The sequence below is a fragment of the Polypterus senegalus genome, chromosome 4 (assembly GCF_016835505.1).
Source record: "Polypterus senegalus isolate Bchr_013 chromosome 4, ASM1683550v1, whole genome shotgun sequence".
NCBI classification, from domain to species: domain Eukaryota; kingdom Metazoa; phylum Chordata; class Cladistia; order Polypteriformes; family Polypteridae; genus Polypterus; species Polypterus senegalus.
Genome location: NC_053157.1, coordinates 5070579 through 5214757, shown reverse-complemented (window position 1 = coordinate 5214757; position 144179 = coordinate 5070579). Strand labels below are relative to the sequence as shown.

General features: G+C 42.4%; 1 protein-coding gene across 2 annotated transcripts; it reads right to left on the bottom strand.

The window, feature by feature from the left end:
* Window positions 1–38558: 38558 nt before the first annotated feature.
* usp38 (ubiquitin specific peptidase 38) lies at window positions 38559–122158 on the bottom strand. 2 transcript variants are annotated; one of them, XM_039750190.1, is made up of 11 exons: window positions 121991–122158; window positions 113462–114193; window positions 104050–104185; window positions 94294–94423; window positions 81474–81575; window positions 79691–79849; window positions 73936–74129; window positions 70297–70390; window positions 67579–67685; window positions 48451–49828; window positions 38559–38821 (listed from the first exon to the last, which is right to left on the bottom strand). In XM_039750190.1, the coding sequence occupies exons 2-11, from the start codon at window positions 114150–114152 to the stop codon at window positions 38651–38653; spliced, it is 3162 nt and encodes a 1053-aa protein (XP_039606124.1). In that variant the 5' UTR covers window positions 114153–114193; window positions 121991–122158; the 3' UTR covers window positions 38559–38650. The 2 variants fall into 2 exon arrangements, with proteins under 2 accessions (XP_039606124.1, XP_039606125.1); XM_039750191.1 differs by lacking the exon at window positions 121991–122158 and adding an exon at window positions 120729–120831.
* Between the last annotated feature and the right edge of the window lie 22021 nt (window positions 122159–144179).

Here is a 144179-nt window from a genome sequence, read left to right as displayed (position 1 = left end):
TGTGATTCACTACCTGTTAGAATTACAATTGCAATGCTTTTTATTACTACAAATATTTGTGATGCTCCATCTGTTGGGATAGCAAATGTAAAGCATTTTATTACTAGAAATGTTTGTGATGTGCCATCACTTTGAATGACAAATTTAATGCATGTTATTCCTATAAATATTTACAATGCTTCATCTGATGGGATGACACATTTAATGCAATTAATTACCAGAAATATTTGTGACTGTGCCATCTGTTGGAAGGTCAAATGCAATGCATTTTATTACAACAAATGCATGTGATATGCCATCTGTTGGGATGACAAATTTAAATCATTTAATCACCAGAACTATTTGTGAAGTGCCATCTGTTGGAATGTGAGGTTTGAATACACAATTGAAAATCCACCTTAGGAGAAGAATTTAGGAGTCATAATGGACTCGACATGATCAACTGCCAGACAAGCCATTAAGAAGGCTAACAGACTGTTATGTTATATAGCGCCTTGACGTGTGCAGTACAAGTCACAGGAGGTTCTGCTCAGGCTTTATAACACACTGGTGAGGCCTCATCTGGAGTACGGTGGGCAGTTTGGGTCTCCAGGCTACAAAAGAGACAAAGCAGCGCAAGAGGAAGCCCAAAGCATGAAGGCTGATTCAGGACTGAGAGGTCTGTGAGGACAAACTACAGAAGTTGAACCTTTTCATTTCAGCAAATGCAGATTAAGAGGGGGCATGGCTGAAGTGTTTAAAATTATGAAAGGAATTAGTTCAATGGAATTCTTGATGTAAAAATGTTAAAAGTTTTCTTCTTCACACAAAGAAACACCGACACATGGAATAAATGAGCATGTAGTGTGGTAGGCAGTAGGACTTTAGGGACCTTCAAGTCTCTCCCTGTTGTAAGGAGGATGGACAAGCTCATTGGGCTCAATGGCCTGTCCTCGTCACCATTTTTAAAAGTTTCATCTCAAAGTCATGCATGAGTGGATAGGGCTGTGTATGTGGAGTGTGCCCTGTGACAGACTGGCACCCTGCAGTGCAGAGCCACAGAACCATACGTCACTGCAGTTGTACACATAGACATATATAGATAGACGCCACATTCACTGTGTTGCCCAGTCGACACGATATGTCAGCATGTCCGCCATATTGCGAGTGGCATAAGTGCCATTTAAACTAATACAGGTAGATGTGGAAACTGGGTTTTCTGAGGAAAAAACAATAACGTTTAAAACAGATTTTGACGAATTGATTAAATGCAATTATTTATATCCATTTATACACTAATAATGGCAATTATTAAATAATAATAATAATAATAATTATTATTATTAAATAATTCCTCCCATATAAGTAACATTTCTCTGGCTGCCTTCTTCCATCTCTGACACATTTCTAGACTTCGTCCTGTTCTTACACAACACAGTAATAAAGTATCAGTCAATGCCCGAGTCACCTCACGTATAGATTACTGTAATGCTATTCTATCTGGCATTCCACAAAAACGTATCCATTGCTTACAACTCCTTCACAATTCTGCTGCCAGGATGATAACCTGCTGCTCTAAATCCACTGAACACATCACACCGATTCTCTCTCAGCTTCACTGGCTCCCTCTTCACTACTGAATACGACACTAAATCTCACTCTGAACATTTAAAGCTCTCCACACCTCACTGATCTCCTCCAGACTGGCACTCCTCTCGCACACTCAGATCCTGTAATTTGAGAGTATTCAGTCTGTCAATACGGTGCAGCCTTAGTTTGTAGAAGACAGAGACGACTAAAGACATGAGCATCAAATGATGGCTGTCAATTTCAAACTGTGTCTCCTCGATCTGCTCCTTCATCTGAACCAATCTCAGCCCGAACAAACTGATTGATCAAAGATACACGGACAGCTTGCCCTAATGCTGACTGTCAGATAACACACTCAGCTACTTTGACCACCTTGACTGGACCCTCAGAAGGAATCATCAGACCTCCTTTGTTTTTTAATGTGAGCGAGTGGCAGCTTTGATCATATGATGGTGGTACAGCGTCTGTTACCAAACTAGCACGGCACACATCACAGGACAGCTTTCTCAAAATCCCGTCTAAGGGCTACCTGACCTCCCACTGCGTCCTGAGGTGGATTTCTTTGGGAAACCTTCAGAGTTGAGAAATGTTAACAGCTAACAACAATCTACACAGTTAGTGACTAAATACGTTTAGCCAAAACACTGTTTGGAGGCTCACTTGAGCACATAACTGCATAGCTTTGCTAGCTTAGCCTGGCGTAGCTAAAGTTAAGATTATAAAACGAGATTTTCTAATGGCCAAATATAACCAAAACAATTGTTCAGCCTTACCTATGAAATGTAATCCCCCGGGATCGGGTTTGGAGCATACAGCGGTTTGTACAATCCCAAGCAGAACACGTGTGAGGTATCTTTATCCATTACTTCGCTCCACAGCAGTGCCACTCGCAATATGGCGGCGACGTTGACGTATGATGCTGCTGGTCATGCGCCGTCTAGTAATTCTACAGTGGTGTGAAAAACTATTTGCCCCCTTCCTGATTTCTTATTCTTTTGCATGTTTGTGACACAAAATGTTTCTGATCATCAAACACATTTAATCATTAGTCAAATATAACACAAGTAAACACAAAATGCAGTTTTTAAATGATGGTTTTTATTATTTAGGGAGAAAAAATCCAAACCTACATGGCCCTGTGTGAGAAAGTAATTGCCCCCTGAACCTAATAACTGGTTGGGCCACCCTTAGCAGCAATAACTGCAATCAAGCGCTTGCGATAACTTGCAATGAGTCTTTTACAGCGCTCTGGAGGAATTTTGGCCCACTCATCTTTGCAGAATTGTTGTAATTCAGCTTTATTTGAGGGTTTTCTAGCATGAACCGCCTTTTTAAGGTCATGCAGGTCATAGCATCTCAATTGGATTCAGGTCAGGACTTTGACTAGGCCACTCCAAAGTCTTCATTTTGTTTTTCTTCAGCCATTCAGAGGTGGATTTGCTGGTGTGTTTTGGGTCATTGTCCTGTTGCAGCACCCAAGATCGCTTCAGCTTGAGTTGGCGAACAGATGGCCGGACATTCTCCTTCAGGATTTTTTGGTAGACAGTAGAATTCATGGTTCCATCTATCACAGCAAGCCTTCCAGGTCCTGAAGCAGCAAAACAACCCCAGACCATCACTACCACCACCATATTTTACTGTTGGTATGATGTTCTTTTTCTGAAATGCTGTGTTCCTTTTACGACAGATGTATCGGGACATTTGCCTTCCAAAAAGTTCAACTTTTGTCTCATCAGTCCACAAGGTATTTTCCCAAAAGTCTTGGCAATCATTGAGATGTTTCTTAGCAAAATTGAGACGAGCCCTAATGTTCTTTTGCTTAACAATGGTTTGCGTCTTGAAATCTGCCATGCAGGCCGTTTTGCCCAGTCTCTTTCTTATGGTGGAGTCGTGAACACTGACCTTAATTGAGGCAAGTGAGGCCTGCAGTTCTTTAGACGTTGTCCTGGGGTCTTTGTGACCTCTCGGATGAGTCGCCTCTGCGCTCTTGGGGTCATTTTGGTCGGCCGGCCACTCCTGGGAAGGTTCACCACTGTTCCATGTTTTTGCCATTTGTGGATAATGGCTCTCACTGTGGTTCGCTGGAGTCCCAAAGCTTTAGAAATGGCTTTATAACCTTTACCAGACTGATAGATCTCAATGACTTCTGTTCTCATTTGTTCCTGAATTTCTTTGGATCTTGGCATGATGTCTAGCTTTTGAGGTGCTTTTGGTCTACTTCTCTGTGTCAGGCAGCTCCTATTTAAGTGATTTCTTGATTGAAACAGGTGTGGCAGTAATCAGGAAATTGAACTCAGGTGTGATACACCACAGTTGGGTTATTGTTTAACAAGGGGGCAATTACTTTTTCACACAGGGCCATGTAGGTTTGGATTTTTTTTCTCCCTAAATAATAAAAACCATCATTTAAAAACTGCATTTTGTGTTTACTTGTGTTATATTTGACTAATGGTTAAATGTGTTTGATGATCAGAAACATTTTGTGTTACAAACATGCAAAAGAATAAGAAATCAGGAAGGGGGCAAATAGTTTTTCACACCACTGTATGTCTGTGGTTGTACACCCACAGTTATAGACCCGCAGTTACAGACCCGGAAGTGCCGTTTCAGGACTGACTTCGTAAAACTACTTTTGGAAGGTTTCGGCAGGACTCGGCAAAGCCTGGAAAGTAACGTCAGGTCCCGTTAGTAGAAGTGGCACAGCCAGTAGTGACTTACAATGCGAGATGTGATAAAAACACACACAACGTAAATGTTAATAGATTATTTCACAGTAATGATCCGTATTGTTTTGTCTGATGTGTGACACGACGTGATGGCAGAAACCCTCTGACAATTCACAGTGATGCCTATTATTTGGTTTGATGTACTGTTTTTTCCTTCTCATTTTTATTGCTTAATTTCTGACCCGATGTTACTTTCCAGGCTTTGTCGAGACCTACCGAAACCTTCCAAAAGTCATTTTACGAAGTCAGTTCGAAAACGGCGGTGACTTCACTTCCGGGTCTGTAACTGCGGTGACGTACGGTGCTGTGGCTCTGCAAGTGGATGCTACTCAAATCGATGGATCTTACCTGTTTTTTTTATCTTTTCTTTAAAAAACAAATCTGTGTGGGTTAAGCACTTGGAGATGACAGTGCCAGGATGCGGGTTCCAGTGCCACTCTTACCTCTCCTTGTGCCCATTTAGAGTCGGTTTGTCTTTGGACCATTGATCTTAAACACATAGGCAGGTTTAACAGCGCATGGTGCTGCCACATCATTTTTCCTTATTTTCCCAAATCCCAAAAAAAAAATAAAAAGCACTTGAAGGTCAATGGAGTTCTTCCTCCCTGCCGATGCCAATGGTGTCACCTCAACAGGGAGTCCGTCTTTGAAATATCAAGAGCGCTGCGTGCGGCGGCGGCTGTGTCTTCATAACCCGAGTGACAAAGCGACTTCTCCCACACGTTTGTGGAAAACAGCAGTTTTGTGGGAGAGTCGTCGTTCCAGGCCAAGGACTGCGAAGGTCAGCCTCTTCTGTCATGTCGCTGCTTTAAGTCCATGTAAACAGAGCAGATGCCAGCTGTGATGTCCCGTGCCCACCAGAAACCTTACAGCAGACAAAGGGGATCGAGTAGTTGTACTGAGAATAAACCAGGGAAGGGGGATTGAGAAGGACGCAGACAAGATTGTATAAAAAACATAGAGAGTTCTTTACTAAAGATGGGAGAAATCAAAAATATCAAACTGATGAAAAGTTGAAGGTCGATCAGTGAGAAAAATGACAGCAGCAGGTCCATCAAATCTCAGTCCACATGTGGTGAAATAAAAAGAAATTAAGAGCAAAAAGACAAATGTGGGCTTCCTTTCTCCCTTTGCTAAGGTTGCCCAAGGGAATGAAAGAAAGAAAATCGAATCAACTGCAACTAAACGACCCGCTTGCCACGTCTATCCCCCCCACTCTGACACCCCCCCCACACCCAGGGGGTAATAAAAGAGTAACGTGCGGCTCCTCCGCTACTGATTGAGGCGGCTCAGGAGTAGATAGATGGATAGATATGAAAGGTACTATATAATAGATAGATAGATAGATAGATAGATATGAAAGGCACTATATAATAGATAGATAGATAGATAGATATGAAAGGCACTATATAATAGATAGATAGATAGATAGACAGATAGATAGATATGAAAGGCACTATATAATAGATAGATAGATAGATATGAAAGGCACTATATAATAGATAGATAGATAGATAGATAGATAGATAGATAGATAGATAGATAGATAGATAGATAGATAGATAGATAGATACTTTATTAATCCCAAAGGGAAATTCCCATACTCCAGCAGCAGCATACTGATAATAACAATATTAAATTAAAGAGTGATAACAATGCAGGTATAACAGACAATAACTTTGTATAATGTTAACGTTTACCCCCCTGGGTGGAATTGAAGAGTCTCATAGTGTGGGGTCTCCTCAGTCTGTCAGTGGAGCAGGACGGTGACAGCAGTCTGTCTCTGAAGCTGCTCCTCTGTCTGGAGATGATCCTGTGCAGTGGATTCTCCATGATTGACAGGAGTCTGCTCAGTGCCCGTCGCTCTGTCATGGATGTCAAACTGTCCAGCTCTGTGCCTACAATAGAGCCTGCCTTCCTCACCAGTTTGTCCAGGCGTGAGGCGTCCATCTTCTTTATGCTGCCTCCCCAGCACACCACCGTGTAGAAGAGGGTGCTCACCACAACCATCTGGTAGAACATCTGCATCATCTTATTGCAGATGTTGAAGGACGCCAGCCTTCTAATGAAGTATAGTCAGCTCTGTCCTCTCTTGCACAGTCCATCAGTATTGGCAGTCCAGTACAATTTATCATCCAGCTGCACTCCCAGGTCTTTATAGGTCTGTACCCTCTGCACAGTCACCTCTGATGATCACGAGGTCCATGAGGGGCCTGGTCCTCCTAAAATCCACCACCAGCTCCTTGGTCTTGCTGGTGTTCAGGTGTAGGTGGTTTGAGTCGCACCATTTAACAAAGTCCTTGATTAGGTTCCTATACTCCTCCTCCTGCCCACTCCTGATGCAGCCCACCATAGCAGTGTCGTCAGTGAACTTTTGCACGTGGCAGGACTCCGAGTTCTCTAGGACCGGGGAAAGTCCAGTCCTCTGCAGTGCTCCTGTGTTGCTGACCACAATGTCAGACCTGCAGTTCCCGAGATGCACATACTGAGGTCTGTCTGTAAGATAGTCCACAATCCATGCCACCAGGTGTGAATCTACTCTCATCTCTATCAGCTTGTCCCTAAGGAGCAGAGGTTGGATGGTGTTGAAGGCGCTAGAGAAGTCCATAAACATAACTCTTACAGCACCACTGCCTCTGTCCAAGTACTGCGGCGTACAACTCCGACGCAGACCACTAGGACAAAAGACCACCTCTAACGTCCATATTCCCGTTTTATATGCACTTTGGACCCTTTCCTGCCTCTTCTAGTGCTTAAGGTGGGCCGGGACTCCCCTCTATTCTAATATGAACATTCAGTACCTGCCCCTTTTCGAGAGTCTTCATTGGGGGGCAACATTTTGGATTGAATGTCGTTGTATTCTCTCTCCTTCGTTGAATGACAGCTCCTTGTTCTTGGCTGCCAACTCCAAGTCTTAACATCTGAAAGAGTCTCTGCAAAGATGTCAGCTCAACTCTGAGCTACACCTTTGTTACTAGAAGGTACGGACGCCCGTGCAGATATGGAGACTTCAGTGCCCGACTTTGAGATGGAGAAGCCCGATGTCTCTATCCATGTTAAATGCGCTGGAAGAATGGGCAGCGGCGATGTGAGGTGGGGTTCATGGCTGGTGACTCCTTCAGAGTAGGATTTACAAATATATGAAGCCAAAAGAGCAGCTTATTGACTATTCAGTTTACAGCCCGCACACTGACTACTGGTCATGTTTCATATCTCATTCTTTACGCACACATAGGTAAGGCGCATATTTGGAAAGAACGTGACGTTTCTAGCGGCAAGAGAGAGCGGACAGAGCGCATTTGCTCCTCACCCTCCACGTGTTCTAAATTTGCCATTGCAATTCCTCAATTCACACTCATTCGATACAAATGAAAGCACAGAGAGGTGTGTACAGAAAAAACGGATTTCAATTTTGACCTTCATTAAAATATTTAGATGCTTTAATCAATTTTAATACAGACTGATCAACGAAAGGATAACAAGGAAAACAAAAGGATATTTTATTTAAGGTCAAAACGTACTTTTTAAATATTGGATTGTTCGTATGTTGGTCTGATCCCATTTTTTTAATAAAACTGAAAACCGTTATTTGTAAATGAAGTCCATGCGCCTATCCTTCTCCACGAAAACCTCCGTCACTTTATTTTCCTTTAGTTTTTAAAAATCTTAATCTCCCTTTTTGTCAGTCAGTCGGAACAAAACATAAAAAATAAACGGCCTGCTGCAGTGCACTTGACTTTCTGATGTTGCTAACTTATCGGCGCCTCTGTGTAGAAGAACAGCAGCAACGGGCACCTGTTGGGCTCGCATGCGCCACCTTCAGGGTGACACGGTACTGTCTGCCTTGCCATGTGCTTTTTCACTGCGGTTTTATGTCCGATCAGCAAGACTAAATATGTCACCCACATTCATCTATACTAATAAAAGGCAAAGCCCTCACTGACTGACTCATCACTAATTCTCCAACGTCCCGTGTAGGTAGAAGGCTGAAATGTGGCAGGCTCATTCCTTACAGATTACTTACAAATGTTAGGCAGGTTTCATTTCAAAATTCTATGCGTAACGGTCATAACTGGGACCCACTTATGTACACATATACGGCCATAACCTGCAGCTCGGTCGCCGTGTGAGGCGGAGTTGCGTCCCTCATCACCACGCCTCCCACGTAGTTGGCTGCCTGCCCATATAAGGCCGTCCGTCAGCAGCAATCCAGGCTGTGAGAAAACAGTAAAAAGGAGGCGTGTCAGATGCTGCCGCTAAATATTCGCAGGCAAATCCACAACTTAATACCGGGAATGCCTGTTAAACATCTTAGATTCACGAGTACCGCTTTGGGTAGTGAACACTTCGATGAATGAAACAACGGTTGGCAAACACGGAATATAACTTGAACACAACACGTCCTCCAAATACGAACCTGATTGAAAGAAATAATGAGAATCAAATCCTTGATGACAGCAACACTCATAACACTCACAAAACAATTACATTGACAATCAGGTTACGTTATTTTTAAAATGTTTCCTTTTCTTTTTCATAACTTCTTTAACACACTACTTCTCCGCTGCGAAGCGCGGGTATTTTACCAGTTAAAGATATTAGTCAGATTGTGGACAGTCAGAGTGTATAATAAACGTGTCTGCAAACCTTGTGATCTGTAGCGATAGTAGGGAGCAGGTTGAGGAGACCCTGGAGAGGTGAAGATAAGAGAGGAGAGGAATGAAGGTGAGTAGGACCACCAAGACAGAATACATGTGTGTGAATGAGAGGGAGGTCAGTAGAATGGTGAGGATGAGGGGAGTAGAGTTGGCGAAGGTGGATGTGGAAGAGAAATGAAGAAGAGAGTGCAGGCAGGGTGGAGAAGAGTGTCAGGAGTGATTTGTGACAGACGGGTATCAGCAAGAGTGGCAGGAAAGGTCCACAGGACGGCAGTGAGACCAGCTATGTTATATGGGCTGGAGACGGTGGCACAGGAGACAGAGCTGGAGGTGGCAGAGTTAAAGATGTTAAGATTTGCATTGGGTGTGACGAGGATGGACAGGATTAGAAATGAGGACATTAGAGGGTCAACTCAAGTGGAACGGTTGGGAGACAAAGTCAGAGAGGCGAGATTGCGTTGGTTTGGACATGTGCAGAGGAGAGATGATGGGTATATTGGGAGAAGGGTGCTAAGGATAGAGCTGCCAGGGAAGAGGAGAAGAGGAAGGGCTAAGTGAAGGTTTATGGATCTGGTGAGAGAGGACATGCAGGTGATGGGTGTGACAGAACAAGAAGATGAGGACAGGAAGATATGGAAGAAGATGATCTGCTGTGGCAACCCCTAACAGGAGCAGCCGAAAGAAGAAGAAGAATTGCAGGCATCAACCCCGTCAGTGTGTGAGGAGAGTGCAGTTCGAAGTGAGGTGAGGCTCATTGCTACCGCGCCTCGCATTTCTCCCTGTATTTGAACAGGACATGCGCCAATTCAGCGATTTTGACTATAGAAATGGTAACAATTATTGAAATCACACAGAAAACAAGTTTATAGCATAAGCCAGTGGTCACCTTAATTTTATGTTATCATTATTAGTTTTTTTTTTTTTACTTTTCATGATGACAGATGAGGCTCTGCCTCCCCTGCCTCCCCTGACTGCACATTCCTGGCCGCTGCAGAGTCCGATTTAGTCTACTCTACTTAGAATAATTGCTCAATATATTATTAATTTGATTTGATTTGTTGTTGATGATTCTATAATATACATAATATAAAACATAATCCTTGTCTTGCGGTTTACTTCTCAAATATCCATCCCCATATCTGATTATACAAGAAAGTCGAGGGGAAACCACTCCTGATTTTTCATAGGTGTGACCATTTGAGAAAGTCTTAACAAACAGTGGGCACTGCACTCCACCTAATTCACAAAGTGTCCTTTTTCTTGCCCGCTTGGTACCCAGAGATGCCACCTGAGGTGAACATGAAGATATTTCTGGGGTTTGCTTATGGAAGAGGAGAGAAACTGTGCTTCAGGAGAAGGCCTGCTTCAGTTTTTGTCATCTAACCGAGACAAGAATCCGTGGAATGCTTAAGTCCGGCTAATTCTCTTTTATGGCTGACCCCAAAGACCACCCCCCAATCCCCCGCCAATTGCTGTGGCACATTCCAGCCATCGGGCATGCAGGCAGGCGTCCAGCCCACAGATGTCATCGTCCACCCCACACTCCCTGTCAGATGGCACCGCCCTGCACCTCTCCCATTTGACGATTTGCTTCACCGCAGAAACAAACTGTATGCAAATTGTCATCAAAGAGTCACTTAAAAATTCCATAAATCATTCATTTGCATGTTGCCATGGTTACAGCCTTTATAGCTCCATTTAGAGAAGGCCGGAAAGTTCAGGGATAACTGAGTCGCGCTGTCCGCTCGCACACAAAGCCTTGAGTTGTTTTGGTGGAATGCTCGTCAATTAGGAGGGGTGGGGGGTGTTTGGGGGCACATTCTGCCAAGGCGGATATCCCTGTTCATGGCAGCCTTCATTTTAACTCTGGCACTTGCCTTTTGGCAAATCGCTGGCATTATGCCATTCTAACTTGCCAGGTTTGTTCCATGAGGAGTGTAATAAGTACAGTTTAAAGTGATAAGTTGGGTATCAAGCTGGCATTGCAGTCACAGCATTTGCCATATTGCCATCCAGATTTTGCAATTACTTGTGCACTATGAAAATATTGCTGAAAGACAATTGCTGTGTGAGTTGCTGTGCCCACTGTAGGCACTGCAGTTTACCCCATTATGGCTGTCTATGTCTTCATTTATCAATTATATTGTGCAAGTTATCAAGAGGAAGTTGCTTGGTGATGTGCTGTGCCCGCTGTGCCTACATGTTCACATTTCACTCTAATGTCCATCTGTGTCTGTCTTGGGCTATGCCATTCAAACTTCCCAGTTATGTTATGCCACCTATACCTTGCAAAACCTAATTGATGGGAAAGTGCCACTGATACATGTTATGCCCACTGTGAGCTTGGCAAGTGGGTTTAGCTGTCAGATTGGTGATGGCATTCTAAACCCTTGTGATTATGCCACGGTTGTCATGGCCAGATAGACCTTTTAAAATGCTTTTATAAAATAAGATGTTTCAAGAAAGGAGGCAAGGTGGCACAATAGCTAATGCTGCTCTTTCACAGATCCAGGGTCTCAGGGCTAGTTGTCATCTGTGTGCAGTTGGCATGTGCCCCCTGTGTCTCTTTGAGTTTTCTTCCAATGACTTCAAAGATGTGTGGTGCAGGTTAACCGGTGACTCGAATATGGCGTAAGGAGATCAGGGGATACATCCTGCCTGATGTGGTGGGGTTAGGCTCCAGCCTTCATGGGACCCTGAAATGAATGGAACAGGCTGGAAAATGTTCTGTTACAAACAAAGTGGTCCTGAGGTCACCCTGAGCTTAAGCTGGCACTGCAATCTTCTGACTTATGAAATTCTATTGCACATCTTGTGATGCCAAGTCTACAAAAAAAAAAAAATTTAAATGTTGCTCATTCAATCACCATACAGGCTGCGGGGCCACAAGTTGGCACTACTAGTGCTGTCTACCCGATGTTCTTCTCAAGCTGCACCAATAAATACGCACTGAATAAGTTAGAAGCAGAAAGATGCTGGCATGCTGTGACTGTGGATAGATAGATATGAAAGGCACTATATAATAGATAGATAGATAAATAGGAAAGGCACTATATAATAGATAGATAGATAGATAGATAGATAGATAGACAGATAGATAGATAGATAGATAGATAGATAATGTGAAAGGCACTATATGATAGATAGATAGATAGATAGATAGATAGATAGATAGATAGATAGGAAAGGCACTATATAATAGATAGATAGATAGCTAGATTTGAAAGGCACTATATAATATATAGATAGATAGATAGATAGATAATGTGAAAGGCACTACTGTATATTATAGATACACCGGTGCCACTTTGCCATATTCATTAAAGCTCCTCTCAATGCCATTCCAGCCCCATGCCCAGCCCACCTCAGGGGCTTGTCTAAAGGACCATTGATTGTAGTTGAAGACTTATCTGTAATCCTTATGCTCCTTAGAATTCAAGTATCTGTATTTATTACGGGATGGCACGGTGCCGGGCACAATGATCACAGCTGCTGTCTTAGTCCTCCATAGAGCCCGGTTTCATTCTCTGTGCTTTTTGCTTGTTCTCTCCGAGTCTTTGTGGTTTTCTGATTGTTCTCAGAGAGAGTGTGGGTACTTGTGTGTGAGTGTGCCCTGGGTTATATTGGCACCCCATCCACAGGAGGTTCCTTCCTGCTGCATACACAGTGCTGCCAGGATTGACTCCATCTCCCCACAATTATCTGCTAGAATAAGTGAGTTCTTAGAATTGATGAATGGATGGCATTTCATTCTCAAAGCCATTGCTCTCTGGCCACTGCCCTTACCCAGGATGGCACTCACAGAGGAGGATGTGGACCAATAAAACTAACAGTTTATTAGTGGGTCGGTAGAACAAAGTCACCGTTCAGAAAAATAGGGCATGTGCCATGTCACCCAGGGTCTGACATTATTTGTCAGGCAGTGCCTTAAATAACATGCAGCCCAGGGCCCATAACAGCTGGCACAAAGTCGTGTCCATGATGGCACCCAGCAATGACCCAAATAGCATTCTGATTTCTGCCCAGCAGTGCCTCATGCAGCACATGGTACACAACAATGAGCCTGGCATAACTCCAGGCTGCCCTAACACATGGTGCTGAGTAGGGCATATGGTATTACAATTGGCAGGGGTGCGGACATTACACTAAATGTAGTATTTTACATGTCTCCTGGCAACACATGGCACAGCACATATTAACATGTACAAGTTACTATGTCATGGAACTGCTAATAAATTGCTGGGCACAGCTGCCAACATTGCACCTATAACTCCTGGTTCTTCTGTCAGCTATCTTGCCACACAATACAGCATCTGGCACAACTGACAAAAAACTTTGCGGCAGAGAACCCAACTGAAAGCCCTCTGTAGCCTGGCACTCAACATGGCACTCAATGTGTGGCTTACTGTACCACTGGCCCTGCTCCCCAGCAGGGCTTGGCACAGCTCACTGTAGAGCACACAAGTTAGCGCAACTGCCAGCACAGCAAAACAGTGAGCCCACCACAGTGAGCAGCGTCTGGCACAGCACAGGGCGTAGAAATCACATTGTAGCATCTGGCTGAGTGCCCTCCAATCTGCTCAACATCAAACCAACTCTTCTACTTAGCAGGACTTGGCAGAACACCCAGTATTGGCCACAGCAGACACGTTGTGAACACAATGCCTGGCATAACACCCACACTACTTGGAATAGCACCTGGCACTTGTCCCAGGGCAGCATATGGCAGAACACCTGATACGGTGCCCTCCTCAATGTCTGATCGCCACTGTTGTCTTGCACTAAGCAACACCTGGCATAACATTCACCCTTACACCTCACCTGGCAATTCTCCCGGCATTTTCTGGCACAGCCCTTGCCTTAGTAAAGCACTCAGCGTTGTCCATGGCACCTGACAGTGTACCCATCGTGACATTTGGCAGATTCACAAAACATTTGATTTAATGTCATGTGTCCCTCGCCATGCATCAAGTGGCGGGGGGAACTCATCAACCCAACACAAATGGGGTGGGTGTTCCCATCTCTGTTTTGATGAAGTCACTATGGTGGTCCGAGGACTTCATGGTGGTGATGCTGCTGGGGGTGGATGAAAACTGACCAAAGATGTTGAAAGCACTGGACACTGTTGGGTTGGCAGGGGTTAACATGTCCATTCAAAGTCCCATGGAAGGCGGGTAAAGAAACCTTGGAAAGGCAGACTGGTGTGGTGGTCCCCATATCGAATAAGAGTGGCCAGAGGAACTCAGGGATTGAAGTGGGTACTTTACTCCATTTCTTGCTGTAAAAGGGTTTGTACTGGCATCGTCCTCTTTGAAATTCAAGGGGGTGTGGCCTGTAGGGGGCGCTCCAGCTGCCCAAACTCAACACAGACAACACAGGCGCGAGTTAGGCAACATGCACAGGGTTTTATGTTGCTGTGGGAAATTCTTCCCTAAGCGTTTCCTACCACCAAAGCACAGTACAGCAAATAGCACACAGCAATGTCCTTCTTCTTCTTCTTCGTCTTCTTCTTCTGTTTCTCTCTTTCTTCCTCTCTGCCTCCTCCACTCCTCCCAGCAAGCTTTGTCTCCTGGAGTTGTGGCACCTGGAGTTTTATGCTGCACCCTGGAGTACTTCTGGTGTCCCGTAAACCTGCTCTAGAAGCACTACCAGGTGAGGCGGAAGCCTGACAAAGTAGTACCTGCAGCACCCCCTAGTGGCACCCATGGAACCCAACAGGACTGAACCACCAAACTCCCATTCCCAGAGTTCCCTGTGGGAATCTGTGGTGCTGCCATCTAGCGATCCGGGAGAGATAATGCCCTGAGTGTGCTTTCTCCCCTGGTCCTCCAATTAAGAAGTTGTCCCGGTTGGGATAGGGTGCCAGCTGTCCACCACACGAGATAACCCCCCTAATGTTTAAATAGCTAATATCTAAGGTAAGAATATCTCCCTGATCGAGAGTCCAAGTGAGAACCCCCTCCACGATCAATTGTACGTATTTGACACGTCAGGTCGGGTCAGGTTGGGGAGCAGGCACTGGTACAGCACATCGCTGCACCCACCACATGACGAAACAGCTCAGGATTCTGGTTGGCAACCTCCCATGGCAGACATGCGATCCGGTCCCACCCTCAATGTGCTGCAGGCTGGTGTTACGTGGGTGTCCCCTTGGCCTGGTCCAGCCACTCGCGTGCTCAGCAATGAGCCGGATCACCCTCGGGTAATGGCGCCACATGGCTGTAATGCCGTAACTGACGGTCCCTCACAATGCAGGTCATGTGCCTCATTCGGGATATCACAACGATAAAAAATATTTTTACATTTTTTCTGGATTAGGTTGATTTCGAGATTTTTTCCATTGATATTTGATTTTGTTTGCTGCTGCTCACCATTGGCTCCCATTCTATTAGAAACTTTGCCACTTCCATTCCGCATGAAAACGTTAGATTACGATTTTTTTCTCGGCCCTCACTACTGCATGGGGTAATAAAGTAACAGTAAGATTCCTTTAAGATTTCCTTACGTTTATTAGACAGGCCCATCGTGATAATGTGAGCGGAACATCCATCACAGGACCTCCAGAAATATAAGCGTTCCTCTCAAGTGCATTCAAAGCACCTTATGGATGGAAATTAAGGATGAAAACATCGACATTTGTTTAAAAAAGTCAATCAACTGACAAGGCATCATAAGAGACGAAATCCGTCTCACCTCCTCTGAATGACTTCAGGTCGACAGCAGAGAGAAGCAGCGGATGGACGCCATGGCCAGTTTATATGAGCTCTGCTGGAACATGTGGGCGGAGACCTGGGTGGCATTAAACATCTGGCCCCACCCATGCTCAGCCACACCCCACTCTGACGGCACATTCTGACTTGTGTCCTTGTCATGGGACATCAGATGTGCCGATATCAGATGTGGGCGGGGTCAGATGTCCGAGTGTTACCATATAAGGTGTTCGCTGATAAACGTGAGATGGTGCAAAATCAGATATAGCTGGGCTTGGCTGTCTGAATGTTACCATATAAGGAATTCATAGAAGGACATGAGATAAGGCGGGATCAAATGTAGGTGGAGTTGGATGTCTGAGTGTAACCATATAAGGCGTTTGCTGACAGATGTGAGATGAAGCTGGAGCAGATGTAAGTGGTGTTGGACGTCTCAGTTTTACCATACATGGCGTTCATGGGGCGGGATCAAGTGTAGAAAGATTAGATGTCCAAATGTTACCATATAAGGTGTGCACAGACAGACATGAGATGAGGCAGAATCAAACACAGGTGGATTTGGTTGTCCGAGTGTAACCATAGAAGGTATTTGCCGACAGATGTGAGGTGGGGTGGGGTAAGAGGTAGGTGGGGTTGGATGTCCGAGTGTTACCATATGAGTTGTTCACTGATAGATGTGAGATGGGGCAGGATCAGATATACTTGGGGTTGGATGCCCAAATGTTACCATATAAGGTGTTCATTAATGGACATGAGATGGACGTGGACAGACTTTGTGATGGGGCGGGTTCAGATGTAGGTGGAGTTGGATGTCCGAGTGTAACCATATAAGGCGTTTGCTGACAGATGTGAGATGAAGCTGGAGCAGATGTAGGTGGAGTTGGATGTCTCAGTTTTACCATACATGGTGTTCATGGATGGACTGGAGATGTGGGGGATGAGATGTAGGTGGAGTTGGATGTCCGAGTGTCCCCACCATCAGACTCTTACTGTTTTGACTACTGGGGGCTAAGAGCAGAGTTTAATTTGCAGTTATTGAAGTTCTCCATCGCTCCATTCGATGTGTTTATCGCTGTTGTCTTTTTTTAGTCTTTGTAGTTATAATTCTTTCTTTCTTTCTTTCTTTCTTTCTTTCTTTCTTTCTTTCTTTCTTTCTTTCTTTCTTTCACTTCTCGTTTGGCTGCACTCTTTGCTCTGTCTATTAATGTTCTTCATGCCAGTCCTTTCTTTTTTAATTCCTGCCCAGTACTGATTGAGACACCAAGCTGGCGGCCACAGCCAAGGCGGGGGTCTCACACGCCGGCCGACCCCGAGTGTTGCAAACTCTATGATGGCCGCCCCCTTTCCTATCCTGCATGGTGGCTTTGCGCACATTGAGAGCTTTGGCTCGGTGGTTTCCTGTCATCCGCTTGAAACTGGGAAGAGAAACTTTGAGAAAAGCGCTGATGGCGTCGAAACTCAGGGGGAATGCAGCAGAAATTCACAGAACTAAGAAAAGAAGAAAGAAAGCAAGGAAGACGGCCAACTCACTTCTGCTGGGCAGAGAAATCCCACGGTGATCAGTGAGTTTGCTGTTTATATAGCGCCTTGCAACGTGAGCATTACCCGAGGTCAAACACACAACGACACGACAGTCCAGGTCTAGGAAAAGAGAACTAAAATAAAGCAGTGGAGAGCTGGAAAAGAGCAATGCACCCTTAAGGTATATAGCGCCTTTCATACAAACATGGCGCTCTTACAAGTGGGTCGATGATGGAAAAGACACAATAAATAAGATACACTGACCAGAAATGCACTGTATAAGATATGGAGCTATGAAAGGCACTATATAACAGACAAATAGAAAAGGCACCATGAAAAGAGCTATACTGCTATACGATCCACAGTATAAGATAGAGAGACACACAAGGCGCTATATAATAGGTAGACAGACAGACAGCCAGCAAGAAAACGCAGTAACAAAAAGGTATACTGATTTGGGAGGGAGTGTATGACATAGGTAGTTATGAAAGGCGCTATATATGAGACAAAGCACTATTAAAAGGCTGCATTGATATAAGATAGAGAAACACAAAAGGCGCTATATAACAGATCAACATAGATATTAAATGCACTATAAAACAGATATATTGATTTGGAAGGCACTGTATAACGCAGGTAGCTATTAAAGGCATTATATAATAGATAGAAAAGAGCTACTGCATATTGAAATGAGATGCTCCGTATAAGCTATACAGCTGGAATAAAGGACTATACTCGATAGCTAGAAAAGGCACTATATAAAGAGATATATTGATTTGTGAGGGACTGGATGACAGGTAGCTATGAAAGGCACTATATAATAGACAGACATATAGAAAAGGCGCTATAAAAGAGGTGTATTGTATACGATACACTGTATAAGATAGGGAAACATACAAGGCACTACACAATAGAGAGATAACTACAAAAGGCACTATATAGAGAGATATACCGATTTGGGAAGGACTGTAGGTCGCTATAATATGCACTACATAGCAGACAGACAGACAGAAAAGGCACTAAAAATTAAACAGATAGAAAAGGCGTTTAAAGAGCTATGCTGATTTGGAAGGCACTATATAATAGATAGGTAAATAGCAAAGGCGCTATAAAAGACTGATATTGACACGAGATGCACAGTATAGGACAGGTAACTTATCGGTAGTCACACTCCATCAGTGCACATTCGTTTTAATCGAGACTGGCGGCTTTTTAATTGGCCTCAGCTTTTAATTCCTCTCGCTCGTTTATCGACTCCCGGCTCTTTAACTTTGTTATTTTTCTTTTAATGTCATTTCATGTCTTCTTCATCTCTCGCGCCGACTGTCACTAGACCGAGGCGCCCCCAGACGCGTCTTGCTGCGCTCCTTACGGCGCCCTCGCAGTCTGCCGTTCAAGTCCAACGTGGAGTAGCGCCCTCGTGTGGCGGCCTCTGTGTATTACAGGACAAAAAAGCCAGACCAGGAGAAATTCTACTGATGAACCTCGACCCCAAACAACCCCACCCCATCCCCGGCCCACGAGTGATTTCCAGAAGTGGTTTAGGATAATTCTGGGGAAAGACTCGAATTCCAAATTCCAAATTAACAAAAGACTGTGCATGAAACAAACACTCTTTAATTTAATTTTTTTTTATCAGTATGCTGCTGCTGGAGTATGTGAATTTCCCCTTGTGATTAATAAAGTATCTATCTATCTATCTATCTATTATATAGTGCCTTTCCTATCTATCTATCTATCTATCTATTATATAGTGCCTTTCCTATCTATCTATCGATCTATCTATCATACAGCACCTTTCTATCTATCTAACATTTCACTCGAATTCAGGGACTCCGAATTTTACAAGTGAATGGCAACACAAACTGCGGTGAGTTGGCACCCTGTCCGGGATTGGTTCCTGCCTTGTGCCCTGTGTTGGCTGGGATTGGCTCCAGCAGCCCCCGTGTTCGGATTCAGCGGGTTGGAAAATGGATGGATGGATGGATGTCAACACAAAGCAATAAAGGCCACTGAGACTTTAAATTATATAGCGCCTTTCACGGTGAACAGCCTAGAAGTGTCAATCCGTCCAATTTTAAGCAATACTGGATTTACCACATAGCAAACAAAATATCAGTCACACTTTATGTTACAGTATATAGCGCCTTTCACAGCGAGCCGATTGTAGATGACAGCCTGCCCTTTATTGGAAACTAATTCCCAGATTCTGAGGGTGCCTGGAGTGACAATGACGATTTATTTTTTTTCTACAAATCCAATTGTGATGCGTCCTGAACGGGGCTTTAGTTCGTCGGGATAGCCGCCCGCTCCCATACCTCACGGGTTCTTGAAGTTGGACATTACATTTTCAAATTCCAAATTTCTTTAAATATTACAGCATTCCGCACTCGATGGCAGGGGGTGGGAGTCCTGAACAAACTGCCAGTCGGGTTTCCGATGACGACAAGAAAATTTGCGGCACAGACTGAAAGCACACCCATTTAGTTTGTGGACTTGACGGTTTATCTTTAAGATCAGTTCATCGTGTATGGGTGGTATTTTGGAAATGAAATTGCAAAAGAGAGAGATTGCATTTTCATTTTATAATTTTAATTTTCATTTCCTTTTTTTGTAGAAAATACCTCCCGTACAAAGTGAAGTTTGCTTGGTCCGTAACAAATGGCGACCAAGCGGCGATGAAGCGACTCCGATTTAGTTTAATGTGACGGGCGCCCTCTCGCGGCCACATTCGTAAAGCGCAGGCGTTTCATTCGATTCATTTATCCGAAACAGGCGGCGTAGGCAGACAGGGTGTTAAAGGCAGAAAACTATGGAGGAATATTTTGGATAACATACATACATACATACATAAATAAATAAATAAATAAATATCAATTAGAAAAATAAATTGAAACGTGAATATAAATAATTCGTCTTTCATAGTTATTATTATTGACCACATATTTAAAAATCCATTACTGATTTTTAGGTGCGATCGTTTAGCAAGGTGTAATCTGTTTTTTGTATGCTTTTAGTTTTCGCTGTAAAATTGCCCAAAATCAATTGTTCTTGTAAATAGTAGCATACCGATCGTGTGTTGCAGTGCGGGCACTAATTAACGTTACACCTCAGACCGCATGCCCCGCGTTTCTCTGCTCCCGCCAGTAACGCCGTGGACGCTGCAGGGTTAAGTGGTGTTTCGAGCGCTCCTCAAGATTTTCTTTTTCTTTTCTTTTGTTTGTACATTATTTGCAAACACTCTAGTGTGTATTAAATCCTGCGTATTTTCCCAAGCTCTTATATATTTGGTTTTAGTATATTTACTTTTGAAAAATAAGAAAGAAGTTATTCAGATGAATACCAGCAAATCCTGGAAGCAAACATCACACATCTAATAAAAAAGTTATAAATAGGGTTGGGTCCTACAAGAAAATTCTGATCCAAAATATACCTCAACATCTACAATGGTGTAGCGATCCGGTGCCACTATGATTCACACCATCGAAGAGACGGGGATTTATTTAGTGGAGATTCCAGGGACGCTGCCAGCCTGGGCCCAACCCTCACGCACTCACAAACGGAGACAAACGGCCACTGGAAATAAAACAGCAAATAAAGAATACTAGCCGACGGTGTACGAATAGGAACGGAAAACGGTGAGAAAGGAATTCAGACATCAAGAAGAAAGAAGTATTTCTTGAAAGACGCAGTTGTGAATTGGTGTCTTGCTGGAGACGACAGATAACGAGTCGAAAGATCTAACCCTGGAAAAGCCACGCACAACTGACCGTGACTGAAGACTGGTTGTTGTAGATGAACGCAAATCTTTGCAAACGTAATGCAAGGCGGGATGTTGGGGTCGTGTTTGAAGTAAATGACAATGGCAGCATGGAGAATCTCGGAAAGAACTTGAATTTCAGCTTCACCTCCATAAAGTCCAGATGTTGCCATGTATTGATAGTACTCATGACTTGTTGTGATAACTCGAAAGAACCCCAGGAAGAACGTCTCCAAATCTGTCCCAATGTGATGCAACGAAATCTACTGCCCGATGTCGTAGTGAGAGTGCATTGCCTTCGTCAACCGTTTGTGTCAAGAAATAACCCACTGATAGGAACAGACTGTCGCCGCATCCCGTAACAGAGATGACGTTGTACAAAAACCCGTCGACAGAGAAGATACTGTCGTTCATTTTTTAACAAAGGCTTAGGAATCAACCGTCACAGTATAATGAAAATAGTAAGGAGCAAAACCAATGCCAATGGTCGAGAGAGTACCTTCCTGTATGGAACACATAGACATATATAGATGGACGCCGCATTCACTGTGTTGCCCAGTCGACACGATACGGCAGCGCGTCCGCCATATTGCGAGTGGCAAAAGTGCCATTTAAACTAATACAAGTAGACGTGGAAACGGGGTTTTCTGATGATAAAACAATAACGTTTAAAACATGCAACAGATTTTGACGAATTGTTTAAATGCAATTATTTATATCCATTTATACACTAATAATGGCAATTATTAAATAATAATAATAATATTATTAAATAATTCCTGCCATATAAGTAACATTTCTCGGACTGCCATCTCTGAAACATTTCTAGACTTTGTCCTGTTCTTACACAACACAGCACTGAAGTATCAGTCAATGCCCGAGTCACCTCACGTATACATTACTGTAATGCTATTCTATCTGGCATCCCACAAAAACGTATCCATCGCTTACAACTTCTTCACAATTCTGCTGCCAGGATGATAACCTGCTGCTCTAAATCCACTGAACACATCACACCGATTCTCTCTCAGCTTCACTGGCTCCCTCTTCACTACTGAATACGACACTAAATCTCACTCTGAACATTTCAAGCTCTCCACACCTCACTGATCTCCTCCAGACTGGCACTCCTCTCGCTCACTCAGATCCTGTAATTTGAGAGGATTCAGTCTGTCAATGTGGTGCAGCCTTAGGCCTTGTTCACACGGGCGTTAAGTTTTTGGATTAAGAACTTGCTGTGAACGTCCTAGACGTTTATGTTGCATTTTGTGGTGGCGATCGATTGACTTCTACACCGGCGTTCGTTTGTCTCTGTCTAACGCCATCCTGCAGCCCAAATTGTAGTTTGTGTGTTAACCTTGTGTGGAGGCAGTGTCGGGAACTGGATATGAAAGCCCTTGTCGTTTTATTTGAGGTGCCTCCTTTCAATATGGACCATTTTGCTATGTTAGATATTAATCTTCTTGTTTTAAAAATACTCGTAATACGGCGACGTAGGGAGAGAAAAAATCGCCGCCGCTACTGGGTTCATCCTCTGACTGCACAACGTCGGGTTAAAGGAAGCTTTTTTGTGCTTTATGAAGAAATGCGAAAATTTCCGCGCAAGTTTTTAAATTACTGTCGGATGTTGGCTTGCACTTTTGATTGTCTGCTGCAGCTGGTGCAATGCCACATTGCACGCCGATCAACCAATATGCGACTTGGTGTTAGCCCCGAAGAGAGACTACTTGTCACTTTGAGGTAAGGAAACAGAAGTCGCGTGTGCGGCGCTTACACCGGTGTTATGCACTGAAATGCCCCCCCCCCCGCTATGGATTGCCCCCCTACATAATCGTTATCAAATATTATATTAGAACATAAATTAATAGGTTCATGGTTTACAAATTACATGAGACAATAAAATAAAATAAGCAATATGAAAATATATATGTTGTATATGAAAACATAAAAATATCCGGTCCTCCGAAGCGTAAAATAAACGTGCAGAAAACGAACTAGAAGTGGTTTCCTTGTGTTCGTTGGGTTTTGAACGCCAAGAAAAAGCTGCATGCAACGTTTTTTTGATGCCGTATAAACGCGCTGCCGGACAAATGCAAGTCACCAAAGCCCGTGTGAACACTCTCATTGACTCCTACGTGTAGAAAACACTCGGCGCTTGATCCGCACTCACCGGACGCTACGGACGCAAAAAAAAAAACGCTCGATTTTAACACCCGTGTGAACAAGGCCTAAGTTTGTAGAAGACAGAGACGACTAAAGACATGAGCATCAAATGATGGCTGTCAGTTTCAAACTGTGTCTCCTCGATCTGCTCCTTCATCTGAACCAATCTCAGCCCGAACAAACTGACTGATCAAAGATACACGGACAGCTTGTCCTCATGTCGACTGTCAGATAACACGCTCAGCTACTTTGACCACCTTGACTGGACCCTCAGAAGGAATCATCAGACCTCCTTTATTTTTTTAATGTGAGCGAGTGGCAGCTTTGATCATATGACGCCGGTACAGTGTCTGTTACCAAACTAGCACGGCACACGTCACAGGACAGCTTTCTCAAAATCTAATTTAACTGCGTCCTGAGGTGGATTTCTTTGGGAAACCTTCAGAGTTTGAGAAATGTTAACAGCTAACAACAATCTACACAGTTAGTGACTAAATACGTTTGGCCAAAATGCTGTTTAGAGGCTCACTTGAGCTCATAAATGCATTGCTTTGCTAGCTTAGCCTGGCTCAGCTAAAGTAAAGATTATAAAACGGGATTTTCAAATTGCCAAATATAACCAAAACAATTGTTCAGCCTTACCTATGAAATGTAATCCCCCTGGGATCGGGTTTGGAGCGTCCAGCGGTTTGTACAATCCCAAGCAGAACACGTGTCAGGCATCTTTATCTATTACTTCGCTACACAGCAGTGCCACTCGCAATATGGCGGCGACGTTGACGTCCGATGCTGCTGGTCGTCTAGTAATTCTCTGTCTTTGTCTCTACCTGCTTGTTTGAGTTTATTCAAGTTAGAGTTTGGTTACCTTTTGTAACTGATAAAGTAAGTTGTTTCTTTTTTGCAGTGTTCACTGTAACTTAACATCCGATGTAATAGCTAATGTTGCAACTTATGTTGATGTTCAGTGCAAGTATAGAAGAGCGCTGTTATGGCTGTGTTTGCTGTTTGCGAATGAACGGACTGTGCTGACCTTTGGGGAGAGATGCGCTGTACTTTACTTCACTCCAGGACGTTAAAATGTGTTGATTTTTGCAGTATTAACCCCCTCTGTTCACCATTCACCATCCCTCCCGTCCTGCAGCAGCTTCATTGGCCTTCAGTTCAGCTCCATAGTCAATTCAAAATTCTCCTACTAACTTTTAAGGCTCTCCACAGCCTCGCCCCTCCACATCTGTCTGACCTCCTCCATGTTGCCATTCCCTCTTGCACCCTCAGATCCTCTTCCTCCATCCACTTGACTGTCCTCTTCGTCCGTCTTACCACTTACCACAGCTTTGGAACTCACTACCACCTGAGCTTAGAAATATTGAATCATTTTCACTTTTCAAATCTAAACTTAAAGCTCGTTTGTTTAAGATGGCGTTTTCTCTCTGATTACAATTGCTGTCTGATTTTAACTTTAGTTTCTAATCTGTGTTGTGTCTATTGTTTGGTGTCCTTGAGGGCTTAGAAAGACACCTACAAATAAATAAAATAAATAAATAAATAAAATAAATAAATAAACATTAAGGTTTTTTTTGTAAACGTATGCACTACCCTGTACCTCTTATTCTGGTTAATAGTGCCACCTACTGGTTTGATTAAACAATACGTAAAGTTGAGTAATTAATATTTAACATTGCTCATCCAGAATACTATGTAACTCTGACATTTAATTAGTTATGTTCATATATGTATTCCATTTGTATTTGTGCACTTATTGTATTCATTTATTTCTGTTTAGATACCACACATACAGTTATATGAGAAAGTTTGGGAACCCCTCTTAATTCTTTGGATTTTTGTTTCTCATTGGCTGAGCTTTCAAAGCATCAACTTCCTTTAAATATCTGACATGCCTTATGGACACAGTAGGATGTCAGCAGTGACATGAAGTTTATTGGATTAACAGAAAATATGCATCATAAGAAAATTAGACAGGTGTATAAATGTGGACACCTCAACAGAGATACGACATCAATACTCAGTTGAGCCTCCTTTTGCTCCTTTGACCCTCCAGACGCTGTCCTCCTATAGCCTGTGATGAGTGTCTGGACTCTGATGTTGGTATTTCTGACCATTCTTCATACCAAATCTCTCCAGTTCAGTTCAATTTGATGGACAGCCTGCTTCAAATCATCCCATAGATTTTCGATGATATTCAAGTCAGTGGACTGTGACGGCCATTCCAGAACATTGTACTTCTCCCTCTGCATGAATGCCTTTGTAGATTTCCAACTGTGTTTTGGGTCATTGTCTTGTTGGAATATCCAATCCCTGTGTAACTTCAACTTTGTGACTGATACTTGAACATTATCCTGAAGAATTTGTAGATATTGGGTTGAATTCATATGACCCTCGACTTTAACAAGGGCCCCAGTCCCTGAACTGGCCACACAGCCCCACAGGATGATGGGACCTCCACCACATTTGACAGGAGGTAGCAGGTGTTTTTCTTGGAATGCGGTGTTCTTCTTCCACCATGCAAAGCTCTTTTTGTTCTGACCAAATAACTTCATTCTTGTCTCATCAGTCCAAAGCACTTTGTTCCAAAATGAATCTGGCTTGTCTAAATGAGCATTTGATACAACAAGTGACTCTGTTTGTGGCGTGAGTGCAGAAAGGGCTTCTTTCTCATTCCCCTGCCATACAGATGTTCTTTGTGCAAATTGCACTGAATTGTAGAACGATGTACAGATACACCATCAGCAGCGAGATGTTCTTGCAGGTCTTTGGAGGTGATCTGTGGGTTGTCTGTCACCATTCTCACAATCCTGCTCATATGCCGCTCCTGTATTTTTCTTGGCCTGCCAGACCTGCTGTGTTGGTTTAACAGCAACTGTGCCTGTGGCCTTCCATTTCCTGATTCCATTCCTTACAGTTGAAACTGACAGTTTAAACCTCTGAGATGGCTTTTTGTAGCCTTCACCTAAACCAGGAGACTCAACAATCTTTGTTTTCAGATCTTTGGAGAATTGCTTTGAGGATCCCATGCTGTCTGTCACTCTTCAGAGGAGAGTCAAAGGGAAGGAAGCACAACTTAAATACCTTTGACCACTCGTGATTGGACACTCCTGTCTGTGAAGTTCAAGGCTTGACGAGCTCATCAAGTAATCAGCATTGAGCAGTGACAGCCATTCAAATCAGCACAATGACAAGGGGAGCCACATTTGTGCAGAGCCAGGTTGTCACATTTGATTTTATTTCATACAACTAAATACTGCGTCACTAAAAATCTTTGTTCAGAAAACACCGCAGTACTCCTAGGAAATGACAGACATGCCACTGTGATCTTTGTGTTGAAAGGAGAGTCAATTATTCTGCAGGCTGAGAGGGGGTCCCAGACTTTATCATACGACTGAATGTAAACAGATCTATTAAAGTACTTGAAGCAAGTTGGAAAAGGGCGTTATATACTCTCTGGTGTAGCTGCGGTTCTTTCTAGCGATTCTATGAATTAGGCCAGCAAGTGTACCATCAGCATAGTAACGTACCTCTGTCCCTCACATTGTCATCTACTCTTTGTCTTTTATTTCCGGCCCCGGGTGTAGTTAAATGTCGCGCCCACTGAGGAGATGCAGTCTGATCATCTGCTGCTGGCGAGCTGCACGTTCTGCTTGTCACTCATTTAAACGCCTGTCCTTTTTGTCTCACTTCTTTGTCTCGCGTGACGTCAGCGTCTCTTGAGAAGATCACATCTCGTGTCCCTCGCAAGAGTTTTTTTTTTATAATAGAGAGATGTTCAGATGTTCTGCACTGACCGATAGCATTCCTCCTAAAGGGACGCCGCACACCTCATAATTGTCCGTGAAGTGGACAGCGACAGACTGGTATGGTAGGTGCTATATAAGACGGACGCTGATTGATATATTCCAGGGGTCTCATTTATATAAGGCTTGCATACGCACCATAAAAGAGGCTTAAAATGTACGCACGCAAATGGCAGGATTTGTACAAGAAAACCTGACGGGGGGGCGTATAGTTAGGGCAACGCTGACTCGCGTGGATGCGACATTTTGGAGAAAATGGGAACTAACAAAGACTACGATAAAGTAGGGTGTGGTGACAGGTTTGAAGTGGCCACTGGGATCTGTGACGTTTATTTTAAAGGCACACAACTAAGCTGACAGGGAGACGAGATGACAACTGGAAGATGGCACAGGCAGGTGAGATGCCCTATTTGGTCCATGGCCAGGAGCCGTCAGCGTACCCACCACACGATGAAACAGCTCAACCACCCCCCTAGGTAGACACGCCCGCTCCAATCCCACCCCCAGGGAAATGACCCTCTATCTGCCGCTGCCAGGTGTTAGGTGGGCATCCCCCTGTCCGCTCTTTGCAGCGTTCTCCCCGAATGAGTTCCGCGGGTCGGGATTTTGGTTAATTGAAGCAGGCCTGACCCAGTGCTTTCAGGCAGAGGCCATGATGGTGTACGACGGCGCTATGTCGCTCAAAGGCAGGGGGTCTCCAACTCCAGTCCTGGAGGGCCGCATTCTCCCTCTTTTCTGAATTGGTGACCAGTTTTTGCTGCTAATTAACTCTCTCCCTTTATTTTATTTGAGTTTTCTCGAGACTCTGACTGCTGAGTGGATTCCTTTTTTCCTTAAATGGCACCCAAATATAAATCTGATGTGAAGTGAGCCAACAGGTGGTCCATGAAGTTGGGGCCTCGGACTCCAACCAACTTCACTTGACAGGATGTGCAGCCATCAAAATAGTCAGGCATGAAATAATCGAGACTAATCGGGGGGGCGGGGGGAATCGAACGATTAGTCGACTACCAACGTAATCGTTAGTTGCAGCCCTAGCCAACACCGTGCCACCCTCTGTCCCTTTGGCAGAATTAGTGGAGACCAACTGAGGTAAGAGGAGTCAAAATGGTTTGAAAAATCGCAATATATTTTGTTAAGATCTTCTCGTAGTCTTGTTTTAATCTCTCTTCATGTTTTTCCTTATTATTTACCATTTTATTGCACATTTATTTTACGTTTTCATTATTGTTTTTTCACTCTGCCCAGGATTGGTTCCTGCCTTGTGACCTGTGTTGGCTGGGATTGGCTCCAGCAGACCCCCGTGACCCTGTGTTTGGATTCAGCAGGTTAGAAAATGGATGGATGGATGGATTATTGCTTTTTTTCTTTTTTTTTTTTTACTTTTCATGATGACAGGTGAGGCGTCCCCTGACCGCACGTCCCTCTATTTTATCCGTCCACGGACATGGACACTTCCCTTCTGTCCTTTCGACCCGTCCATCCCTGACCTTCCATTGTCTTTCTGGGACCTTCTCTCTGGGACTTTTAAACTACCAGGATCGTCAGGGATGTGATATCAAAATCCGAGTCAAGATCCCATTTATTGGCCGCGTATGCACACACACAAGGGGGCTGACTCTGGTTTTCTAGACGACTCTCCGGGTTTAGTTACGTGACAGACGTACACACCGGACATAAACACAAGACGCTCGCCTACGAAGTGCAAGGCAGTGCAGGAAATACTGAGATACCTACGGGGCTGTGGAGTCGCTCGAGAAGTCCTTCGACTCCGACTCGGACTCCTTAGTTTGTGATACTTCTGACTCCGACTCCTCTGTATTTAATATTTTACACGTTGATTGAAGGAAGGCAAACATACACGTCGCCATTTCACCGCAGAACTACTGGCTAGGAAGCTAACTCTCTACCGTATTGGCCCGTTAAACAAAAGAACAGCCATCAGGCCACAGCACACACCTCGACCTCCATCATTACACTCAAATGAACTCGTTAAACACGTTGGGGCTGAAATCAAATGAAAACTCTGCTTGTAATGCACCATCATCCAGATTACAATATGTGAACGTCAGGTTGTATAACAGCCAGTCAGTCAGTCATTATCCAAACCGCTATATCCTAACACAGGGGTCTGATGGAGCCAATCCCAGCCAGCACAGGGCACAAGGCAGGAACAAACGCGAGCAGGGTGCCAACCCATCGCAGGGCACAAGCACACATTAGGGACAATCTGTATTGTATTGTCCTCTACCAGCTGCAAACCCAAGCTTCTCCTAGATGGTCTCCCACCCAAGTGCTTGCCAGACCCACACGTGCTTAGCTTCAGGTGGGTGACGTGACCTGTTCTGAGGTGCAGGTGGTGCGGCTCCAGCTTGGGATAAGTGGGTTTATTTAAATGGAGGGATGGATCTTTCTGTTTATCACTTTGTCTTTATGGGTTACTGGGTGTAGACTGATGATCCACCATTGCACATTTAATCAGTCAGTCAGTATCCAACCTGCAATATCCTAACACGGGGGTCTGCTGGAGCCAGTCCCAGCCAGCACAGGGCGCAAGGCAGGAAACAAACCCCGGACAGGGTGCCAGCCCACCGCAGGGCACACACACACCAAGGACACACTAGGATCACCAATGCACCCAACCTGTGAGAAAGAAAAAAACATTATTAACTGTACTGATTCTAAGTGTTTAACTCACCGTACCGATGACTGTATTTTGTATTAATCGTGCTGCAGAGAGCTCTGTGATTTATTACTTCTATACGATTTGTTCTTCATTTAGGTAGAGAAAGAATTAAACTTGTGCACAGAATTATTAGACTAACTTGGATTCTATTATGAGAAAATGCTGACCTCTTGATCCTAACAGAACACCCTGTGATATTTTACAGTTGGGCTCATAAATATTTGGACAGAGAGCACCGTTTTCTCATTTTGGTTCTGTACATTAATCACCACAATGAATTTGAAATGAAACAACTCAGATGACGTTGAAGTGCAGACTTTCAGCTTTAATTCAGTGGGTTGAACAAAACGATTACATAAAAATGTGAGGCAACTAAAGTATTTTATTAACACAATCGCTTCATTTCAGGGGCTCAAAAGTAATTGGACAAATTAAATAACTGGAAATCAAATGTTCATTTCTAATACTTGGTTGAAAACCAATGCCAGCCTGAAGTCTTGAACTCCTGGGCATCACCAGATGCTGGGTTTCCTCCTTTTTAATGCTCTGCCAGGCCTTTACTTTCAGTTGCTGTTTGTTTGTGGGCCTTTCTGTCCAAAGTTTAGTCTTCAACAAGTGAACTGCCTGCTCAGTTGGGTGAAGATCAGGTGACTGACTTGGCCATTCCAGAATTTTCCACTTCTTTGCTTTAATAAACTCCCGGGTTGCTTTGGCTGTATGTTTTGGTTAATTGTCCATCTGTATCATGAAACGCCCGCCGCCCAATCAATTTGACGTCATTTAGCTGATTTGAGCAGACAGTACGTCTCTGAACACCTCAGAATTCATTCGGCTGCTTCTGTCCTGTGTCACCTCATCAATAAACACGAGTGTCCCAGTACCACTGCCAGCCATCACACTGCCTGACTCCACCGTGTTTTACAGACTTTGGATAATGAGCTGCTCCACGCCTTCTTTCTTCTTGCCATCATTCTGGTGGAGGTTGATCTTGGTTTCATCTCTCCAAAGAATGTTTTTCCAGAACTGTGCTGGCTTTTTTTAGATGTTCTTTAGCAAAGTCCAATCTAGCCTTTCTATTCTTGAGGCTTATGAGTGGCTGGCACCTTGCAGTGCACCCTCTGGATTTACTTTCATGCCGTCTTCTCTTTATGGTAGACTTGGATATCGATACGCCGACCAACCCCTGGGGCCTCATGTATAAACGGTGCGTACGCACAGAAATGTTGCGTAAGAACTTTTCCACGTTCAAATCACGATGTATAAAACCTACACTTGGCGTAAAGCCACGCACTTTTCCACGGTACCTCATACCTTGTTGTACGCAAGTTCTCCGCTCGGTTTTGCAGACTGGCGGCACCCAGCGTCAAAGCAGTGCTACTGTTCCTGTGTGTTTACTCCTTATTTTCATGACGCGGCTTTATAAATACACTGAAACTAACCGCATATTGTTTATTAGTGTAACGCATCTGATTGTAATTAACTTGTAACAATATAATGGTCCAGGGAACAGCCATAGTATTCCAAATACCAGAACTGCTTTAGCGTTGTTACTTCTTCTTCTTCTTCTCCTTCTTCTTCTTCTTCTTTCATCTCCTCCCGTTAGGAGTTGCCACAGCGGATCATCTTTTTCCATATTCCTCTCACTGCACCACTCAGAGTATTTATATCACTGTATCTGAGTGTGAATCACAGCAGCAGCTGATCGGAAAGAGAATTATCAGTATACAGCTTCAAGGACACGCTGTCTCAGCCACTGCAAAACGTTTTAAAGCCTTTCCTGTACGGACCTCGCGGTTCAGAAACAGTTTCATCCCAAGAACTTTAAATGCACTCAATCAATTGCTCCTTGTAGAACTGTTTGGACTTATAAGTACAATCACCTCACTGTAAACTTGCACTACAGTTATAATATCACACAACCTGAGCCACTTTATAAAGCGCGTATTTACATATGATGACGATATAATTTGTAAGATGAAATGCAGCAAAATATGTTTATTAAATTATACACATAAAACTTTAACTTCATTTAAATAATCTATATTCTTCACTGGGAGTGTCGTGAAGGATAGAATAATTAAACATGTACTACGAAGATATTTCAATGTTCTTAAACTTTTGAAGAATCAGCGCTCTAAGCTTACAGATGGCTTAACGTCTATTACAGAGCTGATTGTGTGGCGATCGGTTACTTGGAGAAAGAAAAGCACTGACTGCAGTGACGGCTACGCCAATATATATTGAATATAAAACAGGAAGAGAAAATAACAACACAGCTAAAAACGCAGAGACAAATTTCGGCAAAAGTTAAATGCTTGTGTCATGAGCACGAGGCGGCTAGTGTCTGTAACAGACGTGGCCATCCACCGTGCATAAGCTACCTTACTGATGGGCAGGCGAAGGAGCCACCGATTCTTCCTCTGCCCAGTGCCACCACAAGCCTAGAGCCGCCCCTGAGTACTGCTGCAATAAATTATTTCATCAAGTGAAACATGTTTAATAATGTGCTTTAACTCCTATCATCATGAAAATGACATCACGTATACATCTCAGTATTTTAGTTATTCAGAGAGCTGTAATATCACGAATGTAATGGACTCTGTGTCCAGTTGGAGGAAGAGAGCCAGTTTAAGAAGCAAGTAGTGATTCACACACACAGAGCACATAGAAGATCAAATACAAAACAAAGCATTTAACGTGCTACTTTAATTACGATGGGATTTGAGAAACTGGTTAATTAAACGATTTTAAGATGAAGTTTATGATGTTCTTCTTTAATGACAAAATAAACTACGTGATTAAAGTGGAAATGTCGAGATTGAAGTGGACATTTCGTGTTTTTCCCCACCGTGTGCCTTTTTTCTCTGTACCCTAATAAACTTTCATATGACACTCAGACGGTGGGCTACAACTCTTCTTTTCACGCGACTTTGATATGTGACTTCTTTTTTATTTCCGGCACTGTGCGATTTTGTGAACGTGAGCTTTCAAGTTTCTCCAACACGCGATGTCACTCGATCAACTTCCTTTTGTTGATTATTCTACGGTTTATTTGAACAAATTGTCTGTTTTTCCTTTGCCTCCACTTGGTATTCGCTGAAATTCTTATGTTTCCCCCGTGCTTTTCCCATTGTCTTTTCACAGAAGGCTGAGCTTAAGGACGATTTATATTGATTTGCATATTCAAATAGGCGTAATTCTGGGAGGAGTTGGGGCGTTACATAAAGCGTGTGCACGAGCGTTAGTTTTCACGCTGATCGGGATTTATGTAGCGGAAGAACGTGGAAGTTGGAGTACGCACAGATTCCTGCATCTGGATTTTTCTGTGCGTACGCACATTTCGGCTTTTGTGCTTACGCCATGTTATAGTGCGAGTTCTACGCACGGCGTTACACATGAGGCCCCTGGAGAGTGTTGATCACTTGGTGGGCTGTTGTGAAGGGGTTTCTCTTCATCATGAAAATGATTCTGTGATCATCCACCACTGTTATTTTCCGTGGACGCCTCGTGCTCATGACAGAAGCATTTAACTTTTGCCGAAATTTGTCGCTGCGTTTTTAGCTGTGTTGTTAGTACGTTTAATTATTCTATCCTTCACGCCAGTCCCAGTGAAGAATATAGATTATTAAAATGAAGTTAAAGTTTTATCTGTATAATATAATAAACATATTTTGCTGCATTTCACCTTAAAAATGATATCGTCATCATATGTAAATACGTGCTTTATAAAGTGGCTCAGGTTGTGTGATATTATAACTGTAGTGTAAGTTTACAGTGAGGTGATTGTACTTATAAGTCCTAACAGTTCTACAAGGAGCAGTGATTGAGTTCTTAGGATGAAACTGTTTGTGAACTGCGAGGTCCGCACAGGAAAGGCTTTAAAACGTTTTCAGTGGCTGAGACAGCGTGTGCTTGATGCTGTATACTGATAATTCTCTTTGTGATCAGCTGCTGCTGTGATTCACACTCAGATACAGTGATATAAATACTCCGAATGGTGCAGTGAGAGTAATATGGGAAAAGATGATCCGCTGTGGCAACTCCTAATGGGAGCAACTGAAAGAAGAAGAAGAAGAAGAAGTGAGAGTAACAACGCTAAAGCAGTTCTGGTATTTGGAATACTATGGCTGTTCCCTCTACCATTATATTGTTAAGAGTTAATTACAATCAGATGCGTTACACTAATAAACAATATGCGGTTAGTTTCAGTGTATTTATAAAGCCGCATCATGAAAATAAGGAGTAACCACACAGGAACAGTAGCACTGCTTTGACACTGGGTGCCGCCAGTCTGCAAAACCGAGCGGAGAACTTGCGTACGACAAGGTATGAGGTACCCTGGAAAAGTGCGTGGCTTTACGCCAAGTGTAGGTTTTATACATCGCGACATTTCTGTGCGTACACACCATTTATACATGAGGCCCCTGGCCTTTTATCTGCTGAATTGATAAGACGTAACGACAGACTTGAACACACCTGCCATGAAATAGCCTTTGAGTCAATCGTCTAATTACTTTTGAGCCCCTGAAATGAAGGGATTGTGTTAATAAAATACTTTAGTTGCCTCACATTTTTATGGAATCGTTTTGTTCAACCCGCTGAATTAAAGCTGAAAGTCTGCACTTCAACGTCATCCGAGTTGTTTCATTTCAAATTCGTTGTGGTGATTAAAGTACAGAACCAAAATGAGAAAACCGTGGTCTTGGTCCAAATATTTATGAGCCTAACTGTATGCCAATCAATGTGATAATTTCTGAATCCCTGCTTAAAACTATAAGAAATGTCCCTTATGGATGAATAAATAAGGATTTATTAATCTAACCAGACAAAACCTAATGAAGATATTAAAGCTAGAAGAATGTCATTTCTTTATAACTAATGTACTGAACTATAAGAAACTGCTTTAACTGGTCGTGTGTGTGTGTGTGTGAGCTGACAAAGGCGTATTTTTAGGACTGCGAGCGCCTGACGACTCTTTATTTTGGCTCTCCTGTATGTAATAAATCAGGATGTAACCCTAATTTACAGCAATCTACGTATGACCTCAAAATGAACTGCCATGTTTTTTCTCTTTGGCTAATGAATAAGCTGAGTAAGACAAAGACAGGAATTTTTTCTTTTCAGGGAGGCTGTCTGTTCTGCCCAGTCAGTGGCACAGAACTGCAAGGATTGGGGGGGCTGCAGTCTCTTTAACTCACCAAGGATAAAGAAATTGCTTTTTATTTTAAATTGTTTTTGTCTCCCGTTGTTTTCGACTTCAGCGTCCACACCTGCAAGTCTTTGGACTGTGGGAGGAAACGCCACGCAGACACGGGGAGAACATGCAAACGTAGCAAGACCCCCTGTGGTGAGTATCACAGCTTGTAATTACTTTTTGTAGCCCATTAAGGGTCTTTCTGTTCTTCCTCGGGGTCTTTTCACCCAATCGTTCCTTGCAAAAAGCTTTGTAATTCTGCAAGATTCTTGGGCCGTCTTGCACGACGATCGACGGATTTTCAGTGATGGACCGTGAGGGCTGTCAGCTTACGCCTCTGGAGATATTCCATTGCAACGGCGCTACTGGGGCTTGAAACTGCAACTCCCAGCAGTCCCTGCAGTGGCTCTGATTGGTCTTCTGCTGAGGGTGCAGGGGCTTTCATAAAGGTTCATGTCTGATACTTGTGCTTCAAATCCCCCCCCATTATCATTTTTATACTTTCATCCATCCATTATCCAATCCACTATATCCTAACTGCAGGGTCACGGGGGTCTACTGGAGCCCATCCCAGGCAGGGTGCCAGCCCACCTCAGGGCACACACACACATCAAGCACACACAAGGGACAATTTAGGATCGCCAATGCCCGTGACCTGCATGTCTTTGGACTGTCCGCAGACACGGGGAAAACATGCAAACTCCACACAGGGAAGGAGGACCCAGGAAGTGAACCCAGATGGGTCTCCTAACTGCGAGGCAGCAACGCTACCCACTGCACCAGCGTGATGCCCCTTTATATTGTTTGGTTGCTAATTAAAGGAAAAAAAAAAATAAAAATAATTAAGGGGGCCTGAGTCTTAAGTTGTGCATCAATTAAAATTAAGGCAAAGAGTCAATTAGCAGCAAAATTCTGGTCACTAATTAAGAAAAGGGTTAGAATGAAAACCTGCAGCCACAGTCGCTCTCCAGGACTGGAGTTGGAGACCCCTGGTCTGAGAAGAGCACAGCCCAGATGGCAGTTGCCCGTATCTGGTAAGACTCCCAAGAGTCCAGCTGCATTTCAGGACAGTTTTAGGCCTCGGACAGATTCAGTGACCTGAGACATTCTGAGGCCCCCCCCGTCAGTTGCATCTCTTTTGACTCCACCCACTTTCCATGCCGCCCCACCCCACATGTTTGCGGTACACTCTTCACAACGCAAGTGGCAGAGACGTGAATTGGTTGGTGCGTAGCGCAGGCCGGGGTGAGGGTGCAAAGCCCCTTAGTCATCCAAATGATTTGAAGGCTAAAATGGAGGGCTACTTCTCAGTCCTTCACTTTCCTTCCTAGTATTTAATGAAACCCAATAGTGCACCATAAATACACACAGAGGTGTAAATGACAAGCTAAATGGAGAAATGCTGCTCTCTTTTGTCGGTTGCACATTATTGTTAATTAGGAGCCATTAAAAATCAAGAATACAGCTGTTTAAGACTAAAATTAGCAATAAGGGTTCAAAGCTGATCCTCCGGTCAGGGCGTTGGACATCTCTGGTCCACGGTCCTTGAGGCTGACCCTCCAATTAGCTGTGAACCCCCCCAGTCTCACTGAGATGGCACAGGTGGTGAACCAGCTGAGGGTAGGGAAGGCTGCGGGGTTCTGTGGTATCCGTGGGTGAACTTCTCCAGGCTGGTGGTCAGGCTGCCCTCCTGGCATTGCAAGCAATCTTTGCTTCCACTTGGGAGACTGGCATCATGCCAACTGACTGGAAAGGGATTGGTGATCACCTGGATTGCAGCAACTACATGTGGACAACGCTGCTCTCAGTGCCGGGTAAGGTCCTCGCTAGGGTCGTCCTCAATAGGATCTGTGATCACTTGCTCACCTACCAGCGACTGGAGCAGTCTGGTTTTATGCCTAAGAAGTCGACCATCGACTGCATCCTGGCACTGAGGGTTCTCATGGAGCGCAGACGCGATTATTAGCAGAGTTTCTTGGCAGCCTTTGTCGATTTTCACAAAGCGTTCGACTCAGTTGATCGAGCTGCCCTGTGGGATATCCTGAGACTTCCTCTCAAGGTTGCTGGATATCCTGGCCGGCCTGTCCACTGGTACTGTGAGTGCCGTGTAGAGTGGAGGAGGCAGGACCTCTCAGTTGATTCTTGGGTTCGTCAGCGGTGTGTTCTGCTCCTACTCTGTTCAATACTTGCATGGTACTGGGTGTTGGGTAGGGTCGTGGGGTCCGGCGGCTGTGGGGCATCTGTTGGTTGAAGACAGATTCACAGATCTTGATTTTGCTGGCGATGTGCGGAGTCAATGGAGGCTCTGATCGGGGGTCTCGAGAGACTGAGTGAGGGGTCTGAGTTTCTGGGCTTACGAGTGTTCTGATAAAAACCAAAGAGCCGGGCCTTTAATGACCTCTTGGGCACAGCCATCAGCAGTGTGTCTGTCTGTGGAGAGAGTCGACCTCGTCATTGAGAGGTTTACGTACCTTGGCAGTGACATTCATGTGACTCTGGTGACTCTTCCTATGAAGTCAGTAGACAAATTGAGAGAGCATGGAGGGGACATGAGGTCACTGGAAAGGGGTGTGTGACGCTCCCAATGTCTATGTAAAAGGACAAAAGTCCAAGTCTTTACAGTCCTGGTGCTTCCCGTCTTGCTCTATGGTTGTGAGACATGGACGTTATCCAGTGACCTGAGACAAAGACTGGACTCCTTCATGTGTGTCACTTTGGAGAATCCGCTGGTTTGACTTTGTGTTGCTCATGGAGTCCCGAATGAGGCACATGACCCGCATTGTGAGCGAGCGTCAGTTGCGGTACTACAGTCATGTGGCACCATTACCCGAGGGTGATCTGGCTCATAAGATCCTCAATGTTGGGGACCCGAGTGGCTGGACCAGGCCAAGATAGACGGTCATTTCCGGAGGGTGGGACTGGACCGCGTGTCTGCCTGGGGGGGTTGCCAACCGGGATCCCGAGTTGTTTTGTCGTGTGGTGGGTGCGCCAACGTTCTGTACCAGTGCATGCACCCCAACTTGACTTGGTTCAAAATCGTAACGAGTGAGGTTACTTGAGCAACAAGGGCTTCTTATTAAGCAATTGGGTTGGAACAAAAACCTGCAGCCACTGCGGCCCTCCAGGACCGTGACTGAGGACCCCTGTTATAAGCGATTCCCAAAGTGATCGCAGCATCCAGCCATCGTGTCATAACACCCAGAAGGCACATCAAGTCTCATTTAAATGTGAACCAAGAATTCTGTTCCCCGATTTAAAAAAAAAAAAAGATAAACGAAATCTTGAAGAATATTCAACATTGAAAAATAACAAGAGCCCATCGTGAACGTGGCACACAAGGTTTACACCACACTCAGCATGCGTTTGGTTTTTTGGTAACGTTTTGTCATTTTTTTCTTTTTTGTCGTTGAACGTTTGTTTTTTTACAGAGTGCTTTCAGCACAGCTCGTTTTTACATGCAAAAAAAAAAAACTGTCTCAGACATGTGCCAATACAAAATGGAAAAAAAAAATTAAAAACACACGTGCAAATACGCTGCACCCCAGTGTATAAAATTATTGCATCCCTTATGTTTTGGAATAACTTACCCTGCCAGCTTTAAATAACCAAACCATTAGAAAAGACAATCAAGTAGAAATGTCACGGTTGTCAATAAACAAAAATCAAGCAGGTAGGCAAACCCACCAGGGCAATAGGGTGGGCAATCCGTTGTCGTTAGCTAAAAAATAAAACAAAAAAAAAAAAAAAGAAAATCCAGCAAGGTGTTGGTGAATCCAGATTTAATAGTTAATCCGGCAAATAGCACTCAGTCCAATGATTTCCTGCCATCTTCTTGTGCATCTGTCCTCCAAATTTCAAAAGACCAGCCTGCTAACTGTGTTGAACCCTCCGCTGCCACCTCCGCCCCCTCCACCCGTCGGTCCGCAGCTCCCAGGGGGGTCGTTGTCATCAAAACCATTGGGTCTGAAGGAACAGGGGGCCGACGCTGCCTGGAGGGCTCGAGTGCGGGCACTTAGTTCTTGTTCCTGCAAAAAAAACAAACATCAATTTTAGACACACAAGTGGAGCCCCGTTACAGCACGAGGACCCCAGGGTGGGGTGAGGCGTTTCAGATGGCTACTAAAGCATTCACTCAAGTTGGAATATCAGCGTATCTAGTAATGTGGGAGAATTGGTCCTAATGATGAAAACGGCTAACAGAGTGTCAGGTTATATAGCGCCTTGATGTGTGGAGTACGAGTCACAGGAGGTTCTGCTCAGGCTTTATAACACATGACATGTAGGGAGTAAAAATACGAGGTTTGAATACACAGTAGGAGGTCTGAACATTGAAAGTCCACCTCATCAGAAGGATTCGTTGTGGACTCGGCATCATCAACTGGCAGACAAGCCATTAAAAAGGCTAACAGAGTGTCAGGTTATATAGCGCCTTGACGTGTGGAGTACAAGTCACAGGAGGTTCTGCTCAAGCTTTATAACACACTGGTGAGGCCTCATGTGGAGTCATGGGTGTAGTTTGGGTCTCCAAAAAGGACATAACAGCACAAGAGAACGTCCAGAGAAGAGCGACTAGGCTGATTCAGGACCTACAGGGGATGAGTTATGAGGGAAGATTAAAAGAGCTGAGCCTTTACAGTTTAAGAAAAAGAAAATGTAACGTCAGTAAATGTAAAGTGTTACATGTAGGAAGTAAAAATGTGAGGTTTGAATACACTATGGGCAGGTCTGAAAATCGAGAGTCCACCTCATGAGAAGGACTTAGGAGTCATGGTGGACTCAACACAATCAACTGCCAGACAAGCCATTAAGAAGGCTAACAGAATGTCAGGTTATATAGCGCCTTGATGTGTGGAGTCCGAGTCACAGGAGGTTCTGCTCAGGCTTTATAACACCCTGGTGAGGCCTCATCTGGAGTACGGTGGGCAGTTTGGGTCTCCAGAAAGGACATAACAGCACTGGAGAAAGTCCACAGGAGAGCAACTCGGCTGATTCAGGGTTACAGGGGATGAGTTATGAGGAAAGATGAAAAGAGCTGAGCCTTCACAGTTTAAACAAAAGAAGATGTAATGTATGACATGTAGGAAGTAAAAATACGAGGTTTGAATACACAGTGGGAGGTCTGAACATTGAAAGTCCACCTCATGAGAAGGAGTCGTTGTGGACTCGGCATCATCAACTGCCAGACAAGCCATTCAGAAGGCTAACAGAATGTCAGTTTATATAGCGCCTTGATGTGTGGAGTACAAGTCACAGGAGGTTCTGCTCAAGCTTTATAACACACTGGTGAGGCCTCATCTGGAGTCCTGGGTCTAGTTTTGGTCTCCAGGCTACAAAAAGGACATAACAGCACAAGAGAAGGTCCAGAGAAGAGCAACGAGGCTGATTCAGGGCTACAGGGGATGAAACTGAATGTCAGTAAATGTAAAGTATGACACATAGGAAGTGAAAATGTGAGCTTGAGAAAATTGAAAGTACGCCTTACGAGAAGGACTTAGGAGTCGTAGTGGACTTTAAGCTATTGACTTCCTGACAGTGTGCAGAAACCATTAAAAAGGCTAACAGAATGGCAGGTTATATAGCGCCTTGACGTGTGCAGTACAAGTCACAGAAGGTTCTGCTCAAGCTTTATAAAACACTGGTGAGGCTTCATCTGGAGTACGGTGGGCAGTATGGGTCTCCAAAAAGGACATAACAGCACAAGAGAAGGTCCAGAGAAGAGTGACTAGGGTGATTCAGGGCCTACAGGGGATGAGTTATGAGGGAAGATTAAAAGAGCTGAGCCCTGACAGTTTAAGAAAAAGAAAATGTAACGTCAGTAAATGTAAAGTGTTACATGTAGGAAGTAAAAATGTGAGGTTTGAATACACAATGGGCAGGTCTGAAAATCGAGAGTCCACCTCATGAGAAGGATTTAGGAGTCATAGTGGACTCGACACGATCAACTGGCAGACAAGCCATTAAGAAGGCTAACAGACTGCTATGTTATATAGCGCCTTGATGTGTGGAGTACAAGTCACAGGAGGTTCTGCTCAAGCTTTATAACACACTGGTGAGGCCTCATCTTGAGTACTGGGTGCTGTTTTGGTCTCCAGGCTACAAAAAGGACATAACAGCACTAGAGAAGATCCAGAGAAGAGCAATGAGGCTGATTTAGGGCTACAGGGGATGAAACTGAATGTCAGTAAATGTAAAGTATGACACGTAGGAAGTGAAAAGGTGAGCTTGAGAAAACTGAAAGTACGCCTTACGAGAAGGACTTAGGAGTCGTAGTGGACTTTAAGCTATTGACTTCCCGACAGTGTGCAGAAACCATTAAAAAGGCTAACAGAATGTCAGGTTATATAGCATCTTGATGTGTGGAGTACAAGTCACAGGAGGTTCTGCTCAGTCTTTATAACACACTGGTGAGGCCTCATGTGGAGTACGGTGTGCAGTTTTGGTCTACAGGGTGCGCACAAAGTCCATATACCCCTATCTTTAGGAGCATTTACAGGAATAACCATGATAATTTGGTTCCTGTGGACATCAGCCCAAGTCTTCCCAGTATTTCGGGGTGTGTTTCCAACATCCTGTCTGGTGCTGCCACCTGCTGCCGCTCAAGAAAGCGCAACAACGTGGCTGTCGTTCCAAGACAAAGCGATGGGTGACACAATTGTTTTCACGATCGAGGAGTGTTTGGTGGCCACTGTGTGGGTTCATGAGCGGCCTGTTACTGGGAAATCCATCAAAAAATGTCATGGATGACTTTGTTGTGCGTTTTGGGAAGGCATTGCCGACAAAGAGGACGTTGTTGCAGTGGGAGAAGGCGGCTTTTGCAACGGGCAGCGTCCGAGATGTGCCGCGAAGTGGAAGACCATCCACAAAGCACGAAACGTGTGCAGATGTGGCAGAGTCTGTCCAACGAACCCCAATGAAATCCACTTGTAAACGTGCTGCTGAGCTGGGAATAGTGGAATCGACAATGCGAAAACACATCACACAGGACTTGCAAATGAAATGTTGGCATCCATTGCACGTTAACGAGTTATCACATGCCGACTTGGACAGACGTCAGGAAGCTTGTAATCTGATGCTGCACCAATTTCCAACAAATGCTGTAAAAGGAAAAGGTTATGTTCTCTGACGAGTGCACGATTTATCGCAGCTCCCGCAATCGAAACGTGTTTTCAAAATCCTCCAAAAGATAGGGGCATACGGACTTTGTGCGCACCCTGTACAGGCTACAAAAAGGACATAACAGCACTAGAGAAAGTCCAGAGAAGAGCAACTAGGCCAGGGGTGGCGAACTCCAGGCTTCGAGTGCCGCAGTGGCTGCAGGTTTTCATTCTAACCATCTTCTTCATTAGTGACCAGTTTTTGCTGCTAATTAACTAATTTTGTCTTAGTTTTAATTAGCTTGCTCAGGCCCCTTAGTGCAGGGGTGGCGAACTTCAGTCCTGGAGTGCCGCAGTGGCTGCAGGTTTTCATTCTAACCATCTTCTTAATTAGTGACCAGTTTTTGCTGCTGATTACTTCCTTTAATTATCTTCATTCAGGCCCCATAGCTGTTTCTTTTTCTTTAATTAGCAGCCAAACAATAATGAGATACAAAACAAGCCACCACACGACCAGCTCCCCTGTGCCCGTCACACAATATCTGAAATTAAAGAGAGGTGGTGGTCTTGATAAGGTTGATCTCTCAGGTCACCAAAACACTTTGACATTGGTGCTCTTAGAAAGAACAGAAAAACCGCAGTTTTCAAAATGTGTGCTGTGGCAGAAAGAGAGTAACAACAAGCCATGGAATTAAATAACGGGTTTAATTAACAGCAAGAATTGGCTTCTCATTTAGAAAGTGATTGGAGTGAAATTGGTTGGAGTTTGAAGCCCCAGTTTAGCTGGTCATCTGTTAGCTCGTTTCATGTCTCATTTCTGCTTGGCTGTCATTTAATAAAGAAAGGAAACAATTCAGAGGGCTGCACTCTTCAAACAGGGCTATTAAAGTGACGGGGAAAAAAGTTCATTAGCAGTGAAAACTGGTTACTGATTAGGAAACGGGTTAGAATGAAAACCTGCAGCCACTGCGGCCCTCCAGGCCTGGAGTTAGACACCCCTGAATTAAGGGGTCCGAGTCTTCAAGAGCAAATCAATTAAAATGAGACCAAAAGACGTCAATTAGCAGCAAAAACAGGTCACTCATTCAGAAGGGGGATAGAATGAAAACCTGCAGCCACTGCGGCCCTCCAGGACTGAAGTTCGCCACCCCTGCACTAATGGGCCTGAGCAAGCTAATTAAAACTAAGACAAAATTAGTTAATTAGCAGCAAAAACTGGTCACTAATTAAGAAGATGGTAAGAATGAAAACCTGCAGCCACTGCGGCCCTCCAGGCCTGGAGTTCGACACCCCTGAACTTGTCCGATTCAGGGATACAGGGGATGAGTTATGAGGAACGATTAAAAGGGCTGAGCCTTTAAAGGAGATTAAGAGGAGACCCAAGTGAAGTGTTTAAAATGATGAAGTAAAATTAGTCCAGTGGATCAAGACGGTGACTTTAAAATGAGCTCATCAAGAACTCGGATACAGTTGGAAACTTGTTTAGGGGAAATTTCACACAAGCATTAGGAAGTTTTTCTTCACTCAGGGGGCCACAGACACATGGAGTAAGTGACCAAGTAGTGCGGTAGACAGTAGGACTTTAGTGACTTTTAAAACTCAACTTGATGTTATTTTAGAAGAATTAAGTGGGTAGGACTCATGAGCTTTGTTAAGCTGTTATCATTCAGACTGTTGTAATGTGCGTTTGCCATATTTATAATAGTGCCTCAAAGTCGCTTTAAACATTTCATAAATAAGTAAAACTAGGGGGCTTTTTCCCCTGCTCGTTTCACTCACCAACTCCCACCTGGGCCTGCACTAAACGCCAGCCACTTCATGTCTCTGCTGCTCACGTTTGTGGATTTTACTTTCACCAAACAACAAATCTTTTAATTCTCGTGGATACGCCTCTACATTGGGAAGAAACACTACTTTACGGTGATGGCAACTCGAATCAGACGATCTACAAGTCTCCAACTTAAAGTTTAAATTCAAACAACATATTTGATCTCTTTTTGCTGTTCCATATTTCACCGAATAACAATTTCCATTTGTTTGCGCTAATGCGATCTTTACTATCCCCTTTTTTGAGACTTTCGAATTTTCGTACTTTCATTATCTCTAACATGTTCTGCACGTGTATTGCGCCAACATTTTTGAATTCTTTACGTCGTTCTACTTTGTCATCTACTCTTTCTCTTTTATTTCCGGCCCCAGGCCTGGTTAAATCTTTTGGCACAAAGATCTGCTTCGTGGGACGTGAAAGTGTCTCTCTGAAAAAGTCACGTCTCGTTCTTAGGATTTTTTTTTATTATAATAGAGAGATTACAGAGGGAAACATATTACTTATTTTATACAAAATCTGTTGCAGGTGTGCCCCATTTGTTCAGAACACCACTTGGTGACAACATCTGGAATTGTGATGAGCCATTCTCCGCAATTACAGATGTCCTCGTAGGTGTCTAACCTGGGGCCTTTTTTAATGTTATAAAATAGTAAACTGCTCAAAAAAATTAAAGGAACACTTTGAAAACACATCAGATCTCAATGGGAAAAAGAAATCCTCCTGGATATCTATACTGATATAGACTGGGTAATGTGTTAGGAACGAAAGGATGCCACATCGTTTGATGGAAATGAAAATGATCAACCGACAGAGCCCTGAATTCAAAGACGCCCCAAAAATCAGAGTGAAAAAATGATGTGGCAGGCTAGTCCATTTTGCCCAAATTGAATTGCAGCAACTCCAAATTGTACGCAGCACTTTGTATGGCCCCTGTGTTCTTGTATACATGCCTGACAACATCGGTGCATGCTTCTAATGAGATGACAGATGGTGTTGTGGGGGATCTCCTCCCAGATCTGGACCAGGGCATCACTGAGCTCCTGGACAGTCTGAGGTGCAACCTGGTGGTATTGGATGGACCAAAACATAATGTCCCAGAGGTGTTCTATTGGATTTAGGTCAGGAAAGTGTGGTGGCCAGTCAATGGTATCAATTCCTTCATCCTCCAGGAACTGCCTGCATACTCTCACCACATGAGGCCAGGAATTGTCGTGCACCAGGAGCCACTGTACCAGCATAGGGTCTGACAATGGGTCCAAGGATTTCATCCTGATACCTAATGGCAGCCAAGGTGCCTTTGTCAAGCCTGTAGCGGTCTGTGTGACCCTCCATGGATATGCCTCCCCAGACAATCATTAACCCACCACCAAACTGCTCATGCTGAATGATGTTACAGGCAGCATAATGTTCTCCATGGCTTCTCCAGACCCTTTCACTTCTGTCACGTGCTCAGGGTGAACCTGCTCTCATCTGTAAAAGCACAGGGCACCAGTGGTGCATCTGCCAATTCTGGTATTCTATGGCGAATGCCAATCGAGCTGCATGCTGCTGGGCAGTGAGCTCAGGGCCCATTAGAGGACATGGGGCCCTTGGGTCACCCTCATGAAGTCTTTCTGGTTGTTTGGTCAGAGACATTCACACCAGTGGCCTGCTGGAGGTCATTTTGTAGGGCTCTGGCAGTGCTCATCCTGTTCCTCCTTGCCCAAAGGAGCAGATACTGGTCCTGCTGATGGGTTATGGACCTTCTATGGCCCTCTCTAGCTCTCCTAGAGTAACTGCTTGTCTCCTAGAATCTCCTCCATGCCCTTGAGACTGTGTAGGGAGACACAGCAAACCTTCTGGCAATGACACGTATTGATGTGCCATCCTGGAAAAGTTGGACTACCTGTGCAACCTCTGTAGGGTCCAGGTATCGCCTCATGCTACCAGTAGTGACACTGACTGTAGCCAAATGCAAAACTAGTGAAGAAACAGTCAGAAAAGATGAGGAGGGAAAAATGTCAGTGGCCTCCACCTGTTAAACCATTCCTGTTTTGGGGGTCATCTCATTGTTGCCCCTCTAGTGCATCTGTTGTTAATTTCATTAACACCACAGCAGCTGAAACTGATTAACAACCCCCTCTGCTACTTAACTGACCAGATTAATATCCCATAAGTTTCATTGACTTTATGCTATACTCTGATTAAAAAGTGTTCCTTTAATTCTTTTGAGCAGTATACATAATGTGCAAACAGATTTCTAACTACACAGCCTGAAAAAAGCATTCAATGCCTTGGAAGTTTTCATATTTTCATGTTTCACATCACTTTGGCTTATTTAACGTCACAAGTGAAAACAGGTTTGTGCAAAGTGGTCTAAATTAATAATAAATGCAAAACTCAAGTTATCATCACTTGAATAAGCCTTTAACATGGGACCACCAAAATCATCGCTGGTGGAGCCCACTGGTTTAAGAAGAGACAGAATTAATTCAATTTGTCACATTTCAGCCAAGGACTGTTCTCGCCCAGTTTGTTTTCTTTTTGATTATTTGTCATTATTTGTTTATTAGTCAGCACTGTTGTATTGTCTTTAAATGTTCCTCCATTCTGTGTGTTTTGTGGGTGGGGCTGCAGGAGGCGTGGCCACCCTGACATCACTACTGCTGCCGCCTCCCACTTCTGCCTTTACGGTGAATTCACAAAGTTTTCAAACACCAATACTTTCTGCCCACTTTATGGAGTTGTAGATTTAATTTTAAATAGATAAAAATTGCAATTTTTGCCCATCAGTACTCAATAAACCTGTAATGACAAAGTGAAAACGTGTCTTCAGTAAGATTTACGCAAACGGTTAAATTAAAAGTTTTAGAACACCTTAGATTTTCCATCAAAGCAAATGCAATGAATAACCTAAAAAGATGAAAAGGTAAGCAGTAAATGTACAACAGAATAAAGTGTGCAGAAAGTGAGGGGGTCTGTATGCTTTCTGAATCCACTGTAAATTTGAGAAAAAAAAAAATTAGGACAAGTACATGGTGAGCCAAAATGAAGTAGCACATTTCTCAAGTTCATTGCGTGAATGGGTTGGGGTGGGTGGTTGTCCTTTGAAAGGCGATTCTTTGTCATTTTCAGTCGGCCACATGCCTTGGTCCGGTGCTAACTGTGCTTTCTCTGTCGAAGCAGTCTTCAAAAACCATGAATCCACCATCACAATGCAACACGGCTTCCAAACGCACCTCAGCATTCCTCCTAATGGTGACATCCCAAATCACAAAACGATTCTTCAGTGGGTGGCTAAATTCAGACAGACGGGTCCAAAATTGAACAGAAAATCCTCCAGGCCGTCCTTGGACTTTACGAACGCCTGAAAACATCCAAGCTGTAAGGGCATCAAGTTTGCAGTCAGCTAGACGTTCAGCACGCTTCTGCCTTAGGCATTTCCAACACGTCTTTGAGGAGGATTTTGCATGAGGACCTTAATTTCCATCGATACAAAGTGATGGTAGTGCAGGAACTCACAGAGAGAGACTGGAGAAGCTGTAGAGAGTTGCGCACAATATTCTGCAAAACGTTCATTGAGATGCCATCGTCATGTGCAGTGACGAGGCACATTTAAATTTAAATGGTTGTGTAAATAAGCCAAACTTTTGCTATTGGGCTGAAACCATCCCTCATGAACTTCATCAGAGACCCCTGCACAGTGAGCACACGTGTTACAGTTTGGCGCCCCATTTCAGAATTTGGTATTGTAGACCCTTAGTCTTTTGAGGAGTGGGGGAGCAATGGTCACCATCACTTCAGAACATTACATTGAAATGCTACAGAACTGGAAGAAATGGATGTGGTGGATGCCTGGTGTCAACAGGATGGAGCAACAGCTCATATGACGTGGAGATCCATGCAAGTTTTGTGGGAGATGTTTCCGGGGAAGCTGATCTCCCTGCACAGAGATGTCGGGTGGCCTTCACATTTGCCTAAACTCACTCTGTGTGATTTCACCTCAAGTCAAAGGTATCCACACACCGACCTCAAAACCTTGAAGCCCTCAAGGACGCTATTCCCCCTTGAAATGTCTGACCGAGTCATGAGAGTGTTCAGAAATTGTGTAGAAGAGCGTATCGCTAATGATGGCCACCACCTTGAAGACATCATGTTGAAAACACAGTTCGAGTGTTCAGAAATCGTCTCGAAGAGCGTATCGCTAATGATGGCCACCACCTTGAAGACATTTTGAAAACACAGTGCGTGTGTTCAGAAATCGTCTCGAAGAGCGTATCGCTAATGATGGCCACCACCTTGAAGACATCATTTTGAAAACACAGGGCGAGCGTTCAGAAATCGTCTCGAAGAGCATATCGCTAATGATGGCCACCACCTTGAAGACATCATTTTGAAAACACAGTGAAAAACAATCTATTTTGTACAGCCTTACTTATGTTGTAATGAAACTTATTTTATCTTGAAGAGTTTTTGTGGAATAAACGTTTGAAATGTGGTACCACTTTTGGACTCACCCTGTATTTTACTCCAATTAAAGGTTATACTTTGAATGAAAGATCAAGAAGGTAAACAATGGAGATTCCAACCCCACAGCCCAATTGTGCTTTGATTTCCCAATACCAGTGGAGGTGCCCTCATACCGTGCGCTGTAAGAAGTTCCTCACTAACAGCAGGGTGGCTTGCTATGACCAACCTGACATGCTGCCACAACGGATATGAAAGTGAAGTGTAGGCGAAGTACCAAACCTACCTGTAAGTAAAGCTTGTTGTCTTTTGTAATCGCGTCCATCAGTTCTTTCTGCAGAGGAGGCTCCGTGTTCAGCTTGACGTCATCTAGGACCCGGCCGTTAAAGCTGTCACTCACGTCCTGCTTCCGGTAGAACAGTACATAAGCCGTGTCTTTGGGGAATCTGCTGGTGACATTCTGAACAGAATGAAAGGAGGTAAATGTGACTCGGCTGTCATTGAAAAGTAGCCAGTCTTTGGGTAGCTGGGCAACTTCTGGGTCCTGCTTTGCTATAGATGTGCAGGTGGATCTTTCCCCACCCGAGCGAGTCTCAGTGCTTGTAGGTGACAGAGGTGAAGGGGAACTCTGGGTATGCTCTGGCTGATAACCCAAACTAGACATGGAAGGCTCTGTGCTCGTTACATTCCTCCCGTACGTATAGTAGTGCCCGCTTTCAGAAGACATTCCGGAATGCATGACCACAGAACTAAGCACGTATGGCACCAGCTGGGTGGCGAGTACCATTTCTTCACTCTTCTGTGCTTCCTCTTCCACCCTCAATTCCTCCACCTCTTCCTCTTCCTCTTTGCTGGAAGGTTTCAGCTTTTTTGCCAGATTTTCCACACTTTCGGGGGAGTCGACCTGCAGGGGTGAAGAGCAGCTGCTGCCAGACACTGAGCTGGCCATGCTCTTGGATGTAACGGGATGAACAGGAAGCTGCAAAAACAGGGGAATCGCCACGTTGTCTAAGATCTTGCGTCGCACGTGACACTTGGCATCATACGAGAAGCGTAAAAGGGTAAGAATGAGGTATTCCGGTTCGTCCACAATCCACATCGTTTTCTCCGCTCTTTGTAGCGATGCACACTTTTCACAGTAGTATTTATTGTCCTCGTCGAGGATCTCGGGCTCCAGGAAGTAATTGATTAGGTCAGGGACTGAGCCCAGTTTCCCACCGTTCGAGCTTTCACTTGCTACAGAATCGCAGTTCCTCTGCGGAGAAGAAGGTGCCGCCCGATATGAGATGGTGTTCTCTCCAGTGCCAGTCTGGCTAGGGGCAGAAGGTGTGTGTGAAAGCGAACAGGAGGGTTCGGCTAAGGAGTGCACCTTCTCGGCCTCTGGAGGGACACCACAGGCCTCTTGCTGGTGTTCTTCACCCGAAGGCCGAAAAGCTAAGGAGAGGTCAGTGAAAGGCTCCTCTTTCTGGGAGACACTGTTGCATTCCTGGCACCTAATGGCCGTAGACAGTCGCCCCCCAAACATTTGCTCTATTAGAGTCTTCTTTTTGCAAGGAGCCTCCTTTATGGTGCTCATTCCAGCGGCTTCCCAACTTCCACCTTTACATTCACCGTATATTTCAGCCCCAACTAATGCTTGAATTGTTTTTTCTTCTTCATGCAATCTTAAATAGAAAACAAAAGCAGAAATATAAAATTATAATCAAACAAATGGAAGACATTTGATCATAAAACAGTTTAATTATAAAAAAAACAGCTAATTAAAAAAAACTAAACAAGTTAGAAAATAAGTGCAAGGCGTGACACTCACATGCACTCTGGGATTTACTTAACTGAATTGAAAGTGTTTTGCATTTCTTTTTTAGTTAATCCATCAAAGAGTCCGCTATCACCTTTTTGTGTTTTTTAACATCCATATCTTGGGCTGATGATTCTGTGTAAATAGGGTTAAGCCCGAGTGTCTCTTACATTATATTGTTTACAGGTATGGCATTAAGCCTGAACAGCACTTGAGACAGTACTCTGCTGCCATCTAGTGGATAAAACAAAATTATGCTGCAATAAAAAAAAAAATCATGAACATTTCTACATACACTCACCTAAAGGATTATTAGGAACACCTGTTCAATTTCTCATGAATGCAATTATCTCATCAACCAATCACATGGCAGTTGCTTCAATGCATTTAGGGGTGTGGTCCTGGTCAAGACAATCTCCTGAACTCCAAACTGAATGTCAGAATGGGAAAGAAAGGTGATTTAAGCAATTCTGAGCGTGGCATGGTTGTTGGTGCCAGACGGGCCGGTCTGAGTATTTCACAATCTGCTCAGTTACTGGGATTTTCACGCACAACCATTTCTAGGGTTTACAAAGAATGGTGTGAAAAGGGAAAAACATCCAGTATGCGGCAGTCCTGTGGGCGAAAATGCCTTGTTGATGCTAGAGGTCAGAGGAGAATGGGCCGACTGATTCAAGCTGATAGAAGAGCAACTTTGACTGAAATACCCACTCGTTACAACCGCGGTATGCAGCAAAGCATTTGTGAAGCCACAACACGCACAACCTTGAGGCGGAGGGGCTACAACAGCAGAAGACCCCACCGGGTACCACTCATCTCCACTACAAATAGGAAAAAGAGGCTACAATTTGCACAAGCTCACCAAAATTGGACAGTTGAAGACTGGAAAAATGTTGCCTGGTCTGATGAGTCTCGATTTCTGCTGAGACATTCAAATGGTAGAGTCAGAATTTGGCGTAAACAGAATGAGAACATGGATCCATCATGCCTTGTTACCACTGTGCAGGCTGGTGGTGGTGGTGTAATGGTGTGGGGGATGTTTTCTTGGCACACTTTAGGCCCCTTAGTGCCAATTGGGCATCATTTAAATGCCACGGGCTACCTTAGCATTGTTTCTGACCATGTCCATCCCTTCATGACGACCATGTACCCATCCTCTGATGGCTACTTCCAGCAGGATAATGCACCATGTCACAAAGCTCCAATCATTTCAAATTGGTTTCTTGAACATGACAATGAGTTCACTGTACTAAAATGGCCCCCACAGTCACCAGATCTCAACCCAATAGAGCATCTTTGGGATGTGGTGGAACAGGAGCTTCGTGCCCTGGATGTGCATCCCACAAATCTCCATCAACTGCAAGATGCTATCCTATCAATATGGGCCAACATTTCTAAAGAATGCTTTCAGCACCTTGTTGAATCAATGCCACGTAGAATTAAGGCAGTTCTGAAGGCGAAAGGGGGTCAAACACCGTATTAGTATGGTGGTCCTAATAATCCTTTAGGTGAGTGTATTTTGTCATGCTATAGTAACTCCTCAATATTCATGACTGGTGTGGAGCCTTCAACCAGAATACTCAATGTCAATGTAAAGCCAGTTGTAGAGCAAACTGAAACTGAACGATTCGTTGAATCAAACGACATTGATGACAATGTGGACACAGAAAGTGATACTGATGCATACGGCACTGTATGACTGAACTGCAGGGACTGGCCTGTAGAATCCAGTTGTGTGGCAAAAAGGTAAAACAATTATAAGCAATTAGCACGACAAGAAAGACGTCAGCACCTAAGCACCGTTCAAAATGTAGCACATGTCAGTGCTCAAGTCAGGGGAAGTGTGGGGGTCACTAAGCTTTTTGCTGTGGTCACCTACAATTAAACAAGGGGTGATTCTATTGTGTGGATCAGATGCTGACTTTCTACCCTCTTCATGCACAAACAACAGAAAAAAATAAGATTATAAAAGTATGCAAAAAAACATGGCGTCCTGATTGTGTCATCGGTGACTGTTTCAAAATATGTCAGCTGATGTTTGTGCTCTTCTATTTCTTTCTGCTATTGTGGTGGTCATTAGCTGGTTTCTTGGTCACTTTGCCGTAAACACATAACCAAAGGTCATGGTCACCAGGTGGCTGCCACTGTGATTTGTGTGGGCCATTCATACCCATTGTTTTCTTTACAATGGGAATCCAACTGATGGGGTGAATCTGATAGGGAGATGAGAGGAGTCAAGTGTTACATGGTTGCTAATCTGCAGATGTGCCACAATCAATAAATATGGACAGGGTGGATGTCAGCTATTTCAAGGTTTCCCAAGCAAGCAACCTCTGCATTAACTGTGTAATATTTCCTAATCATGCTTGTCAGCAAACAAATTGTACCCGTGTCTGGAGGTTGCATGTTCCGACTGAAGGGATAAAAATCGGACAACTGCATGGAACCCCAGAACACACCTACGGACTTGATGGAAGACATCACTCCTGTCCGTGCTGAGGACAAAATGCTTACCTGCACTCTCTCTTGAAGAAGTTGGACAAGCAGGGAACCCCAGCTTCATATGCTTTGGCCAAGTACTGCACTCCTTTCACTATTATTTTATTGTGAGTGTTAAGCCGATATTAAACACAATCAAAGTATATAATCTGTTAGTGTTAGAGATTCTTCCTTTTAGAATCATCACCGTACTACTAGGGAAAGTTATAATTATATATTGTGGCGAGTGGCCATGTCCTATGCCTGGACGGGATGCCCCTTCTGCATATGTTATGGGGGAGCAACCATGGGCACCTGCCCCGAGACGCTTGGTGACAGCCTCCCTGGCCGACGGTGAAGCTTCAACCTCCCGCAGGGGTCCATGGGAGATGGAGTCCTTCAAAGCCCGGTTGGGAGCTGGCGTGGCCGCCAGGGGGTGCTGCATGGATTCCACAGCCCAGCTGGACAAATCTTCAGCCCCACCCGGAGGTGCAATTGGAACCAGGTGGTCAAGCACCTGAAACACTTCCGGGTGGGCTGTAAAAGGGGCCAGCAACCACCACTCAGTGGCCAGAGTCGGGAGGACGAAGCTTCAAGGGAGGAGTGGTGGTGCCAGAAGGGCATGTTTGTGTTACTGGTGAATCACTTTTGTGCTTTATTTGGGAGTGTGTTGGGCCTGTGGGGTTCATGGGGAAGAAGTGCCCCACAGGTGAAGAAAAATAAACTTTTGTGTTGTTTTTACACATGCCTTTGTGCGAGTCTGTGCCGGGTCGGGCACTATATAGCGCTATTGTTACAATATACAGTATATTGGTTTAGTAAAGGCTGTAATCTCTTAACAAACCTCTACCTAGGGAGCATGCGCCCCCTTCTGGATATAGTCGCTACCTAAAATGTTTTACTTTTTTCACTTCATTGTCATTCTTGCATTCTGTACCTCGCACTTGACACTCAGCAGATGTCATTTTTCTTCTTCTTCTTCTTCCGATAATGGTGTTCTTCTTCCCATAATCCTCCTCTGCGATGTGCGTGATGGTCAGCAGATGTCTATGCTCTTTTTTTTTTCTTTCTGCCATTGTGGTGGTTACCAGTTGGCTTCTCGACCACTTTACCATAAACACATGACCATCGGTCATGGCCACCAGGATGCATCTATTTAAAATGTTTTACTTCTTTCACTTGTCATTCTTGAACTCAGTGTCCTACACTTGACACTCAGCAGATGTCACTGCTCTGCTTTTACTTTCTGTACTGGTTTCATAACCAGCAGATGACACTTCTCTTCTTCGTTCTTGCCTAGTGGTGGCCTCGTAGCCTCGGAACCCCTGCAAATTTTGTTTTTTCTGTCCTCCTTGGCCATTGGACCTTACTTTATTCTTTGTTAACTAGTATTGCCTAATTATTATATTTTTCTTTTTTTGTCTTCATCTTGTAAAGCACTTTGAGGTACATCATTTGTATGAAAACGTGCTATAGAAAGAAATGTTGTTATTCTTCTTATTATTAAGGTCACATACTCGTCTTTTGCAATTTGCTTGACATTCAGCATAATGAACGTTGCACAGGAGTGGCATACAAGGTTGTTGTCCACGAAGGAAGCTTGTTTAGCGTTTGCCAGGGCTCATGTTGACAAAGGTGACACCTATAGGGACTCTAACACTTTGAAGTGGTGAGACAGAGGTAAATCTTTTTGAAACTGATGGCTTCATAGGGGTGAGGAATACAATGAAAAATGCATGGTACCGACAGTAGAGCATGATGGTGGCTGTGTTCTTTTGTGGGATTTTAGGAGTGTCGTTGGTGTCCAGGACTTGAACTGCACTGATGGCATCATGAACTCACAGATGTACTGTGAAATACTTAAGGAGAAGACGATACCATCTCTCCATGCCCTGGGTCACCGGGCAACTCTTTCAATGTGACAATGACCCAAAACATACAGTTAAGGCCACTGCTGCATTCTGGAGGAATGAACAGGGTGAAAGTGACTCAGTGGCCAAGCATGTCACCTGACCTCAACCCAACAGAACACCTGTGGGAACTTCGGAAAAGACAGGCTCATGAAGGAGCATGGGAAAGGCGCTACATAAATAAAATGTATTATTTATTTAATTATTATTAAGAATGGAGAAAGATAGATGTGGCAGAGTGTTGTTCATTCCATGTCTTAGAAGAGTTAGCGCTATTGTTAAAAAAAAAAATCAAAGGCCATACAAAATATTAGGTTTGGTGGGATTGGCTGCAGACTGCATTCATTTTTGCAACACCTCATTTGAATACAATTGATTATTTTCTGATCTTAATGATGTTAGTTACCAACCTTTTATTTTTTTTATTATTTTTTTTTTTTGATTTGATATACTTTGTTAATCCCTGAGGGGTAAATTGCCTTTTCGCATGACCTTTGGAGGTCAGCCTTTGTTAAGCACTCCTGGATCAATTTTCAGGTTAAGGGCCTTCCTCACGGGCCCAACAGAGTAGGATCCCTCCTGGCAGTAACAGGAGTTTGACTGGATACCAGCACTGATCCTTAGCCTCAGAACCACCACTTAGTCTTTAATAATAAAACAAATGTTTAATAAAACTCTAAATTTTGTTGAAAATGCTGCTAAATGGTTCCGAATAAAAATCTTCATTTTTAAAGGGGGTGTACTCTTTAACGCTGAGAAAGCATTATGAGAAATCATTGTACCTCTTCAAGGCCACGGTGTAACATGCAGCAACACAAGACGCTATAAAGTGGAAAACATTTTACAATAAAGTGCAAAACAGGGTGCCATACAATAACACGCGTAAGAAATTATTATTTCCTTATATTAAACAAAGTTATTACACTAACCTAGTTCCAAAAATTAGAATATAAGCAGAGTTAAGGATTAAAAGGAAAAAAAAAAAAAAAGGATATCAAGTTAACAGTTCAGCTGGCAGTTAGTGGTGGCATTGACAGCCAGAGGGTAGAAGCGGTCTGGCTGAGTGGGCACGGATACTGCAGGTGAGTGGTATCGGTCACAATGCTGGGTGCTTTACAGAGGCAGCGTTTATCAAGGATGTCTTGGGAGGAAGTCAGAGACCCACCAATGCTGTCCTCACAATCCTCTGTAGCACCTTACGACCATTAATTAAGTCTCAAGGCAGATTAGTAGTGAGGTGTGAATGCTGTTATTGGTACTGAAGTCAAAATTTTAGTATTGGTCCAACTCTACTACACACACACAGCCACACTCGGACGGACGGACGGACACGCACACGCACACACACACGGCCAAACTGTAAATGCCAATTAACCAAACCTACTGATCCCTCTGCAGCTCCCTTAGACAAAGCACAGACAAACACAATAGGGACGTGTTATCAACAGAAGACCACATTCTCTGCATACTTCTTTTAGTTTGGATGAGCAACAAGAAGAACGATTATTTCCCTTTTATAATGCCTTTCACAGACAGCACTATTATTCTTATTATTATGTAGTCATCTTCTTCCTCTTTTCACAACTTCTACGTGGGTTTGATGTGCCTGATTAACCTTCTCCATACAGCACAGTCCTGTATCATCTTTTACTTTATCTATCCAACTCTGCTCTGGCCTCCCTTTTTTTCTCTTCCCCATTTCCATGATTTATTTGTCTATATATTCATGGTCTCCCCTCATCACATGTCCATACTACCATTTACTTTCCTGTACTTTCTTAGATTGCTCTCCCACTTTTGTTGTACCTCTGATTGACTCAATTCTTATTTTGTCGTTTTTTTTTTAGTAGTTTTGCAAATCCATCTCAACATCCTCATTTCTGCCACATCCAAATTCGTGTCCCCTTTATTGCCCTTGACTTGACTCCACACATCAATGCTGGTCTTAAAAACCAGACCTTTAACTCTGCCTTTAATAATAAAACAAATGTTTAATAAAACTCTCAATTTTGTCGAAAATCTTAATTTTTAAAGGGGGTGTACAATTTTACGCCGAGTACGCATGATGAGAAGTCATTGCACCTCTTCAGGGCCACGGTGTAACATGCAGCAACACAAGACGCTATAAAGTGGAGCACATTTTACAATAAAGTGCAAAACAGGGTGCCATACAATAACACGTGTAAGAAATTAAGTTATTTCCTTATATTAAACAAAGTTATTACACTAACCTAGTTCCAAAAATTAGAATATAAGCAGAGTTATGGATTAAAAGGAAAAAAAAAAAAGGATATCAAGTTAACAGTTCAGCTGGCAGTTAGTGGTGGCATTGAGAACCAGGGGGTAGAAGCAGTCTGGCTGAGTGGGCACGGATACTGCAGTACCTTTTATTGGATGGTAGAAAGACAAAAAAACAAAAAGTACACATCGAAATGTCCACACATCAATGTTGGTCTTAAAAACCAGACCTTTAACTTTCATCTTAATTCTTCAATCCAACAATATTCCTGACACCTTTTTCCAATTGTTCCATCCACATGGCACTCTATGGGTTATCTCCATATCTAATTTTCTTTTTTTTTTTTTTTTAATTTCATTAAAATCACACATCATTCCATACAAATAAATCCATTTTTAAAAACAGAAGATCGAAAACAAATGAACCCCGACCCCTGACAAAGAGAGCTAAGCCAGCAGAGTAAAACTTAAAACTAGTAAAAATAAGTAAGCAGATTCCCAGCAACACATTTCTTTCACTACTTTCAAATCAGAAACTTTGTTAAACAGAACCTGCCCAATTGTCCTCACCTCCCACCAAACTCTATGCCAGAAAAAATATTGCTCTGTCTGGAGGACTCAGACAGCATTTCTGCAATATATAAAAACATTTTACAGTCCCTCCCTTTCAAAGATCCAAGAGGACAGTGGGAAAAGGATCTCTCACTCAACATCTCAGAAAAGGAGTGGAAGGTAGCAATGCAGAGGAATCCACTCGAGCTCCATATGCGCAAAGCATACAATTATACAATTTAAAATGATATATCGAGCACATCTGTCTCGCTTAAAATTGTCCAAAATGTTTCCAGGGCGAGATCCAAGCTGCGAACGTTGCAATCGAGCTCCAGCCTCACTGGGCCACTTTTTCTGGGCATGCACCAAATTAAAATCATTCTGGACCAAAATCTACAAATGTCTATCAGACAGCCTTGGCGTCACAATCCCTCCTAATCCACTAACAACTTTGTTTGGTGCGCTCACAGAGGGGCTTAAAGTGGAGAAGGACAAACAAACTGTGATGGCCTTTACTACACTATTGACACGTAGACTTATTTAGCTCAACTGGAAGAATCCTAACTCTACATCTAATTTTCAGTCTTGGGCTACCTCTGATCCTCGATATTTAAACTTCTCCATGCCTTTCAACAGCCCCCCTGAATCCTGATCATTATTAAACCTCTTCCAATTGTTCCATCAACACTGCATTGTATGAGTTATCGCTGCATCTATTATTATTATTATTATTATTATTATTAAGTAAATGACTTTATCTAAGGTAACAGTTGTATTAACAAATCATTTAGCAATGGAACTAAAGTGTACTATTATGGGCTATTTCTCAACAAATATCAGGTTAAAGTGTAAAAAACATATTGTCACTGGAGGATTTTTTTTTTTAAACTAACTATATAATTCAAATAACTATCTGCTGTATATTTCTAAAATGCCCTGAAGGTGGCACATTTTGCCCACTTATTGAAAGCTCCTACAGTACCCTCACTGCCCTCGTTCTTCAGCTGCTGTACAAACCTGATTAAAGGTACGGCATGAAATTCATTCAACTGTCGTGCTTCTTTCATCTGTTTAGTGAATCTCACAATCACCTCCAATTTAAACTCTAGAATTTTTGTCTCCCCTCTTTAAATGCAGAGACCACCCTTCTGGTCCTTAATTCCCATACAACACCAAAAAAAGCATAAAAGTCAGAACCCCCCTGAAACCCCCTCCCCAATACCACCAGCACTTTCAGCATTTCAGGTCAGACTTCCAATCCCATTCACTATGGAGTTTTTGTCGTTACCACAGTGACCTCAGTCTTACAGATGGACATGGCCCCAACCAACGCTTTGGCCGCTGCTTCCTCTGAAGAGGTTGTACCCACAGATTTTACAAGTTTCTGAGTGCTCCTTCCGCTTCTTAACATTTTCCCATTCTTGCTGGGAAACGTTGAAGTAACATACCATTTAGTGTTCCTGACTCATTAAAAAGTTTACCAGAACCTATCTGAGGCCTCCTGGAAGCCATTCTCTATGTTAGCATCAAACCACACACTGGACTCTGCTTTGACTGTTGCTGTAGCTGCTGCCAAAATGCTCTGCCAGTCCTTCTCAGTCCAATGTGGGAGAACCTCCTGCTAACGTTACACCAATTTACTGTGTAACGGCCGACCCCTTTCCCAGCCGACAGCTACACCTCCAAGACCTGTGGCCTGGATAAATTACTGAGGTAAAATCGAAATATCAAGCCGTACCTCTAACAAATAAACTTTTTCCCCCACAATCGACGGTGCAAATACAAGCACAACAGAAAAGCAGATATGTAAAATTAAACTGATTAATTGTATTAAATGAAACAATAAATATGGAAAATAAATATATATATATATATATATATATATATTTTTTTATTTATTTATTTATTTTCCATATTATATATATACCATAGCAACAATGTGACACCACCATATATAAATACAACAAAACCTCCCTTGCCCCTGTAACATACAGTGTATCCGAAAAGTATTCACAGCGCATCACTTTGTCCACATTTTGTTCTGTTACAGCCTTATTCCAAAATGGATTAAATTCATTTTTATTCTCAGAATTCAACACCCCATAATGACAATATGAAAAAAGTTTACTTGAGATTTTTGCAAATTTATTAAAAATAAAAAAACTGAGAAATCACATGTACATAAGTATTCACAGTCTTTGCCATGAAACTCCAAATTGAGCTCAGGTCCATCCTGTTTCCCCTGATCATCCTTGAGATGTTTAATTGGAGTCCACCTGTGCTCAATTCAGTTGATGTGACATGATTTAGAAAGGCACACACCTGTCTATAGAAGGTCCCACAGTTGACAGTTCATGTCAGAGCACAAACCAAGCATGAAGTCAAAGGAATTGTCTGTAGACCTCCGAGACAGGATTGTCTCCAGGCACAAATCTGGGGAAGGTTACAGAAAAATTTCTGCTGCTTTGAAGGTCCCACTGAGCACAGTGGCCTCCATCATCCATAAGTGGAAGAAGTTCAAAACCACCAGGACTCTTCCTAGAGCTGGCCGGCCATCTAAACTGAGCGATCGGGGGAGAAAGGCCTTAGTCAGGGAGGTGACCAAGAACCCGATGGTCACTCTGTCAGAGCTCCAGAGGTCCTCTGTGGAGAGAGGAGAACCTTCCAAAAGGACAACCATCTCTGCAGAAATCCACCAATCAGGCCTGTATGGTAGAGTGGCCAGACGGAAGCCACTCCTTAGTAAAAGGCACATGGCAGCCCGCCTGGAGTTTGACAAAAGGCACCTGAAGGACTCTCAGAACATGAGAAACAAAATTCTCTGGTCTGATTAGACAAAGATTGAACTCTTTGGTATGAATGCCAGGCGTCACATTTGGAGGGAACCAGGCACCGGTTATCACCAGGCCAATACCATCCCTACAGTGAAGCATGGTGGTGGCAGCATCATGCTGTGGGGATGTTTTTCAGTGGCAGGAACTGGGAGACTAGTCAGGATAAAGGGAAAGATGACTGCAGCAATGTACAGAGACATCCTGGATGAAAACCTGCTCCAGAGCACTCTTGACCTCAGACTGGGGCGACGGTTCATCTTTCAGCAGGACAACGACCCTAAGCACACAGCCAAGATATCAAAGGAGTGGCTTCAGGACAACTCTGTGAATGTCCCTGAGTGGCCCAGCCAGAGCCCAGACTTGAATCTGATTGAACATCTCTGGAGAGATCTTAAAATGGCTGTGCACCGATGCTTCCCATCCAACCTGATGGAGCTTGAGAGGTGCTGCAAAGAGGAATGGGCGAAACTGGCTTAGGATAGGTGTGCCAAGCTTGTGGCATCATATTCAAAAAGACTTGAGGCTGGAATTGTTGCCAAAGGTGCATCGACAAAGTATTAGCAAAGGCTGTGAATACTTATGTACATGGGATTTCTCAGTTTTTTTATTTTTAATAAATTTGCAAAAACCTCAAGTAAACATTTTTCACGTTGTCATTATGGGGTGTTGTGTGTAGAATTCTGAGGAAAAAAATTAATTGAATCCATTTTGGAATAAGGCTGTAACATAACAAAATGTGGAAAAAGTGATGAGCTGTGAATACTTTCTGGATGCACTGTATAACAAACAAAGCATAACAACAATGAATGATAAATGGAATGAATGATCGTGAATTATAATCCGGTTATAAACATTAATTTTATTTTAATTTTTTTCATTTTTATTACTATTTAATTTAATATTGTTTCTTTGTATTAGTATACTGCTGCTGGATTATGTGAATTTCCCCTTGGGATTAATAAAGTATCTATCTATCTATGTATAAAAACTGTCCTGCAGACAGATGACTGTACGAGAGATAAGTGAGTTGTTTGAATTTCCCGGCAAATGGAGCAACCTCACAGTGATTCCTCGGCACGTGGTGGATGATGATCCGACCCCGGGGTCTCTGCAGATGAGGGATGGAAGACAGTCCAGCGGAATGAAAAACAAACTAGGGTAAAAGCCTGTGGTGGGTTGGCACCCTGCCCGGGATTGGTTCCTGCCTTGTGCCCTGTGTTGGCTGGGATTGGCTCCAGCAGACCCCCGTGACCCTGTATTCGGATTCAGCGGGTTAGACAATGGATGGATGGATGGGTGGGTAAAAGCACTATGTGAAAAAACAGCAGGTAAGTTACTTTGTGGTTCTGAAAAAATGGTCTCCTTCTTTCTCCTCTCCTCTCTCCTCCTTGTTTCCTCCTGATTGCTTAAATATTCCTGTGTTGGATGTAACTGAATGATAGTTAGCAGGTGTTTTCCAGGCTTGGGGTTGCGGTTTCCTTCCATCATCCATCCCCCTTTGTATTTATGGGGACGACATTTACTGGCGCACACAAACAGCAAACGGGACGATGGAAACAAGACGCACTCAGTACTAACATTTGACACTATTACTATGTAGCCCCGCTACAACTGCTGGTGTCTGCCATTGGATCCTAGGACTCTCACCACGTCAAGCACCAGTGACCATTTCGCCAAAGCTCATTGCTGCTGCCTCTATTACTGAGGTCTTAAGCATGATCCATGTGGACTCAAAAGTACATTCATGACATCACTTGAGATGCAGTAGAAACTTCTCCAGAAATAGGAGGCAAATGAGTTCCTCAGGGCTCTGTCCTCGGTCCTCTGCTTTTCTGTATTCATATGCTTCCCCTTGGCCATATAGCTATGGACTGGGTTATCATTTTTATGCAGACGATACTCAACTGTTCTTCAATGTTAAAAGTGGAACTTCATCAGAGCTTTCTCAGCTCACAACCTGCCTCAGTGAAATTAAAACCTGGATGGAGCAGAACTCTTTAAAATTAAATTGCAACAAAACTAAACTCCGGCAAATTGGGACTAAAATGCAACTTAATAAAATGAGCTCCTTTTCCCAGTCCATCTTGGCGGTGATCTCATCAGACCTGCCTCTACTGCAAAGAATCTCTGTGTCATTTTTGATTCCTCCCTTTCTTATTCCGCCCACATAAATCACATTAAGAAACTTTCTTACTTTCACTTCCGTAACATATCCCGTGTTCTCTCCTTCCTCTCCTTTTTTAATGCTGAGAAACTTGTCCCTGCTTTTATCACATCCCGCATCGATTATTGTAACTCGCTGCTGGCAGGCCTTCTAATCTTATATCACAGCTCCAGCTTATTCAAAACTCGGCTGCAACAGTCGTTACTCGAACCAGCAGCAACGAGCACATCACAGCCATCCTGCTCCGTCTTCACTGGCTCCCTGTGTCTTACAGAATCGAATGTAAAATCCTACTAATAACCTACAAAGCCTTAAAATAACCTCGCGCCAAACTACATCAGTGACCTTTTCCATCACTATGTGCCTGCCCGCCCGCCCACTAAGGTCCTCCGATTCTGGCAACCTTGTTGTGCCCCACACTTATCTACACTCCATGGGTGACAGCAGGGCCTTCAGCTGTATAGCGAGTGCCCAGACTCTGGAATGACCTACCGAAATTAATCAGGTCAGCTGACTCTCCATGAATTCTTTTAAAAAACAACTCAAAACTCATCTGTTCAGGACGGCTTTTAGCTCTACTTGACTTTATTACCCTTCTCTCAGTTTACCTCCATGTCAAGATGCTCATGTAACCTGTGTGTATGTGTGTGCTGGGCCATCAATTATGTTGTCTTTTAGGCTTTTTCTCTGAATTTACTGTCTTAATCTTCTTTATTTATTTATTTATTTGGTTTGTACAATGCTATATACTGTATACCCTGCCATTCTTTCTTTAAAGCTGTAAGTGCCTTGAGCATGGAAAAGGCGCTATATAAATAAAATGTATTATTATTATTATTATTATTATTATTATTATTATTGAATGGATGCACCTAATAGTTGTTCTCATCACACACCCTCTCTACTTGTTTGGTTCTTCTAGATCAGGGATGGGCAATGTCGGTCCTGGAGAGTCGCAGTGGCTACAGGGTTTCATTCCAACCCAATTGCTTAATTAGAAACCAATCCTTCTCAGTCTCAGACCTTATATATTTTTATTGGTTTTTAGTCTGTGCAATGTAAAGTTCTAATATCATAGATTTTTTCCTTTCCAAGGTTACCATTAAAATTATTTGAAGCCTAAAACAGAGTCGGTCACATTTTTCTAGTAAGTGTTTTAATAAATCAAACAGTGCATGATGAACACACACAGATGTAAATGAAAACAAAGTGGATGGAGAACGGCTGGCTGCTTTGTCTTTTACATCTTATTGCTAATAAGGAGCCATTAAACACTGAATGCAGCAGTTTAAGATTGAAATAAGCAATTAAGGGTGGAGATCCTTAATAAGCGAGACCACTAAAATGAAGCATCAAAATGTCACTTAAGCAATAAGTGCTTCATCAGCAATAACTGACTTCTCATTAAGAAACTGGACTGGAACAAAAACACTGCGACTCCAGAGGACTGACATTACCCATCCCTGTTATGTACTGGAAAAAATCAAATTCTCACTTAGAGGATCTGTGCAAAACATTTTCAAAACCTGGCATTATCTGATCAATAACATTTTAGAATAAGCATTTAAACTGAGCAAGTGGATTCTCTCCCCTCTTTTTTAACTATATTTATTTTTACTCATTTATTACTTTATCTATTTACTTATTTATACTAGCTTAAAGTTTTTCTCTCCTGGCCCAGCTCTCTTTCTCATAGGCGGGGTTCGACTTATTTGTATGGAATGTTATGTTGATTTTAATAAAAATCAATACATTCCAAAAAAAATAGAAAGGCAGTGGCCTTCAGCTTCTGTGCTGACCAAGAAAGGAGCTGAAAATGGCAAAGCAAATATGCGATGCTGGACATTAAATGATCGATGTGTTTTGGCTGACCGTGTTAAGCCTGTGAACGGTCCTTTTTAATGCTAAAAACAAGAAATCAACAGCAGAAACACGAAACGCAGAGTAAAGTATTCCATGCAGTTCTTGCCCAGCGGCATACATAGGAAAAACATCAAAAAGAATCGCAACACGTATACAGGAACATCGCAACGCCGTCAGAAGGAAGAACTCACGATCACTGATCTATACGCATACAAAATCAATAGGACATATATTTAACTGAGATAATGTACAAGTCAATCAATCAATCAACATTTATTTATATAGCACATATTCATACAAAAAAATGTAGCTCAAAGTGCTTTACAAAATGAAGAATAGAAAAATAGAAGACACAATAAAAAATAAACATAAGTCAACATTAATTAACATAGAATAAGTAAGGTCCGATAGCCAGGGTGGACAGAAAAAAAAAAAAAACTCCAAAGGCTGGAGAAAAAAAAAAAAAATCTGTAGGGGTTCCAGACCACGAGACCGTCCAGTCCCCTCTGGGCAATCTACCTAACATAAATCAAACAGTCCTCTTTGTATTTAGGGTATTTTAGATTTAAGGCCAGTACTAAAAGTGACAGAGAGCTGGCTGAATCTTGGCTATCAGACATAAACACCATTAACAGACACCCTTATATATAATTTGATACTATCCGTATGTATGGTGTTCGCGTCAATACCCCGTTTGTATGGTGTTTGCGTCAATACCCTGTTTGTATGGTGTTTGCGTCAATACCCCGTTTGTATCGTGTTCGCGTCAATACCTCGACTCAATATAAGTTAGAACCATACAATGGGACTCTGCCTCTGTAGTTAGAACATCACGTGGTAAACGCGGATGCAGCATTGCTTGATTGGCTAAGAATGTTCGAACGCTTCAGTGATGCCGCTGGACGGCCGAGTATAGTAAGTCGGTGCTGGTTTGAGCAGATAACAGTAAGTTAAGGTTGGTTTTTGGAACGTTGGTTTGGAGGGGCGTACTTTCCAGGACTAACATCGTCGACTGACTTAAACCCTTCGACAGCTCTGGAACCATAAGTAATTTAGAACGTATCGCCATTTACTTGGTATGTCGAAATCTATCTTTGGGCAGTTCGGTTTTGGCAACCGTCCTTCTGACATCTATTGGCAAACTGAGTAATGACGGCTGGGTATTAACAATGGTAATTTTTAAAATTTTAGCTGATCTCAGATCTAAAATGATCACGGCAACATAATTATTACTCCGACTCTGATTAGAGTCGTAAAATACAGTTTGTCTAGAGCTGAGTTCACGTCTCGCAACCCCATTTAAACAGGAAGTTCTTCATTACATTGGCCGAAAAGGTCTATTTTAAGCACAAATCAGTGCCATGATTAACAAAATCATTTCAAGGACTTAAAAAAACAAATAATTCTTTGCAGAGAAAATATGGATTTCACAAACGTTGAATTTGTAGCCCAATTCGATCAGGCTCCCAGCCGCTAGTTTGGACATAAACCCAGCATATGCAAACTTAAGAAGAACACATTCATAATAAACAAAAACTTTATGACCAATAACCCCCTCCATCCCGAACACACTGACCTAGCTCCCCCCACCTAATTTTGCTATATTTTGCCTTTGATTCTTGTAAGTCTAAGCATTATCCTCTGATGAAGGCTCCTGGCAGGGGCTAAAATCTCAGGAATAAAAAGTACTTTATGATACCTGATTCATTTTCTCCCTTTGTGGATCTCCAGCTGCAAATATGCAAACCGTATCACAAACCTTCGCTTCCACTTATAATTTAGTCCGGTTCATTTTGCTCCGTGTCTGGCTAGCAACTGGAAGCAGCCAATGATGATGATGATGATAAACTTTGTGTGATGCAAGTAATCTAATTCTGTACCTTTCACATGTGTATTAAAAAGCAGAGAAGGGTGTGCGTCTCATTACAACGTCCTGTAATAGGAATGCTTCCTCTTCGAAGAGAATAAAATGGTTGTTTATGATTTAAACTTCTTCCTGCCTTCTTTCTCTTAGAGGTTTTAGGTCACCCAGGGGGTGATGGTCATTACTATCACAGTGAGGCCCAGCAGTAGGTGCTTACTCTGTGGTCTGTGTGTGGATCCCAATGCCCCAGTGCAGTGTGGGGTCACATAAGTCACTTTGAGGGCTAATATAGTTATTGCTCACAAAGTGTTTTGGTGTGCTTTCCACATTAAAAATATACCATCCACCTTAGAAGTGGTATATAGGGGGAATAAGGACGGTAGTGAGACCAGCTATGTTATATGGGTTGGAGACGGTGGCACAGGAGACAGAAATGGAGGTGACAGAGTTAAAGATGTTAAGATTTGCATTGGGTGTGATGAGGATGGACAGAATTAGAAATGAGGACATTAGAGGGTCAACTCAAGTGGGACAGTTGGGAGACAAAGTCAGGGAGGTGAGATTGCATTGGTTTGGACATGTGCAGAGGAGAGATGCTGGGTATATTGGGAGAAGGATGCGAAGGATAGAGCTGCCAGGAAAGAGGACGGTCTAAGAGGAGGTTAATGGCTGTGGTGAGAGGGGACATGAAGGTGATGGGTGTGACAGAGCAAGATGACGAGGACAGGAAGATATGGAAAAAAAATGATCCGCTAAGGAAAACCCTAACGGGAGCAGCCAAAAGAAAAAGAAGACGTATCGTTTAAGCATATCAGGAAAGCAGATAAAGTTCAAGTGAACAACAAAGAACAAGAAGGCTGTGGGTGATGGTTCAAGAAGTTATCCGACTATCATGTACCCTGATGTCACATACACAGCAACTCAAGAAGTAGTGGAAAGCATTGTAGGGACCAAGAATTCAGTAAAATGAGCCTTTTATTTTGGAAAATGTGAGCTGGTTATGCTCTCATGTGTTCTGAGCCAATCAAAGTAAATGTCAGGTGAATATGTAAGAATTAATTCAGCAATCTAGAAGTATGACACTCTCTCTCTCTCTCTGTTCTGCCACCATTTGCTGAGCACTTCTGTCCCTTGGTAGACCGTTATAACAGGACTGCTGCCTCTTTAAACATTTGATGAGTAGATAATTAAAGACGCATTGAGCAAGCTTCCTCCTGCCCGATTACTGACTCAAATATTTAACACATTTCTTAAATAGTTTATTTACAATTTTATTTCTTCCACAAGTGATGGGGGCGCTGTGCTGTAAATATGACAACATTCCTCAGACGAGATGTTAAACTGAGTGATTGACTCTCTGTGGTCATTAAAGACCATCAGGGTTCTTCCTTCTGTCCTGGCTAAATTGTCCATCATGGTCTCAACCATTTTGGCGCCCTAATGATCCCATCTTTTATTGACCAAGTGTCTCCGTCATCTTTTCACCACCTAACAGCTCATGTGCGGTGAGCATACCAGTGCACTAATGGCTACCTATGGTTGCTACACATTGGGGGGTGGTTGAAGTGGGCACCCTCTGTCAGCGTAAAGCTCTTTTGAGTAGCGAGAAAAGTGCTTTATAAATGTAATTAATTCATGAGGTTTAAAAAAAAACAAAAAAAAAACAAAAGACCATTCAAATCACGTTACTCAGCATGTTGCCTGATAAAGTACCTGTCTAGCAGAAATCGGAGGTACTCTGAGCAGTCCTGTTGCGAGCCAGTGGTAAACCATGGTGGTCTTGAAGCTTCAAAAAAACTGTGGGGTGCATAGGCCGCTCTCTGAAAAAAAGAAAGAAAAAAAAAAAAATCAGGAAAGAATGAAGAGAGCATGAAGTTATATATAATTCAGCACTGTTTCAACCTGGCCGCAAAATCCTAACCCTCATCTACCAATCCCAAGGAGTCTGTCCATGCGGTTTATTCACTCGGCTTTTCAGTGGAGTGAATGGATCATTTTGGTGAGCCCTCATGGAGCCTCTTCAGTCCCCCCCCCCCAAGTCTAAGGCTAGCATTTATTTTAAAACTACTGCATGAAGATCTCTGCCTTTGCTGTACTCGACTTGCATTTTAAGACTCTGAGCCATCGATTTTCAAGTCAAGAATGTTCTTGATTAGCGATTCCTTGCGTTGAGACTGAAAACATGTTGTAAAATGGTGTTTAGGGAAGGGCCGCAGTGGCTGCAGGTTTTCATTCTAACCATCTTCTTAATTAGTGACCAGTTTTTGATGCTAATTAACTTCTTTAGCCTTAGCTTTAATTAGCTTGACTCAGGCTCCTTAGTTGTTTTTTCCTTAATTAGCAGCCGGACAGTAATGAGACATAAAACAAGCAGGACATGACCAGCTAACCTGCAGCCATCAAACAAAATCTGAAAATAAAGATGAAGGTCTCAGTAAGGTTGATCCCTCAGGTTACCAAAACATTTTAGGAGTTCTAAGAAAAAAACAGAATATCAACAGTTTTGGAAATATCTGCTGTGGCAAAAAGAGAGCAGCGACAATTCATGGAATTGAATAACGGGTTTAATTAAAAGCAAGAATCAGCTTCTCATTAAGGAACTGGTTGGAGTATGAAGCCCAAATTTAGCTGGTCATCTGTTGGCTTGTTTCACGTCTCATTTCTGTTTGGCTGTCATTTAATGAAGAAAGGAATCAATTCAGAAGACTTAATCCTTAAAAACAGGGCTATTAAAATAGAGGGAAAGGAAGTGAATTAGCAGTGAAAACTGGCCACTGATTAGGAAAAGGGTTAGAAAGAAAACCTGCAGCCACATGCGGCTCTCCAGTAGTGATGGGTCGTTCTTGAACGATTCGTTCATTTTGAACGAATCTTTAATGTGACTCGGGAAGAACGAGTCGTCTCGTGGGAGTGATTCGTTCAGTTGCGCATGCGCATTTGCGCAACTTCCTATAGTTTCTGTATTGGAATTGATTCACCTGTTTCGAGTCGTTCGTTCATCACGTGACAGCCCCATAAGCTTAACCAACTGAGTCTAGCCGGAAACAGAATTGATTAGTTCATCTCTCGAGTCTTCGGGTTTGAGTCGTTCGTTCATCACGTGACAGCCCCATAAGCTTAACCTAGTATGCAGTCTGAGCCGGAAACAGAATTAAACGAAATGACTCGAAAAATGATTCGTTCATTTTGCTGAACGAGACTCAAAGATCCGAGTCAGTAAAATGATCCGAACTTCCCATCACTACTCTCCAGGCCTGGAGTTTGACACCCGTGCTTTAGGACCACTGTGGATGCATGGGTTCCTGCAGCTCGTTTCGTGTATGCTGCAGTTACTGTTGATCTTTACAGGGGATTAAAGCACTTGTACTTTGAATTTTCAGAAAGAAAGAACGAACTTTTGGCCACGGCTGTACTTATTTTTTCCCCACATGTGGCTTCTCCAGTTTGGCTTTATTTTTGTTAAATAAATAATGACATGGTGGAATGTGTTGTGTGTTGTTTAACACCTGAAGTTAGATTTAAATAATTTTAGAAGCTGATAAGGACAAGATGTTTCTTAATTATACCCTGATACGTAAAACCATAGAATGATAAGAGGGTTCACTTTTTTTTTTCACAAGATTGTATGTGGTTTTGTGCAAATTTACTTATTTACACAAAAACGTCACTGTGAACAGATTAGTTAACAGAAAAGCAGTGCCGAGAATGTCTGATCAGATTTACCATCTGCCCCATAAATTGGGAGATGGGTGCCAGGGATAGTGCTGCCAGGTAAGAGGAAGGCCCAAGAGGAGATTTATGGATGTAGTGACGGGTATGACAAGAGCAAGATGACAAGGATAGGAAGACATGGAAAAAGATGATCCTCTGTGGCACTCCTAATGGGAGCAGCCAAAAGAAGAAGACGACAAAACAGAAGACAAACAAGATGAAGAAGATGAAAAACAGCACCTTTCCTGAAATTAAACACTTTTACCACATCAAAGGGGGCACACTAGGTAAGTTAAAAGTTTGTTTTCACATTCGGACTAGCGCTCCACAGACCTCATTTTACTGAAGCCCAAGATGTGAATCGATACTCAAGAAAATTCTTGGCTGAAACTACATGTACTCTGTGAGTTTTAACTCTTTTGTTGTCACATTTGGATCAACATCCCATAGACGCCATAGTAAACTGCAAAAACAGTTGCGGAATTGTTAAAAATAAATAAAAAATCCTTCACGTAAGAAGAGTTTCCCCACGACAAATGAATGCAATACCACATTTGTGAAAAAAATAACTTGGACTTGAAAAATATCAAACTTTTCCTTTGATAAAGTCAAATCTAATACAAGGCGGGTCTCTAAAGTCAAACTAGCAAGACTACGCGTGAAAGGCACGACAAACCGAACTCCACAATAAAAACTGAGAACTGTAAGGAAAAAACAAACCTGAGTGTGTGCCAAAAAAGCAAACAGCAGCTGAAGTTTCTTCATTAACGTGTTAGATCCATTGAGGTTCAGGGAAAGAACTGATCGCCTGAAACTAGAAGACCAAAAAAAAATGTAAAATTAAGGTTCATATAATACACACAAGATCAAACTATTTATCTCATGCTGCTTTTTACGTGCTATTAGGAAAGCACAGCATACAACTGAGGATACACGAGGATACACACTGCATGTTTGAATTATTTTGACATGCTTGAAGCTCTGGCCTTATTTTAGTACTAGCAAAATACCCGCGCTTCGCAGCGAGAAGTAGTGTGTTAAAGAAGTTATGAAAACGATAAGGAAACATTTTAAAAATAACGTAACCTGATTGTCAATGTATTTGCTTTGTCACTGTTATGAGTGTTGCTGTCATCAAGGATTTGATTATCATTATTTCTTTCAATTAGATTTGCCTGCGAATATTTAGCGGCAGCGTGTCTATGAACTTGTGGATTCGCCTGGGAGTATTTAGCGACAGCGTCTCTATGAAGTTGTGGATTTGCCTGCTAGTATTCAGCGACAGCGTGTCTATTAACTTGCGGATTTTTCTGCGAGTATTTGGCAGCAACCTCACAAAGTTGTTTCCGTCTAGCTGCATCAGAAAATGTACCACAACGTCTGACACGCCTCCTTTTTACTGTTTCCTCACAGCTTGGATTGCTACTGTCATAATCGGTTTGAGTTTCATGGTTTGTTTCAATTACGTTAGTATTTGCAGGACTTGTGTTGAAGTGACATTCGGCATCTGTCAAGCGTTGTGAGCACACAACCAGTTTCATCGATAACTTCGCATCCACCTTTTGAGAGTTTAAACATTCATAAACATCAAAGTGTCCACTACTAAAATCATCACCTGTGAATCTAAGATGTTTAAGAGGCATTGGCGGTTGTTTAGCAGCAGCGTGTCTATGAACTTGTGGATTAGCCTGTGAGTATTTAGCGACAGCGTGTCTATTAACTTGTGGATTTTTCTGCGAGTATTTGGCAGCAGCGTCACAAAGTTGTTTCCGTCTAGCTGCATCAGAAAATGTAACACGACGTCTGACACGCCTCCTTTTTAGTGTTTTCTCACAGCTTGGATTGCTGATGGTGGACGGCCTTATATGGGCAGGCTGCCAACTACGTGGGAGGCGTGGTGATGGGGGACACAACTCCGCCTCACACGGTGACCGAGCTGCAGGCTATGGACGTATATATGTGCGTAAGTAGGATTCAGTTATGACCATTACATGTAGAATTTCGAAATGAAACCTGCCCAACTTTTGTAAGTAAGCTGTAAGGAATGAGCCTGCCAAATTTCAGCCTTCTACCTACAGAGGAAGCTGGAGAATTAGTGATGAGTGAGTCAGTCAGTGAGGGCTTTGCCTTTTATTAGTATAGATAAGGAATTGGAATCTGAATAGCATAAATGGTATACGTTCACATGACAATTTGTATGTAAGAACATTTTTAAAAAGTATAGTGTTTTAGAAAGCAGAACTTGGATACAACATGCCCAGATAAAAGGTTGCCATCAGGAAAGGCATCTGGATGTAAAAATTACATCAAAACCTGTATTGGAGTTTAAATTAAATAAATAAATAAAAAATAGTGACCCCAATATAAAAATGGGAATAGTTACCGGAGATGATAATGTCTACGGACAGGCGGCATGGTGGCACAGTGGCTGGGCTGCAGCCTCATAGTTAAAGCAATCAGTGTTCATGCTCGCATGTTCTCTCTTGTGTCCGTGTGAGTTCCCTCCGAGTGCTCCAGTTTCCTCCCACTGTCCAAAGACATGCAGTTTAGGTGGACTGTAGACACTAAATTGGCATGTTTGTTTGGTGTGTGTGTGTGTGTACCCAGTCCAGGGTTTGTTCCTGCCTTGTGCTAGTTGTGAGAAGCTCCAGGCCCAAGTGACATTTGTTGGGAATAACTGGGTTAGAAAACGAGAATGAAATGAAGTGTCTACAGACATCAACTATCAAAGTCAGTTAACTTTCTTAATGCCAGCGACACACTCACGCACTCACACACGCACCAGCCTTGGGGTGTATCTTATATCCGCTTAGTTAGCAAACGAGAGAACTACTTAATGGATTTAGAGTGGATTTTTTTTTTTCTAGAATTTGCTTGAACATTCTGGGTTGATTTTACGTCTTCTCTTAGCACGCTAAGAATCATAGTTTGCTTGCAGGAGTGATTTATTCGCGCTAATCTGAAACAGAGGCTGTGGGCCGAGGGGAGGGGGAGACGCTCTACCTCTGTGTTTTGGAGCGTAACTTGCTTTCGCTTAGCTAGCGATACCTTTTTGTTTGATTTTTAAAGTTTGTCTGTCCTGTTTTATTACTACGCGGGGTGGGGGGGTTGGGGGAGAGTGGCTAGTGCTATATAAATAAATGTTATTGTTGTTGCAGAGTTGGTCAAAAGCTCATCTACCAGCAGGACAACTCAAAGACAACCCAGGAGCAGCTTAGGGTCAACTCTGGGAATGTCCTTGAGTTGTCCAGATAGATCCGAGACTTGAACCCAATCGTGTCTGTAGGAATGCTGGCTCCGCTCATCACCTGTCCAATACCATTCCAGGACAATGACCCTAAACACAAAGGAAAGACAACAGAGGAGTGGCCAAGGGACGACTCTTACGAATGTTTTTGAGTGGCCGGTGCAGAGCACAGACTTGCACCCAATCTCTTGAGAGGCCTGAAAACTGTTGCCCACCGAAGATCAACGTCCAACTAGTTAGAGCTTGAAAGGAACTGCAGAGAAGAATGGCAGAAAATCCCCAAATCCAGGAGTGTAAAGTTTATTGTGTCAGACCCAAGACGACTCCGGGCTGGAATTGCTGAAAAAGGGGTGTACTTGTATCAATGGGATAGTTCCGTTTTTCTTATTTTAGTAAATTTGCAAAACTTTCTAAACTCCAGTTTTAATTTTGTCATTCCGGGGTACTGAGTGGTGCATGACGAGGGGGAAAAAAAGGAATTTAAACAATTTTAGTAATAATAATAATTCTTGGTGGCACAGTGGGTAGTGCTGCTGCCTAGCAGTTAGGAGACCTGGGTTCACTTCCTGGGTCCTCCCGGTGTGGAGTTTGCATGTTCTCCCCATGTCTGTGTGGGTTTCCTCCGGTTTCCTCCCACAGTCCAAAGACATGCAGGTTAGGTGTGTGTGTGCCCTGCCTGGGGTTTGTTTCCTGCCTTGTGGCCTGTGTTGGCTGAGATTGGCTCCAGCAGACCCCCGTGACCCTGTAGTTAGGATATAGTGGGTTGGATAATGGATGGATGGATGGATAATAATTCTTTGTATTTATATAGCACTTTTCTCACTACTCAAACCACTCAGCAATTGCAGGTTAAGGGCCTTGCTCAAGGACCCAACAGAGCAGAGTAGAGTCCCTTTTTGGCATTTACGGGATTCGAACCAGTGCAGATCCCTAGCCTCACAGCCACCACTCCGCCTAGAAGGTGGCAACAGAACAAAATGTGATCAAAGTGAAAAGGGGGCTGAAATCTTTGTGAAGGGGCAAGTTGATTAAAAAAATAAAAAAGGCAGGGCTTCTCTTTTAGGAACAAGAAAACCGGCAATGAAAGCAAAAGTGCAAAATGCCGTACTTACTCAGTGGCCATAAAGAGCGTCTGAATAATGCTGTTCATGTAGCACGTGTTTCCAAGGTTTATTAGGCCAGTTTTACCAGTTTCCGATTTTCCTGTGAGCCTTAAAAGACCTGAAGCTAAAGAATTTGACTGTGAAGTCCAGGCACTTTGATTCAGAACAAGTTTGATCTTCTCCTCGCTGGGTTTAGGAAGCTCCTTAAAAATGAAGTTACATGTAGACAAGAAAAAATAGAATCAGATAGATGCTTTATTAATCCCCAAGGGGAAATTCACATACTCCAGCAGCAGCAACATACTGATAAAAAAACAATATTAAATTAAACAGCAATAAAAGCGCAGTTGAAATTAAAAAATGCAAGGTGGAGAGTGCGAGGCAGGTATAACAGACAATAACTATGTATAATGTTAACGTCTACCCCCCACGGGTGGAACTGAAGAGTCGCTGAAGCTGCTCCTCTGTCTGGAGATGATCCTGTTCAGTGGATTCTCCATGATTGACAGGAGTCTGCTCAGTGCCCTTCGCTCTGCCATGGATGTCAGACTGTCCAGCTCTGTGCCTACAATAGAGCCTGCCATCCTCACCAGTTTGTCCCTCTTCTTTATGCTGCCTCCCCAGCACACCACAGTGTAGAAGAGGGCGTTCGCCACAACCGTCTGATAGAACATCTGCAGCATCTTATTGCAGATGTTGAAGGACGCCAGCCTTCTAAGGAAGTATAGTCTGCTCTGACCTTTCTTACACAGAGCATCAGTATTGGCAGTCCAGTCCAGTTTATCATCCAGCTGCACTCCCAGGTATTTATAGGTCTGCACCCTCTGCACACAGTCATCTCTGACATTTGACATTTTAACTTTTATTCATTATATTGGCTACTGAACTTCTATGATTAGAATGAAATATTGATATATTGCCATGTACTTTGAGCTTCCTCGTGCTTTATCATTTAAAACCTAAAGAATCATGCCTTGTGTTAAACGTAACACAAAACACTGATAAAAAGGTTTATGGCGTTTATGAAAAATTACTGAAATCAACTGCCTGGAATATCATGAGGAAGAAAGAACACACTGGTGGGCTCAGTTATCTGAAAGGGACTGGTGGGACAAGGAAGACCTCCACTGCTGAGGACAGAAGAAATCCTCACTGTGGTCAAGAAAAAGACCCAAACACCCGTGCAACAGACCAGAAACAGTCATCTGGGTGCTGATGTGGATGTGTCAGAGATGGCTTTCAGCAGAAGACTTCATGAACAGAAACACAGAGGCCACACTGTGAGATGCAAACCACTAAAACAGGACAGCCAGATCACAGTTTGTGAAAAAGGACTCCAAAGATCCTGTGGAATTCTGGGGAAAGGTCTTGTGGACAGATGAGATAAAGAAGAACCTCATCAGAGTGATGGTGAGAGCAAAGTGTGGAGACGAGAAGAAACTGCTAAAGCAGACCACCTCATCTGGGGGTGCGTTATGACTTGGGCATGTATGGCTGCCACAGGTCCTAGCACACTTGTCCTCAATGATGATGGAACAGCTGATGGCAGTGACGCAATGAATTCTAAGGTGCGTAGAAACATCTCATCGGCTCAAGTGTCAGTAGATGCCTCCAAAACTCATGGGATGGCACTAAAAAATGGAAAATTCTTGAATGGCAAAGTCAGTCACCCAATTTCAATCCAACTGAGCAGGCCTGAGGAGAACACATAAGGGGACAAGCCCACCGAAACAAGAAGGAGCTAAAGATGACTGCAGTAGATGCTTGTCATAGCATCAGCAAAGAAGATCCTCAGCACCTGGTGATGTCTATGAATCTCAGACTTCCAAGTCATCATTGTATGTGAGGTGATATGCGACAAAGAACTAAATATGACAATGGCATTAACAGACCTGCCATTGCCGTGTCCCAAACATTATGGTGCCCTGAAATGGTGGGGGGGTTGGGGGTTTGGGGGTTCTGGGGGTTGGGGGATAGCGTTGACTGTATAGAAAAAGTGTTGTGTGACTAAAATGTGCAAATCCCCTACAATGAAAGTCTGCAGCGTACACTTTAATGGCAAGCTCTGAATTGTTGGGATTTGTAATTTTAAACTGTGGAGAAAAGGGGGACAAAACAAACGGTTCTTTGCCCCAAACATTCAGGAGGTCCCAGTTGGTGTACAGCAGGGATGGGCAATGTCGGTCCTGGAGGGCTACAGGTTTTCATTCCAATCCAATTGCTTTATTATAAACCAATCCTTGCCAATGTCAGGCCTTATTTAATTCTATGACATGTTAGTCTGCAATGTAAGGTTCTTATACCGTAGATTTTTTTCCTTTCCAAGGATGTCATCTAAACGATTTGAAGCCTAAAACGGATCATTTTAAGTTTTCATTAAATCAAATACTGCATGATGAACACACACATATGTAAATAGAAACAAGCTAGATGGAGAACTGCTAGCAGCTTTGTCATTTACATCTTTTTGCTAATAAGGAGCCATTTAAACAGTCAAGATTGAAATAAGCAATTAAGGGGTGGGGGACCTTAACAAGCAAGACTACTAAAACGATGCATGTCTACAGACATCAACTATCAAAGTCAGTTAACTTTCTTAATGCCAGCGACACACTCACGCACTCACACACGCACCAGCCTTGGGGTGTATCTTATATCCGCTTAGTTAGCAAACGAGAGAACTACTTAATGGATTTAGATTGGATTTTTTTTTCTAGAATTTGCTTGAACATTCTGGGTTGATTTTACGTCTTCTCTTAGCACGCTAAGAATCATAGTTTGCTTGCAGGAGTGATTTATTCGTGCTAATCTGAAACAGAGGCTGTGGGCCGAGGGGAGGGGGAGACGCTCTACCTCTGTGTTTTGGAGCGTAACTTGCTTTCGCTTAGCTAGCGATACCTTTTTGTTTGATTTTTAAAGTTTGTCTGTCCTGTTTTACTACTACACGTAGAGTGGCTAGTGCTATATAAATAAATGTGATTGTTGTTGCAGAGTTGGTCAAAAGCTCATCTACCAGCAGGAAAACTCAAAGACAACCCAGGAGCAGCTTAGGGTCAACTCTGGGAATGTCCTTAAGCAATAAGAGCTTTATCAGCAGTAACTGACTTCTCATTAAGAAACTGGGTTGGAACAAAAACCTGCAGCCACTGCGGCCCTTTAGGACCGACATTGCCCACCCCTGGTGTACAGAAATTCTCTCTCTCTTAAACAATTCTGCATTTATGCACAAAACTCCACAAGTGGATTTTTGACATGGGGTTATGAGTGAACTGGAAAAGTTGGACATTAACAATAAGCAGGAAAGAGTACAATGTGAACAAATGTGATAATAAGGTGTCATATCTTCAAAGCAACAGACCTCAGAGCAATTGACAAAAAAAAAAAGCGCTAATAGATAATTAATTATTTTGGAAACAAGAGAAAAAAAATTAAAGATTAGCTTAAAAATAAGTATTACCAGTCAAAAGTTTGGGGTCTCCCAGAAATTTTCATGTATATGATAGAAACTGATAACTTTTTAATCTAGATACCATTAAGCTGATTTAAAAATATAACCAAGCCATTACTAGTACATATAATGGCCATTATTTCTTGACATTTATTACTGATATATGGCAGCAAAGCCCCGTTTTTGGCAGCAATCCCTTCAGTGTCCTAATGGTCAACTCCGTTACCTTATCCTCAATCAGTCTCAGTCAGTCATGTGCGTTGATGCCGATTGGATATTAGAGAAACCTTTCTAACAATATTAGCACCACTGACACCTGTTATTCTGTTCACTTGGGTTGCAAGGTACTGGCGTGCCTTAGGGTCCGCTCAGAGTTCAAAAATGGCCATAAGGAAAACAGCTTTCTCAAGAATGAAAGTTATTCCATGTGACAGACTGCCAAGAAACAGAAGATTTCATACAAAATGTCCAGTGAGAAGTCAAGCAAAATGACCTCTCTTATTGGCTCACTAAAAAGATTACAATATGCAAGCTTTCGAGGCAACTCAGGCCCCTTCTTCAGGCAAGATGTAATTGTTTTGTAATTGATAGTTTGTAACTGATGTGGAAAGCTTGCATATTGTAATCTTTTTAGTGAGCCAATAAAACGGGTAATTTTGCTTGACTTCACACTACATTCATAATGGCTAACAAGGTAGTACTACAGTACATTACTGTTCTTGAGAGAAGAGGGTAAGCTGGATCTAACCAGGACAGGAAAAGAACGCTGTTGCAGAGAACGCTGTGATTTGACATGTATTTACAGAAGAAGACAACTGAGGACCTGTAAAGTGTTTGTTTCTCAAACTACAGATTCTGATGTCCTTTTTCTCTTATGCAGTTGCCCATCTGGACCCTATCCTCCTTTTTGTATCCTGGTTAGATCCATTTTCCTTCATTACTATCACACATCTCCAATCGTGCAATCGGCCATTCTGCAGATTTAAATGGAGAAAAGTCACCACTCTGCTGATTGGTGCCATCGTGTGCACAGAAAGCAATGGAGAGAGATGACTAAGGAGATCAGAAGGAAAATGATAGAGCAGCATGTTAAAGGCAAAGGCTAGAAGATCATCTTCCGAGCAGCTTGATGTTACTGTGACAAAAGTTGCAAATATTATGAAGAAGAATAAGCTGCATGGGTCTGTAGCCCACCATCCCTGGATGCGGCTGCCAACAGGAAAATCGACTCCAGAATGGGCAGGAGGACAGTGAGAATGGGAGACAAAGACAACTTCCCAAGAGAACTGAACTCCGAGGTCGAGGTCCATCAGTGTCTGATCGCACCATCTGTCGTTTTTTTGAGTGACAGTGGGCTAAAAAAAAAAAAGAAGACCCAGGAGGACTCCAATAAAAAAAAAAAAAGGCCAGACTGGAATTTGGCCAAATGAAACAAAACTGGAGTTTTTCAGCAAGTCACATCAGCTCTATGTCGACTGTCACATACATGTGCACGTGTGAAGGGATAATTCTGTGCCAGACCAGGGGGTGGCAGAGTGCACTAATCCTACCTCTTTTTTCATCAGCAGACCAACCACGGGAAATTTCACCTGGACTCGAGGATGACGTCACTTCCCCTGCCCGACTTTAAAACCGCCATGTTTGCCTACTGTTGTTGTTCTATTGTTGGACTGAAGACTGTCGAGACATCTCATTTGGAACCAATCTTTCATTTTGGGAGCCTGATTCAAGTATACGGGTGGCTACTCCCAAACCTCTTCCTGTGATCGGTTCAATCAATTCACACTACGGAGTTGGGGGATTTAGGTTAATTGAGCAATATGATGAATCTTCTTCTTCCTCCTCTTCACCTTTTCCAAATTTTATGTGCGGTTGATGCTTTGTATGTGGTGGTCATTTACAACTGATTGGGATTCATCAACCTGTGCAGATATTTCAGTCAAATCTGCATTCAATGCAGAGCTTTTTTGTTGGACCATCTCTTATGTGCAAATATATTCATAAATTTACAAACATGAATGTTTCATGAATGAGACCCCGTGATTCCAAATGATTTATGCAGCAACTGAGAAAAGCCATTAAACACCTGAATAATTTTTGTCATGTATTTTATTCCTCTTCGTTTCCCGTACCACTAAAATTACGCCACTCGCCTCAAACAATTAATTTGGGCACCCAATGGATTACTGTGGGACTGGAGGGCTGCAGACTGAAGAAATCACCAAAGGACCTTATTAGAAGCAACTCAGCAGAAATGTAAAGTATTAAATGGTTATGTAAATTGTGTGGCCTGGCCCCCTGAGATGGAGTTCTTACCTTTATTGCTTCTAGGATATTCTCATAGAGATCAGGAAAACCAGAGTACTGGTACATCATACAGTGTATGAGCTCAGTAAATTGAACAAGAAACGCTTTACTGTTTGGAAGCCCATCACTCTTTAGCGACTGGACTAAATCCACAATATGTGGGACCACCTGCAAGACACAAAAGGGTTTGAAATGATTATGCATTACTATGAATAATATTATATATAGTCACAATAATACATACTGGTCATTAGCATTTATGAGTATTAATCAGTATTCCTAGCAATGAATATTATATACAGGGGGTGCCAAAAAGGAGTACCACATTTCAAACGTTTATTCTGGTTCACTTCCTGGGTCCTCCCTGCATGGAGTTTGCATGTTCTCCCCATGTGCGGGTTGGATAATGGATGGATGAATTTAGTGATTAAATATGAGTGGTCAGAGCAGAAGACACCTGGAAACCTCCCGTCTCGGGTTCAGATTCCACACTAAGTCGTCATTGTGCGTGGGCACATCTATTCGTGTATCTGCTTGTGTTTTCTAAAACAGTGGTGCCTCGGTTTGCGAGCATAATTCGTTCCGGAAACAAGCTCGCACTCCAAAGCACTCGTATATCAAAGTGAATTTCCCCATACGAAGTAATGGAAACTCAGTTGATTCGTTCCACAACCCAAAACTATTCATATCAAAATGATTAATACAAAATATGAGAGTAAAAATACATAAAACAAATTAACCTGCACTTTACCTTTGAAAAGAATCATGGCTGGTGTGAGTGAGTTTCTAAACTCTTGTGGGATTCCACCCAATGGGACGACATGCGGAAGAGCATCCCATAGCAACCGCAGTCTCCCAGCGCTATAGCAGTTCGCTGTAAAAAGATTGCGGACATGCTATAAGCGCCTGCCGTCAGTGGGTGATACAAGGAACATTATAAATGTGCAGGGCACAGTACTACTTGGCCATGACCCTGCCTGACTGCTGTGTCTGTGTATAGGAGAGTGGCAGATCCTGCTACAATAAATAACCCCGCTGTTGCTGTTTCAAGCTGAATAAAGTTGGTGGTGCAAGACGGGGACTCGCATGCATGCACGCGCGAACACACACACATGCAGTCACAATGCTGTAGTAAACAGTATACACTCGTACGGATGTTGACTATATGAGTGAGGCACGCTGACTCAGACAGAGAATAGGAGATGATTGCCCACAATCCCGCAGCAAGAGAGAGAGAGAGAGAAGAACCATCAGCTCAGTTGTGATTACATGACGCTTAGCAGACAAAGCGTACACGGACTACTCGTATTACAAGACGTCGCTTGTTTATCAAGTCAAAATTTATTAAAAATTTTAGCTCGTCTTGCAAAACACTCGTAAACGAAGTTACTCACAAACCGAGGTTCCACTGTATCTCCAAAGACACATGTCAAGCGTGCATGTGTCAGTACGTGTGCGGGTATGAGGAGTGTCCTTTTTTCTAATAGAATTTTTCTTCATATGTAAATTACACTAATACTGCCACCTGCTTAATCTAATTCATGGTCATGGTGGCTGGAGTTGCATCAGGTTCAAGGCAGGAACCCACTCAAGACAGTGTGCGCTAGTCCACCACAGAGCCCACTCACATGCACATCCAGGCCCAGCATTCACTAATTAATTAAACATGGTCATCTTTGGGCAGTGGAGGAAAAAATAAAAAATAAAACAGAGCACTTAGAGGAAAATGCACACAGATATGGGGAGAACACAAATCTTCAGTAGAAACATCACAAGTCTTGAGTAGACTCACCAAGTGGAAAGCCTCAGGAGAATGCTGGAAGCTCAGAAGCATGTGTGATAGAACAGCTAAAGCACCTTGTCTTACGATGGGGTACCAAAGACGATTAAAAACCTAAAGGGAAAAGGAAAATTAGCATTAGAAAGACCTCCGAAACATAGGACTGTCATGGCGAGAGCGTGTGGTTTGACTGTACAAATCCTGTTCAGATCCTGGACCTTTTAAAAAGACTAAGCAGCTTACAACATTATAAAGTTAAACCATAGTAACGTACTGAAAACTAAAAACCTGAATTTGCAAACAAGCTAAACAGCCGCCCAGTGTCCAAGATCAAGAAATAACTAACTAAGAGGGGACAGAAGAAGAAGATGATGAAGAAGATGATGATGAAGCAGAACCCTAAGAAAAACAGTGTACAGTGGAGGAAATAAGTATTGAACACGTCAATATTTTAACCAGTAAATCAGTTTTCAATGAGACTGTTCACACGAAATTCTCATCAGACACTGGTGTTAACTCAAGAAATCCACAAATATAAAGAATTCCCAACATTAAAGGGCATAAATAAAGGTCTGTGTAATAACGTGGAATGACGCCGGGGAAAAAGAATTGAAAACGCTAAGAAAAAGCAGCACACCCAGGCAAGGTGTTATTCCACAATTTCATGTGAGTAGCCTCAGTGAAAAGATATTTACTAGAAAAAAAAAATGTTGACCTGTTCCATACTTCTTTACCCCACTGTATGTATATATAAATGACGGCTGGCAGCTCAACCTGGCCTGGATGCCCAAAAGATGGAAGGATGGGAGAAAGTGGCTGCTTTAGGGCACGGCCTGACCCAACATACTAGATGGCAGCTCCTCTGGTTTACAGCGGTGCCCCGGATTCCCACAGAGCATCATGGGACTTGGGAGTACAGTATCTCAACCCTGTTGGGTACTGTGGGTGTTGCCAGGGGGTTCCTGTGGAAGAGACATGGGGCGTGATGTTTCCGCCTAACCCGGGTTTGGCTAGTATAAAAGGAAGGGACTGCACCTCACAGAAAAAAGCCAGAGTCGGGTGGTAGGCGGACGAAGCTTGTAGAAGGAGCGGAGGAGTAAAAAGAGAAGAGAAAGACAAAGAAGAAGAGAAAAAGAGAGGAAGAAAAGGACTGTGTGCTAGATTAGTTGGTGCTTGTGTACTGTGTTGTGAAGTGGGGAGCAAGAGAGAGAAAAAAAAACAAACAAAAAAATGCTTCCTCACCTGAATAAAATGTGTGCTATTGGGAAAGACTTGTGTCTCAGCTTCGGCTGTATGCGCCCTGGTGGTCCACAATGTCTATCTGAATGGCACACTGGATTAGCTCGTCTTTAGATTTGCTTGACAAGCTACTGGGAATGTTCTGTTAATCTATGGTGGCCAGTGTTCTGCTCTACATTGTGGTCTGCTTAGCGGGGTAACACAACACACTTTAAGAAAATAAAACTGATCAGGAAGGCCAATTGAAACTCAACTCACTGGAGGCAGTGGCAGAAAATAAGACAACAACAAACTCAGAGACTGACATACCTAACGCTGCTCATTCTCTCCATTGCCATGTTGTCCTGGAGCTCATTCAGTCGTTGGCCAATTCCACCGCGGTGCACTAGGAGGTGCTATTGCAGCTTTTTTGTTTTGCCTACAGCCATGTGAGCGGATAATCCCATCTTCCAACGTGCCGTTCCTCAAGATCTGCGCTGCTATCTGGAAGGTTGCCGGTTCAAATCTCGTTAAACTGCCTGAAGGGATCCTACTTCGTTGGGCCATTGAAAAAGGCCCACAAACCTGAAAATTGCTCCAAGGATGCTATACAATGGCTGGTTCTGCACTTTGACCCCCAAAGGTCAGGCGAAAAGACAATTCCTACTTCGGGATTACATATATATATATATATATATATATATATATATATATATATATATATATATATATACACAATTCTTTTCACGTTTGAAACGGAGATTACATATGACCACATCCTTCAATCATCTGCTCCATCCTATAATTCAGAATGCCTGTCGCCTTACACACCAAATCGTAACCTTAGATCTTCAAATGAGTGTCTGCTTAGAATTCCAAGAGCTAAACTTAAAAGAAGTGGTGAGGCGGACGGCCTTCTGCTGTTATGCACCTCAAATCTGGAATATGAGTTTACTGATAGAAATTATCCAGGCTAATACGGTGGAGAACTTTAAAAAAACTGCTAAAAACCTGTTATGGTAACATGGGTTTCTCATAACTTCATTTTAGTGTAACAGAATGTATATGCATTTAATTACATTTTTTTTTTATCACGGCTCAACTAAACCCTACTTTCTCTGCTGTTCTTTTTCCTGTTTTCTGTGGTGATGATCTGTGCCCCCACCATCGCCTGATCAGGGTGCCATGCAGTCCGTCTATTGATGGATTGAAGACCAGAGGTCCACATGACCATCATCATCATCTAATTCATCCAACTAAAGCCTGAAAGCCATGAGGACTGAGTGAGATCATTTATGGTAGGTAGAATGCCCAGTTGTACTTGTGGCCTCAGAACCCCTGCAGATTTTGTTTTTTGTTTTTTTTTCCTTTGACCCTCTGGAATTTTTTTGTTTTTTTCATTTCTCCCTGGCCATCAGACCTTATTTTATTCTTTGCTAATTAGTAGTGCCTTATTTCATTTTTATATTTTTCTTTCTTCATCTTGTAAAACACTTTGAGCTACACCACTTGTATGAAAATGTGCTCTAGAGATAAATGTTCTTGTAATCCCATTGTGATGGATGACTAAGGGCTTTGGGCCTGGGTGACACCACATATCCTTTGTCTCCATATATTGTATTATGCTATAGAAATTAAACAAACAAGGGGAAGTAACTGCTGATCAGTTACAAAATACGTAGAGAAACGCAACACTGTAGAATGAGAAAAGCAGATTTAATGATGTGGAGATCATAATTCTTTAAGGGCCAAAAAAAAGTAGCATTTTTGCAAATTCTAGCATAAAGTTAGAAGTGCAGTGTAAGGGCTCCTGACGTTAGTGGGGGGAAAAAAAGTGCTTCAGTAATGCATATGTTGACATTTCATAGAGTTTATTGGTTGTTATATGTGAAACACAGTAATTCCCTAATGGAAATTAGATTTGTGTGAAATATTACCCAAGATATCAAATATAATGCTGAAAGATAAATCGTCTTGGAGGTTTCTGCGCTGTTGTTGCCCAGAGTGCTCTCGCGTAATCAGGGATGCAATGAGGCTGTGATTACTGATAAAGACGGCGAGGAGCGGCCCGACTGTGCTCTGCTTGCTGCTCATACATAACTCGGCCATTAGTGGATAACTGCTTCTGCATTGCGAAATGGATGGCGGTATGACATTGTTTCACTGCAACACTAATGATAATTATAATAATAATTCTTTACATCTCTATTGTGCTTTTCTCACTACTCATAGTGCTTTAACTAGTGAGTGAGGTGCCACTTCAACTACCACTTACGTGCAGTATTCACCTGGACAGTGGGACGGCCGCCATTTTTATGCCAGTCTGCTCACCACATGTTAGCTGTTACGTGGTGAAGGGGTGAGAGAGACAGATAATTAGAGAGGGGGGTGGCCAGAATGACTAGACCATGGTGGGCAATTTAGCCTGGACATCGGGATACCCCCTACTCTTTATAAAAGATGCCCAGGTATCTTTAATGACCACAGAGAGTCAGGACCTCAGTTTTACATCAAATCTGAAGGGCAGTGCCATTTCAGTGTCTCTGTCACTGGGATGCAGATTCAGACCACAGGGTGAGCGTCCCCTGCTGATCTCACCAGCACCTCTTCAAGCAACAACCCAAGCTTTTCCCAGATGGTCTCCCATCCAAGTACTGGCCGGGCCTGAATGTGCTCAGCTTCAGGGTGGGTGACCTCCTCTGAAGTACAGGTTAAGCACAAAGTAAGTTGTTTAATAAAATAAAAAGGTTATTTTTGAAAGAGTCACATTGTTTCCAAAGGAATTAGGCACTGCAAGATCTGACTTGATACTCTTATCGTTTACATATTAGATCTAAAGAAATTTGACAACTGAGATACCATTCAGTCCATCAAGCCCCATTGTTTAGCTGGGTTCTGTGTTATAGCTCTTACATTGTAACGTAACGGCCTCCAGTGAGGAACTGTTGGCTGCTGAAACCTGTCCCAGAATCATAGATAATATAGAAAGTTCTGGAAATTTATTTCAAATAAAAAATGGAAATAGATGCAAATATAAAGACCATATACTCAATTGAAGCCCCTTTGGCAGCGATTATAGTCTCGAGTCTTTTTGGGTCTAAAGCAGTGGTCTCAAACTCTGGTCCTGTAGCTTGTACCCTTTAGAGCAGGGTTCTCAAACTCCGGTCCTGGAGGGCAGCAGTGGCTGGAGGTTTTCATTCTTTTCATTTCCTTTCATTTTAATTTTTAAGATTTGTCCCTTGAATTGCTTCATCGTCCCTCTGAATTCTTCATTTCTTTCCTTAAATGGCACCTAAACAGAAATGAATTGTGAAGTGAGCGAGCCAACAGAAGGCCAACTAAGTCAGGGCCTCAACCAGTTTCATAATGAGGTGCCAAGACTTGTCATTAATTAAACCCCTTCTTTAATTCCATGGCTTGTTGCTGCTCTCATTGTGCAATAGCAGACATGTCCGAAATTGTGGATTTTCTCTTTTCTAAGCACTCTGTTTTGGGGACCTGAGCAGATCAACATTGCTGAGCCCTCACCTTTCTTTATTTCGAGATATTGTGTGATGGTCACAGTTTGCTGCTCATGTTTTGGCTGATTTTGTATCTCATTGTTTGGCTGCTAATTAACACTAGAATTACCAGAGCCTACGAAAAAACTCGTAATTCCGTCCCACCTTAAACTGCTTCTTAAATCCCTTCACACCTCTCCGCCAGCGCCCTTTGTCTTCTAAATGTGCTGATAAAGAGAAGCCGGCTATTCCATCCCCCCACCAATTTAGAACGTGCACGAACTTCTCTCAGCTCATGCCTTGATTGAGTATCTGGGAGTGAAGTGGAGTTTTAGAGTGAAATAATAGATCGTTGTTTGGAACACACGCATTTCATGTCTGTTCCGTTTCTACAGTAATCTGTGTCAACACATTGTTAAAACAGAAACTTTTTTTATATTCTAGTAGTAGATGACAAAATGTAGGCATAAACTATATAATGTATGAAGCCTGAAGTCCAAATAGCAAAGAAACATTTTCACAAGAATAACACAATTGCACTTTTATTCAAACATATAACTGCAGAAAGAAAACGCCGCCTTAACATGCGACATTGACACCAGTTTACTATAACTGACTCTGTGGTTCAATAGATACAGCCCCGCTTGAATCAAGGGGTCACGGGTTCGATCCTGCGCCCCTCCCTTTTGAGAAGTAAACTGTTCTTAGTCTTACTGTTTTAGAATAAAAACATACTTTTGATTTCAGTCTGTAACAGCCGGTGCAATTTATGATCTTTGTAAAGGTTAGCTTTTTTTTTTTATTCACTTTTCACTCTCTCAGTCGCGTTCAGAATCAATCCATACAACCCCATCTGACACGGCTGTTTTCACTAAAGACGCGCTATAGCTCTGCAGTGTACCACGATGCATACTAACGCCCCCGGTTCTGACACACAAACGCTGGCGAAGCTGCCTTCTTCGTATCTCACCGTCACTTGCTTTTCTTTTTATTCAGTTTTATTGAGTGTTCCTGCCAGTCCCGCATGTTGCTGTATGCTTTTTCTTTTGCACCCAGGACATGCAGAAGAAAGAATGGTAAAGACCAACTTCGGCGCTATATGCAATCATCAGACACTCCCCATCTGCCCGTGTCACTCAAACACAGGAACATATATTGGTGTAAAAGTATAACAAAAGTGCACTTTTATTCAAGTGCACTTTTTCCATCGCTTTTCCTGTAAGAAGCAGTGTACACACTTCTCTCTATGCTGTGGTTTCTATTACACACCTGAAAGAAAGAGACAATATATGTGAAATATCCAGCATACAGCAACAGCGCGGGACTGGCAGGAACACTCAATAAAACTGAATAAAAAGAAAATCAAGTGACGGTGAGATATGAAGAAGACAGCTTCGCCAGCGCCTGTGTGTCAGAACCGGTGGGGGCGTTAGTATGCATCGTGGTACAGCACAGAGCTATAGCGTCTGTATTCTGTTTCTTTTGTACTCCAGGGCACGCAGAGGAGAGAATAGTAAAGAGCAGTAAGTTCGGCGCTATATGCAATCATCAGACACTCCCATCTGCCCGTTGTTTAGTTATACTTTTCAATACTTTTATACTGCTCAAACGGGCATGCTCAAAAATACACGTGTAATGCCACGAAAAGTGCACGCAGACACTTCATTTCGCAAACAAAACAAGTGCACTTTTATTCAAAACTACCTGTATAACCAAGAAAAAAGAAAGCAAGTTACAGTAGGCGATTGATACGACATCTTGCATGGTGCAATGCTAAGAAGTGAAGATTTTCATTCCGTGCTATATAAAATCATCACATTCAAATATTAACAGTTCCCACACACCCAAGGACCGTCCTTCCTACATTTACGACACGTGTACTTGTTGCCGTGTACACACCTCTCTGTGCTATGGTTTCTATTACACTGAATGAGCACCTGACACTGTACTTTCTTCCCTGGGGGAAGGTCCCGCATCAGAGAATTTCCAGTTCCTGCATAAATTCACACCCGATCTGACGCTGTTCGCTTTCAAATAATATTGCATTAGTGCGATTATATTTTCACATATATTGTCTTTCTTTCAGGTGTGTAATAGAAACCACAGCATAGAGAGAAGTGTGTACACTGCTTCTTACAGGAAAAGGCGATGGAAAAAGTGCACTTGAATAAAAGTGCACTTTTGTTATACTTTTACACCAATATATGTTCCTGTGTTTGAACGACACGGGCAGATGGGGAGTGTCTGATGATTGCATATAGCGCGGTTGGTCTTTACCATTCTTTCTTCTGCATGTCCTGGGTGCAAAAGAAAAGCATACAGCAACATGCGGGACTGGCAGGAACACTCAATAAAACTGAATAAAAAGAAAAGCAAGTGACGGTGAGAGATAAGAAGGCAGCTTCGCCAGCGCTTGTGTGTCAGAACCGGTGGGGCGTTAGTATGCATCGTGGTACACTGCAGAGCTATAGCGCGTCTTTAGTGAAAACAGCCGTGTCAGATGGGGTTGTATGGATTGATTCTGAAGCGACTGAGAGAGTGAAAAGTGAATAAAAAAAAAAAGCTAACCTTTACAAAGATCATAAATTGCACGGCTGTTACAGACTGAAATCAAATGTATGTTTTTATTCTAAAACAGTAAGACTAAGAACAGTTTACTTCTCAAAAGGGAGGGGCGCAGGATCGAACCCGTGACCCCTTGATTCCAAGCGGGGGCTGTATCTATTGAACCACAGAGTCAGTTATAGTAAACTGGTGTCAATGTCGCATGTTAAGGCGGCGTTTTCTTTCTGCAGTTATATGTTTGAATAAAAGTGCAATTGTGTTATTCTTGTGAAAATGTTTCTTTGCTATTTGGACTTCAGGCTTCATACATTATATAGTTTATGCCTACATTTTGTCATCTACTACTAGAATATAAAAAAAGTTTCTGTTTTAACAATGTGTTGACACAGATTACTGTAGAAACGGAACAGACATGAAATGCGTGTGTTCCAAACAACGATCTATTATTTCACTCTAAAACTCCACTTCACTCCCAGATACTCAATCAAGGCATGAGCTGAGAGAAGTTCGTGCACGTTCTAAATTGGTGGGGGGATAGAATAGCCGGCTTCTCTTTATCAGCACATTTAGAGAACAAAGGGCGCTGGCGGAGAGGTGTGAAGGGATTTAAGAAGCAGTTTAAGGTGGGACGGAATTACGAGTTTTTTCGTAGGCTCTGGTAATTCTAGTGTTAAGGAAAACGAAACAATTAAGGGTCCTGAGTCAATTAAAATGAATTCAAAAGAAGTCAATTAGCAGCAAAAACAGGTCACTAATTAAGAAAAGGGTTACAATGAAAACATGCAGCCACTGCGGCTCTCCAGGACTGGAGTTGGGGACCCCTGGTCCGAAGTGACCAAATTTGCACACCTGGATTTGGGGATTTTCTGTCACTCTTCTCCGCAGATCCTCTCCAGTCTTATCAGACTGGATGAAGACTGTCGGCGGACATCAATTTTCAGGTTTCTCTAGAGTTGTCCGATTGGGTTGTCTGGCAACTCAAAACACTTTCCCGGAGTTGGTCCTAAGACACTCCTGTGTTGTCTTTGCTTTGTCCCGTTGCAAGAAGAATTTTTTGGCCACTCTAACATCCAGCGCACTCTGGGGCAGGTTTTCATTAAGGATGTCTCTGTACTTTGCTCTGTTCAGCTTTCACTCAGGCCTACCTTATCTCCCAATCCCAGTGGCTAAAAACAAGACCACAGCATGATGCTGCCACCACCACGTTTCACCAACGGAATGGGAGTGCACAGATGATCTGGAAAGTAATATAGATAACAAGTTGGTTAAGTTTGCAGATGATACCAAGCTACACGGATTGTCAGATAATCTGGAATCCATTGAATCATCACAGAGGGACCTGGACAGAAGACAGGCCTGTGGACAGATTTGTGGCAGATAAAATTTGCACAGGTGATGAGTGGAGCCATGATTGAGTTCAAGTCCATGATATGTCTGGACAACTCGAGGACATTCTCAGTTTTGTCCCTAAGTGACTTATGTGTTGTCTTTGCTTTGTTCTGTAGGATGATGAACTTCTGGCCCACTCTATGGTCCAGAGCACCCTGAAGCAGATCTTCATTAACTCTTTCAGGCTGGATGTCGACTTTTGTCGAAATTCAGAAGTAGAGGACGGGAATCAGCTGTAAACTATGACAAAACTTGCTGTTATTTTTAGTTTGACTCTCTTTGCTAGAAGGAAAGTTAGCTTCAGTGATCTGATCTCGATTCCCTGTGCGTGCATTATTAGGCAAGAGACCAAAGCAATTGGGCAAAGAAAAATTCTCCTTGGATTAGGGGTGTGCGATATTGGACAAAAAAAAAAAAAAAAAATCTCGATATTTTCTGAGACTTTGACGAGAACAATAATTCCAAGATAATGTAATGTATTATTTGAAATTATATTGAATTATATTTTTGTCATCTATAGCTTTACTTATCGGGTCTTTTTGTACTTTTAAATGTCATAATAAATAACATCAATTTAACCTAAACTGCATTTTATAGAGGAACCCCAAATTACTCTCCAATCGCAATATGAAGCCTATGCCCAAAACAGGGTAGCCTCTTCCAGTTTTTAATCCGTAGTGCACTGACAACGTTAGCCTCGCTTTCTGTTTTCATGCAAACCATGCGGTCTTCTTGCAGTGATCATGATGCCAGCGCATCTTTCAGACCTTGCGCAATGATGTCGCCAGTATGATCTTGTGGGAAGTAGGATGTTTGCAAACAGAAGCTTTGCAGTTGCCAGTTTTCATCAATGAAATGCACCGTCAGGGAAAGGTATGACTCGGATGTTCGGCTTCACCATAAATCCATTGTTGTGGCAAAATGTAAAACCTTTTGCAGTTTATGCGTCGGAGTTTGGCGACACGAATCATACAACTTAGGCAGAGCTGTTTGACTTAAATATTTTCGGTCAGGCAGTGTGTTCCTTGGGTCTAAAGTATTCAATAGTTGTTTAAAACCATCTCTCTTAACCACTTGAATTGGCACCATATCTTTTGCAATGTACTTGGTGACGGCGTTTGTTATGTCATGCCATCTCTTGCTTTTCTTGTCGTAAGACACTTTTTTTGCAGAATGAGTCAGCTAAAGTTTGCCGAGTGTGTTTTTGTGCTTGTACCTTGGTTACTTTAGACTTGTGCTGGACAGTTGGCTCCTTAAGTTTTTCATATTCTTCGTATTCTGTGCAGTGGTTAGTTCGCAAATGGTGAAACAAGTTAGTTGTCTTTAACGGCAGCCGATTTACCACATAGTTTGCAGATTGCCATCTTTTGAGCAACATCAGTCTTTTCAAAACCAAACCACTGCCATGCGAGTGAGAATGAACGATGTCTGGCAATTAACTCTGACGACGTAGATGGCGAGGCTGTTTTATCATCTGGTGCTGTTTGTTCACTCATTTTGAGGCAGGGAGCGACGCTAACTTGTGGCTTGCTGGACGTTCACGGCATGCAACTCACTTTGCGCACGCGCAGTGGTCTATACTGTTGCATTAGTGAATGAACTCTTTCTTTTTTTTTGCAAAGCGAGTTACATACTCGATAATTTAATTCCGCACATTGTTAAAACAGCAATTAAGATATAATGGTAAACGATGTATATCGCGCACACCTACCGTGGATGATGTTTTGCGTACTGTCGTTGAATTGGACTTCTCAGACTCCGATTTTGATGCAAGTGATCTGGAGTTGGAGATCCAAAATGAAAGTGAGGTACCAGCATCAGCTGATCGTGGCGCTGAACATGTTCATGTAACTTGATGCGTATACAGCAACGCTCACCTGGGAGGACCAACACTTACGATGACACAAATTACAAACCAGATTGCATTGCCTTGTGACTGCCACCGCTGGCCACACGCAGCTGCTGTTGCCAGAAACCATGAACAGGCACTGATATCAACTACAGCATATAAAGTGTAAGAGCCATTTCCTTATTACATTAAAAATCATAAATGTTTTACTAAATGATAGTTCATAATCTACGGGAGGTTCCTATAACCCCATAAGTTGAACTGAATTGGTATATTCTAGCTATTTCTAACTTCTCTGACTAAACATTATTCTCAGTTAGTGAGCAGCCTTGCCATGTGTAAGGTGTAGAGGGCAGATGGTTTTAAACCATGCCTTTTGTGCCTTGCGTACCTTGTGTGAGTATTTTATGTGCTAAGTAACATATAAGACAAAGCACTTAATTGAAAGTGCTGCACCGTACGTTTAAAGCGCACAGAAGAAGAAGTTAAGAATCTTTTAAGTACAGAAACAACTAAAGTTTTACAAGGAAAGCTAAGTTTAGAGAAGATACATTTTTTCTTTTTTTTTTTGTCTTTTATTCTACGTGTGTAACAACTTTTTTTTTAATCTTGTGTGGATTGTTTGCTTTGAATTTTCACTAAATATTTTAAAACAAACTTTTGGACAGAGATTTCTTTCGGCACCCATTTTACCCGTGCTTGAACTCGCCTGACACTCCTGTAGCTACACACAGCAAGAGATGTTTATGTTGATTTACTGTACGTATGAAACAATTTTAGAAAACTGAGATCTTTGGAAAAAATATTCAGCCCTCAAAGAGTTAAGGATATCTCTGTATTTTGCTCTGTTCAGTTTTCCTTCAACCAGATCTAGGATCACAATCCCCATCCCTAAATAAACATCCCCACAGCATTAAGCAGCCATCATGGATAGGAATATAAATAACAAATTGGTTCAGTCTGCAGATGATACCAAGCTATGTGCATTGTTGCATAGTTGAGAATCCATTGAATCATCACAGAGGGACTTGGACAGCACACAGGCTTAGGCGGATTTGTGTCAAATTAAATTTAATGTCTGTAAATGTAAAGAATTACACGTAGGAAGTAAAAATGTGAGGTTTGAATACACAATGGGAGGTCTGAAAATCGAGAGTACACCTTATGAGAAGAATTTAGGAGTCACAATGGACTCTAAGCTATCGACTTCCCAACAGTTTTCAGAAGCCATTAAGAAGGCTAACAGACTTTCAGGTTATATATATCGCCTTGATGTGTGGAGTACAAGTCACAGGAGGTTCTGCTCAAGCTTTATAACACACTGGTGAGGCCTCATCTGGAGTACGGTGGGCAGTTTTAGTCTACAAAAAGGACATAAGAGCAGTAGTAAGAGTCCAGAGAAGAGGGACTAGGCTGATTCAGGGCTACAGGGGATGAGTTACGAGGAAAAATTAAAAGAGCGGAGTCTTTACAGTTTAAGCAAAAGAAGAGGAGACATGATTGAAGTGTTTAAAATCATGAAGGGAATTAGTCCAGTGGATCACGTCGGTGACTTTAAAATGAGGTTGTCAAGAACACAGGGACACATTTGGAAACTTGAGGAAATTTTGCACAAACATTAGGAAGTTTTGAACCACAGACACATAGAATAAGTGACCAAGTAGTGTGGTAGACAGAAAGACTTTGGGGACTTTCAAAACTTGACTTTTTTTGTTTTAATAGGCTGGCGAGCTTTGTTGGGCTGAATGGCCTGCTCTCGTCCAGATTGTTCAAATGTTCTAATAGAAGGACAGAGAAGGACATCAATCCAATGAATTGACTACAGGTGGGCGCCAGACACCTCAACAATGATCAACAATGTGGGACGCAGCGGAGCTAAAGCAAAGTCTCTGAACCCTTGTGTTAATGTGAAATTTCCAATTTTAACACATTTGCAAAAATTTCTCTTTGTTATTCTGGGGTGTGGAGTTTTGCTTAATAAGGGGAAAAATTATATTAAACAATTTTAACCTAAGTCTACAACATAACAAAATGTAAAAAAGTAAAAAAGGTCTGAATACATTATGAATGCACTGTAGACCACATATACACACAGGGTACGTCCAAATTCATATTTTCTTCTCTCTGTAACATCATACAAAATCCATGAACTCCTTAAGTTCACTTCTTAGAATATTTTTTAGCCCCAAATCAATACGCTTTCTAATGCAATCCATCATTTGATTACACAGAGGGCACAGCATCATAAAACTGCACACAAAAAGCTAAAGGGCCTATTTTGGCAGGCGGCTCCCACCTCTCACACACCTACCAGTTCAATTTTCAGCAGAGTGACATCGATGAGAATAGTGAACTTCTGTACCGCTGCCAGTCCCTTTAGCAGCGCAATCACCCACGTCTCCACGTGATGAGCAAGAGGCCATGACAGCCAGTCAATCATCCTGAAAATGGAAGGGGCAAAGGAGACAAAAATAAAAAATACATATTAATAACACAGAAGCAACTATTCTGCTTATCTAACAATGTCATCAGCAGCTATGGAGCCGATAGATACAGTGTCCTCCGTAAAGTTTAAGACAAAGACTCATTTTTCCTTGATTTATCCCTCTCCTCCACAGTTTAAAATTACAAATTAAACACTTCAGACGTGCACATTGCAGGCACTGTTTCTACACGGTAGCTGGGGTGCCAATATTGCCACCAAGTTTTCTCTGTAAGTTGGAGGACCTACCTGCTTGCAGGGCAGGATGCGGGTTAACGTCACAATTGCAGGTTAAGGGCCCAATGGAGTAGAGTCACTCCTGGCGTTCGAACCGGCAACCTTCCAGACACAGATCCCTAACATCAGAGCCATAACTCCACCCATAATATTTAAGATGGCTGAATGCAATTGCTGGTGTTCCAAGATTTCAGATTCAAGCACACAACTTTTTGCAGTAGTAGCTAGTAGTAGTAGTAGTAGTTTCTTTTTCCGGTTTCTTTGTGCCACCACCACCTACTCAAAGCTTCATGATGCTCCAACAATGATGGACGGATTAAAAGGCAGAAGTCTTCGTGACCATCATCATCATCAAGTCCTTCCGTGAGAATCCTAAATCCAAAGAGGACTGTTTCATTTATGTTAGGTAGAATGCCCAGAGGGGACTGGGCGGTCTCATGGTCTGGAATCCCTACACATTTTATTTTTTCTCCAGCCGTCTGGAGTTTTTGTTTTTCTGTCCCCCCTGGCCATTGAACCTTACTCTTATTCGATGTTAATTAATGTTGATTTATTTTGTTTTATAATTGTATCTTTCATTTTTCTATTCTTTAATATGTAAAGCACTTTGAGCTACTGTTTGTATGAAAATGTGCTATATAAATAAATGTTGTTGAGTTTCTACTGTTGATAATGGCATTGGGTCACAGAGGGCCACCTGTGCGTCAATCAAACTCGATCCCCACCAATCTCACAATCACGCTTGACTCACTTTGGTGTCTAATGTTACCCCAGAGAAGATGTACTACATTACCTTTCTTGTCGCCGATTAAAATTTTACATGTTAGAATTGTTTGACCAATTTTCAATACAACTAATCTTGTTCCATTGCATAGCCCATCACTCAGACATAAATTACATAATAACATTACGATACGTTCTTCTTTCAACAGTAATTTGTGCGGTGGAAGAGGGGAAGGTGACGGGATGTTGTAAGCTGATGTTTTTCCGCACCATCACCACCAATTGTTTCAGCTGCCTTGCTGCAAACTCCCAATAGGCTTTCATGAGTCTTCTACTGAGGAAAGACGTCAGTGTAGTGTTGCAGGGATGGTTGTCCTGCTGGAAGTTTCTTGCATGTCTACACACACGGGTTCTCGGAAGCTCAGACACAGTGACCATTGGGTTTCTGGTCACCTCTCTTACCCAGCGCTCTTCTCCTATGATAACTCAGTTTGGCTGGGTGGCCAGCTTTAAGAAGAATCATGGTTGTTCCTAACTTCTTCTATGTAAAAATTAAGCAGGCCCCTATGCTCTTCAATGTTCTAGGATTTGTTTTTTGGTAGCCTCCCCCAAATCATTGCCTCGACACAATCCTGTCTCTAAGCACTGCAGGCAATTCCTTTGACCTAATGGATTAGTTTTTACTCGGCTGTCGGACCTTCTATTGACAGACTTTAATAACCTGGTAAAGTCAACTCACCTGACCACAGGTGGACTACAAACACAAGGTGTAGAAACATCTCAACGATGGTCAATAGAAGGGGATGCACCTCAGCCAGATTTCTATTGTCACAGTAAAGGGTCAGAATACTTGTGTCAATAGGATATCTCAGTTTTCTATTTTTAATAAATTTGGAAAATGTTCTAAAATCCCATTTTGGCTTTGTCATTCTGGGCTATTGAGTGCTGCTTGATGAGAGGCAAAAAATAAATCCATCCATCCATCCATCCATCCTCCAACCCGCTATATCCTAACTACAGGGTCACGGGGGTCTGCTGGAGCCAAACATAGCCAACACAGGGCGCAAGGCAGGGAACAAACCCCGGGGAAGGCGCTAGCCCACCGCAGGGCACGCACACACCCACACACCAAGCACACACTAGGGACAATTTAGGATCGCCAGTGCACCTAACCTGCATGTCTTTGGACTGTGGGAGGAAACCCATGCAGACACGGGAAGAACATGCAAACTCCACGCAGGGAGGACCCGGGAAGCGAACCCGGGTCTCCTAACAGCGAGCCAGCAGCGCTACCACTGCACCACCGTGCCACCCTAATCACTAAATTATTTATCGTAATCAACTGTTAAACCATTTTTGCTGTGTACTGCTTGAACATCAGTGATAGATGCATACAGCACATATGATATGGTAGAGTCATGTGAAAAAGTACACCTCATGAAATCCACCTCATATATGGACATATTAAGATTTAGATCGATACTATAGATCGATAGGACTTTATTTGTCCCCGGAAGGAAATTTGGCTTTTTACAGACACTCCGTAAATCTAATGTATAATAAAAACACTAAGATCAGTGTGTTCTGTCCCTCTAAGCCATCTGATTGGTCGGTCTGCCTTTGGTGTGATTGGTCAGTTACAGTAGGGGGAAATAAGTATTTGATCCCCTGCTGAACTTGTAAGTTTGCTCACTTACAAAGAAATGAACCGTCTCTCATTTTGATGGTAGTTTTAATGGAGAAAGACAGAATAGCAACCAAAAAAATCCAGAAAAAACAAATTACATAAAAGTGGCCACCAAAAAATAAATTTAAATGATTTTTAGCAAAAGGCTGCAACATAACAAGATGTGAAAAAAGCGAAAGGATCTGAAGACTTTCTGAATCCGCTGTATTAGCTTTAACAGAGTTAGAGCAGAGGCCAGTGACCCAAACAGCAGGCCCTGGGGGGATGAGAAGGTTACAAATGAGAGGCAGAACGAGGATTACTGGCCACTCGCCCGTAGATTAACTGCCCCTTAAACTGCCATTTAGCAATATTAGCACTGGAAGACCCATTAATCCTAACCGCTGACAGTTTGAGGAGAGTGTAATTGATTAGAGAGAAGCCTTCAAGAGAGAAAAAGAAGGAAAAGGAGGAGGGGAATCAGCCAATTCTCAGCAAGTCCCTACAACTGAAATGGTGGGATCCACACTCAGTGAGAAAAAGCCTCTAGGGTGGAGAAAGAAGAAGACAACGATGACTATGGCACTGCATTTAAATAGCACTTCTCAAGATGTTCAGAGTGCTTTACATGGGGGGGTACTTCAAACACCATCAATGTGTAGCATCCACCTGGATGATGCAACGGCAGCCATTTTGTGCCAGTACAGCATGTTCACCACACATCAGTTATTCGTTGAAAAAGGGGTAAGAGACAGGGGTGTGAGATATTAGCAAAAAATGATATATTGATATTTTCTGAGACTTTGATGATAACGATAATTGGATGATATTTCGCATCCTTTAAAAAAACGTGCTTACAATACACTTACTGATCTTGCATGGTCTTGTTAATAGGATATTAATGGTAGCTTACTAATGAGATTAATGGAAACAACAGTTAACCCTTAAACCGTCGGAAGTGGCTATAGTCAGTTCCCAATGCAATTTGCCAGAATGATTTAAGATATGAAGAGGTAGGGGAAGTGACGGCGAAGGTGGTAGGGATGAGAATGGCACGCGTACGTAAGCGCCACACAGCCACCCTGCTGCGCGTTCCTGAGAGTTGATTCTACAATAAAATAAAATAAAAATAAAAAGACGAATAAACTTGGAGGTCAATCATCACCCCGAAAGCGTATAGTAAACGTCACGTAGTATACGTGGACCAAATTTCAGGTCAATAGTTTGCAAGCTATAGGTGATTTAAAATCCTGGACAGACAAACGGACAGCCACGGTAGCGTATTATATATAAAGATGTCCATCTTGCCCAGCTGGTTCTATTTATAGTGGGTATAGAAAAGAATCCCCGCCTTTGAAATATTCCCATTTTCTTTGCTTTACAGTCTTAAATGAACACACACAAACCAATATTTCTTCCAGCTTTACTTACTCAATGCAGTCTATAACATCCAAGTGAAAGATATCACAGCTACAGTTCAGAAAAATTAAAACAAATAAAAAACAAGAAATCCTGAGATTAATAAAGGACCCCCCCAACTCAATCAGGTGTCAGTGCCCACCATTTCCATTGCGGTTACTGGCTTCCTCCCACCTGTGATCAGTTGTAATGAGTGGGATTAATGAAGCTGTTCCTGGTCCATTCATTCCCTTGCTTGGTAGTGCAACTGACTGCAAACAACTGACTAGGGGTGGCAAGTCGCTTTCAAAAGAGTTGTGGACAGACATAAGGCAGGAGATGGAGACAAAAGCATCTCAAAGGCTTTATCAATCCCAAGGAGTTCAGTAAAGTCCATAATAAAGAAGGGGCAAGTGTTTGGTACTACTAGGACCCTTCCTGGATCCTCCAAACTGGATGGAACAGCCTGCGCCACCTCCACCTACTGTGGCCTGCGCCACCTCCACCTACTCAAAGCTTCATGATGCTCCAACAATGATGGATGGATTAAAAGGCAGAAGTCTACGTGACCATCATCATCATCAAGTCCTTCTGTGAAAACCCTAAATCCAAAGAGGACTGTTTCATTTATGTTAGGTAGAATGCCCAGAGGGGACTGGGCTGTCTCATGGTCTGGAATCCCTACAGATTTTATTTTATTTTTTTTTTTTCTGTCCCCCCCTGGCCATTAGACCTTACTCTTATTCTATGTTAATTAATGTTGACTTATTTTGTTTTCTTATTGTAACTTTTATTTTTCTATTCTTTATTATGTAAAGCACTTTGAGCTACTGTTTGTATGAAAATGTGCTATATAAATAAATGTTGTTGTTGTTGTTGGTAAGAGAGGCCACCAACAGGCCAATAGCCACTTTGAAGGAGTTACAGGATTTGATGGCACAGAGTGGTCATTAATGGTGTGCATGTCACAACAATTTCATAAGCTCTCCACAATGGTGGCTTGTTCAGGAGGGTCGCAAGGAAAAATACACTTCTGAAGAAAGGCCACATTAAGGTTTATTTGAGCTTTGCCAGAATGCACCTTGAAGATTCTGATGCCAAGTGGAAAAAGGTCTTCTGGTCAGATGAGACCAAAATCAAACTATTTGGTCTCAATGCCAAACGGTACATCAATGCAGCTCAAAATCCACAACACACCATAACTACAGTAAAGCATGGAGGGGGCAGCATCCTGTTGTGGGGGGCCTGGGGCTCTCGTTAGGGTAGAAGGAAAAATGGATGGGGCAAAATATCATCAAATTCTTGAGGACAATCTGCTACCCTCTGCCAGAAAGTTGAAGATGGGCAGAATGTTCACCTTTCAACACAGTAGGTCTTGCTTTAGATTTTTTAATAATTTTTCTGAACTGTAGCTGTGATATCTTTCACTTGGATGTTGTAGGTTGCACTGAGTAAGTAAAGCTGGGAAGAAGTAATTTTTGTGTGTGTTTTCATTTAAAGCTGTAAAGCAAAAAAAATGGGAATATTTCGAAGTGGGGATTATTTTCTATGCCCACTGTAGCAGCATTACTATACATTTAAAATAAAAATAAAAAAATATTCCCGAGCATACACTTTTTTTCCTTAATATCTATGTATGGCTCACAGACGACACTTTAGATTTTATAAATTTGAATCTTGCTCACATATTCCAAAGCAGTGTATAGCATATGCAACATCTGGATATGAACGCAGTGTGCGACATGCAGAAATTAATGGATTGAATCAGTAGACATTTCTAAACACCCACCAGGAAAGTCTAATTTGGACAACATGTACACCGAATAGATCTGAGGGCTGACGCAAATGGGTGTGTTTCTAACTGTATTACCACACTCATTTTCGCAAAACATTTTGGCATACCACTTCCTCCATCTCCATCACCTGGCAAACTTGACATATTTTTGGTATTTGTTTCCAATCATGTCCTACTTCTCTAGGGAAACCATGACAGCAAAAGTTAAAGCTCTTGATGCTGAAAAGCAAGGAAAACTAATTTCCAATGAAGACAGGGTATTTACGCAAAATATTAAGTAAGTATTTTATACATATATATACTGCTCAAAAGAATTAAAGGAACACTTTTTAATCAGAGTATAGCATCAAGTCAATGAAACTTATGGGATATTAATCTGGTCAGTTAAGTAGCAGAGGGGGTTGTTAATCAGTTTCAGCTGCTGTGGTGTTAATGAAATTAACAACAGATGCACTAGAGGGGCAACAATGAGATGACCCCCAAAACAGGAATGGTTTAACAGGTGGAGGCCACTGACATTTTTCCCTCCTCATCTTTTCTGACTGTTTCTTCACTAGTTTTGCATTTGGCTACAGTCAGTGTCACTACTAGTAGCATGAGGCGATACCTGGACCCTACAGAGGTTGCACAGGTAGTCCAACTTCTCCAGGATGGCACATCAATACGTGTCATTGCCAGAAGGTTTGCTGTGTCTCCCTGCACAGTCTCAAGGGCATAGAGGAGATTCTAGGAGACAAGCAGTTACTCTAGGAGAGCTGGAGAGGGCCATAGAAGGTCCATAACCCATCAGCAGGACCAGTATCTGCTCCTTTGGGCAAGGAGGAACAGGATGAGCACTGCCAGAGCCCTACAAAATGACCTCCAGCAGGCCACTGGTGTGAATGTCTCTGACCAAACAACCAGAAAGACTTCATGAGGGTGACCCAAGGGCCCCATGTCCTCTAATGGGCCCTGAGCTCACTGCCCAGCAGCATGCAGCTCGATTGGCATTCGCCATAGAATACCAGAATTGTCAGATGCACCACTGGTGCCCTGTGCTTTACAGATGAGAGCAGGTTCACCCGGAGCACGTGACAGAAGTGAAAGGGTCTGGAGAAGCCATGGAGAACATTATGCTGCCTGTAACATCATTCAGCATGAGCAGTTTGGTGGTGGGTTAATGATTGTCTGGGGAGGCATATCCATGGAGGGTCACACAGACCACTACAGGCTTGACAAAGGCACCTTGGCTGCCATTAGGTATCAGGATGAAATCCTTGGACCCATTGTCAGACCCTATGCTGGTACAGTGGCTCCTGGTGCACGACAATTCCTGGCCTCATGTGGTGAGAGTATGCAGGCAGTTCCTGGAGGATGAAGGAATTGATACCATTGACTGGCCACCACACTTTCCTGACCTAAATCCAATAGAACACCTCTGGGACATTATGTTTTGGTCCATCCAATGCCACCAGGTTGCACCTCAGACTGTCCAGGAGCTCAGTGATGCCCTGGTCCAGATCTGGGAGGAGATCCCCCACAACACCATCTGTCATCTCATTAGAAGCATGCACCGATGTTGTCAGGCATGTATACAAGAACACAGGGGCCATACAAAGCGCTGCGTACAATTTGGAGTTGCTGCAATTCAATTTTGGCAAAATGGACTAGCCTGCCACAGAATTTTTTCACTCTGATTTTTGGGGTGTCTTTGAATTCAGGGCTCTGTAGGTTGATCATTTTCATTTCCATCAAACGATGTGGCATCCTTTCGTTCCTAACACATTACCCAGTCTATATCAGTATAGATATCCAGGAGGATTTCATTTTCCCATTGAGATCTGATGTGTTTTCAAAGTGTTCCTTTAATTTTTTTGAGCAGTTTATGTTCTATAATTGAATAAGGAGTTCTGTAACTACTGCTGGGTATCGGCACCGATGTCCTGATTCTATTCCAATTCATAGTGTCTCAATTTGATTTAATATCAGTTTCATTTTGACTGAATTAGCATGCACTGATATATTTGATGTCGCCATCCTGCGTCATGCAGCAAGGGCTACTTGTAGTAAAGCGCTGTTTGTGTAGAAAGCCATAACAGGTGAATTAGCGACATCTACTGGATTGCAGAGTGGTAGTTCTAAGGCTAGGGATCTACACTGGCAACTGAAAGGTTGCCGGTTCAAATCCCGTAAGCGCCACAAATGACTCTACTCCATTGGAAACTTAACCTGCAATTGCTCCATCTTGGGTATGACATTAATCTGCACCCAGTCCTGCAAGTAGGCCCCTCAAACTGCAGGGAAAACTTGAGGGGTTGGTAGCAGAATTGGCACTCCAGCCGCCATAAAAAAAAAAAACACACTGTTCCATTCCAAATGAACTGCCTGTGCTGCTGAGGTGTCACCCATTGCATGGCTGCACTTGGGTCCTAATCTGGGATCCTGAGGTGGTTTTCCACTCCGTACTTACCCTTACTTTCTCTTCTGTACTTTTTCCAGTTTTCTGCGCCACCACCACCTAATTAAAGCACCGTCATGTCCCTACATTGAAGGATTAAAGGCTAGAAGTCCACATGGCCGTCATCATCAAATTCTTCCACGAGAACCCTGAATACAATGAGGACTGATTGAGGTAATTTATGTTAGGTAGAATGCCTAGAAGGGGCTGGATGGTCTCGTGGCCTCTGAACCCCTGCAGATTTTATTTTTTTTTCTGTCCTCCCTGGCCATCGGACCACCTTACTTTTATTCTATGTTAATTAATGTTCCCTAATTTTCATTATTTATTTTGTCTTTTTTCATTTTCTTCATCATGTAAAGCACTTTAAGCTCCATTGTTTGTATGAAAATGTGCTATAGAAATAAATGTTGTTTTGTCATGTGGTGAGAGGAGGCTCCTAACCTCTCTCTACTGGATTGGACACAAAAAACAAAGATAGGCAAAAATATAAATACAGAAACTGAGCAGGATAGAGATTCACAAGATATCAGATATCAATATCAGATCTTTTAATCCCTTGTAGACGATTGTTGTGAAATCGCTTCAAACCACTTCCAGCCTGAATGCAGCCGAGGTGGCGTAAGCATCCCGCAAATGCCAGTTAATGCATATTCTATATGTACTAAGGATCGTATTGGAAGCACTGGTCATGCCATTTAACAGTCATAGCGGAAACTACAATCTGCCTGATGGAAGTGACGTGTTGGCGTAGCCGTGCAAGTGGATTTTGACTGCTAATTTTCGAGAAATTGTGCCAAGATAAAAATACGTACCAGCTTATTGTTTGCTTGTGTGCTATATTCAGATTGACAATCTCAAATTCATTTAGCATCTGCTTGACAGTAAAAACACAAATAATTTCTTCTTTTATATAATTGTAAATAATTTTAGGCAACAAGGAGTTAAACAAAAAATAATGATTAATCAGGAAAAAAAAATCTGTATTTTTACCCAGGCCCATCTGTAACCATACAACTTTTTATCCATTTTCTAACACTTCTTTTACATTTTCTGCACTGCACCCATTCACCTTTAAAGACTTCTTTTCACAGATGTGCTGTTAAGGAAAGTTTGCCAGTAAAGATGTCAAGCTGTGCTGTTGTAATTCACAAGTGTTTTCTTGACAATCTTAGCGGATGTGGATTTTACATTCATGGTGCAATAACTGTGTGTACTATAAAAGGTTACATAGAACTCTAATTTAAAATGCTTGTTAAAATTATTTACAGCTTGTAAGCATAACACATTTTGCAGTTCTGTGTACTGCCAGTGAAGGAGGCCTCTCACCTGCACAAAGCTCGAATCATACTGGCATCTTTTACATTCTGGTCAGTAGTAAGGCTCCGGATGAGAACTGTAATCATCTGCAATGGGATGTGCTGAACGAGACTTGCCAGTGCAATAGAAGGCTCAAAGGAAGGATCTGTATTAAAAGAGAAATCAATATTTGGGGTTAAACCTACATGTATTAAAAACACGCTCAAGAAGGTTTAGGGTCACTACTGACACATGTAAAGAGTCCAGTGAAATGTGCGAAACAGCATGAAACATAGAGCCATGATTAGTGAGCAGAATGACTTCACCTTGAAATGTCTGCCACATCCTTACCTGAAAAATCTCAGAAATGATTTATAGGAAAGCTTTCAAGGGAGATGTCCTGGAGTCCCAGCAGAATGTCTTTTGGATGTGTGGACTTTTGTATATCAATCCATTCGTAGGCGCGTTTGCATAAAATCCACACGCGTTTGCATAAAATCCACAAAGAACCTACTTCGAAAGTCCATGTCTGTCTGTCTGTCTGAAGGAAACAACTTGTATGAAATTTGTCCAGAACGTTCATTTTCCATTTAGATATCTGGAACGGACTGAGCTGTACAAAGTTTTAAAATTTCAAAGCTTCCAATTGGAAATTGTTGGCGAATGTGTGTGCTCGCCCATTTCAGAACGGAGAACTGTTCAGTGTGACTTAGTTTACGGTTTCAATTTTACCTTAAGAGTGGTTAATAGAACTTGTATCCTTTACTAGGGGGCTCTGCTCACTTCGCTCGCCAACCCCTCGGCAGGCGCTAAGCGGTAGCCAGGTCGCGGATCTGCCGCTTGCGTATGGGGAAGCGGATGTACAATTTAAACAGATTGTCAGGGGTGTGGAAATCTAATTTTTTTTCTACTTGTCCACGAACAAGTAAACTTAGAAAATCCACTTGTCAGCCAGTTAAATTCACTTGCCCATAAACAAATAACAAAAGTGAAAAATAGTTTATTTTTTCTGATTTCTTTTATTGATACCAAAACCGCCTTCCATTTTAAAACTGAAAAAAGTTCTTTCAGGGAGTAGTATTTTGCCACCTTACTCTAGAACATTATATAAAACTTTCCCTTATCATTTTAACTCACTAAGAAACAATGCCTGCATTATAGCGGCACTAGTTCTGTTTCACATATTACAGTTACATAACAGAACACTGTCCTGATTCATTTTCTGCCATGTTCTTCAGCTTTTGTCTTGCAACATCTTCTCCCCCAAGAATCTTTACCATCTCAGACAGCATGGTGTGACCCGGCATTTGCGCGCCGACAAAATAGCGCCGATTAAAAAGCGGCGCCAAAATCGCGAAAGTTTCATTAAATATGAATTACTAGTTTAAAGCATATATAATAATGTTTATTTTAGAAGTCAATATTATGAGACGTGGCATGCCATCAGCACGGCATGCAGATAGTCCTCAAGATCACGCCCTGCATATGTAGGAAGAATTGCAGCAAGGGCGTCCCACTCTCTTGGCCTCTCTCGCGATTTTGTCGAAAACCAGTTAGCGGGTTTGTCGGCACTCATTTGTCCGTCGCGCTTTTGTCGGTGAACCCAGCATGGGCTGAATGCTGTTCATTTCTGCTTGAGCTGAACTGCATGGTTCCTGAACTGATGGTCCTGCAGAAGTAGATGTTGATGACTTTTCAGGTTTTTTATGAGTGATGTGCCTGTTGCCAGATGACAGCCAGAATTCCACAGCTGGTTGTGGGTCAAACTCTTCTAAAGGTTTGCCAACAACAATAATGCGCATCTGGTTTTGAAGGTTTTCCTGAGTCAGGCGGGTTCTTAGAGAACTCTTTACTAAATTCATATTGGAGAATAATCTCTCACAAGAAGCTGTGGAAGAAGAAACTGTAAGAAACAGTGAGATCAGCACACTAACATTCTTCAGAGACTCTTCCGCAAATTCCGCAAGATGGTACATTTCCAAAGAAGTAAATATTACCGATGTTGTCGGAAAAAAAATAATCGCGTCTAAGTGAAGATTTTTATAGATATATCCTAACTTTTGGAAACCTTTAGAATGTTTTCTTCTTTATTTTTAATAAACTGACAGCGCGAAACCAACTTGTTTTATATGAAAAATTTCTCTAATCTATAGACAGCTCATCAAAATTAATGTTGTCACGCAATAAATTTCTTAACTCCTCAATATATCACAACCTACACGAAATCGCAAATTTCAGGAAAGATTAACTGCCTAACAAGCTTTGTTATGTGGTGAAAACATTTGCATTATAAGTAAAATGACCACATCTTTATGTAGAAACAATGAATTTTATCAACAATATATAAAAGTTATTGATTATAATGAAAAATCATTAAATTACATTGTAATGTCGGCATGAAAAAAAAAATGACTGCACCGCCAAGCATGTAAATAGTAGGGTAAAATACTTAAAGACCGTAAGAGTGCTTCCCCTTTGAAAAATCAGCTGTCATTTTGTAAACAATATTGAAGACCAATTTGAGACATGAAGAACATGCCTAAGTAGACTGTTTCCGCACGAAGTACGTACCCAAATGTTTAAAATGTGAAAGTAGTGATAAAAATGTGCCCTGCACAGCACATATAATTCTTTTTTTTCCAGAAATTTGGACTTGTCCGCGGACAACTGAAACCAGAAAAACACGATTGTCTGACGGTCAATTTACCCGTTTTGGACGAGTCGGCCGTTGGATATCCGCACCCCTGATTGTTATTTTCATGGGAATTGTTACATATGCATAATAGAACTAACTATTTTACATTACAGTGAGTAATTAACCATAGTACAATAATAGTAAAACGTAATAAATTGAAAGAAAATTGTTTCATATTGCCTTAGAGGTATCTGTTGCGTTATCCGTTTTTGTTCTGTTTGGCTTTGACAGTAACACGCAAATACTTTTTAAACTTTATTGTAAAACTTCAGTAAAAACAATTTTTTAAATTAACTTTTTGTCAATATCACATTGAATTTTGATTCCATGTTTAGACTTTCATCATGACAACGCAACATATAACTGCTCGTGAGTGAATTTTGTTTCTTTCTCTTTAATAAATAAATCGACTTTTTCGAATGTTTGTACCTGTGATTTGTTAATTGTTATAGCAAAAGCTATTCTAATGGGAAACTGTAAACGTTTTAACACGAATGGCATATCAAGATCTGCTTTGGTGTCTAATGTTATCCGCAGAAAATGTACTACATTACCTTTCTTGTCGCCTGTTAAAATTTTACATCAATACGTCCTTCTTTCAACAGTCACTTCACTGGTTACCTGTGTCATTCAGGATTGACTTTAAAATTCTGCTTATGGTTTACAAAGCCTTAAATAATCTGCGCCATTTTATATATCGGAATGTCTGACACCTTATATTCCAAATCGTAACCTCAGATCCTCAAATGAGTGTCTCCTTAGAATTCCAAGAACAAAACTTAAAAGAAGTGGTGAGGTGGGCGGGCGGCCTTCTGCTGTTATGCACCTCAAATCTGGAATAGCCTGCCAATAGGAATTTGCCAGGCTAATACAGTGGAGCACTTTAAAACACTGCTGAAAACACATTACTTTAACATGGCCTTTTTATAACTTAACTGTAATTAAAATCCTAAAACTCTGTAGATCCAACTCATTATAATAACTATTCATGGTGGCTCTAAAATCTGTACTGACCCCTTCTCTCTCTTCTGTTTCCTTTTCCGCTTGCGTCACCACCATCTACTCAAAGCACCGTGATGTTCCAACAATGATGGATGGATTAAAAGCCAGAAGTCTGTATGACCATCAACATCAAGTGACTCCGTAAGAACCCTAACTACAAAGAAGACTGTTTCATTTATGTTAGGTAGAATGCCCAGAGGGGACTGGGCGGTCCCGTGGCCTGGAGCCCCTGCAGATTTTATTTTTTTTTCCTCCAGCCGTCTGGAGTTTTTTTTTCTGTCCACCCTGGCCATCGGACCTTACTCCTTTTCTATGTTAACTAATGTCTTATTTTATTTTCTTATTTTGTCTTTTATTTTTCTTTTCTTCATTATGTAAAGCACTTTGAGCTACTTTTTGTATGAAAATGTGCTATATAAATAAATGTTGTTGTTGTTGTAATTCAGCCACTGGAAGACTGGACGGTGTTAACAGTTGTAGATATTATTTGTGATATTGTAAGTTAATGCTTTCATCTTCTGCACCATCTTCACCAACTGCTTCAGCAAATTCATACGCATTTAATCAATTTGCCGTGTAACCAATCGACAATTTTCGCATTAATTCGTTTGATTTCATCGTTTCTCGGTGCTAAGATTGGCTGTATTTCTTCTGTTGATAACCCTTCGGGATGAAATTCTTCAATAAGATCTAGACATAATAAGTCTTCTTTTATTGGGAACTTAAAGTGAGGAAAACGCAAAAATTGCACCTGACTTGAAAAAATCTCTTGGCAATAGTCTCGTCTCAAGATTTTCTTTTAAAATAGAGAGATGTATTTTCCTCTTTTACTCTTCCAACAGCTGCTTGGGTGTCCAATGCAAGTGAGTCAGAGTGTGCAGGCGTAAACATACTCAAGGAGCAGCTCCTTCCCCTGATGCTTTAGGTAGGTTAACACTAGAATCCCTGAGGCCTACGAAAATATTTGTAATGCCAGGCCACCTTAAATTCCCTCGCGCCTTCTCATCAGCGTCTTTCTTTTACAAATGTGTCAGTCAGCAGGGAGCCTGCTATCCAATCCCCAACCGAGGCACCTGAAGTCAAGTCAGATGGAAAATTCTCAGAGCTGAAGTCTCTTAATCTGGCAGTGGGGTGTCTGGAATTGTAGAGGGTACATAATATATTGTTATTTAGAATACATACATTTCATGTGTGTTCCGTGTCTACAACGATCAAGGTAAATGTAGGATGACAGGATATGTGAGGCAAGAAATGCTGAACACATAACTAAAGCAGAAACTTTTCTCATGTTATAGTAATAATGGCAAAATCCTGACGTGAAGTGTATAATGTGTGATAGCTAATACTGACTACAATTTCAGCAAATATTTTGTGATTGAGGGTTACAGGAAAGGGCTCAATATGGGCATTTCCTAAATCAATCAATCAATTGTATTCCTGTTGATATCAGAACATTCGGATTTCACTACATCGGATGCACAGAAACGGGCAAACAGAGGAAATGTGCAGTGTGTAAGACAAATGCAAGGAAACAATGCTGTAGATGCGATGTTGGACTACACGTGGAATGCTTTCAAGAATGGCTTCAAAAATAGGTGGGGATCGCACTAAAATTTGAAATTTCGGAATAAATGCTGGTGCTGTAATTGAAAATAGATGTTTTTCTTACTATTCGGATGTAGATGGATAGAAAACAAGTAAAAAATATTCCGAAAAAAATTTGGCAGTTAGTGGGTTCATGTGAATTGTGAATCCTTTATATTTGTGGATTTTCAGGAGTTAATGCTAAAGTCTGGCGAGAATTTCATGTGAATGGCCTTATGGAAAAAGAAATTTACTGGAAAAAAAAATGTTGATGCGTTCAATAATTATTTCCTCCACTGTAAAACCCCATGGTTACGGGTGCAAAAATGGGTATTACGGATTCATCCTATTTAAATCCCCCATGGTTATTTTTATTATCTTATATATAAACGTCTATGCGTGGAACTGTGTGTGTCTCCATCTGTCCGGCCCGGAAGTGGGAGGCTACAGCATGAAGCCCAAGAGCCGGCAAGGCGGCTCCAAGTTAACGAGTCGGAAAAAGAAAAAAGTATGAGACTACAGCATGAAGCTGAAAGCGACTCTGTTGCCACAGTGAAACCAACAACAAAAGTCAAACTCACTTAACACTAGAATTACCAGAGCCTACGAAAAAACTTGTAGATACGTCCCACCTTAAATCGCTTCTTAAATCCCTTCACACCTCTCCGCCAGCGTCCTTTGTCCTCTAAATATGCTGATAAAGAGAAGCTAGAAGCAGCCAGCTATTCCATCCACCCATCAATTTAGAACGTGCACAAACTTCTCCCAGCTCATGCCTTGATTGAGTATCTGGGAGTGAAGTGGAGTTTTAGAGTGGAAATAATAGATTGTTGTTTGGAACACAAGCATTTCATGTGAGCTCCGTTTCTACAGTAATCTGTGTCAACACATTTTTAAAACAGAAATGTTTTTCATATTCTAGTAGCAGATGACAAAATGTAGGCATAAACTATATAATGTATGAAGCCTGAAGTCCAAATATCAAAGAAACATTTTCACAAAAGGTACAAATATAACACAACAATTGCGCTTTTATTCAAAAATATAACTGCAGAAACAAAAAGCCTCCTTAACATGCGACATTGATACCTACTTACTACGACCGCCTCCGTGGCGCAATACAATTAGTTACTGACTGGGAATCAAAAGGTCGCGAGTTCGATCCTGCATCACTCCGTTTTGAGAAGTAAACTGCTCTTATTCTTACTATTTTAGAATAAAAACATACATGTTTTTATTCTCTCGTGTCTCTATGTGAAAACAGCCCTGTCAGATGGGGTTGTATGGATTGATTCTGAACGCGACTGGGAGAATGAAAAATTGAATTTAAAAAAAAACAAAAAAAACAAAGCTAATCTTTACAAGTATCATAAATTACACCGGCTGTTACAGACTGAAATCAAATGTATGTTTTTATTCTAAAATAGTAAGAATAAGAGCAGTTTACTTCTCAAAACGGAGTGATGCAGGATCGAACTCGCAACCTATTGATTCCCAGTCAGTAGCTCATTGTATTGCGCTACAGAGGCGGTCGTAGTAAGTAGGTATCAATGTCGCATGTTAAGGCGGCTTTTTTTTCTGCAGCTATATTTTTGAATAAAAGCGCAATTATTGTGTTATATTTGTACCTTTTGTGAAAATGTTTCTTTGATATTTGGACTTCAGGCTTCATACATTATATAGTTTATGCCTACATTTTGTCATCTGCTACTAGAATATCAAAAACGTTTCTGTTTTAACAATGTGTTGACACAGATTACTGTAGAAACGGAACAGACATGAAATGCGTGTGTTCCAAACAACGATCTATTATTTCCACTCTAAAACTCCACTTCACTCCCAGAAAATAAATCATGGCATGAGCTGAGAGAAGTTTGTGCACGTTCTAAATTGGTGGGGGGGATGGAATAGCTGGCTGCTTCTAGTTTCTCTTTATCAGCACATTTAGAGGACAAAGGACGTTGGCGGAGAGGTGTGAAGGGATTTAAGAAGCTTATTTAAGGTGGGACGTATCTACGAGTTTTTTCGTAGGCTCTGGTAATTCTAGTGTTAACCGCTAATACACAAGTGAGGCGAGCACATTGGCAAAACGAAACCTCTGAGGAGAAAGAAACTCGCTTAGCCACTGTTAGACAAGGGGGGCAAGCAAATCGGCAAAACGAAACTGGCGACTCTGCATTTCAGTTTTTTTTCTGATGATTTCAACAGTTTCTAGGAGCCCAGGCTTTTTACAGCACTGGCTTACACAGCTAGTCTTGTATATAAACGTTTATGCATGAAAGTGTGTGTCTGTCTGTCCAGCCCAGAAGTGCGAGGATAAAGCATGAAGTTCAAAGAAATCAACTCTGTCAACCAAAGTGAAACCTCAGAGAAAAGAGAAACTGGCTTAGCCGCTAATATGCAAGCGAGGCGAGCACATCGGCAAAACAAAACCTCCAAGGAGAGAGAAACTCGCTTAGCCACTGTTAGACAAGGGGGGCAAGCACATCGGCAAAACGAAACCGGCGACTCTGCATTTCAATTTTTTTCTGATGATTTCAACAGTTTCTAGGAGCCCAGGCTTTTTACAGCACTGGCTTACACAGCTAGTCTTGTATATAAACGTTTATGCATGAAAGTGTGTGTCTGTCTGTCTGTCCAGCCCAGAAGTGTGAGGATACAGCATGAAGCTCAAAAAAATCAACTCTGTCAACCAAAGTGAAACCTCAGAGAAAAGAGAAACTCGCTTAGCCGCTAATATGCAAGCAAGGCGAGCACATCGGCAAAACGAAACCTCCAAGGAGAGAGAAACTCGCTTTTATCCAGCACGGCCTTACACAGCTAGTGTTTAACCCTTATTCATGAATGCCATTTTTATAATGTTTCCACGAATTGGGGGTCTTGCAGACCATTTTAAACTGGTTAAATCTGCCTAAAAAGCAATGCAATAACTTTTTATTTTAATTTTTATTACCTCTGAAATGAAGTAAATGTGATGTGAATTTTCAATGGTTTACATGTTACCCTTGTTATAGTAATGCGTGTTCAGTGTTCACCAAATCATATAAAATACAGTCCTAGTAGCACTAAAACAAGATGTCAAACAGTCACTCAGAATCCACCTCAGCTTCAACTTGTTTGCAGGCCAGACACACAAGTGAACGTTTTGAATGTTCCTGGCAAACTGGAAGTTTGCGCTGGGAGCAAGCGGCCTTTATCTTTCTCTCCTTTGCCCTTGGGCACATGTGACAGTGTCGCTTCTTAGCAACATTTGCTGCATCTCCACGGGGCTATTTCATCATCAGTTTTTGTTTCCTCATCACTTGACACAGTGTCACTTCCATCATCATTGTCCTCTTCATTTGAGTTGTCTGATGCAGCAAAATCTGACAACTCCTTCATTATTTCAGCCAGGGCTTCACTTGTATTGCATTTCTTTGTTGGCCGTTGACTCATTGTTCATAAACACATCAGCTGGACTTGCTCCTCAACAAACTATACACCAGCAATGTCTCAGGCAGGACTAAGAAAATCTAAACCAAATTCAAATAGAAAATTCAAATATAAAATATAAACGAAACAAAAAAACGCTCGTACAAAAATGGTAACGTTTCCATGAATGGGGGGTCCCCCCAACTACTTTGCGCTACTGTAGCACTTGCTTGCACTAAGCTATTGAGTAGGGGATTTCGGCACATTTTTCAAGACAACACAAAATGAAGTCACAAAATGTCATGGCCGTCGTATTACCTTGAAAGGGAAAGAACTTGAAAATCTGCGACGGGGGTCTCGGAGACCCCCTCATTCATGGATTTGGGTTAATAAAAAGATTTGGCTTCCTCCCACCTAAACTAAGAGTGAAGCTGCTCTCTTTCACTGTCTGATGTGGAGTCTGCAAATTTTTTTCCTGTGCCCACATGGATTTTGCTCAGTTTCCTCGCACATACCGAAAGTACTATAAATTGGTTCTGTGCTCGCGAGTGTAGCCTGCCTTGTCCAGGGTGGGATTCCTCTTGCCAACTCTGCTGCAGGGTTACACTTAAATTTACTACAACTGTAGGGGCTTAAAAAATGTTTATTAATAAAGACAGAGTCACCATGAAAACTGGTAGGCTGAGACCTCTCATGCCATCTGTACTCTGAAAACGTCAACTACAGCCAATAGGACAGTGGGACGCTTACCTGTAGATGAAATGATCGCAAACACCTCTTGCAAGGAGGGCAGCAGAGTGGAAGGCTCAGCTTTCCAGATGTTCTGCAGCAAGGTGCTGACTTTAGTAACCTGAGATACGTATTCCCGAAGGGTCTTTTCTTGTGATGCTGAGCAGTGAAAGTAACTAATAGTTCTGACCAGCTGCTGGCAAAAAAGCAGCCCAGACTTGCCCTTCGGAATGCACTGCACAAAGTCTAGGAGCATGGAGCTGAGTCTGGCACAATACTGAGGATTAGGCCGTTCACAGATGACCCGTAGCACCTCCACCTGAATAACGCCGAAGATCTCCAGCACAGAAGGGCAACTGAAGAGCAGCTTCAAGCAGCTGTGGATGTAGTCAATGATAACTGGGCTCTTGCTTTCCAGTGGGCCATAGCCTTGCTGCAATAAGCTTACAATGAAATCCTTATTAAGGAACTGCTCAAACTCATCTCTGTGGTAGCGGGCGTACGCTTCCATCACTTGGTAGCCCACCTGCTTCTGGAAAGAGTCCTCACCAAGTAACACAAGACGCGAAGTGAGCTGGTAGAGAGACTGGCACTGCTCATGGCTCACCGACTTCTCCGCCGCCTCCACTACCTTCTTTACTATCGCCTTTTTAACTTGCAGAGGGTGGGATGAGCTGATGAGGGCTTCCAAGATTTTATCCATGGTGGACATCCAACATTAGGCGATCCTCTTCCTTTAAAATAAATCTGCATCTAAAAGCAAGGGGAAAAAAAAAAAAAAAATATATATATATGAGCAAACCAAAAAATGTATAAAGCAATGGGCCCAAATATCAGGGACTTTATCAATAACCCTCTCCTCCACTGCCAATTACTGTAGTCATAGCTTTTAATACAGTAGATTCAGAAAGTAGTTAGACCACTTTATGTTTATAAATTTTCTTATATTAAGCTAAAAATCATTAAAATGTATTTTTCCCCATCAAGCAATACTCAATACCCCAAAACAAGATTATATAAACAGAATTGCAAATGGACTAAAGAAAATAAATAAATAAAATAAAATACAGGAGTTTGCATGTTCTCCCCGTGTCTACGTTGGTTTCCTCCCACAGTCCAAAGACATGCAGTTTAGGTGGATTGGTGAATCTAAATTGTCCCTGGTGTGTAGGTGCCCTGTGGTGGGCTGGCACCCTGCCCGGGGTTTCTTTCCTGCCTTGCACCCTGTGTTGGCTGAGATTGGCTCCAGCAGACCCCCGTGACCCTGTAGTTAGGATATAGCAGGTTGGATAATGGATGGATGGAAAATATAATAGATTACATTGACACAAATACTCAGACCCTTTGCTATTACACCTGAAGTATGGCCAAGGGGCATCACATTCTACTGACCATCCTTGAGTTTTTTCTACACTGTGTTTGGAGTTCACCATGCGGTCAGTTCAAATGACTGGACATAACTAGGAAAGGAGCACACTGAGGCTGTCAGAGCAATCTGAATGTTACAGACATGGACCAATTTGTTGGTACCCCTCCACAGAAGAAAAACACAAGTCACTGTCACCCATCATTAATTATTCCATACTAGCTGTCCGTCACGGCTCTACCCATGTAGTAGTGAAACAGGACAAACTTGAACAATCAATAAAGAATTAAAAAAGAAATGTAATTCTGGCCAAGCAGAAGCGGTGCGCTCCAACGTCAAACGATGGCACTGTATGTGATCGCGTTCAGCTCTGACGGGAATCTGCTCCATTATCAAGTATGCGGATGCTACCAGGCTCATAGGACGCAGATCTTGATTATCTAAATCAAGTGGACTGGATGGCAAACTGGTGCATCAAAAACTCTCTCATTCTGAATGTAAAAAAGACCAAAGAAATGATATTTGATTTTAAGAGACAGAAATCTGTATGTTCACCTATTGTAGTTCTGGGAGAGGAGGTAGAAATAGTGACTGAATAGAAATACTTAGGAACTTACCTAGACAACAATCTTAACTGGAATACAAATACAAAAAAAAATATTCTCTAAATGCAACCTGCACTTATTTCTCCTACATAAACTCAAACTATTTAAAGTAGACAAGGACCATTGACAGACAGGAAAGAAGGAGTCCCGAGTCTCATAGTGTAGGGTCTCCTCAGTCTATCAGTGGAGCAGGACGGTGACAGCAGTCTGTCGCTGAAGCTGCTCCTTTGTCTAAAGATGATCCTGTTCAGTGGATTCTCCATGATTGACAGTTGTCTGCTCAGCGCCCGTCACTCCTCCACGGATGTCAAACTGTCCAGCTCCGTGCCTACAATAGAGCCTGCCTTCCTCACCAGTTTGTCCAGGTGTGAGGCGTCCCTCTTCTTTATGCTGCCTCCCCAGCACACCACCGCGTAGAAGAGGGCGCTCGCCACAACCGTCTGATTGAACATCTGCAGCATCTTATTGCAGATATTGAAGGATACCAGCCTTCTAATGAAGTATAGTCGGTTCTGTCCTCTCTTACACAGACCATCAGTATTGGCAGTCCAGTCCAGTTTATCATCCAGCTGCACTCCCAGGTATTTATAGGTCTGTACCCTCAGCACAGTCACCTCTGATGATCACGGGGTCCATGAGGGGCCTGGTGCTCCTAAAATCCATCACCAACTCCTTGGTTTTGCTGGTGTTCAGGTGTAGGTGGTTTGAGTCGCACCATTTAACAAAGTCCTTGATTAGGTTCCTATACTCCTCCTCTTGCCCACTCCTGATGCAGCGCACGATAGCAGTGTTGTCAGCGAACGTTTGCACGTGGCAGGACTTGGAAGTCCGATGTATGTTGGCTGAACAGGACCTTTTATCGCAGTCTGTCATCACTTTCAGTTTCATTGCCTGCTTTAATAGTCTGACAAACCAAAACTCAAAAAAGCTCCAGCAGATTACAAAGTATGCAGCTAAGGTTATTGGGGCTGATGGAGATGATTTGACTAGCGTGTGTCAAAGGGCAATGGTAAAGAAACTGGAAATCATCTCAACTGATGACAGACATTTATTACATGGAGAAGTAAACTTCAGTAAATCAGGAAGGAGAGTCGCTTTGAAAACCCACACAAATCGCTCCAGAAACTCCTTTCTTCCTAGTGCCATACGCCTTTTCAATAATAAATATCGGAGATAATGATTAAGGTTTTAAAAGATATCCTGTAACCTTTTTTTTTTTGTTTGGTGTAAATATGTATTATCAAGCTGCCTTACCTTAACCCTTCTTGTTTCTATTTGTCTGTTTTATTTCGTTCTGTCCGTTATTAGTTGTAATCGAGAAGGCAAATTTCATGTTTTCTTGTGTAAACAGGACTAAATAAAGAAACCTTAAACCTTCAGAGTGCCCCCCATGTGGAGAGAAGAGCACATGGCCGTGATATCTCTGCCGATGAGCAGCCACCCTATAAAACAGGGGTGTCGAACTCCAGGCCTGGAGGGCCGCAGTGGCTACAGGTTTTCATTCTTACCCTTTTCCTAATCAGTGACCAGTTTCGTTGCTAATTCACTTTTCCCTTCATTTTAATAGCCCGGTTTTTAAGGATTCTGTCCTCTGAATGTATTCCTTTCATCATTAAATGGCAGCCAAACAGAAATGAGATGTGAAACGAGCCAACGGATGACCAGCTAACTGGGATTTCATACTCCACCCAATCTATTAATGAGAAGCCGATTCTTGCTGTTAATTAAGCCCCTCATTTAATTCCATGGCCTGTTGCTGCTCTCATTCTGCCACAGCAGACTTTTCCAAAGCTGTTGATTTTTCTGTTTTTTGTAAGAACGCCGTCAAAACGCTTTGGTGGCCTGAGAGATGAGACTTACCGAGACCGTCATCTTTCTTTATTTTCAGATACTGTGTGATGGACAAAGATGAGCTGGTCATGTGGCAGCTTGTTTCATGTCTCATTATTGTTTGGCTGCTAATTAAGGAAACAAGAAACAAGTAAGGTGCCTGAGACAAGTTAATTAAAACTAAAGTAAAAGAAGTTAATTAGCATCAAAAACTGGTCACTAATTAAGAAGATGGTTAGAATGAAAACCTGCAGCCACTGCGGCCCTCCAGGCCTGGAGTTCGACAGCCGTGCTCTAAAACATGCGTAGCTGTGATCTCTTTGCCAAAAATGTACAAAGTTGGCAAGGTACCTCTGGCCAAGCAGAAGGTAGGTGCACTCCAGTGTCAAACGTTGGCACTGACCGGACAGCCTCCCCCCGTGAGGGGAGAAAAGCATATGGCCGTGACATCTCAGCCAATGAGCAGCTACCCTCCAAAATACACGTAGCTCTGATCTCTCTCTCAAAAATGTCAAACGTTACTCCCTTAACAATCTGTAGATGATAACGTTTGCTGAGAAACGGGTATCGCTAGCCAAGCGGAGGCAAGCTGCGCTCTAACATGTGCCGACAGGTTGAGTAACTTGAACGGAGGCTGGCGCGCGAGTGAGGAGGGCCCCGTCCCCCTCCCTACTCCTGAAGTCCCGCTGTCTGTCTCTCAGACCCACGCTCATAAATTGCTGCCAGAAACAAACTCTGATTCTTAGTGCAATGAGAGAAGTTGCAAAATCAACCGGAATGTTCAGGCAAATTATAGAAAAAGACCCGGTCTAAATCAGTCAACTACCGTACATACTCGCAAATAAGTCGGGTCTTGAAACCTGAAAGATCAATCATAAAAATCAGACCCCGACTTATACGCCCGTTCAAAAATACGACACATATTTATTTATTATTTATTTTTTTTACATCTTCTTGCCTCCTCCGATCTTGCACCAGTTTCTCAGAGACTTCAAATTTTGTTGCAGCAGCGTAGTTACCAATTTCCTTCGCCACTTCAATGACTCTTCATTTAAAACCAGCCTCGTATTTCCTTCTGATCGAACGCTCCATCGTAGATAAGGGATGCTCTCACGATAAAGGTGTATGAGGGTGTGAGATACAAAAAACACAAAACTGTGCAAACGTCGCTTTGGAATAGCGCGGGTATTACCGTGTGGTCACGTAGGCACGATAAATAGAATTAAAAAGGCCGTGTTCTCCGTGGTTACTCTCTCAGGTGGGCATCAGCATATCGTAATCTCTTGGACCAATAGTGGGAGTTTTCTGCATTTGACTTATACGACCGACATTATAAAAAATATTGGAAATTATACAGTCAAATCAAGCCATGCCTTATCTGCGAGAGAACTAAAACGCGAGTATATACAGTAAGCGAGATGTGACTGTCATGTCGGAATCTGCTGTCCTAGATGTTCAACTGTTGCCAAATTGGGGCTGGTAGACCTCAGAGGGGTGTGCACATACACAGGCTTTCAGACCTGCCCATGTAACGTTATCTGCATCTGCATAGTTAGACGTCTGCACCCCGCCCTCCTGAGCTCGGTCACCGCCCCGTCCCGCGTCATGCAGCAAGGGCTACTTGTAGTAAAGTGCTTTTTCCGTAGAAAGCCTTAACAGGTGAACTAGCGACATCTACTGGATTGCGGAGTGGTGGTTCTGAGCCTAGGGATGTCCCTGTATATCCCTGTACTTGGCCGCATTCATCTTTCCCTCGATTGCAACCTGTCGTCCTGTCCCTGCAGCTGAAAAACACCCCGACAGCATGATGCTGCCACCGCCATGCTTCACTGTGGGGACTGTATTGGACAAGTGATGAGCAGTGCCTGGTGGTCTCCTCACATACCGCTTAGAATTAAGGCCAAAAAGTTCTATTTTGGTCTCATCGGACCAGAGAATCTTATTTGTCACCATCTCCGAGTCCTTCAGGTGTCTTTTAGCAAACTCCATGCGGGCTGTCATGTGTCTTGCCTCTCCTCAGTGTGTGGCACTGCTCATCACTTGTCCAATACAGTCCCCACAGTGAAGCATGGCGGTGGCAGCATCAAGCTGTCGGGGTGTTTTTCAGCTGCAGGGACAGGACGACTGGTTGCCATCGAGGGAAAGATGAATGCGGCCAAGTACAGGGATATCCTGGACAAAAACCTTCTCCAGAGTGCTAAGGACCTCAGACTGGGCCGAAGGTTTACCTTCCAACAAGACAATGACCCTAAGCACACAGCTAAAATAATGAAGGAGTGGCTTCACAACAACTCTGTGACTGTTCTTGAATGGCCCAGCCAGAGCCCTGACTTAAACCCAATTGAGCATCTCTGGAGAGACCTAAAAATGGCTGTCCACCAACGTTTACCATCCAACCTGACAGAACTGGAGAGGATCTGCAAGGAGGAATGGCAGAGGATCCCCAAATCCAGGTGTGAAAAACTTGTTGCATCTTCCCCAAGAAGACTCCTGGCTGTATGAGCTCAAAAGGGTGCTTCTACTAAATACTGAGCAAAGGGTCTGAATACTTAGGACCAGGTGATAGTTCAGTTTTTCTTTTTTAATAAATCTGCAACAATTTCAAAAATTCTTTTTTTTGTCTGTCAATATGGGGTGCCGTGTGTGTACATTAATGAGGAAAAAAATTAATTTAAATGATTTTAGCAAATGGCTGCAATATAACAAAGAGTGAAAAATTGAAGGGGGTCTGAATACTTTCCGTACCCACTGTATGTATATATATATTTAGGTATGTGCACCCACACCATAAGAAAACAGGATACAGAGCCTCATCAGATAGTTAATGGCTTCCGAGAACAGTGGGCATGATGGAGTGAAACTTGGCCGAGATATTCTTGACGTGACACTGAGCTGTGACATAAAGTGACAAAGAAATTCTTCACTGCAAATACGCAGCATTGGCCCTCTTAAAAGGGAACTAATATTGAGTGTGAACATCATTCTGTCAACGCGCATTATAATGTTGGCTCCGTGGTATGAATTATTATATTCATTCAATTGTTCTTCATGTAGCTGGGGTGACGGACAGCCAGGTGGACCATTACCCAGCTGAAAGGACCAAGGGAGAGAACCTCTTTGGGACAGTACCCTCCCCGAGACACGCTAAAGAGCAGCAGCTCCATGGTTTGCTACTGCGCCACTGATCCCCACAGGGCATGCTGGGAGTTGTAGTTTGGAGCAGCCCTGTTGGGTTCAGAAGGTGAAGCCAGGGTGTGCTGCAGCAACAGCTGGGCTCTTTGGAGCACCACCTGTGCAGCTGGAAGAAGATCAAGAAACACCTGGGACACACCAGTGAGCCAGAGGTGGAGGACAAAGCTTGCACGGAGGAGCACAGGTGAAGAAGAGAAAGAGAGAGGAAGAAGAGGACTGACCGTGTGTTATATTAGTGATGCTTTTGTACTGTGTTGTGAAGTGGGGAGCCAAAAAAATAAAAACGCTTCCCCACCTGAATAAAACTGGGGTCTCAGTCTGTCTATGTTGGAATTCAGGGAGCGCCCCGATATGGTGGTCCACACTGGTTTGGCTGCATTTCCCTACTTGATCGAGGGTGTCGTCATTTCCCAGTTTCTCCGAAATGCTGCAAACACATTGTAAAACATACACACGGTTCTCTTTATAAATCACGTTGTTGGCAAGGGAAGCTGCCTACGCAAATAAAATTATGCGTACACAAGGTTTACAAATGAGACCCCTCTAATCGACAGATCGATAGCACTTTAACAGGGACCTTTTAACAGGGCAGGCAGATATGTGTAAAAGACTCTCAAGGTGGGAAGAAGCGGGAGCTGCCTTGTGATTGTCAAGTCCAGCTCCTAATTACTTGACCACCCTGCTTAAAGTTCCACCAAAATAACTAAATAAAAAAATAATAATAATTACTGCCACTAAAGATACAAAAGCAACCACAATGGCCAATAGGGGAATATCCCAGGTGTTAAACTTTCGATCTCAAAGACGCTATTTAAATCGGGGAAATACGAATCCGGAGTTTTGGACAAACGTTTAACCAACGGCAAATTGTAGGATCGATCCGACTTTCCCAAAGCGGGACACTTGTGTGTAGACTGACCAGACTGTCATGGTTCCCAAACGGGAAACAATTCCTTAATCCGGCGAGCTTGTGAGATACAAAATTAAACTGAAGATCCCTTTGGGATTTTCCCATGAAGTATGGTACGCCTTGAAAAAAATAAAAACAGCACATTAAATCGAAATCCGAGGAGGCTGATGGGTCCTCCTTCCCATTTCGACCGCCTCAAAACGGGATAAACGGCACCGTGTGTTCAATTCCGGGACATAAAAACGGGAAAGTCTCGGTCAAACCGGGTCGTCTGGTCACCCCACCTAATTGTTAATCTAAAGAAAACTGACAGTTCTTACGATCAGTTTAAAAACGACTCTCCGCCAGCACCGCCGCACAATAATCCAGTTTATTTTAATAATGTTACAGGCGCAGTAAACGAGGCGGCATCGTAATCCACGAAAAAAGCCGGCATGCCGACCTCTCACTTCTCACTCAACACAAACACAGGACATAAAACACCAAATCACCTGTCCGTCTGTTAAACCACACTGTAACAATTAGGCTTGAAAGGAGAAAAAAAAGATGAGGAATGACAAACAATAACAAACTAAACGCCGCTCGGCCCATTACTACCGCGACCCGGTGTTCAGAAAAAAAAAACATCTTAAATTAAACTACTTTACCTGGGAACAAAAAGCAGGTATCCAAATCCCTCCGTAAAACTCTAAAGAGAAAAAAAAATGATAAACCCAATACAAAGAAGCGTCGATATTTACGATTTCAGACACAAATAATCCTACACTTCTTCTTTCAGAATTACAGTGCCTGTCAATGACGTCATTCTTCCGAGTCGAGCCCAAGAAGGACCCCGAGCTGTGCTGTCCCGCTGTTTGCCTTCAAGAAATTCTCGTAATTGACGGTCATGCATCTTGTGAGGGCGCACCGTTTATACAGTAAAATGTAATTTATTCTACATCTACAGTAAATCAACTGTATGAACTTTGGCAATTTTTTGGAAACTATTTATTTTTGCAAAAGAGCAAATAGCAAATGCCTCGCGTATACAGCTAATTTCCAATTTATATGCCATATGTGTCACTTGTATGTTAGATTACAAGCATGACCCGGCTTTACATGGGTAAGTGATTTCAAGCTCTCGTCAGTTTGTCTGCTATTCTGGCTTTAGTCTGTTAGAATTTAGAATCTTAGAACAACCCTGGAGAGAAGAGGCCATTGAGCCCAACAAAGCTCGCTAGTCCTGTCCGCTTCGTTCTTCTAAAAAAAAAAACATAAAGTCCGTCCATCCATCCATTATCCAACCCGCCATATCCCAACCACATGGTCACGGGGGTCTGCTGGAGCCAATCCCAGCCAACATAGAGCGCAAGGCAGAAAACAAACCCTGGGCATGGCGCCAGCCCACCACAGGGCACACACACTAGTGACAATTTAGAATCACCAATGCACCACACCTGCATGTCTTTGGACTGTGGGAAGAAACCCAAGCAGACACGGGGAGAACATGCAAACTCCACGCAGGGAAGACCTGAGAAGCAAACCCGGGTCTCCTAACTGTCGAGTTTTGAAAGTCCGTAAAGTTCTACTGTCAACCACACTACTTGGTCACTTATTCCAAGTGTCTGTGGTTCTCCATGTGAAGAAAAACTTCCTAATGTTGAAATATGGGAGTAGACTCACACCTGGTGGCATGGATCATGGACTATCTTACAGACAGACCTCAGTATGTGCGTCTCGGGAACTGCAGGTCTGACATTGTGGTCAGCAGCACAGGAGCGCCGCAGGGGACTGGACTTTCTCCGGTCCTGTTCAGCCAACATACATCAAACTTCCAATGCAACTCGGAGTCCTGCCACGTGCAAAAGTTCACTGACGACACTGCTATGGTGGGCTGCATCAGGAGTGGGCAGGAGGAGGAGTACAGGAACCTAATCAAGGACTTTGTTAAATGGTCCGACTCAAACCATTTACACCTGAACACCAACAAAACCAAGGAGCTGGTGGTGGATTTTAGGAGGACCAGGCCCCTCATGGACCCCGTGATCATCAGAGGTGACTGTGCTGAGGGTGCAGACCTATAAATACCTGGGAGTGCAGCTGCATGATAAACTGGACTGGACTGTCAATACTGATGTTCTGTGCAAGAGAGGACAGAGCCGACTATAAGTCCTTAGAAGGCTGGCGTCCTTCAACATCTGTAATATGATGCTGCAGATGTTCTATCAAACGGTTGTGGTGAGCACCCTCTTCTACACGGTGGTGTGCTGGGGAGGCAGCATAAAGAAGAGGGACGCCTTATGCCTGGACAAACTTGTTAAGAAGGCAGGCTCTAATGTAGGAGTAAAGTTGGACAGTTTGACATCCGTGGCAGAGTGACGGGCATTAAGCAAACTCCTGTCAATCATGAAGAATCCACTGCATCCACTGAACAGGATCATTTCCAGGCAGAGGAGTAGCTTCAGTGACAGACTTTTGTCACTGTCTTGCTCTACTGACAGACTAAGGAGACCCCACACTATTCGACTCTTCAGTTCCACCCGGGGGAGTAAATGCTAACATTATTCAAAGCTATTGTCTGTTTTTACATGCATTTTTATTACTTTTTTAATTTAATATTGTTTCTTTGTATCAGTATACTGCTGCTGGATTATGGGAATTTCCCCTTGGGATTAATAAAGTATCTATCTATCTATCTATCTATCTATCTATCTATCTATCTATCTATCTATCTATCTATCTATCTATCTATCATATAGTGCCTTTCACTTCTATCTATCTATCTATCTATCTATCTATCTATCTATCTATCTATCTATCTATCTATCTATCTATCTATCTATCTATCTATCTATCTATCTATCTAATACCCATAACAAGTTTCCAACTGTGTCCCAGATGAACTCATTTCAAAGTCACAGTCTCGATCTGTTGGACTAATTCACCTCATAATTCCAAACAGGTCTCCTCATAATCTTATTTTGCTTAAAACGAAAAGGCTCACCTCTTTTTATCCCTCCCCATAACTCATCCCCTGTAGCCCTGAATCAGCCTAGTTGCTCTTCTCTGGACTTTCTCGACTGCTGCTATATCCTTTTTGGAGACCAAAACTGCACCCAGGGCTCCAGATGGGGCCTCATGTATAACGCCGTGCGTAGAACTCACATAAGCACAAAAGCGGGAATGTGCGTACGTGCAGGAAAATCCAGATGCAGGAATCTGTGCATACGCAAACTTCCATGTTCTTCCGCTACATAAATCCCGATCCAAGTGGAGGCAAGAAAAATGTACTATTTGTTGCTTTAAACCACGGGTGTCAAACTCCAAGCCTGGAGGGCCGCAGTGGCTACAGGTTTTCATTCTCACCCTTTTCCTAATCAGTGACCAGTTTTCACTGCTAATTCACTTTTTTTCTCATCATTTTAATAGCCCTGTTAGAAGGATTCAGTCCTCAGAATTGATACTTTTCTTCATTAAATTGCAGCAAAACAGAAATAAGATGTGAAACGAGCCAACAGATGACCAACTAAACTCAGGCTTCAAACTCCAACCAATTTCACTCCAACTAATCTCTTAATGAGGAACTCATTCTTGCTGTTAATTAAGGCCATTATTTAATTTCATGGCTTGTTGCTGCTCTCATTCTGCCACAGCAGACATTTCCAAAACTGTTGATTTTCTGTTTTTTTTTTTCGTCAAAATGTTTTGGTGACCTGAGAGATCAGCCTTACCGAGACCTTCATCTTTCTTTATATTCAGATATTGTGTGATGGGCAGAGGTGAGCTGGTCATGTGGCGACTCGTTTTGTGTCTCATTATTGTTTGGCAATAGAGCAGGTCTGGGCTACTTCCCAAAGACCCAGGTCGGCAAGGCCCAGGGCAAGGAGAGAATCCATCTACTCCCGGAAGAGGTCCGAGCAGGGGTGGAGGAAGAGAGAGTGAGCAGGGCAGTAGGACGCCGGCAACAGGGTGCGTGGACAAGGTGGGAGAGCACTCTCCAGTGTAGGATCACATGGTCGGACATCATGCAGGGAGATTTCTTTCGTGTCCGGTTCCTGGTGCAGGCGGTCTACGATGTCCTGCCAAGTCCAGCAAACCTCCACGTCTGGGGAAAGAGCGAGACACCATCCTGCCCACTTTGTTCAGGAAGAGGCTCTCTAGAACATCTACTAAGCAGCTGTCCTAAGGCATTGGCAGATGGACGCTACCAGTGGCGCCATGACAAGGTGCTCAAGGCAGTTGTTGAAAGCTTGACTGCAGCCATCAAGACAAGCAAACACATCCACGACCCTAAGAAGTCAGTTACCTTCATTAAAGCAGGAGAGCAATCCCAGGAAAAGGCAGTAACAACAGGCCTCTTCCACACAGCCTCTGACTGGCAGCTGCAGGCTGACTTGGGAAACCAACTAAAGTTCCCGCAGCAAATTATAACTACACAACTCCGGCCAGACATGATCATTACATCTGAGGCCTCAAAACAGCTGATCATGCTGGAACTGACAGTGCCCTGGGAAGAACGTATTGAGGAAGCTTGGGTGAGGAAACGTGCCAAGTACCAGGAGCTGGTACAGGAGTGCAGGGGCAGAGGCTGGAGGGTACTCTATGAGCCCATAGAAATAGGTTGCAGAGGATTTGCAGGACACTCACTGTGTAGAGTCCTCACACGGTTGGGCATAACAGGAGCGGCCAAGAAGAGGGCCATTAAATCCGCAAGTGAAGCCGCAGAGAAAGCCTCAAGGTGACTTTGGATGAAGAGGGCCGATCCGTGGATTGCTACTGGGACACAAGTTGGGGAGTGATCAACCCCGGCTGGGTCACCTGAGCGAGGGTGTATGATGTTGCGAGACCCGAAACGCCTGATGACCTCAGGATACAACACTGATGATGTGTCCTAGTGCATCCAGGTGATGTTTCTTATACAGGCTGTTAATTAAGGAAAAACAAACAACTAAGGGGCCACAAATTAAAAGAAGTAATTAGCACCAAAAACGGGTCACTAATGAAGAAGATGGTAAGAATGAAAACCTGCAGCCACTGCGGCCCTCCAGGACTGGAGTTCGACACCCCTGTAAGTTTAAACAGTGGTATAAACAACAAAAGGACGTTGATCGAGTGACAGAGTGTTGGAGAAACTCGAAAGCTCACGTTCACAAAGTTACACAGTGCTCAAAATAAAAAAGAAGTTGTCGCATATCAAAGTCGCCGTGAAAAGGCGCGTCGTAGCCCACCGTCTGAGTGTCATATGAAAGCTTATTAGGGTACAGAGAACAAAAAGGCAGACAGTGGGGGAAAAGCACGAAATGTCAAATTCAATCTGAAAATTTCCACTTTAATCACGTAGTTTATTTTGTCGTTAAAGTAGAACATCATAAACTTCATCTTAAAATCGTTTAATTACCAGTTTCTCAAATCCCATCGTAATTAAAGTAGCACGTTAAATGCTTTGCTTTGTATTTGATCTTCTATGTGCTCTGTGTGTGTGAATCACTACGCGATTCTTAAACCGGCTCTCTTCCTCCGACTGGTCACAGAATCCATGACATTTGTGATATTACAGCTCTCTGAATAACTAAAATACTGAGATGTATACGTGATGTCATTTTCATGATGATAGGAGTTAAAGCACGTTATTAAATATAGGAACACGGTGGCGCAGTGATTGTGCACAACCTTCGATAAAATACTTTACTGCAGCAGTGCTGTCTCTTTCAAACGTACTCACCTCTAATTCCTGTCCTTCCTTTTCTTTCTCCAAATACCCAATCGCCACACAATCAGCTCTGTAAGAGACGTTAAGCCATCTGTAAGCTTACAACGCCGATTCTTCAAAACTTTTAAGGAACATTGAAATATCTTCGTAGTGCGTGTTTAATTATTCTATCCTTCACGCCAGTCCCAGTGAAGCATACAGTGCGAGGCAGGAACAATCCGTGAACGGAGCGCCAGATCCTTGCTAGCGTAGCGACACCATGTCCTTTAATTATTAACAATATAGATTATTTAAATGAAGTTAAAGTTTTATCTGTATAATATAATAAACATATTTTGCTGCATTTCATCGTAAAAATGATATCATCATCATATGTAAATACGCACTTTATAAAGTAGCTCAGGTTGTGCGATATTCTAACAGTAATGCCAGTTTACAGTGAGGTGATTGTACTTATAAGTCCAAACAGTTCAAGACGAAGCACTTGATGGACTGACTGAGTGCATTTAGAGCTCTTGGGATGAAACTGTTTGTGAACCTCGAAGTCCGTACAGGAAAGGTTTTGAAGCGTTTGCCATGTGAGAAGCAGTTCAAATAGACTGTATGGCTGAGGCAGCGTGTGTTTGATGCTGTATACCGATAATTCTCTTTCCGATCAGCTGATCCGCTGTGGCAACCCCTAACAGGAGCAGCTGAAAGAAGTAGAAGAAGGTGCAGTGAGAGTAACAACGCTAAAGCAGTTATGGTATTTAGAACTGTTTGACCATTCCATGGACCATTATATTGTTGCAAGTTAATTACAATCAGATGCATTAAACTAATAAACAATATACGATTCATTTCAGTGTATTTATAAAGCGGCATCAAGGTCGTGGATCTGAAAAAGAAAGATCAACCACATAGGAACAGTAGCACTGATTTGACGCTGGGTGCCGCCAGTCTGCAAAACTGAGCGGAGAACTTGCGTACGACAGGGTATGAGCTACCGTGGAAATGTGCGTAGCTTTACGCCAAGTTTAGGTTTTATACATCACGATTTGAAGGTGGAAACGTTCTTACGCAACATCTCTGTGTGTACGCACCGCTTATACATGAGGCCCCAAATGAGGCCTTACCAAGCCTGAGCAGAACCTCCTGTGACTTGTACTCCACACATCAAGGCGCAATATAACCTGACATTCTGTTAGCTTTCTTAATGGTTTCTGAACACTGTTTGGCAGTTGATAATTTCGAGTCCACTACAACTCTTAAGTCCTTCTCAAGAGCTGGACTTTCGATTTTCAGAGCTCCAATTGTGAATTCAGACCTCACATTTTTACTTTCTATGTGTAATACTTTACATTTACTGACAAGTTTGATCTGCCCAAGCCTGTATGCTGCCCATGTCACTTGTGGAGGAAGCTTATATGTATACTGAGGGCTTTGCCCCCTGCTCGCTTCGCTCGCCAACCCCATAGTTTGTTTTTCCGGAAATACAATTACATTTTTTTCATGTGAATTGTTACATATGCATTGTGTTCACTTTTACTTTAAAACTTCAGTAAAAACAATATTTGGAATTAAAGTTTCTGATATAATTTTTATGGTCTTCCACTGTTAACGTTTCATCTGCTGTTATCTCTTTCTTTACCTCTGATTTGTCTGTTTCTTCTGGAAGACCAAATTGCTGCATCGTTAAATCTTCTGCTTCTAACATTCCTTTGATGATCGAAAGAGCCGATTTGTTCATTCGACTTTTCGGATAACGTCCCTTTGAACGCTGCCCATAATTGTAAAGCATCAACTTCACCTGTCATAATTACGTACACGAAGAAGTGTCTTAATTTGTCAGGCATCATTACATAAGCGGCATCAGACATCATTTCAAACAAATAGTCGTCAGATTTACATAACCCAGCTGCTCGTGCCACTAATTGACAAGTAACGCACTTAGTTCCACCTACAGTTAGAACATCTTTATATGACGTTGCTCCTTTCGATTCATGTAGCTACAGTTTTAAATGAAACCGTTCGATATCTTTTGGTGACACAATATGTAAGCGAGCAACAGTTTTAGAATTCATTTTTCTTGAATGCCACACTCTTTTTTTCTGGCCATTGTGGATTGCATGTCATTGTAATAAAAAAATCTGTCTGACTGATAATTCGGGATATTGCCATTGCATTATGAGATAACTATTGCAATGCTCTTTGACTATCTTGATACGATGGTGGTAATATTACTGCTTTACCTACTTTGAATTTGTCAGAACTATTGATATTTGAAGGTTGAACGTGACACCTTCTGTCAAAATGTCAATCAAAGACATGATGGCCCCGCCCCTTTCCCTTTCCACATCATGAGAAGGATTTAGGAGTCGTAGTGGACTCGACACCATCAACTGCCAGACGGTGTTCAGAAGCCATTAACTCTTTCAGTGCGCATGTCGACTTTTATTGAAATTCAGGGATAGAGGATAGTAATCAGCTGTAAACTGCGACAAAACTCACCGTTACATTTTAGTCCGTCTCTCTTTGCTAGAAGGAAAGTTAGCTTTGTTGACTTGAGCTCGATTCCCTGCGAGTAGCGAAGAGCAAACAACCTGTAAATTGGCATCGACATCTGGCGAGAGACCAAAGTGAATACGCAAGGCCAAATACTCCATGGACAGCATTTGGCATATTATGGCGGAATCAGATTCTGACTTGTCGGATGCTGATTTTCATGCAAGTGGAGATGGAGATTGAAAAACAAAAGTGAGGTACCAGCATCAGCTGATCGTGGTGCTGAACACGTTCATGTAGCTGATGCGCCTACAGCAGTGGTCAGGGAACAGGGGTCAATGACCCCAATTGGGATAAAAGTGATATTTTCGGGTGTAATAAGGACTCAGTAAAGACATAGATAGGTAGGTAGAATGCCCAGAGGGGACTGGGCGGTCTCATGGTCTGGAATCCCTACAGATTTTATTTTTTCTCCAGCTGTCTGGAATTTTTTTTGTTTTTTCTGTCCCCCCTGGCCATTGAACCTTACTCTTATTCGATGTTAATTAATGTTGATTTATTTTGTTTTATAATTGTGTCTTTCATTTTTCTATTCTTTAATATGTAAAGCACTTTGAGCTACTGTTTGTATGAAAAAGTGCTATATAAATAAATTTTGTTGTTGTTGTTGATAGATACATAAATAAATCAAAAGCTTGTTTCTTGTTGCGACTTACATTTTTCTTCCTGATCTGTGAACGCGCTAGAAAGTGGCATATCTAAACGAACGTATCTCGTAGAGTGAGCTCCCGGTCCGATTGCAACCAATATTTATAACTTCACCGCGCGTCGAACGCAAAAGCTGTAACACTGTGCGGGTGGGGGGCACGCGTCCGTTAAAAGGAGGCGGCGAATGGCCAAAGATTCATTCTACCAGATACTGAAGATTGATTCGCCACGGAGCAGCCGAACGAGATGCATCGAGTCCACCACCGCCAGCGACTACAATAATTGAAAGCGCCTATATCAACACCAGGGAGAGACGACTCGAGCGCATACATCATGTCCCTTTGCACGTTGAGACCGTGCCGCCGTAGCCTCAGATAGATTCGCTACAATATTTTGCTGAAAAACTTCGACGATCAAGGTAAGACAGTGTTGTATTACCACTTTGGTGGCCGGTGATACGTATGTGGTATCATGATTGCAATGACCGTTGGTGTCCGGTGATACGACGTACTAACCACGTTTTTGTCAACCATTTTTGCTCCATAGCACACCTCGATCCTTATGCATATTTCCTTTTTTTTTTTTTTTGGAAATTCAATTAAGACTATTAGAAAAATAATTTATTTACGTCGTAATCTATTTTTTTTTACATCGATCTACATTGAATTTTGAAAACGACTGATAAGACTGTATTTGGTAGGCAGGAGTAAAAGTTTTTTCTTAATTTATCGCAAGCAATATTTTTTATAACTATTTATGAAGTTTCGAAAAAAAAATGTTGTGTGTTTTTTATGCAGTCCCTATTATCGCATAAAAACAGGTTTGAGTGTATTTCGAACACCAAAGTTGGAAATACGATGCAGTGTGATACATATGGTCAACGTGCAAGCATTTTCATAAAGATCCCTAATTTTGATGTCATTGTTTCAAAAATGAAACAACACCATTTCGCCAAGTGAATGTTGTCCTTTTATTTATTTTTTTATTATTTAGCCTTTTATTTTTATATTATACTAGCAGAATACCCACGCTTCGCAGCGGAGAAGTAGTGTGTTAAAGAAGGTATGAAAAAGAAAAGGAAAAATTTGAAAAACAACGTAACTTGATTGTTAATGTAATTGTTTTGTCATTGATATGAGTGTTGTTCGCATATCTATCTATCTATATATATATATGTTGTTCTCATATCTATCTATATATATCTATATATATATCTATATCTATATCTATATCTATATCTATATATATACCCGCGCTTGGCAGCGGAGAAGTAGTGTGTTAGAGAAGGAAAGAGAAAGAAAAGGAAACATTTCGAAAATAACGTAACATGATTGTCAATGTAATTGTTTTGTCACTGTTATGAGTGTCGCTGTGATATATATATATGTATATATATATATATATATATATATATATATATATATATAGCAAAATACCCGCTTTGCAGCGATTTTATGTGTTAAAGAAGTTATGAAAAAGAAAAGGAAACATTTTAAAAATAATGTAACATGATTGTCAAAGTAATTGTTTTATGTATTTGGCGGCAGCGTCACAAAGTTATTTTCGTCTAGCTGCATCAGAAAATGTACCACGACGTCTGACAAGCCTCCTTTTTAGTGTTTTCTCACAGCTTGGATTGCTGCTGTCATATATATATACACACACACACACACACAAACACACACATACACACACACATACATATATATACACATACATATCTTCATATCTACATATCTATATACATATCTACATATACACATATATATATATATACATACCTATCTACATCATATATACACATACACACATACATACACACACACAAATTATATATATGTGTGTATGTATGTATGTATGTATGTGTGTGTGTGTGTGTATGTATATATATATATATATATAATGTAGATAGGTGTGTGTGTGTGTGTATACAGTATATATATACACATATATATAAACATACACACAGGTATATATATGTATGTGTCTATATGTGTGTGTATAGCTTTGGTCACTGAGTGCAAGGGAAAAATAATAAAATATAGTGTATAAGTTATTAAACAGTAAAACATTAACGTTTCAAGAAGTACAGGTACATTGAGCACTACTGGAGTGGTTTCGGCTAAACTACATTTTAACGACGGTGTAACAGAACAGGTAAGTAGTACTAACAGCAGCTAAAATGTATATGGATCATCTCTCAGTAGTTGATCCCTTTTGAAAGGCGCTACACGACGGCTGTGGTATAGAAATTACATTTTCTATGTGATCGTTCAAATTTCTGCCCTCTTTTAATGTGCCTTACCGGCATTTAAAGAAAATTAGTTTTCTGTCCTCTGCAGTGTTAAGAGAGAAAGGCTTTGGTTTGGGATAAAAGGAAAAAAGGTGTAAAGAAAGGAAAGTTGCCTTTTTCTTTTATATAGTATAGAGAGATGTGTTCGCTGGACGTTATGATCGCCTTTTGGGGACAGTCGCGGTGGGTCTTGTGTAGACTGGTGAGACGTCCCGCCATTAATCAGCTGTGATGGCACTGTCAGTCCTCTACTCGTGTGCGTGTGTTCATAATCCGAGGTGAGGACCTGATAATCGTATACGTGCAAAAGAAAGTGTGAATCGCCTTAATATTATTTTGCCATGGTGTAGAAAAGGGGTCCCGTGTTTGCACTTGTCTGGGCTGTAGCGCAGGGGGCGGATGAAAAAAATTAAAAGTGCTCACTTTGACTTAAGGCAGAAGCGCAGCCAGCGTCTCAAAGGCCGGCACAGCTATGCGCGTGCGCTGGCTGCTCGACTTTTGCTGGGCAGGAGACCCCTTTTGTACACACGTTCATGATATCAAAAGTCTCAGCACTCTTTGTAGGTCATTCATATATATATATATATATATATATATATATATATATATATAAACATATATATATATATATATATATATACTAGCAGAATACCAGCATGGCGGAGAAGTAGTGTGTTAAAGAAGGTACCGAAAAAGAAAAGGAAAAATTTGAAAACAACGTAACTTGATTGTTAATGTAATTGTTTTGTCATTGATATGAGTGTTGTTCTCATATCTATCTATATATATATATATATATATCTCTATCTATCTACCTATCTATCTATATATATATATATGTTGTTCTCATATCTATCTATATATATATATATATATCTATATATATATCCATCCATCCATCCATTTCCTAACCCGCTGAATCCGAATAGGGTCACGGGGGTCTGCTGGAGCCAATCCCAGCCAACACAGGGCACAAGGCAGGAACCAATCCCGGGCAGGGTGCCAACCCACCGCAGTATATATATATATGTTGTTTTCATATCTATCTATATATATATATCTCTATCTATCTATCTATATATATATATATATATATACCCGCGCTTGGAAGCGGAGAAGTAGTGTGTTAAAGAAGGAAAGAGAAAGAAAAGGAAACATTTTGAAAATAACGTAACATGATTGTCAATGTAATTGTTTTGTCACTGTTATGAGTGTCGCTGTGATATATATACAGTATATATAGCAAAATACCCGCGCTTCGCAGCGATGTCATGTGTTAAAGAAGTTATGAAAAAGAAAAGGAAACATTTTAAAAATAATGTAAGATGATTGTCAAAGTAATTGTTTTGTGTATTTGGCGGCAGCGTCACGAAGTTTTTTTCGTCTAGCTGCATCAGAAAATGTACCACAACGTCTGACATGCCTCCTTTTTAGTGTTTTCTCACAGCTTGGATTGCTGCTGTCATATATATATACACACACACACACACAAACACACACACACATACATATATATACACATACATATCTTCATATCTACATATACATATATATATATATATACATACCTATCTACATCATATATACACATACATACATACATACACACACACAAATTATATATATGTATATATATAATGTAGATAAGGGTGTGTGTGTGTTTATATATATATATATATACACATACATATACTTGTGTGTATGTTTGTATGTGTCTATATGTGTGTGTATAGCTTTGGTCACTGAGTGCAAGGGAAAAATAATAAAATATAGTCTATAAGTTATTAAACAGTAAAACATTAACGTTTTAAGAAGTACAGGTACATTGAGCACTACTGGAGTGGTTTCAGGTAAACTACATTTTAAAGACTGTGTAACACAACAGGTAAGTAACTAACAGCAGCTAAAATGTATATGGATCATCTCTCGGTAGTAGATCCCTTTGAAAGGCGCTACACGACGGCTGTGGTATAGAAATTACATTTTCTATGTGAACGTTCAAATTTGTGCCTCTGGTAATGTGCCTTACCGGCATTTAAAGAAAATTAGTTTTGTGTCCTCTGCAGTGTTAAGAGAGAAAGGCTTTGGTTTGGGATAAAAGGAAAAAAGGTGTAAAGAAAGGAAAGTTGCCTTTTTCTTTTATATAGTATAGAGAGATGTGTTCGCTGACGCTATGATCGCCTTGTGTAGACTGGTGAGACGCCCCGCCATTAATCGGCTGTGATGGCACTGTCAGTCCTCCACTCTGTGCGTGTCTTCATAATCCGAGGTGAGGACCTCATAATCGTATCGCAAAAGAAAGTGTGAATCGCCTTAATATTATTTTGCCGTGGTGTAGAAAAGGGGTCCCGTGTTTGCACTTGTCTGGGCTATAGCGCAGGGGGAGGATGAAAAAAATTAAAAGTGCTCACTTTGACTTAAGGCAGAAGCGCAGTCAGCGCCTCAAAGGCCGGCACAGCTATGCACGCGCGCTGGCTGCTCGACTTTTGCTGGGCAGGAGACCCAGTTTTGCAGACACGCTCATGATATCAAAAGTCTCAGCTCTTTGGAGGTCATTCATATATTATATATATAGCAAAATCCCGCCTCTCAGGAGAAGTAGTGTGTTAAAGAAGTAATGAAAAGAAAAGGAAACATTTTAATAATAACGTAACATGATTGACATTGTCATGAGTGTTGCTGTCATATATATGCCTGCCTAAATAAGTCACCCTCGCTTTGCTCTTACTTTTTTACCGTTCATTTAATCATGGCTATTGGCGGAAAAATTATAAAATGGAAGGAGGATGGCTTTACCAAAACAATTATTGATGGCGAATCGATTATTCATAAAGCTTGAATTGGTGATGTTTTTCTGTGTTAACCTCATATTTTTCAGACTTCTTCTCAAACTAAGGTGGTGCGAGGGTAAAATGAATCGGGATGCTGATCAATGTAATCGTGTACAGTACCAGGAAATCATGCATTGACAAAAGCTCCCTTTGCTTGTAATGCAAAGTGTGATTAAATGCATTATTTTTAAGCGTTATGGAGCACATGCATCGAAGCTTCTCAGCTGTGCTTGTGCTAAGAAAAGGAAAGATTTTAAAAATAACGTAACACGATTGTCAATGTGACCTTTTGTAAGTAGTGCCTGGAGGATTCAGTGTGGAGAAACTCTATAGAGACAGCGTGTGTATTAACTTGTGGATTTTCTGTGAGTATTTGGTGGCAGTCTGACAAAGTTGCTTCGAAGACGGCATTAGCTGAGCTCAGCTCAGACCGAAATTAGATGAATGGGAGGGGAGATGATGACGTGACTCCCCCACCCGCCTTTAACTGTCAATCCCCCACAAACACAGTCTCTCGGAATTTGCATAAGCACAGCCCTTCACCTACAATTTTAACTTAGTTACAAAGTGATCAAAACTCTCGCTTATATCCGCGCCCTCTCATTAAACTTGTATCCCGCATTACCTGTGGGCATGTGAAACGCCAGCGGTAGCCTGTCTATGAACTTAATTTAAAGTTTAGGTTTACACCGTGCTTTCTTTCCGAGGCAGCAACACTCATGAATATGGTAGTATATGTCACTCGCTCGCTTCTTATTGTTTTCCGCTGCCTTCTCAATTATATAATGCATGTTTTCTTAAGCGCTTTTTGGAGGTCTTCCTGGTTTTCTACGCACTGCGCTGACAGTCAGTTCACGTGATTACGTGGGAGGCGTGATGATGTCACACGAAACTCCGCCCCCCCCACGTCATTCCAGCTCAACTCCATTACAGTTAATGGAGAAAATACCTTCCAGTTATGACCATTAGGCGTAGAATTTCGAAATGAAACCTGCCCAACTTTTGTAAGTAAGCTGTAAGGAATGAGCCTGCCAAATTTCAGCCTTCTACCTACACGGGAAGTTGGAGAATTAGTGATGAGTGAGTCAGTGAGTGAGTGAGTGAGTGAGGGCTTTGCCTTTTATTAGTATAGATTTGAAAACAGATTCAATAAATAATTTGAATTTAAAAACAACGATTTTCTTCCTTTCAAATCATGGGGGTAACGGTGACTTAAATAAACAAATTTTGGGGTAATGGGTAAAAAAGTTCCACCGACCCCTGGCCTACAGCATTGTTTAGCTGGGAATTAATTTAATTTCTCTTGCCATTTACGATGACAAGAGGTACAAACTAGATTGTGTTGCATTGCGACTGCCACCCCCGCGTGAGGACAGACAGCCAGCCAGCCAGCCCACCCTGAATTCCTGGTGGCCATCAAGCCGCCACCACAGAGCTGCTGCTTCCAGAGATGCCAAACTAGCGCCGACAGCAACTACAGCAGGCAGCATTTATGTTGATTTATATGTGAAACCATTGCTTGGTATGCTTTGGTATTGCACAATGTCTTGTCTTGTTTGTGTTTTAATTTTAAATGTTAATTTTAAAATTTTACTTTAATTATATTTTCAATTTAATTTAAAATTTTTTATTTGCACTTCATGTTGTTACACTGTGGACCCTGAGCTTCGCCATTTCGTCCATCTGTATGCTTGTACTGTATGTGGTTGAGATAACAATAAAGTTCACTTTATAGACTTTGACTTTTCATAAAACTGAGTTTTTTGGAAAACTTTTCAGCTTCAAAAAAGTTAAGAAGGCTGACAGACTGTCAGGTTATATAGCGCCTTGATGTGTGGAGTACAAGTCACAGGAGGTTCTGCTCAAGCTTTACAACACACTGGTGAGGCCTCATCTGGAGTCCTGGGTGCAGTTTTGGTCTCTAAAGAGGACATAACAGCACTGGAGAAGGTCCAGAGAAGAGTGACTTGGATGATTGCAGGGCTACAGGGGATGAGTTATGAGGAAAGAGTAAAAGAGCTGAGCCTTTAAAGGAGATGAAGAGGAGACCTGAATGAAGAGTTTAAAATGATGAAGTGCATTAGTGCAGTGGATCGAGACGGTGACTTTAAAATGAACTCATCAAGGACACAGGGACACAGTTGGAAACTTGTTAAGGGTAAATTTCACACAAACATTCAGACATTTTTCTTTAACCTTAATTTTGAATATTGCAAGGAGTTATGGTTATGAGGCCTATTGTGTTGGCACTTACAACTGTTTGGATGAAAAGGATAGATCAGAAATAGCTTGCTGTCTTTCTCTCCTCCCCAGACAGGCTCAAATAAGAATATATTTTAGATGCACCAACCCGGCCGTCCCAGTTTACTTAATGGTATAAATAAAAACAACACTCATCGGCGTAAAAAAGAAGCAAAACCTGTGGCCGCCAGTATAATGTGGCTAGTCTAATAATGGCTGTATCTTCTGCTGTCCAATGATCGAGGAGCTCCTTTGCTCTGGTCGCTCGGTAAAGAAAGGGGAGGTCTTGTTTTTATGGCCGAGGGGCGGAGTCAGTTGTCCATATTGGGCAGTCTCTTTACCCTGTGGAGGAAGAAAAAGACACGGCAGTTAGCAGTAGCGCCACCTCTCAGCCCGGGGTGGTACAACAAACCTGGGAAGAACTCGGAGGGTCACCCTCTGATGTGCTTGTGTGACACAAACTAACTTTTTAATTTCGCCCTTCATCTTCTCTTAGTCACAGGAGGTTCTGCTCAGCTTTATAATACACTGGTGAGGCCTCATCTGGAGTCCTGGATACAATTTTGCTCTCCAGGGTACAAAAAGAACATCGCAGCACAAGAAAAGGTCCAGAGAAGAGCGACTTGGCTGATTGCAGGGCTACAGGGGATGAGTTATGAGGAAAGATGAAAAGAGCTGAGTCTTTACAGTTTAAACAAAAGAAGATTAAGAGGAGACCTGATTGAAGTGTTTAACATTATGAAGGGAATTAGTGGAGTGGATCGAGACGGTGACTTTAAAATGAGTTCATCAAGAACACGGGGACACAGTTGGAAACTTGTGAAGGGTAAATTTCACACAAACATTCAGACGTTTTTCTTTCCACAGAGAACCACAAACACATGGAGCAGACCTTCAGAACTTGACTTGATATCATTTTAGAAGAATTAAGTGGATAAGACGGGCGAACTTTGTTGGGCTCAATAGCCTGTCCTCGTCTAGACTGTTCCACAAGAGACATGGGCAGCATAGACGCTTGGGCAGATGAAATTTAATGTAATTAAATGTAAAGTATTACACGTAGGAAGTAAAAATGTGAGGTTTGAATACACAATGGGAGGTCTGAAAATCGAGAGTCCGCCTTATGAGAAGGACTTAGGAGTCGTAGAGGACTCGACACGATCAACTGCCAGACAAGCCATTAAGAAGGCTAACAGACTGTCAGGTTATATAGCGCCTTGACGTGTGGAGTACAAGTCACAGGAGGTTCTGCTCAACCTTTATAGCACACTGGTGAGGCCTCATCTGGAGTTCTGTGTGAAGTTTTGGTCTTCATGATACAAAAAAGGACATAACAGCACAAGAGAAGGTCCAGAGATGAGCGACTTGGCTGATTGAGGGCATCAGGGGATGAGTTATGAGGAAAGATTAAAAGAGCCGAGCCTTAAGGAGATGAAGAGGAGACCTGACTGAAGTGTTTAAAATGATGAAGTGAATTAGTGCACTTGATTGAGACTGTGACTTTAAAATGAGTTCATCAAGAACACGGGGACACAGCTGGAAACTTGTGAAGGGTGAATTTCACACAAACATTACAAAGTTTTTCTTCACAGAGAGAACCACAGACACATAGAAGGATCAGGACTTCAGGGACCTTCAGAACTCGACTTGATGTTAATTCAGAATTCAATGCATAGGAACGTCCTATGAATGGCTTCTTCTTGTCCAGATTGTTCCAATGTTCTAATTTCTGCAGGTCGTATTGACCAATGTGGTCATCTGTGGGAATGACAGGCTCAAACAAGTTATGATCAATTAAAAACTGTGTGATTATTTTTGCAATTGTTAGATGTTGTCACCCCTGTAGCTGAAGACCTATCCAGGTCTGGATTTAAAACTCAATTAAAGCCTCCGTCTTTAATAATTTTGTGAGTGTTCAAGTTAGGAATGGACGCAAATATGTTTTGGATGAAGTCTCTATCGTCCACATTAGGTGCATAGATATTTCTCAAAATTATCCATCCATCCATTATCGAACCCGTTACATCCTAACGACAGGGTCACTGGGGTCTGCAGGAGCCAATCCCAGCCAACACAGGGTGCAAGGCAGGAAACAAACCCTGGGCAGGGCGCCAGCCCACCGCAGTTTCTCAAAATTACTTTACAATTAAATAAATTACCCTTAACTATCACATATCGCCCTTCGGGGTCTGATACTACAAATGAAATTGTTTTGTGAATTAAGATTCCCACACCTCCAGTTTTCTTTGTATAGATGGAGTGGAATATTTGGACAGTCCTGTCTCTTTGCAACCGAAACGGATCCTTGTTGATTAACCCTTAAACTGCCACATACATAGGGGGGTTAATGCACCATATACTTTTTTGTTGCACTTTTTTAAGGAAACATCCCAATTCACCAAGAAAAAGTGAAATTTGAATGGAACACATATATTTGTTTTCAGGCAAAGAGCATCACAATTACTGCAACACTGATCATTTCACACACTGCTAATGAACTGTAATGGAACAATCTATTATGATATGTACAAGGTGTGATCGATGTCATTGATGAAATTCAGTAAATCAGCGACTGTGCCAACTACGCTTGAACTGGCTGCACGCAAGCACACAGAGGCCAACGCTGGTATAGTGCAGCGTCTCAATCCCAGGGACAGTGATGTTGATTCGCTATCGGGCGCCAGTGGTCATGAGCTGGCTGCTCAACGAATGTACGGCATGGACTGATCAGCTCCAGCGTGCTGGCAAATTGCACTGGGAAGCGACTATAGCTGCTTGTGGCAGTTTGAGGGTTAAGCGAGTCTCCTGTAAAAATACTATCTTGGCATTTAGACCTGTTAGGTGAGAGATTACTTTCTTCCTCTTTAGTTCGTGATTGAGACCTTTGACATTCCAGCTCACAAACTTTACCATTTGGTCATAGAGACGTTGCTTCTGAACTTCTGTTGTCATTTTATAATCTTAAATTAAGGTTGTACATTATTACATGTGATAGCTTTAACCTCAATTTTGAACATTGCAAGGAGTTATGGTTATGAGGCCTATTGTGTTGGCACGTACAATTGTGGGGATGAAAAGGATAGATCACAAATAGCTTGCTGTCTTTCTCTCCTCCCCAGACAGGCTCAAACAAGAATACATTTTAGATGCACCCACCCGGCCGTCCCAGTTTACTTAACGGTAAAAATAAAAACAACACTCACTGGCGTAAAAAAAGAAGCAAAACCTGTGGCCGCCAGTATAATGTGGCTCGTCTAATAATGGCTGTATCTTCTGCTGTCCAATGATTGAGGAGCTCCTTTGCTGAGAAAGGGGAGGTCTTGTTTTTATGGCCGAGGGACGGAGTCAGTTGTCCATATTGGGCGGTCTCTTTACACTGTGGAGGAAGAAAAAGACACGGCAGTTAGCAGTAGCGCCACCTCTCGGCCCGGGGTGGTACCACAAACCTGAGAAGAACTCGGAGGGTGACCCTCTGATGTGCTTGTGTGACACAAACTAACTTTTTAATTTCGCCCTTCATCTTCTCTTATCGAGGCTTTTTCCAACACCTGCTCTCACCTTTTATCTGCCCCTTCTTTGTTCCTCCACTGTGTTACCTGCTCTTCCTTTTTAAGATGCACACCTGATGAAGTCCACACGGCCAAAACGTTTTTGTCTTTCGCCTTCTTTTCTTTTCAGAGTGTAAATTACCTTCAACTGTTTGCCTTTGGAACTGCATGCTGACACAGCCCGTCACTGACTCCCTCGAATTAATATTCCTGCTCATGAAATGAATCGAAATGATAAGAGTTGCATTAGATTCTCCATTGTTCTAAATTATTCAAAAAAATTTCAAAGAGCCAAATAAACATTTCTAAGATTAGATAAAAAGTTTTACATACAAACTGTACACACGCCACATTATAGCAGGCTGCAGTGAATGAGTAAATACTGTACGGTGTACCACCATGCAAATCCCAAGTCTGAGGGGTTTCCTTCTAGATGAACGACACCACCCCCCAAAATGCCTCACTTTAGTAAGCATAACTCCGACTTGCTGTTTCCCTGTCGGGTAATTTGTTTGCTGTGCTTGGTTAGAAATGACTCCCTTCAGCAAGACACCGAGATAATGAGACTCCCTGCTGCTGCTTTCATGAGGCTCAGAGACGCAAGCATTTCTATTTACATGACGCGACACGTGGCGCACATACATTTATTCACGGGCAGCACTTGAGAGTCATTGTGTGGTAAGAAGAAGAAAAAAAAGAGAGAAACAAAAAATAATCCTCTTCACCTTGGGAGCTTGGAATTTTCAATTCCTTTATTATTTTGTCTCTTTAATGGCAGTGCAATGCCACTTAACACCTAGTGGTTATGCCGTTATTTTTACTCCAGATGGTTTGAAAAAACTGACAAATTCAGGGGTCTCCAGTTGGCTTGGCACCAGAGTTGGGGTAGCAACTAAAAGTCAACCAGTACCAGCTGTGTTGCTCAAAACCCATATGGCTTCAGAAATGGCCAAAATGAAATGACTTGCTCAAGACACGTGTCCATCTATTGTTCATATTTTGCAGAATGAAGCTTAAGCCATGTGAGAGACTGTCAAGAAACTGAAGATGTAATGAAAAAGCTGTCCATTATTGTCTTGAGAGAAGAAGGCACACGGGATCTGACCAAGGGAGAAGAAGGCGGAGAAGGCCGAGATGGAAAACTAGATAGATAGATGAAAGAGACTATATAATAGATAGATAGATAGATAGATAGATAGATAGATAGATAGATAGATAGATAGATAGATAGATAGATAGATAAAAGGCACTATATAATAGATAGATAGATAGATAGATAGATAGATAGATAGATAGATAGATAGATAGATAGATAGATAGATAGATAGATAAAAGGCACTATATAATAGATAGATAGATAGATAGATAGATAGATAGATAGATAGATAGATAGATAGATAGATAGATAGATAGATAGATAAGATAAAAGGCACTATATAATAGATAGATAGATAGATAGATAGATAGATAGATAGATAGATAGATAGATAGATAGATAGATAGATAGATAGATAGATAGATAGATAGATAGATAGATAGATAGATAGATTGCTACATGGCTGACATCATGAGATTATATGGCAAACTTCTCTTTATAAGAGTTCTTCAGGACATTTCTAATAATTCATAGGAGAAAGCTGTCGTGATTGGCGCCAACACTTTCAAGGACAGTCCGGAAAATTCAACTAATACTGCAGGCCACAGGTAGCAACTGTACAAAAAGAAACAATAGCGTCCATTCAGTAGAAATGCGACAATGACCTGCCCTAGCGAGCTTCAGGTGGCACAAACTGTGGGCACCCAAACAAGTGTCAACGGCCGAGTCTGCAATGACACCTTAAACTCTTCAGGGCTGCACTCGCAGGACACCCGACATTAGTCAAGAGGGCGCCTCACCGAAAACACCAGAGCCGCCTGATTACAGAAACAAAGCACAGCCCCATTCTGTCGCGGCTTTGTCCTCAGAGCCATAAATCACCAGGAAAATAAGGGAGAAAAATGATGAGGCCCACGAAAAGTCTGCTTAAAATTCATAAAGGGGCCATATTTGATAAGCTGACATTTCAATTTTCACTTCTTTTTCGAGCCCTTTGTTAAGATCATTCGTTTATCTAAGAGACTCTTCTGACTTTCAGCATGGGATGCATTTTAACGAAAGTAAACCTGCAGCGCTGTGAGCAGACATGGCCTCTGATGACCCTGGGAAGCAATGCCTGATGTCTGGTATGTGGTCGCCTATCTTTCTATTATATAGTGCCTTTCATCTCTATCTATCTACAAAGTATTATATAGTGCCTTTTATATCTATCTATGTATCTATTATATAGTATCTTTCATATCTATCTATTATATAGTGCCTTTCATTTCCATCTGTCTATCTATCTATTGTGATATAAAGCAGGGGAATCAGTGGCCCCAAACCCCCAACACGAACACACACAGAGTCCCGGGTTCAAACAAAGGATGATTTATTCACCCAAATTCCTTCTCACAATACCTCAAAAGTAGCACAAGCACAAGTGATCTCTCTGTCTCTTCAATCCACAATTCCTCTCTCCACAATACTCTTACCACTGCACTGCCCTCCTCCAACTGAGTGTTGCCTTCCTTCCTTCCTCCCAGCTCCGACTCACCTGGACAAAGGAGTGTGGTCCCTTTTATTGTGGACCTGGGAGTACTTCCAATGCCAGGATGACTGCCCGATGAGAATATTTCCAGGTCATATGAAAGTCCTGTTGTAAGGAGCGCATCTCCCTGCAGCATCCCCTTGTGGTATAGAGGGACACCAGCAGGACTGTGTTGCCGGACTACACTTCCCAGCATGCCCTACTGGTTCCATACTGGGCACCAATATCCAGGGCGCCGCCATCTAGAGTCCTGGGGGAATAAGAAGTCTACACTGATATCTTCTGGTGGGCTTTCCATGCATCTTCTCCATCCATCACTTCTGGGTCTGCATAGCTCCTTTCTGTTTTCTGGTTGGGATGTCCACCTGTCTGTTCGGGGCCTCCTGTCCGTTTAAGGAACCATCCCCTCCTCTGG

Bases quoted from the DNA above. Each gene is read 5' to 3' on its own strand.
- usp38 (XM_039750190.1), bottom strand. From the start codon at position 114,152: ATGTCCACCATGGATAAAATCTTGGAAGCCCTCATCAGCTCATCCCAC. The intron at 74,130-79,690 runs GTAAGAACTCCA...TTCATTTTTAAG, and splicing joins ATATCCTAGAAGCAATAAAG to GAGCTTCCTAAACCCAGCGA. The intron at 38,822-48,450 runs GTAGGTTTGGTA...TTTTTTTTGCAG, and splicing joins ACAACAAGCTTTACTTACAG to GAACAAGAACTAAGTGCCCG.